A 121,896-nucleotide genomic window follows, 5' to 3' on the forward strand; every position below is an offset into this window, starting at 1 on the left:
GGGCCTCCACCACACCTCCCTTGAATCTGGGATCACTGTCCAAGTTCAGCACAGAAACTTATGACCCAGCTTGATGGAATGTATGTGACCCATTGGTGTCCCCACGGGAGACGTCAGCTCTTGTTCTGCCCTGGGTTCCATTCCCAGCTGTACCCTCACTTCTGCTCACAGAGCTATTAGTGGAGCCCAGAGGCCTGGCAGGATCTTCTCTTCTTGTTCAACAGGCCTGCTAGGATCCACAGAGCACATTCAGGATCCTGCTTTTTGTGTCCAAAAGTTTGAAACCCCATTTCTTTTCTTTCTTTCTTAATTTTATTGAAGTATTGTTAATTTACAGTGTTGTATTAACTTCTGCTGTACAATGAAGTGACTCAGATATATATACATATATATACTTTTTTATTTTCCATTATTTATCACATATTGAATATGATATTGAACATAGGCCCTGCTATACAGGAGGACCTTGTTTATCCTTCCTATATATACTAGTTTGCATCTGTTAATCCCCAATTCCCAATCCTTCCCTCCCCCATCTGCCATCCACCTTGGCAAGCACAAGTCTGTTCTCTATGTCTGTGAGTCTGTTTCTGCTTTGTAGAAGTGTTCATTTGTTTTGTATTTTGGTGGTGGTTTAGTGGCTAAGTCACGTCCAACTCTTGTGACCCCATGGACTATAACCTGTCAGGCTCCTCTGTCCATGGGATTTTCCAGGCAAGAATACTGGAGTGGGTTGCCATTTCCTTCGCCAGGGGATCTTCCCAATCCAGGAATCGAACCCGGTCTCCCGCGTTGGTAGCAGAGTCTTTACCAACTGAGCTATGAGGGAAGCCCTTGTTTTATATTTTAGACTCCACATAGAAGTGATATCATAGGGCATATGACTTTCTCTGAGTTATTTCACTAAGTATGACAATCTCTTGGTCCACCCATGTTCCTGCAAATCAAATGGCATTATTTCATCCTTTTTTAAGGATGGATAATATTCCATTTCATATATATACATATATATATGTATATATATACCTCACATCTTCTTTATCCAGTCATCTGTTGATGGACATAAAGGTTGCTTCTATGATCGTAAATAGTGCCGTATGGTTGAGCATAGGTACGTGTATTTTTTGAAATGCAAAAACTTATAATTTTGTTTGGTTGTGTGCTCAGGAGTAGGATTAGTGGATCATATGGCAACTCTATTTTTAGTTTTTTGAGGAACCTCCATACTGTTTTCCATAATGGCTGCACCAATTTACATTCCCACCAACAGTGTAAGAAGGTTCCTTTTTCTCCACACCCTCTCTAACATTTATTATTTGTATACTTTCTAAAAATTTATTTGTTTATTTTACTGGCTGCACCATGTGGCATGTGGGATCTTAGTTCCTCAACCATGGGTTAAATCTGCACCCCCTGCATAAGAAGCAGAGTATTAACCACTGGACTGCCAGGGAAAATTCATTTGTAGACTTTTTAACAATTACCATTCTGACTGGTGTGAGGTGGTACCTCATTGTAGTTTTGATTTGCATTTCTCTAATAATTAACAATCCAGTGCTAAGTCTCCTGAGTCGTAATTCTTTACGACCCCATGGACTATAGCTCACCAAGTTCCTCTGTCCATAGATTTTGCAGGCAAGAACACTGGAGTGGGTTGCCATGCCCTCCTCCAGGGGATCTTCCCAACCCAGAATCAAACCCAGGTCTCTTATGTCTCCTGCATTGGCAGGTGGGTTCTTTACCTCTAGTGCCACCTGCTAAGCATAATTAGCAATAATGAGCATCTTTTCATGTACTTATTGACCATCTGTATGTCTTCTTTGGAGAAATGTCTATTTTGGTTTGCTGCCTATTTTTCGGTTGGGTTGTTTATTTTTTTGTAATTGAGTTGTATGAGTAGTTTGTGTATTTTGGAAGTTAGACTCTTGTTGGTTGCATCATTTGCAAATATTTTCTCCCAGTCCATAAGTTGTCTTTTAATTCTGTTTATGGTTTCCCTAGCTGTACAGAAACTTGTAAGTTTGCTTATGTCCCATTTGTTTATTTTTGTTTTTATTTCTATTGCCTTAGGAACTGAGCTAAGAAAACATTGGTATGATTTAGGTCAGAGAATGTTCTGCCCATGTTCTCTTCTAGCAGTTTTATAGTGTCATGTCTTGTATTTGTCTTTAAACTATTTTGAGTTTGTTTTTGTGTATGGTGTGGTTGTGTGTTCTAACTTCATGGATTTACATGAGGCTGTCCAGCTTTCCCAACACCACTTGGTAAAGAGACTGTCTTTTCTCTTTATACAAGACTATATATTCTTGCCTCCTCTGTTGAATATTCGCTGTACATAGGTGTGTGGGTTTATTTCTGGGCTGTCTATTCTATTCCATTGATTCATATGTCTTCTTTTGTGCCAACATCACACTGTTTTGATTACTGTAGCTTTGTAGTATTGTCTGAAATCTGGGAGGGTTATGCCTCCTGTTTTGTTCTATTCCCTAAAGATTGCTTTGGCAATTCTGTCTTTTATGGACCCATATGAATTTTAGCATTATTTGTTCTAATTCTGTGAAAAATGTCATGAGTAATTTGATAGGGATTGCATTAAATTGCTTTGAGTAGTATGGTCACTTTATCAATATTAATTCTTCCCATCTAAGAGCATGGAATATCTTTCCATTTCTTTGAGTCATCTTCACTTTCGCTTATTAATGTTTTGTAGTCCTCAGTATATAAGTCTTTCATGTCCTTGGTGAGGTTTACTCCTAAGTATTTTAATTTTTTGCTGCAGTTTTAAAAGGGATTGTTTGCATTCCCTTTCTGATACTTCATTGTTGGTGTAAAGAAATGCAACTGATTTCTGTATGTTAATCTTGTATCCTGCTACCTTACTGAATTTATCAGTTCTAGTAGTTTTTGTATGGAGTCTTTAGGGTTTTCTATATATAGTATCGTGTCATCTGCATGTTTGGAACACTGTTTCTTAATCTCACCTGCCATTGAGGGTCTTGCATCCTTCGAGAACCTCCTGGGATGATGAAAGTGGAGGGGAACTTGCTTACCATCCCAGCACATCAAGGGATCCTCTTTGGTCAGCTAAACATTTCCACTGAGAATTGGTAAAGGAAGCAAGTTTGGTTTGATCCAGAGTCTCAGCTGGCCTGTTTCCTGAAGTTGATGATGGCAACATAGCCACTTTCTAGCACCTGCTGAGTGTAGTAAGGGAAGATCAGCACCCTCTCCCCTGGCTTGGCTAATTCCTACCCTTTCCATCAAGGTCCAAGCTCCATGCGGCTGAGGGCTTAATTAAGAACCCTTATAACTTGCCATGTTTTTCTCATTCTGTCTTTGCTATCTCCAGAAAGAGCCAGTAATGTTAACTCTGTCCCTTTGGTCAACTCTGGAGCACCCCATCACACCTTAGGCTGGACAGCCAGGGACATGCCAAGAGAGGCAGGACTTCCATTTCCAGAGACACTCAGGCTATGTGTGCTATGGATGAGTGCTCAAGACGTGTGTGTGCAGGTCTCTTACGCCCCATGTGGCCTCACGGAGCTCTTCTTGGCTCATACTAAAGACACAGGGTATCCTGCCCCTGGATGAAGGCAGGAGTCCGTTCTTTCAGGGATACACACTAAAATAGTGCTTCTCACATTTTAGGACATTTTTTTTTGTACCAGGAAAGACGCTGGAGAAGGGGCCAACCGGAAGTGGCTAACTTTTTAGTGTTCCAAGAAGTTCACTGATAAGAATTACTATCTACCATCACTATCATTTCATTCATAAACAAACTTTTTTTAATTCTAAAAATATGGGAATGACATCATTGAAGGATTACTAATAGATTTTGCTTTTTTTACTTTTTATTTTGAAATGATTTCAAACTTACAAAAAAGTTGCAAGAATAGTACAATGAACTTTTCACTGAGATTTGCCAGTTACCAAATATTTTGCCCTATTTGGTTTGTCATTTTATACACTCGCACACACACACACACACACAGACACACAGACACAGAGAGAAAATAGTGTAGCTATTAATACACAAATTTCTTAACTGAACTGTTTGGGAATAAGCTGTAGTTATAGTACCTCTTAACCATGAAATACCACAAGACTCTTATCAAAATCAGGAAGTTTGACATCTTTGGTACAATGCTATTATCTAATCTACATACCGTCAGTTTGCGCCAGCTGTCCCAGTAATATCTCCTCCCCTCCCTGCTTCTGCTGCAGCTCCCCCCCTCCTCCTCCTCTTTCTTTCCTCTGTCTCCTTCCTCTCTTCCTCCTCTTTCGTCCCCCTCTCCCCCTCGGTCTCATCCTTCCTCTCCTCCTCCTCCTCCTTCTAAGAGCTCGTGTTTTTTCTGGTCTAGGATCCAGCCCAGGATCACATGTTGCACGTAGTTGTCGTGTCTGTTCCGTCTCCTATGGTCTGGAACAGCGCCTCAGTCTTTCTTTGTCTTTCATGACACTGTTTTGTTTTTTCTTTAAAATATGGGCCAAAAAAATAAAATAAAATAAAATATGGGCCAGTCATTGTGTAGACTGTCCCTCCGTTGGACTTTGTCTGATGTTTCCTCATGATTATATTCAGGTAATGCATTTTTGCGAAAAATACCACAGAAATGATGTGTCCCTCCTCCGTATATCACAGCAGGAAGTACGTGACATTGGTTTGTCCTATTTTGAGAAATGTTAACTTTAATCACATGGTTAGAATGGTGGCAACTATGTTTCTCCACTGTTACCTTACTCTTTTCTCCTTTGGAATTGTTAAGTAAATTTGTAAGGTGAATTATCGAGTTTTTTTATATGAAATATAATTGTCTTTTTTGAAATCTCTCTCTAGAGTCCTTAGTTGCCTTATTTGCTCTTGTCTAGTGAAAATATCTTCAAGGTCATCAATGATCCATATGCTGGCTCTTGAAAATCACTGTACAAGGATACAAGAAAATCATTCATTTATCGAACAAATACTTGAGTACTGTATAGGCCAGGCACCTCAGAGGAAAGGATGGAATACAGTCAGAACCAATAAATAATATAATCAAGTATAGTCCACCTATATTGTAGAGGAGTCTGGAAAACACAGGGAGTAGAGGAACAAGTTGAACAACACCTAGAGGAAACAATCGTTAAATTCAGCGAGTGGGACATTTTGTAAGAAAGCTGGCCTGCAGTCTTGAAAAGGACAATGTCTTGGAAAAGAATAGCTAACCTAGATCAAATGATACAACAGTTCAGAAGCTTGGATTCAATCTGATTTTTTTTCCTAAAGCTATAATTGGGGACAATTGGGGAAACTTCCATATAGACTTGTATTAGCTGTATTATGGAATTATTCTTAGTTTTCTTAGATGTGACGTGCTTTGTAGTTATGAAAGGGAATGCCCTTATTTTAGGAGATGCATGCTAATGTATTTAGGAGTGAAGTGGTGTGATGTTTGCAATTTATTTTCAAAAGGTTCAGCAAAAAATGTGTTTATATATATATAGAGAGAGAGCAAAATGATCAAGTATTAACCTTTGTTAAAGCTTGGTAGAAAGTGTAGGGGTGCTCATATTACTGTTTTTTCAACTTTTCTGTGGTTTTGGATTTTTTTTAATAAAAAATTTGCAGGAAAACTATGTAGGTGTGATTGTGATTAATACAAATAAAACTCCCTTTTAAACACTGCTGAACTTGTAGTAGATTCTTTTTATTATTGTAAATTTCCTCTACCGATTTCTCTTCACTGTCATATGAGGGGAAATGTCCTCAATTTTTTTTATATTTAAAAAGGTTCCCAATTCAGCCTCTCTGGAAAGTATCTGGGTAATATAAGAAACACCTTAAAAACTTCATATCATCTTTGACTTGGGAATTTAATCAAGAAAATAACCATGCATTTCTGTAAAGACTTAGCAATAAAGATGTTCGTCCTAGTATAACAGTATGTCAGTGTAAAACTGGATATAAATTAAATGCTCACCAATAAAAAGTTGGTTAAATAAATTATTATTTATTTAAACAAGGGCTTCCCTGGTGGCTCAGATGGTAAAGAATCTGCCACAATATGGGAGACCCAGGTTTGAACCCCTGAAGAAGGGAATGGCTATCCGCTCCAGTATTCTTGCCTGAAGAATTCCATGGACAGGTGGGCTACATTCCATGGGATCGCAAAGAGTTGGACCCGACTGAGCAACTAACACTGTACTGTACTGTAAATAAACTATGGCCCAGTCAGTCAAAGAAAGGAATATAATGCAGCCATCAAAAGTATTGTGGGGTCAGCTATGTGCTGACAGTAGCTGAAGCTGAGTAATTTGTATATAGAAGCACATTATACTGGGCTCTCTGCTTTCCTACATTTTTGGAATTTTCCTTAATTGAAAAAAAAAAATGTTCCAGAACAATGTTTAACAATGAGTGGAAAGATATTTGGACAACGTATTTACTTCATGAAAAAAAATCTGTATGTACTGTATAATGCCATTTTTGCTTAAAAAAAAAGATTAGAAGAAAAATGAAAAATATACACCCAAGTGGCCTTACCTTACTTCTCTCTGGGAGTTGGGGTTACAGATAATTTTTATTATTTTCTTTTACTTTATTTCCACTTTCTAAAATTTATAAGGTGAACGTGAATTACTTTTATACTAAGAAAGCAATAAAAATGAAATTTGAAGGAATGCTGCTGAGTTATTGAGTGTGTTCCTTTGAGGAGTCTAAAAGCAGCCCCACTGAGGGTCCCGGGGCCGCATCCAGAAGTGGGACCATCCCCAGCCACAAGGTGGCAGTGCTGCTCCTGAGGCCACCCTCCTTGCCCCGAGCACCCCGCCACACCCCTGAGTGTCCTCTTACCCCTGAAAACCCAGGGACACGCCTGAAAGGAGAAAGACAAACTGGTGAGCCGGAGGTTCCTCCCCTCTCTGCACCTAGGTTAGAGATGCAGATGGTGTGGGGGAGTGGAGGACATGTTCCTTTCCTTGGGGAAAATGGAAAGCCTTCCCCACTAGAGTTTGTCGAGTTGTCTTCAGCAGCTGCCAGATTGAGTGTGTGTGTGCAGGTTTAAGAACATCTTCTGCATGTTTTATTGATTGTTTTAATGTTTAAGAACCTGTTCTTTATTTCAGAACAATATGGATAGAATGTTGACAAAAACACATTTACTTAGTACCCAATTCCATGTATATTTTCTTCTGTTTCAATTCACATATTGTTCATCATATTGGGAATCTTTTCTATACCTGCCTCTGAAGTAGAATCATTTTACTACACTGATATAATTTCAGCAAATAACTTAACAACCAATATGCAATGTATTGAGTAATGGCATCATTTTGCATTAGGTTCTGTGAACTTGGTCCATTGGTAAAGAATCTGCCTGCCATGCAGGAGACCCAGGTTTGATCCCTGGGTTGGGAAGATGCTCTGGAGCAGAGCATGGCAACCCACTCCAATACTCTTGGCTGAAGAATCCCATGGACAGAGGAGCCTGGCAGGCTACAGTCCATATCGTCGCAGAGTCAGGCATGACTGAAGCAATTAAGCAGGAGCAGCTGTGAACTTATCTTAAAAGTATTTTATCTACAGAACAATGTAAGTATATAAAATCATTTCCCAATTAATAATTTATAAAAGTTGACATTTGCACAATGTTTTTTAAATACAACTCACCTAATTGTTTAAAGTATAAAGTGAGTGTGAATGAATGCTCATTCATTCAGTCATGTCTGTCTCTTTGCAACCCTATGGATTATAGCCTGCCAGCCTCCTCTGTCCATTGGATTATCCTGGCAGCAATACTGGAGTGGGTTGCCATTTCCTACTCCAGGGGACCTTCCTGACCCAGGGATTGGACCCGCAGTTCCTGTATCTCCTGCAATGATATGAGGATCCTTAACCCCTTAGCCACCTGGGAAGCCTGAAGTGTAAAATGTAATGTTTTCTTAGTATATTCACAGAGTTCTTCACTCATCACCGCAATCAATTTTAGAATATTTTTGTCATCCCCAAAAGAAGTCTGTATCCATTAGTAGTCATTCCCCATTTCCCTCCCAGCTTCCTCCCTAAACAAGCACTAATCTGCTGTCTCTATATATTTGCCTGTTCTGAACATTTCATACAAATGGAATCATGCAGTATAGGTCTTTTGTGACTGATTTGGCATGTTATCAACATTCATGTATGTTGTCACATATATCAGTAATTAAGTCCTTTTTATTGCTAAATAATATGCCATTATATGGAATTTTACTTATCCATTCATCAGTTGATAGATATTTGAGTTGTTTCCACTTTTTGGTTCTTATGAATAAAGCTCTATAAACATTCATGTACATGTTTTGTATGGATATATGTCTTCATTTCTCCTGGGTATATACCTTGGTAACTCTGTGTTCATCTTTTGAGGAAATAGCAGGCTGTTTTCCAATAGCAGTGTATGTGGGTTCCAATTTCTCTGCATCCTAGACAATGATTGCTATCTGTCTTTTTTGTCATAGGCCTGGTAGGTGTGAAATGGTATCTCATTGTGGTTTTGATTTGCATTTCCCTGTTGGCTAGTGGCCATTTGCATATCTTCTTTGGAGAAAAGTCTGTTCAGATCTTTTGCTCATTTTTTAGTTGGATTATTTATCATTTTATTATTGTAAGAGTTCTTTGTATATACTACATACAAGCACCTTATAAGATATCTGATTTGCAAATATTTTTGCAATACTTTATCTCATTTGTCTTTTTACTTTCCTGATGGTGTTTATTCTCTGAAGCACAAAAGTTTTTAATTTTGATGAAGTTCAGTTTATCTATTTTATCTTCTGTTACTTCTGTTTTGTCCAGCCCAGGGTTACAAGGACGTATGCTTGCATTTTCGTCCTGTATTTCTTCTAAGAATTATAGGGTGCTTATGGTCTCAGGTAGGAGGCCAACTTTGGATAGCCAGTTGTCCCAGCACCGTTTGTTGAAGACTGTTTTCTCCCCGCTCACTGAATTGTCTTGGCACACTTACTGAAAATCAGTTGATCATAAGTGTAAAGGTTTATTTCTAGACTCCTAACTATATCTTATTGCTCTATACCTATCCTTATGCCAGCATCACACTGTCTTGATTACTGTGAATTTGTATTAAAATTTGAAACTGGGAATCACGAGTCTTTCAACTTTGTTCTTTTTCAAGAATGTTTTGGTAACTCTGGGTCCCTGGGATCTCCATATGAATCTTGAGTCAGCTTGTGAATTTCTACCAAAAAATCCAGTTAGGAATTTGAGGTGAATTATGTTGAATCTGTAGATCAATTTTAGGAGCATTGGCCTTAACCATATTAAGTCTTCAGATCCATGAATGTAGTATATCTGTTAATTAGTTGCACATATGATATTTTACTTTATTTTTACTTGGCAGGAAGCTAAACTATCAGATGGTCCTGGTTCACTCTTAAACATCTGGTTACCTTGAACAAAGTCTACTAAGCAGGTAGGTGTCGTTCACAACAGCTTGAGGTCATCAGCCCCTTCTTTGCAGACAGTTGCTCAGAGTAATTTAGACATACTGCCATAAACAGCTGGTTTTGTACTATAGGAAACTTTGGGTAAGTCTTCTCTGGACTTAACTTTCCTTGCCTGTAAAAAATAGCAAGGTAATCATGATTACCTCAATCACATCAGTAAAAATTTGCTAAATGAAAAAATTTTTACCATATTTATTTATTCTTGGCTGCACTGGGTCTTCACTGCTGCGTTTAAGCTTTCTCTAGCTGTGGTGAGTGGGGGCTCCCCTCTAGTTGCGGTGCACAGGCTTCTCACTGCAGTGGCTTCCCTTGTGGACCGCAGGCTCTAGGGGATGTGGGCTTCAGTAGTTGTGGCACATGGGCTTAGCTGTCTTGGAGCACGTGGAATCTTTCTGGACCAGGGAGTGAACCTGTGTCCCTTGCATCGACAGGCAGATTCTTAAGCACCAGATCACCAGGGAAGTACAAAACAAATTCTTTTTAATTATTAAAATTCAACGGACAAAAGTTTGAACAGACATTTCATTAAAGAAGATATGCAAATGACCAATAAACAAATGAAAATATGCTCAGTATCTTTAGCCAACATTTGAATAAAGACTGTGTTGAGATACATACCCACCAGAATGACTAAAATTTAAAAGACCAATAAGGCCATTTATTGGTGAGAATACAGAACAATTGGGACTCTCATTCACTGTTGGTGGGAGTGTTAAATGGTACGACCACTTTGGAAAACAGATTGGCCATTTTTCTGTAATGTTAATATGCATAACAGTATGTGATATTTACCCAAGAGAAATGAAAATATACATCTATAGAAAGATTTGTATATGAATAGTCAGAGCAGTTTTATTCACAGTAACCAAAAATCAGAAACAATCCAATATCCATTGACAGGTGAATGGATAAATAAACTGTGATATATTTAATACAGTTAAAGCTAAGTCAGGGACTTCCGTGGTGATGCAGTGGTTAAGAGTTTGCCTTCCAACACAGGATTCAATCCCTGGTTGGGGAGCTAAGAACCTACATGCCTTGTGGTCAAAAAACCAAAACATAAAAACAACAGAAGCAATATTGTAACAATATTGTAATATTGTAAAGATTTTAAAGATGGTCCATATTTTTAAAAAATCTTAAAAAAATAAAGACAAATCAATAATTCAGTAATTTAAAAGAACATATTACGGATACACACAACAGGTATGAATCTTAAAAATATTATGCTGAATGTAGAAGCCAAACACAATGATTTTAGTTGTCAGAAATTCTGGAGCAGACAAAACTAGGCTATAGTAACAGCAGGTCTGTCTCTGGTTTCCTGTGGACAATTTGGATGGGGGGAATGACGGCAAAGAAGTTTAAGGAAACCTTCTGAGGTGATGTAAGTGCTCTGTCTTCATTGGAGGGGTAGTTATATGAGTTTATAGCCTTGGAAAAACTCATCAACTTGTTTTTTGTGCACTTGTACGTTAAAATTACTATACCTAAAATGGATACATTCCTGATAAAATAAAATTAATATACTTAAAATGGAGTACATTTTATTATACGTAAATTATACCTCAAAAAAGTCGATTTGAAAATAAATCTACACTCCAGAATTAGCTATTACAAGTGCTCCAGCTATCTTTCTTATCTGTATCAGGTGCTCACTAATAATTAGAATTAATGTTAGAAATGGGTTTTCCAAAAAAAAAAAAGAAATGGGTTTTCCTTGGTGAAAATACTTAGTGATCTATAAATTAATAAATACCTCCCTCAGGAATTCCTTGGCAGTCCAGTGTTTAGAACACCGAACTTTCACTGCCAAAGTCCTGAATTCAATCTCTGGTCAGAGAACTTAGATCCCACAAGCCATGCAGTGCAGCCAATAAGTAAATAAATAAATAGATGAATAAATAAATAAATGCCTCCCTCAGTATTATCATGAGGATCAAATGTGATAACATGTGCAAATACATCTTTGATGGGGTATACAAGCAAGCCTTGGCTTATAAATCAGAGATTCTCCCCAGACTTTAAGCTTTTCCAGCCTCCCCGCAATCCTGACCTAAATGCCTGAGAGGTCCCCCTGGCTGTCCCCTGCCAGGGTCTAGGCTTGTTTACAGTCACTTCCAGGTGACACGCCCACAACATCTGGGCCCACCCGGTACCCAGGACCCTGGGAGTTCTCTGTCTGGTGTCTCTCCTTAGGTACAAATAAAGCAATGTCCTGAATAATTGCACATCCTGTCCTTGGCTTTTTTCTCCCTGACCCTGCCAGTTACCCTGAGTAGTGGTTGGAAGTAGTTGGGCTTTATTGTTCTTTCCCACTAATAGAGCAGGTCTGAAGACCCTTCCAACAAAGACTCCTCTGAGCTGCTGGTGTACACGTGGGCTGCCCACTGCAGCCTCATCTACCACGATGTGGGCTCTGTAGACCAGAGCCAGGGAAAGTTAAAGTTGCTCATACCCCAGGGGTAAACATGGTTGACAGTGTTCACTGTCCTTCCAGAACTTTCTTTAGGCACATGAAGATATATTGGCTTGTTTATAAGTGTGTGTTGGGTAGTAATTTGAAGGAAAAAAGACAAAACAGACCGGGATCATAGTCTTTCAATTCAACAAGTATTTGCTAACTATATGCTATATGCTAGGCATTTCTGAATTACTGAAAATAATTCTGCATCTTGCAAATTTTGTTTAAAAGTATAAAAATATTTTATGCCAATACATAATGATCTGTCATTGTTTTTTCATTATTGTAGAACACTACACTTATCACTTCAATGTATTTCATGCTCTGATAAATATGAAATTGATAGAGGTGCCTGTAGCTATTTCTATCACCAGCATTAGATGGGATGCAATGAGCAGATTTCCTAAGATTAAGGAATCAGGCAATGGCATGGGTGAAACGATCACCACAGTAAGTTTAGGTAACATCCATCAGCTCGTATAGTTATAATTTTTTTCTTGTGATGAGAGTTATTAGGAGCTACTCTCTCAGCAACTTTCAAATATACAATTCAGTTCTATTAATATAGTCACCATGCTGTGCATAACATCCCCAGAACTTACTTACCTTATAACTGGAAATTTGTACCTTTTGACAATTCTCACCCATTTCTCTCAGTTCTACCCTCTACACCCTGGCCCTGGCAACCACCAATTTGCTCTCTGTTTCTATGAGTTGGGTTTTTTGTTTGTTTTTATTTGGTTAGTTTTGGCTGCGCTGGGTCTTTGTTGCTGCACACGGTCTTCCTTTAGTTCTGGAAAGCGAGCGCTACTCTCTAGTTGCAGTGCTCTGGTTTCTCATTGCGGTGGCTTCTCTTATTGAAGAGCACAGGCTCTAGGGCACAAGGGCTTCAGTCGTTGTGGCTTGCAGGCCCTAGAGGACGGGCTCAATAGTTACGGTGTACAGGCTTAGCTGCCCCGTGGCATGTGGGATCTTCCAGGACCAAGGATGGAACCCATGTTTGCTGCATTGACAGACAGATTCTTAACCACTGGACTACCAGGGAAGTCCAAGTTGGGTTTTTTAGATTCAACATGTAAGTGAAATGGTACAGCATTTGTCTTTCTCTGACTTATTTTGCTTAGCATAATGCCCTCAAGGCTCATCCATGTTTTCGCAAATGGCAGGATTTTCTTCTTTTTTGTGGCTGAATAATATACCAACACACACACACACACACACACACACACACCCCGTATTTTCTTTCTTCATACCGTCCATCTTTATACCGTCTTTCTTTATACTGTCCATCAGTGGACACTTGTTTCCATGTCTTGAATACGGTAAATAATGCAGCAGTGAACATGGGAGTCTAGACATCTTTCTGAGATAGTGATTTCATTTCCTTTGGCTGTATATCCAGAAGTGGAATTGCTGGATCACATGGTAGTTCTATTTTTAATTTTTTGAGGAACTGTTTTCCACAGTGGCTACACCCATTTATATTCCCACCAGCAGTTCACAAAGGTTCTGTTTTCTCCACATCCTCTTCAACACTTATTTCCTGTCTTTTTAATAATACTCATTCTGACAGGTATGAGAAGATATCTTATTGTGGTTTTGATTTGCCTTTCCCTGATGATTAGTGATGTTGAGCATCTTTTCATGTGCTTATTGTCTCTCTGCATGTCTTCAACTCAGACCCTCTACCTATTTTTAAAACCAGATTTTTTTTCCATTGTATGAATTTTTTATATATTTTGGATATTAACCATTTATTAGACATATGATTTGCAAATATTTTCTCCCATTACATAGGTTGCTGTTTCATTTTGTGGATGGTTTTCTTTGCTGTGCAGAAGTTTTGGATGTAGTCCTGCTTGGTCTTTGCTTTTGTTCCTTTTGAAATCACCATTTTCAATGCCAAGGAGCTTTTCTTCTATAAGTTTTACGGTTTTAGGTCTTATGTTCAAGTTTTAGTTCACTTTGAGTGGATTTTATGTGTGGTATTAGTTAATGGCTCAGTTTCTTTTGCATGTGGCTCTCCAGTTTTCCAAACACCACTTATTTTTTTTTAAGTTTTTAAAATGCAATTTTTAAGCAGAGGATAATTGCTTTACAATGTTGTGTTGGTCTCTGCCATAAACAGTGAAAATCAGCCATAATCCCCTCCCTTATGAGCCTCCCTCCCTCCTCCCATTCCATCCCCAACATCATTTCTTGAAGAGCCTATCTTTTCCCCATTTTACATTCTTGGTTCTTCTGTCATAAATCAGTTGACCATATATGCATGGGTTTATCTCTGGGCTCTCTATTCTGTTCCATTGATCTATATGCATGTTTTTATGCCAATACCATACTGCTTTGATTACTATAGTTTTGTAATAAAGTGTGAAATCAAGTGTTATGCCTCCAGCTATGCTCTTTCTCAAGATTGCTTTGGCTCTTTGGGGTCTTTTGTGATTCCATATAAATTTTAGAAGTATTTTTTATATTTCTGTGAAAAATGCCATTAGAATTTTGATAGGGATTACATTGAATCTGTAGATTGCTTTGGGGATCTGTTTTTATTTTTTTTTTTTTTTATTTTTTTTTTTTTATTTTTACTGTTTTTATTTTTGACAGCTGCATGGTACCCCACAATGTGGCAGCATCACGACTCCACAATTTTTTTAACTGTTTCCCTAATTTTAGGCATTCAGATTGTCTCCATATATTTTTCTATTACAAACAAGGCTTTAGTGAATGCCTGTAGCCTATGATCTTGCGCACATTTATGAATATTTCTGATACTTCTATGAGGTGAATAGCTTTATTAAAGGGAATGTACACAATATTCCTAATTGTTGTTTCCAGGTTTCGAGATGGTACCCATTTATTCCCCTACTACTAGCGTATGAGAGGACCCTGCTCCCTGTGGTCTGTGAGTAATTTTGTCAATCTGCAAGGTGACATTGGGCAAAAACTTTTCAATAGGAATCAGCCTCAGCCATCAATATTAACTGAGCAGTTTATGACCTTTAGCACAGGGAACTTCTAGACTGTAAATTAAGAGAGGTCAAGCTCTGGATGCTCCCATGGGGGAGCTTCAGATTTGACTAACACTGGCTCAGGTTAATCGTGCACTTTTACAAGTAAGGTTTCTTTTTTCCCTTCCTGCCGCCCTCCAAGATAAATGTCATTATCTCATTTACAGATGAAGAAACAAGTCCAGAGAGGTTGACGCCTCCAAATCACAAAGTTAACAAGTAACAGAGCCAGGGAGGAAGGAGCATCTGAGGGTGAAGGCAAGAGTAGCAAGGGCAAGGCCATTATTAACCCTCGGGCTTGCCGGGGACCAGGCTTGGGCCTCAAGGCCAGACCAATGGGGTGAGGGCTGGAAATGAGACTAAATTCCTTCCCAGGCTGCAGTGTGTGGGATCTGTTCTGCCTGGGTTTGTCCTGGTGGGGCAGGAGGCAGAGGCTGTGAATATGGAGAGAAGGCCCTGGGTCTCCTAACTCAGAAGGACCGAGGGAGGAGTGGGGAGGACTGTTGCCCTGATGATGGTGGAGGTGTGTACAAGTTGATTACCTGTGTGCAGGCCTTGTCTAGACGCTAATGGGAGACCTCACCCCTCTGCCCAGCTGACTGCTGCTAAGTTGCTGCCCAGAGCCCTCTGTAGAGTCCTCTTTCCTCCAAATAAAAGCATCTCCTTAAACAATCCTTGCATGACTGTGGTTGTAAGCCTAGGATTGCAAGGACAGACTCTTGTTTGACCATTTCTGATTCTAGCGCTTGTAGATTGGTCCTCAGAACTCAGTGCTCTGAAGAAACGTTCTCAGAAGTTTCTGGCAGACAGCTGAGTGCCTTTCCCCTGAGAATCCATTCATTCCCCAGGGAAGCTCAGCTCCAGTGGACAAGCTCACAGGATTGCAAAAACTTCTATGGCTCTATACCTGCAGAGTTTCAGTCTCAAAACAGGAGCCTCCCCACAGGCAGTACCAAAACCTAGGGGAAGGCACAAGATACCTTCCCCTCTGCCAGGTGTGTTAAGGTGGCCCTGCCCACTGGCAGCATGATTGACCTGGTAGTTTTCTGCTGTTTTCAGATCTGAGGGGCCCAAGGGCTACAGAGAAGAGCCTTGTTTCCTAATGAGAATGCGGCCTAGGATCTCAGGAAGGTACAGTCGAAGGTACAGTCGACTTTCTTATTTGTAAAATTAGTATATCCATGGTGTGGTGATGCAAGAGAATGTCTTTATTCTTAGAAAATTCTATTTTTATATAGGGAAGGTGGGAGTGGAGAAAGCAAATATGCAAATAATTGGCAAATCTGAGTAAGAGGTACTTGGAAATTCCTCGTACTGTGCAGTTTTTCTGTTTGAAATGACATCAAAATTAAATGGTGACAGAGAAATAGAATTACAAAAATCAAAGGTGTATATTTAGGCATATACCTGACTAGCCCATGAAAAGTCCTAATTTTTTGTAAATTTTGAATTTTTTTATCCAATTGTAACCATGAACAATTTTATAGTCTTTTTTTTGTGTGTGTGAACATAGGTCATAAACTGTTTTACATGCTGGGACACATTCCTGGAACCATCATTTTAATGACTTATGATATTCCATTAGATGTCATAACTTCTGCTCTCTTATTGATGGACATGCAAGAAGAAGAAGAGGATTGATATCAGTTCACCATGACTTGGTACCGGGTGCCATCCACCACAGGCTATGCATTATCTTTTTTAAAAAATGTTCTTGAAGTCTAATTGATTTACAATGTTGTGTTAATTTCTGCTGTGCAGCAAAGTGACTGTGTGATACACATACATATATATTCTCTTTCATTTTCTTTTCCATTGTGGTTTATCACAGGATGTTGAGTATAGTTCCCTGTGCTGCACAGTAGGACCTTGTTATTTATCCGTACTATATATATGCATTATCTTATTTGACCCTCAAAATCCTACTATGATAAATATTTTTTACCCATAATATGTGGATGAGGAGCTTATAACAAGCCAATCTTATCCCACTAGGGATTCAGGATTCAGTTCCAGTCTCTCTGACCCTTCAGCCCATCCTCTGCCTCTGCTCATGCCACCACTCTGTTTTTTTCATGACCGAAAGCTTTCTTTTCTTCCTCCTCTAACTTCACAGCTCTTTTTCTGTCCTGCAGTTTATGTCTTGTATTGTGATTAGCTCAGTGTCTCAACTCAAAGCTAGACTATGGGTTCTTTGAATGTAGAGTCAACAGCAGAGTCATCTCTGGAATAGACTCACCTCAACAGGCTTGGTCCAGCATCTTACACACAGCAGGAGTTCACACTGCTTATTCTCTCAACAAATTCTGTCTTTATGGAAGGCCCACTATGCCCTGGATAGTGTTCCAGATTCTTGGGACGTATCAGCAATTCAGTACACAATGGAGGTTACATTCTATGGGAAGCAGATGTGCAATAAAGAATATATATGACAAACAAGAAAAGTAATGCAGAAGGTGCCAAGTAATGTGGAAAAATGGAACAGAATAAAGGGAATAGGCTGGTAAAGAATCCACTTGCAGTGCGGGAGACCTGGGTTCGATCCCTGGGTCGGGAAGATCCCCTGGAGAAGGAAATGGCAACCCACTCCAGTACTCTTGCCGGGAGAATTCCGTGGACAGAGGAGCGGGAGAGTCTGCAGTCCATGGAAACGCAAAGAGTTGGACACAACTGTGGGACCAACTTTAACTTTCACTTTTCAAGGGGAATAAAGAAGGAGGGGATGCTTCAATTTTAAATAGAATAATCAGGGTAAGCCACATTGAGAAGGTAACATTTGAGCAAAGACTTAGAAGAGATAAGACTGACTCTGTATACCACGTGAATGAGCAAGTGAGTGAATAAAATGACTCATGATACATTCTAACTATGCAATTAGAAAGCAGGCCTTAGAAGGGCTATGACTAAACTGGGAAAGGTAAATTCCAAGGAGAGATAAGATCAAAGTTTAAAAGATCATACCAAGCACAGATGGGGTGGACAATACTCATTCCCCAAATAAAGCACCAATTTGCTACTTCAAAATAATTTTGGAGCATAGAAAACTGCTTTCCATAGCAGGGAATAAACACGTGAGACTCACTCCCTAAAGACGGTAGAGGCTGAAAGCACAGGACAGTTTTAATTATACCAATAGATGTGGGCCCTGAGGTCAGTGACTGAAAGAGGTTGGGGATATTTTCAGGGTATGGAAAACAATAGAATGGGAAAGACTAGAGATCTCTTCAGGAAAATTAGAGATACCAAGGGAACATTTCATACAAAGATGGGCTCAATAAAGGACAGAAATGGTATGGACCTAACAGAAGCAGAAGATATTAAGAAGAGGTGGCAAGAATACACAGAAGAACAGTACAAAAAAGATCTTCACAACCCAGATTATCACAATGGTGTGATCACTCACACTCACCCAGAGCCAGACATCCTGGAATGTGAAGTCAAGTGGGCCTTAGGAAGCATCACTACAAACAAAGCTAGTGGAGGTGATGGAAGTCCAGTTGAGCTATTTCAAATCCTGAAAGATGATGCTGTGAAAGTGCTGCACTCAATATGTCAGCAAATTTGGAAAACTCAGCAGTGGCCACAGGACTGGAAAAGGTCAGTTTTCATTCCAATCCCAAAGAAAGTCAATGGCAAAGAATGCTCAAACTACTGCACAATTGCACTCATCTCACATGCTAGTAAAGTAATGCTCAAAATTCTGCAAGCCAGACTTCAGCAATACGTGAACCGAGAACTTCCAGATGTTCAAGCTGGTTTTAGAAAAGGCAGAGGAACCAGAGATCAAATTGCCAACATCCACTGAATCATCGAAAAAGCAAGAGTTCCAGAAAAACATCTATTTTGGCTTTATTGACTATGTCAAAGCCTTTGACTGTGTGGATCACAATAAACTGTGGAAAACTCTGAAAGAGATGGGAATACCAGACCACCTGACCTGCCTCTTGAGAAACCTGTATGCAGGTCAGGAAGCAACAGTTAGAACTGGACATGGAACAACAGACTGGTTCCAAATAGGAAAAGGAGTACATCAAGGCTGTATGTCGTCACCCTGCTTATTTAACTTATATGCAGAGTACATCATGAAAAACGCTGGGCTGGAAGAAGCACAAGGTGGAATCAAGATTGCCGGGAGAAATATCAATAACCTCAGATATGCAGATGACACTACCCTTATGGCAGAAAGTAAAGAGGAACTAAAGAGCCTCTTGATGAAAGTGAAAGAGGAGAGTGAAAAAGTTGGCTTGAAGCTCAACATTCAGAAAACTAAGATCATGGCATCTGGTCCCATCACTTCATGAGATATAGATGGGGAAACAGTGGAAACAGTGGCTGACTTTATTTTTCTGGGCTCCATAATCACTGCAGATGGTGATTGCAGCCATGAAATTAAAAGACGATTACTCCTTGGAAGGAAAGTTATGACCAACCTAGACAGCATATTAAAAAGCAGAGACATTACTTTGTCAACAAAGGTCCATTTAGTCAAGGCTATGGTTTTTCCAGCAGTCATGTATGGATGTGAGAGCTGGACTATAAAGAAAACTGAGAGCTGAAGAATTGATGTTTATGAACTGTGGTGTTGGAGAAGACTCTTGAGAGTCTCTTGGACTGCAAGAAGATTCAACCAGTCCATCCTAAAGGAAATCAGTCCTGTGTGTTAATTGGAAGGACTGATGTTAAAGCTGAAACTCCAATACTTTGGTCACATAAGGCGAAGAACTGACTCATTTGAAAAGACCCTGAAGCTGGGAAAGATTGAGGGCAGGAGGAGAAGGGGACGACAGAGGATGAGATGGCTGGATGGCATCACCGACTCAATGGACATGGGTTTGGGTGGACTCCGGGAGTTGGTGATGGACAGGGAGGCCTGGTGTGCTGCGGTTCATGGGGTCGCAGAGTTGGACACGACTGAGCGACTGAACTGAACTGAACTGAACTGATCCCCCAAGTCTTTGTTGGGATCCTGGGTAAAAGTCTAGCCTCGTGCCATGTTAGAACATAGAATCTTGGTAGGTTGAGCCCTGGACTGTGTATCCTACATCAAGAAACATTGAAAGTCCTTTCTTTTACACTTCACACCTTTGATGTTTGTTAAACAAATTACAAGCTGGATAGGCAGAATTATTACATTTGTGACTTTTTTAAAAGTACAGGAACTACATAACATCAGTTTTTTCAAACATATGATCATGGTTTCTGACCAGGTCAGGATGTGTCACCTTGTATAATCCTTAACAATTGATTTGCTTAATAATTTCAAAATTAAATGGCTTTTGTTCTTTACAGAATGTTTCTATTAGAAATTGTTGTCGTCATTTAGTTGCCAAGTCATGTCTGACTCTTGTGCGACCCTGTGGACTGTAGCCCGCCAGACTCTTCTGTCTATGGGACTTCCCAGGCAAGAATACTGGAGTAGGTTGCCATTTCCTTCTCCAGGGGGTCTTCTTGACCCAGGGATTGAACCCGCGTCTCCTGTTTGGCAGGTGGATTCATTATCACTGAGCCACCAGAGAAGACCTTCTATAGAAATGTATAAACTTAATTTTGATGAAATGAATCATAGCTGAAATGTATGAAGTTGGCTTAATAGATGATTTCTGGACAATAGAGGCTCGCTTGTGAAGCAAGTACCTCCTGAAAATTTTCTCTGTGTATATACATTTTTGTTTATAAAGAACACCTATTTGACATTACAGTTTTTAAAAAAGACTTAAACTTTTTATATACTGATATGGAATGTTCTCAAATCAGTAAAGACTGGCATGTATTTGATGCTATTATTTCTATTAAAATATACACCTACAGCCTCATTTATGTATAGAATATCCCTGGAAGGATGCACCAGGAATTGGGGATAGCATCTGTCTCCAGGGTAGGAAACAGGGTGATTAAAAAACAAGGGAAAGTGGCAGAGGTAATTTTTAACTCTATATCTTTTTATATCTTTGACCTTAGTACCATGTGTATGTATTATTTAGTAAAAAACTAAAATAGTTTTAAACACAACATAAAAATAAATAATTTCTGTTCTAGGGTAATTATATAGTCACCAAAATGACTCAGAAATTAAATAATGAATGTTAGTGTTATGACACATTGACAAGGTCAGGGAAAGTATTGTCTAAGTCCAGGAAATGCCTTTTCCTAATTCTCCCTTTAAATGTAGACTAGTATTTTAAGATAGTTGACCTCAATTTTGATTTAACAATTTACTCAAAATACAACTTATTTCTATGCCTTTATCAGATAAGGACCTCTGCTCCAATTTCACCATCCACCATATCTGCTCTTCAGGATTGCCTTTTCTTTTTTAAATTGCAGCTTCTGAAACATAAAGGCTTTAATAATTATATGAGCAACAGATATAAACACACAACTTGCACAAGATAAAATACAAGTAGTAAACCTAAGCATGGAAAATAGTCCATCTCATGGGTCAAAGAAATTCAAACTAAAAGAAAGAAATACCATATTCACTAAGCAATTTATTCAAAGGTTTATCCCAGTGGAAAGAAGGGTCTGGTAGAATCTGTATATATTGATATCACTGGTTACAATATAAATCAGCTCAGCCCTTTTACAAAGTGTAGCCATGAAAATATTAATGTTTTTTGACCTGGTAATCCCACTCCTGGGAATTTGTTCTGAGAAAATTTTTTGAAAGAAAAGAAAAAGCTCAGTGTAGAAAGCTCTTCATTGCAGTTCTGTTCATCAAAGTGAAGACGTTATGGGCTAAGAAAGAGCATTGGTTTGGGAGTCAGGTGTCTGGTGTTAGAGGTCTTGTGTAGTCTTGGGTAAATGACCTGAGCCTGCATCTGCCAGGGTGGAAGGAGGGAAATCAGGCTGGGAAAGTTGGGTAGAACCAGATTATGGAGGATCCTGGCTGCTAAGCCAAGGTCTCCAGGCCCTATACTGTCAGACAGAGGAAGCATTGCAAATACTGGATTAGAGCTCTGCATCAGGAAAATTAACCCAGCAGTGGGTTATAAGATGAACAGAACAAGCAAGAATGTGGAGTGGGGAAGCCACTTTGAAGGCTTCTGCAGCAGTCTCTATGAGAGGCAACGACTAATTAAATGAAACAGCTAAGATGTGTGAGTACCTTGTGGGTGATGAGCCATTATCATAAATCTCCAGCCTCCCCAAGCATCTGGTTTACAGTCTGCCCTGAGCAGAAATATTTCATAATAACACCTTATACTTCTATAGCCCTTTAAAGTTTTCCTTTTTAAAAGTGCTTTCATGTGTGTTACCTCATTTGATTTTCTAGGGTGTTTACAAGTTAATATTTATAAAGTTTTCCCATGTAACAGACCTAGGTCTATGGGTTTATAATTTCTGGGGTGCACCCCGCCTCTCCTCCTTCCTTCAAGCTTCCCTTTTTTGTTCAGTGTTCAGGCGCTCCATAGTTCTTTATTACATTTCACTGCAAAAAAAAAAAAAAAACGAGTGACTGAACAATGCATAGGCTCCTGGTTTAGGTACCCCCCTGCCCCACACACACCACCCCAACAAGGCAGGTAAGTCATCAGTGTGCTGGATTTGAGCGCATTTGGCTTATTTAATCATTTGTTCATCTTTCTTGAATTGCAGTGGCATTTCACATGTTCCACCGTATGCTGTCCCCCGATGCTCTGCATACACGAGTGAGCCCACAAGGGGACCTAGCCTTCCCTCACCTCCCTCCAGCTCCAACCCTACTCCCATCCCAAGGAGGAACATCTCCCACAGGAGGCCCCCAAAGGGAGCCCAAGTCAGACAGACCCAACGCACAAGAAGTGGGTCTAGCGATCACCCAGGAAACCTGGGGCCTGGGCCTGCACTGTGCTGGAGACTTCATAACTCAGGGCTTCTCTGGCTTTCAGAGGCACTAATGAGCAGGGCTGAGCGGTAATTAAGTCTGTGCTCAGCTCCACATCAAGCAACACAGCTGCAGCCAGCCAGGAGGCGGGAGAGGGAGGAAGACAGGAAGGAGGCCCCAGCCCTCTCTTCCCACTCCGAGCCCGCTCTCGGGGGCTCTATCAAGAGGAGGCCGTAAAGCCATAGGTTGAGGGAACAGCTATAGGAAACAGCTGCTCAGGGCTGGAGGGAAGGCACCTGGATGCCAGCCAGGTGTTGCTGTCCAGCCCATGGGCTGCCAGCGGGCCAAGCTGCAGGTGTGTCAGAGGCGACGTTTACTCTGTCTCGCAACCAGCTTGGCACTGCAGGACCTGCAGCAGGGTGGGGCTGAGGCCTGGCAGGAAAGAAGAGGGATGACATATACTACCCACTACTCATTGCCATGCAGGTACACCATTGTCTCTGGGGAGCCTGGGACCTCCTCCGGCTCACACCCCAGACCAAGCAGCTCTGGGTGAAAACTATCATCCATGTCAATTACTCAGGGAGTGATCCTCTGAAAGTCGCCAGATTGATCGGACCCCCTCCGTGCCCTCCAGCGGGAAGGCTGATGTGAAAACAGAGACATGCCTTTATTTGGGTGTCTTTCTTTGGATGTTTGCATTTTTTATTTTCTATTTCTATTTTTGAAAGAATCATTTGGCGTTTCTTTATGTTTCAGCATATGTCTCTTGGAGCCATAAAGACGTTTGCAGTGTGGAAAAAGTGACATTTGATCTGAAGGAGACTGGAGGGGATCTCTGAGTGTGGGGAGCTGACCTTTTGTAACCACCCACCCAGAGCACGGGCTGCGAAGTGTGAGCTGAGCCTCCAGGAAGGTTGTCTGGTGCCCTCCACAGGTCAAGTCACCACGGGAGCCTTGGTGACAGCCGCGAGAGCGTGTGCGTACTGTCCTCTGGTGCCTCTCCCCCATGGTCTCTCTAGATGGCTGTGGCTAACCTTTTGTCCCCCTCTCACTCTGTGGCCAGCTGTCCCAGTTCTCCGTCTCTCCCTCTCTCCTTTCCGCCCAGCCCGGATGCCTGAGGGCTGGGCCGAAGGGAAACAGTTGTTGCTGTTTTTCCCCAGCTCCCGCTCAAACCTGACACCCACAGAAAGGTCAAGCCCACGTGGTTCAGTACATCCCTGCCTGGCCCGCCCCAGCTGTTGCCATGACGACTCCTGGGCTGGAAATGTCCTTAGCCACCTCTACTCGGCACGTTGGGTGGCTGTCCCAGGCTCCGTTCTCAGAAAAGCCATTCCTGCCAGGCATTCCGGAGTTACAGGGCTTCCGGGAATACGGACAGACAGAAAAACAGACCAGGTCAGAGGCACACACTCTGACCTAGACAAAGAGAAGCAAGCAGACTTAGGGACCCAGAGACTATGAAGATGCAAGAGAGATGGTGACAGAACCTTGGCAACGCAGGACAGAGGGGAAAATAAAGTGAAACAGAGTCAGAGATGGAAATAAGAAAAAGAAAGAGAGGCACAGGGACCCCTGATGACATAAGCAGGGAGAACCCCAGGCTAAAAGGATACAGGAGAGGGTCTGAGGGAGGGAGGGGAGAGGAAGCGGGCAAAGGTGGGAGAGAAGTCAGTTTTCACACCCTCTTGCTCCCATCCCAGTAAATTACCTTGTTATGTGCAGGGCTCGGATCCAATATTTCTCTTTGTCTCATCCTCTCCAAGGGCTCAGGTAGAGTTTGAGAGGATTTGCTGGCCAGGCTCTTCCTCTGGCTGGATAACATTTGCCACCTTAGGGGAGCGATCTTGTCCTAAGCTAATAATGATAAACTTGAACCCCACTCTACACCAGCACATAAACACACACACACCCCTCTTCCTGCCCTAGGGAAGTCCTTGGTTCATCTCATCCCTAACTCATCATAAATACCCACTCTCAGCCTCACCTCTCCAAGGTGGTAAAATGGGCATTGGAACACTGAGCGAGGATGAAAAGAAAAGAGGGAAAATTAAAGACTTGTGGATGTGGACATCAGAGATGATGAAGAAGCCCTGGAAGGTAATTAACATGGAAGAGGAGAGAAGAGATGGTCTGGAAAGACTGAGTACCAGACAGGAGTGTGGGAGTAAGAAGATAAGAGGAACCAAGGGAGGAAGAGAGAGAGGTGTTCAAGCTCTGACCAAAGCAGGCCAGAGAAGTTAGAGGAGTGGTGAGCCAACTTGGATTGGTCCTCTGTGTCTGGCCAGAAACCCTGCCTCCAGTGTTGGTGTTCTGATTTCCCATCTTTGAAGTGTCTCCATGGCCTTGAGTGAGGTTTCCCGGGGTCTTTGAGTTCCTGGTTGTGCTTAGCCTTTTCTTTTTAAGAGGCAGTGAGAGGAAATTTGCAGCCCATCCAGCCTTCAGCCTTCCCTGACCCTGAACACAGTGTAGGACAAAGGAGCCAATGTCCCTGATGTCACTGTTTCCAGCTCACATGTGGATGGAGAAGAGAACAGGTGCCAGCTTAGAGGGCCCAGCCTGATGACCCCAGCCCAGAGAGCCCAGCGAGGGAGTCAAGCCCAGAAGGGAGACTTGAGCCCAGTAGAGCTGTGGGTGGACATTCAGACAGGGCTGTGCTGAACTAGCCAACTGGGAATGTGCTATCAAGGGTCCCACACTGGAATGTGCACCACGGAAGCTAGAATGTGCAAATCAAAGGTCCCACGCTGCCCTGGAAGATAAGTCTGGTCCTGGGTGGGAAAGGGGCTATAGCAGATGTTGTTGTTAGTACCCCCATGTCCTTCCAGCCCACTCTTGTGTCCAGCTGCCGCTGCAGTGGATGGTTCTGACACATTCTCTCTTATGCCAGAGACCCTCCTCAGCCCCTGCCCAGCAGCTTGGAAGTCTCAAGAGCTTAACTCTCCCAAAGGGCAAACCTCAATCAACAAGGGATGGCACTGGTGGAATTACTTTATCACTCGGGGAGGAATTCTGATCGGTGATCTGTATGGCTCCTCAGAGTGGTCCCAGGAGGACTGAGCTGTAAGTAGCCGAAGTGGACCCCTCAATTCAATTTCCCCATCTCATTGCCCCCTCACTCCTACTCAGCCGCTAAAATAATGCCTACATCCAAGTCCTTGTCTCATGATATGTATTCAGAGAGCATAAATAGCACGAGTGCTGTCTTTCTGTGACCTTCAGAGCCAGAGTCAAAGTTAGTCCCCTTAGGGTTGAGCTAAGATAAGAAGTGTTGGCAAGTGACTCCCCTGGTGGTCCAGTGGCTAAGACTCCCAATGCTGGGGGACCTGCGTTTGATCCCTGGTCAGGGAACTATATCCCAGATGCTGCAACTAAGAATTTGCATATTGCAACTAAAAATCCTGAGTGTCACAACTAAGACCCGATGTAGCCAGCCAAATAAATAAATATTAATTTTTTTTTTAAGTGTTGGAAGGCTCCATTCCTCACTGCCGGTTGGTAGGTGATCAGGTGTTTCTTGGAAGGGGTCATTATCATCTAGGGAAGGAAAAGCGATCACCAGCTCTACCTGCCAGATGTTGGGGAGGCCAGGGCAGACTTGTTAACAGCAAGCTTACATAGGTCTCCAACAGACAACCATGAACTGTTGTAACTGGGAAGGAACCTCAGGGGGTTACCTGATCCAACTTTCCAGCAATTTGGGAATTCCCTTTACAACCTCTCCAACACTTGCTTAAACACCTCTAGTGACAGGGAACTCACTACCTTTACAAGGAAGCATTGTCCCTTCTTGGATAGCTATTAGAAAGTTCTTACCCTAAGTGGTCACTGGCCTCCTTGAGACTTCTCCACACTGGACACCTAGTTGTCCTTTGTACCTCACTGTCTCATATTTCTATCCAAGGCTGCTCCAGATATTCTAAGGCCAAGCGTGTCTACTACATCTTCTCTTCTCTATGCCAAAAACTCTTATTGCCATGATGGTTCTTCAGATGACTCAATCTTCTGAGCCTCCTCATCCTGGACCCCTCCTCCAGGGGGCACTGTGACTTGTCAACATTCCTCTTTCAGTGTGGTGCCCCAGTGATGCTTCGGAGCAGTATGACCAGCGCAGAATGTATTTTTCACTACTATGGCCCTAAGTACGTTTCCACTATTGATTTCTAGAATTATAATTTTTTGGCAGATACACAGCACTGTTCACTCAACTGAAGACACTGAATGTCTGTGCTTTTGGCTTCTCTGCATCCCTTTTGATTTTTTTTTTTTAAAGATTTATTTATTTATTTTTGGCTGTGCTGGGTCTTTGTTGATGTGTGGGGGCTTTCTCTAGATGCAGGAACAGGGGCTACTCTTCATTGCTGTGTGTGGGCTTCTCATTGTGGTGGCTTCTCTTGTTGCGGAGAACAGGCTCTAGGCACGCACGCTTCAGTAGTTGCAGCTCTAGAGTGCTGGCTTGTTAATTGTGGCACATGAGCTTAGTTCTGCAGCATGTGGGATCTTCCCGGACCAGGGATTGAACTCATGTCCCCTGCATTGGTAGGCAGATTTTTTAACCCCTGGATCACCAGGGAAGCCCTTCTTGCTCTTTTTTCCAGGTAACCGTAACTCTTCCCCCACTTGCCATTCTCAAATGGGTCTGGTGTAATTGCCAACTCCCAAACCCTGTACCCATTACCAGGGGTTTGGACCCATGACCTAGGTTCAGCCAAGAAATGAGTATTCTTTCCCTGGTCACAGTAATTGTTTCAATGAGCCTGTGACCCAAGTCAGGCCAATCAGATTCCTTCCCTGGGATTTATTATATAGAGCTAGAAGGGAGAGCGCCACCTTTGGATTTGCTAAACTGGGCTGATGTGCAGAACTCTCTGTGCGACACCAACACACACATCAAAGTTAAAAGTGAAAAAAAGACTGAAGATACTGTTTGAGTCCTTAGATCTAGCTGGCCTTGAGGCCAGTTCCACTTCTGTTCTTCCCCATCAGTATTCCTTTATAGCTTAATCTAGTTTGAGTCTGCTGCTACTGCTGCTAAGTCACTTCAGTTGTGTCCGACTCTGTGCGACCCCGTGGACTGCAGTCCACCAGGCTCCTCCATCCATGGGATTTTCCAGGCAAGAGTACCGGAGTGGGTTGCCATTGCCTTCTCTGAGTTTGAGTCTAGCTTCTGTTAATTCCTTTCTCAAATTCATGGATTCTTTCCTCAGCTGTGCTACCTATTGACAAGCCCATTGAAGGAATTCATCTTTGATATCATGTGTTTTTTATTTCTAGCATATCCTTTTCACTGCGCCGGGTCTTAGCTGCAGCACACAGAATCTTCGATCTTCATTGTGGCATCAGAATCTTTAGTTGCAGCATGTGGATTCTAGTTCCCTGACCAGAAATTGAACCCGGGCCCCCTGCATTGGGGCCATGGAGTCAGCCCGGGAAATCCCTCCATTTGGCCTTCTTATAGTTTCTGTGTTTGTGCCAAAATTCCCCCTTTGTTCATGGAAGCTGCCAACTTTTTCCCAACAGGCTGTTTAACATAACTAAGTTGTTTCTATTTTTAAAGTTCCTGTCTGGTGGTTTCAATGTCTGTGTCATTTGCCAGTCTAGTCCTGTTAATGGATCTTTTGACAATGGATTGGATTTTTTTCTTTGTTGACTTTTTGTATGTTTTGTAAATTCTTATTGAGTGCCTATCCTGTGTAGAACAGCAGAGACTGAGGTCAGCAGTATTTGTGCCTGGAAATGGTCACGCCTCTTCTGTCTGCAAGTTGGTCTGAGGGGTGGTGCAAGATGGAATTAACCTAGTTAGGAGTCAGGCAGGGTTTGGATTTTGTTGTTGCTGTCATTATCTCAGTGCATCACAGACAAATCCTTCTAGTGATGGCTGCTTAGAGTGGAGACCACGTGTCAGAGGGTTTTTCTGTATTCCTGCTCCACCCCCACCTTTTCGGCCATCCCAGCATGCCAGCCCCTATACCCGGAGGAGATGCCCATCGCTTGCTCTTTGGTGCTAGGTTCAAGGGGGTTAAAGCGGGGTCTCTGACATCCTGCTTCCACTTCAGTCTTAGGCAGGTCCTATGTGAGTTTCAGGAGTGGGGCTTTCTCAGTATTTCTGATCCTGCTCCCAGTGATGGCCAAACTCCACCTCCTACCTGTGGTTGGTTTTGGGTCAATCTTTCTCCCCTTTCCCCCAACAGAACAGACGTTGGCTTGAATTTTCAGCCTGAGATAGCTCCCTGCTTCTCCCCTTGGAGTAAAGGGCTTTTGCTTCTCTTTTCCCCCCAAAATCAATGGGTTTTCAAGAGTCAAAGAAGGACAAGAAGGTTTTTCACCCCTCACCTAGAAGTAGATGAGGGCTTCCCTGGTCGCTCAGTGGTAAAGAATCCACATGCCAATGCAGGAGACACGGCTTTGATCTCTGGGTCAGGAAGATCCCCTGGAGGAGGAAATGGCAACCCATTCCAGTATTCTTGCTTTGGAATTCCCATGGACAGAGCAGCTTGGCGGGCTACAGTCCATGGGGTTGCAAAGAGTTGGACATGTCTTAGCGACTAAATGAAAACAGTAACAACTTAAGCAAAACTCTGTTGCCCCTCCCTCAGTAACTTAAGGCCGTTGCTTATTGGAGAAAAGGATTGTGGGAGCAGCTGAGGCCTTTTGCCTTCCCTCAGCAGCTGCCTTATTCAATATATGCTGGCACTACCAAAGAGGAAACCCTCTCTCATTTCCCGCCCTGCTCTCACTTTTTCTCAGGAACCTCAGGGGGAGTCGGTAGAATAAATCGCGCCTGTGAGTATATAAACTCCCCTGTGTCTGGAATGGTCTCCAGCTACCCTAAACTGACATGCTAGCCCATGACACCCTAGCTTTTAAACATTTGTTAAAATTTTTTTGGTTTCATCTTACCCGCTTGTAAGATAGCCACCCATTTCCTGCGCTCTACTAAAGTTGAAACAATTCATGTGTCTGTCTCTCTCTCTTGAAGAGGCTTTACTTGGTTGCCTGGTGACCTCAGCTTTCTGAGGGCTCAAGAAAAGTTGTGATTTTGTAGATTATCTGGCTATTTCTCATTGTTAAGGTGGCACTGATGTTTTCTTGCAGCATTGTTCATCCTCAGCAGAAATACAAGTCCTCAAGTCACTGTCACCTCTTAGGGAACTGCAACCACCTCACAGCTGATGCCTGCACCCAATTTTGTTCCCCTCCGTGCTACACCCAGCGTAAGTATTGAAATTTTGTAACCATCAGAAACTAAAAGGGGCTGCAAATTAGCTATAAAATCTGAAACCTAGGTTATGGTGTACACACGTACTCAGTCGTGTCCAACTCTTTGCGACCCTACATGCTGTAGCCCGCCAGGTTCCTCTGTCCTTCAGATTTTTCAAGAAAGAATGCTGAAGTGGGTTGCCATTTCCTCCTCCAGGGGATTTTCCCAAGCCAGGGATCAAACCCACATCTCCTGTGTCTCCTGCATTGGCAGGCGGATTCTTTACCACTGAGCCACCAGAGATGCCCAGGTTATGGTGTACCAGTTATCTATTGCTGATCCAACAATCCAACCCAAAGTGTAGTGGCTTAAACCATGACATTTACTCTATTCATGAATCTATAGGGTTTGCAGGGACAGCTTGTCTCTGTTCCACTTGGAGTCAGCTGGGGTGGTTTGAAGGCTGAGCCTAAACTTGTTTGAATCACTGGGGTGGGAAGACTCAAACAACTGGGGGCTAACCTATGGGAGCCCCTCTTGACGCTCTGCCGGGCCTCTCTTGTATGGAGGCTTCGAGGTTGCCAGACTTCTCACGTGGTGGCTCAGAACTACCAAGGAACATTTTGAGAGAGAAAGAGAGAGCTCCCAGGTGAAATGTTTTTATGACCTCGTCTCAGAAGTCACATTATTTGTGCTGTGCTCTGTTAGCAGGGCAGTTACATAGGTCTAACCAGGCTCCAGGGGAGGGAATATTGACCCCACATCTCAGCGGAAGAGTATCCACACCACACTGTAAGATGAACGTGTGGGATGTGATATATTGATATGGCCATCTTTGGAAAATACAAGCTGCAGTACATGATTCTATTTGTTCTATAGTAGTGAAAAAATAACTTCAAAGAAACCAAGCTAGAAAATAAAAACACAGAAAAACCACAAAGTCATCTGATTGCATTATTTCATGTCGACAGATCATTGCCAAGTGTGAATTTGTGTTCCCCTCATCAATTTAAGCTTCCCTGGTGGCTCAAATGGTAAAGCGTCTGTCTGCAATGCAGGAAACCTGGGTTCGATCCCTGGGTTGGAAAGATCCCCTGGAGAAGGAAATGGCAGCCCACTCCAGTATTCTTGCCTGGAAAATCCCACGGACGGCGGAGCCTGGTAGGCTACCTTCCACAGGGTCACAAAGAGTCGGACACGACTGAGCGAGACCTCCATCAATTTAAACATATCAAACCCATGGCAGCTATAACCATCTTTCTAGATGCAATTCTGATCCTGTCACTGCCTCTCTTAAAATGACCCTTTAGCTCCCTGTTACTCCCCAAATAAATTCCAATCTCCTGAACATGGCTTATAAGCCCTTCACACCTGGTCTTGTTTATTAATTTCCAACCTCACCTTTGATGCTGCCTCCCTTGTCCTTTATACGCCAGCTACCCTGAACCACTAACCAGTATCCAAACTTTCTTTGGCCTTTTGTACTTGCTGTTTTCCTCTTCTGGGACTTTTCTCCGCCATCAGGTTCTTATGCCTCTCGTCTCTCCAGCTGCTATTCTTTTTTCTGGACTCAGCTTCCCTAACTTGATCTTCCTCCTACCTCCCACCTAACTGGCCTAGGGCTCCCATCTCTCCTTCCCATATGCTCTCAAAGTATTCTGTGCCTATGCTGAGGCCCTCCAGCACCCGTTAACCAGGCTGCATCACCCCCTCCATCAACTCACGTGGGAAGATAGTTTTATTTTATTCCCCACTGTGCGCAGTGCTTGAATCATGGCAGGGGCTCAACAAATATTGGTTAGAGAAGTGAATCTGTGCCTTAAATAGCCCAGTAGGTACAAGTAAACAGCCCTCCCACAAGTCTGAGCTAGCTACGGCAGGGTCCCGTCTTGAATGTTATAACTGAGGTAGGGCCAAAGCTGGTTGGGAGAGTTTGGAACTTTCAGGAAAATATCAGCTGCTTTATGTGGTTGGAGCTGTTCCTAGCTTTAGGGGACTCATTCCAAGGCAAGGCCAGGGAGTAGCTCCAGGACATCTTTCCTCTTCCCATAACAGTCCTGGTGGGCAGGCCTGCCTGACAGGAACACACCTCGGCAACAGCTGGTAAGACGTTTGTTTAGTTGCTGTGCTCCATCCAGAGCCTATTTCTGGAGCAGGTACTGGACGCAAGCCTGTGCCATTCCAGCACTGATCTTGCCAAGCCCTGAGCCAGGAGAGACAGCAGCAGTCACTTACCTTATCTCCCTGGCTCCAACCCAACCTTCTTTGGATATACCCAGTCATGACCTTTTTGCCCTGTTGGGAATTGCCCTTCTCTGCCACTAAGGTTTAGCAGTAAGTATTGCTCCATGTGCTCTTTCTGTTTCATTAAGGACAAGAGGAAGGAAGAATGTTAAGGGTGATAAGAAAGGTTCTCTCAACTCATAAATTTTACTGATTTGAGGAAGTCTTAACTGGAGTTCCTTGGGAGTTCCCAGGGTCAAAGGAAACAGATCAGCATTTTTGGCCAATAGAATTTTTGCTATGATTAGTCTCATTTCTGAAAGGGAACTGGAATACTAAGAGGTTATTTGACTAATTTAAGTAAGCCACAGCATGGATAAAGATAGCACCCAAGACTCTTGGTTTCAAATTTAGGACTGATACATCCATTGCCTAAGTTAAATTTATATTAAAAAGGTAGCTTTGGAAACTAATACCAAATTTTTTTTTTGGTAAATAGTTTCACCTTGTTTTTAGACCAATCACTTAAGCTGTCAGCTCTAAACCAATTAAGAAACCATAGTTAAAAAAAAAAAAAGAAAGAAACCTTAGTTACAAACCGCTGGACTCCCTTCTGTGGAAGCCTGTCTCTGCTGAAGAGTGAAGTAAAAGGGCAGTCAGAGATCCAAGGCCTTCCCCTCACACCAGCCCCCGGTTTTCAGTCTGGGCTAGACACACTGTTTTCTGGTTCGGAAGCGTTCTCTAACCATCGATGAGCAGTTGCTCTTTTGGAGAATATTTCAGACCTCACTGCTTTTCTTCTTAAATTGTTGTTACTGATGAAGAATAATTTTGTTTATCATGCAAGGAGAAGGAAAAAAAAATTTTTTTTTCCTTTCCTTTTTAAACTTATCCATCCATCTGAAAGCCATCAATTAGATGGCTCTGTAGGAAGAGTGAGGGCTGACACCTGAACCAGGCAGAATCCTTTGCAAGCTTAGTCCAGGACCAGATGATTGTCAGTGTCTGGATTCCTCCAAGTGTCTGGGGAACAGAGGGTCACTCACTTTGTCAAAGACATCCTACTAATAAAAGGCAGTAGGAATAAAGTTAACACCAGTAGTCAATGGCAGGAAAAAAAAAAAAGGAAAATCAATCAGGAAATTATGACAAAACTATTCATACAACCTGGTTGGTTCCCATCCTTTTGGACAAGGCAAAACTTGTCCAACTAAATCTACCTGATTTAAAAATGAGCAAATGTTTGCTGGAGATTTTTGTGGCTACCTGTTTATCATTAGGGATTTGGAACCTATTACCCAAAATGAAGCTCCACTGGAGCCATAGCCCCAGAGCTCCTACCCTCACAGCGCTGAAGTTTGGCTTGTCAGAGGGCACGTGTTAAAAAAGGAATCTGGCAGGGCTTCCCTGGTGGTCCAGTGGTTGAGAATCCGCCTGCCAATGCAGGGGACACCAGTTCGATCCCCACTGTGGGAAAATCCTACATTTTGTGGGAAGATCCTACATGCCCAGGGGCAACTAAGCCCATGTGCCACAACTACTGAAGCCCACGTGACCTAGAGCCTGTGCCCCCCAAGAGAAGCCAGCGCAAAGAGAAGCCCACGCACTGAAACTAGAGAGTAGACCTCTTCTCTGCAACCAGAGAAAGACTACTCACAGCAACGAAGATGCAGCACAGCCATAAATAAATAAATAAACAAATCTTTAAAAAAAAAACAAACCAGTAACCTGGCAGAGGTTATCAGCTCTCCTGCACTGACGTGTGTTTGTCTTTAACTCCTCACTGCCTGGAAGCACTTCTCTGGCAGGAATCGGGTTAATAACACCACACACACGGCTAGTCTGATGAGAAGAGTTTTATGTGGGCGATACAAACTGAACAAGAACACCATAAACAAGGAAGGAAGCACAGGCTCAGCCAGGAAAGTAGCCACAAGGAGCAGGCGTGGAATTATTCAGGAGTGGTTTCAATTACCAACACCATATTGACATGTCTAAATTGGAACCTGGCTCTTTTTAAGCATCAGAGGAAGTCAGGGGAAAAACCATGCATGAGATTAAATATGTATATACATGTATACACAAAGACACCAACATTTTCACACTTCTTTTGTTCATTTTCCCCACAAGAAACAATCAGACGAAGGAAAAGCCCAGCCTCTTTTTCCTAAAGTCCCTATATTTATTATGGAGTTGGCAGAGAAGCCCCAGCTGAGGCTTGGATTCAAGGAAGCAGACTTCACTCTCTTTGACCCTACACACCCCCGACAATTTACCAATGGAACACTTGGAACATGGGTGGGAACGTTCAGAAGAGGCAAGAAAAAGTACAGCTCATTTAACTTATGCATTATACACAAGGGCATCAGTTTTTCCAAATACCTTCACACTTCATCCTTTACTAGGTTCTTAGCAGACTTCTCACCTGCAGCAACAGAGCTCAGACAAGCTGTGAGACAGAGTAAGATGGTACTCTGATCCAGTGAACACTGCTTTACTCAAGGCAGTCACACATGCCAGGCCCTGGCAAATCCTCAGGGGGCTGTGGCTTTGTGCTTGGTGGAGTGGAAGACTGGGCTTTTTCCCTCCCTGGATACCTCCTTGCTGCCGCTGTCGCCGCCAATGAGTGCTCCGCTGTTCCCTCCGGACCCAAGACAGCTGCTGGGCGTGTATGTGTGTAATTTATTGTTCTGCTGCTGTAGGCTCATCCCCGGGCGCTGGCTTCTCAACCGGTGACTCTGGAGGAATCAGATACTGGATCTCCTCTGTACTGATGGCTACCTTATCTGGCTGGAGCCACCTCTTGAAATGTTCCAAGGTGCTAGGAAGAAGAGTAGGGAAGTGTGACTTCCTCAGACTTCACTGACTAATTACTTAATGATTATCTCAGATACTCCAAGACTGCCTTCCCACCCACCACCAATTTCTTCCTACAGTTGTTTTTCACTGCTAACACGGGGTGCGGGGCACAAATACTCCTCTGACAGCTGTGCATCCTGGCAGCTCCATGGTATAATTTACCCCCTAGTGGGCACTTGGGCAATACGCAGCACTAGGCCCCCCTTCAAATGCAGTTTCTGAAGACTTGATGAGAACAGCTGAAGAGCCTATGCCTGTCTGGCCTTTCTTCCTCCAAACTACAGAGAAGAGAAATTTTCAAGGGGAGGAAACATTTCAAATGAATACCAAATTATTGCATGTTAAGTTGCTTCAGTTGTGTCCAACTCTTTGTGACCCCATGGACTGTAGCCCGCCAGGCTCCTCTGTCCATGGGGATTTTCCAGGCAAGAATACGAGAGTGGGTTGCCATGCCCTTCTCCAGGGGAATCTTCCCAACCCAGGGATTAAACCCACGTCTCTCATGCCTTCTGTATTAGTAAGGCAGAAACCTGAGCATCTTGGTATCTCTGATACCTGAAGTAGTCTGAGGCTCAATTATACTTACAGCACTTAGTTGCACTAAGTATGGTTTTTCAGGTGTTTTTGTTTATCTAGTTCATTCTATAGCAAGATGCCAAGATGGAAACATCTGAATAGCAATGTCCCCCACAAAGGAATGGCTACTACGCCAGGGGGCTCTTTTTTGTTTGGATCTGTGGGAAGGAGGAGGGCTTCCCTGGTAGCTCAGCTGGAAAAGAATCCACCTGCAATGCAGGAGACCCCAGTTTGATTCCTGGGTCGGGAAGATCCCCTGGGGAAGCGGTAGGCTACCCACTCCAGTATTCTTGGGCTTCTCTGGGGGCTCAGATGGTAAAAAAATCCACCTGCAATGCGGAAGACCTGGGTTTGATCCCTGGGTTGGGAAGATGCCCTGGAGGAGGGCATGGCAACCCACTCCAGTATTCTTGCCTGGGAGAACCAATCCCATGGACAGAGGAGCCTGCCAAGCTACAGTTCATGGGGTTGCAAAGAGTCGGACATGACTGAGCGACCAAACACAGCACAGTGGAGAGGGGGAAGTATCCCCATCTACCTTCCTTGAGCAGCCAGAATCCTTCCCTAAAGGTATTAGACATTCACAGTAAAATACAAATGACTAGAAATAATGTAAAGCTCATTCTATGCTCTTCAACAGCAAAAAGTCATAAGCCAAGAAATAAGGCCATAACCAGCAGATTTCAGACACCTACAATGGGGGAATCATGTTGTGGACAGTATAATTTCCCAGTCCATTGCTCCCTTGCCAAAAGCATATGATGAGGAGGGGTCTTCACATACATGAAGAAATACACAATTCCACTACAAAATGGTCTGTGCTTAAAACATACACTTTTAGGTTTTAACCAAATGCATATCTGTTTCCTGTGCTTGTTCTGAACAGAAAGAAGCATTCCCACAGATGTAGGCTCAGGACCATACTATGTGGGTGTTTAATCTTCATCTACTACACGTTTCATAAAATAGTTTCAATTATTTCTACAAGGAATTATTTTAGGTATTAATAAATACACAGAAACATGAACTTGAGTTGGTGCTGATCTGATTTCAGATAAAAAGAATTCCTATTTGAGAATTATGCAAGAGAAAGTTGTCATTGTTTCTCAGAACTAGAGAGGAAGGAAATATTAATATTAGAGGGGAGAGAATATAATACCAAATTATTAGTGGCTCAGGAACCTGTGCATCTTCATCTTTTGTGTTTGAGTCAGTTTACTGGGAAAAGAAAAGAGTAAATTTTATATTATTTTCTGAACCCTTGGATGGAGCTGGCCTGACCTTAGATGCCATCCTGATTTCTGAAGGATCTGGGGCCACCTTGAGTATTTGAGATAATGTAAGTGAAAATACTTTGCAAGTTAAAAAATAAAATGTAACTATGAAGTTCTATTTACATACTGTCCATGATTTCAGCAGCTGTATTCATCTGATACCATGGGACTCTGAAAATCAATGTTAATGATAGGTTGTAAACTTAGGTTAAGTCATAGTCCCCTAAAACCTTGCGTTAAAATTCAGGTTTTTATTTCCCTCATTGACTTTCATTTTGAACAATTTCTTAGTGAATTTTAAAATTCTGTTAGGAAGAATAATATTAGGAATAACTAACACTTTGTATTGACCCTGTGCCAGGCACAAGTTCTAAGTGCTTTATACACAGTAACTCATTTAAGGCTCATAACAACCTTATGAGGTAAGAGCTGCTACTCCTGCTTCACAGAGCAGGAAGCTGAGACACACATGGGTTACTCACCCAGTAAGTGGCACAGCGCCTGTGCCCGGTGGCAAGCACCATCCTGCTCTTTGTGACAGAATGCCCTCTCCTCCTTTCTGCATCTGGCCCACCTGCAGATACTGTTTCCCTTTGGTACAAAACCAGAGCCCAGAGGGAGCTCAATGGTCTTTCAACACTTAAAGCATATTGTCACTTCTGCTCATCTGGCTCTTATGCTGCCTCATATTGTTAGGTATGTCTTCATATACATTCTTCTTACCCCAAACTAGTTCTGAGGACCAAAAGAAGGGTCTAGAACATCGTCACATCTCCCCCTTCATGCCCATGACATCGAGCACAGTGTCTTTACGCCAGAGATGCTTAAGAAATTCACTCATTTATGCTACACAAATTTGAGTGTCTACAATATGACAGAAACTCTGTAAGGCAGTGGAGATTCACAGGTAAGAAGACTTGGTTCCAGTTCTTGATTGATGACTAGTTTCTCAGGTGCAGTGTGTATTTAAAAATGAAGATGATGGCCAACTCTGTTGAACCTATGATCAAGATGTAGGTGGGGAATTTGCTTTTTGGCAAAAATATCCTTTCTCAAAAATTTGCCTCTGGACTAAGAGCAAATAAGGCAACCTTAAAAAGGATGATATTTAGCTCAGAAAAGCTGCTGTTGATATCAAATTATATCTGGACTCAGATGTCACTCTCCCTGACTTCTTTAGAGGAAGAGAAATGCTTTTGGTGAAACAGACTATCACCTGGAGCAGGACTAGGAATCAATTACCTCTCATCAGAATCAAGTCCATCCACAAAGAACTCAGATGCTAACTTCTCCTGGAGGAACCGGTCCCAGCATTCCTTCTTTGCTTGGGCCAGGGTTCGAAGCATGTCCTTGGAAGTCACTTCCTGATTTAAACCTTTGATTCTTCTCAGTTTCTTCTCTAAAGAGAGAGGAAGTTGAGCTTAACTAGAAAATTGAATATGAAACAAAAGTAATCTAAAATGCAAAATGCCAACTGAAAAATTCTTTTGATGAATACAAGCACATTGCACTCATTTTTTTAAGGACAAATGTACATTTTTCTTTTTTCTTCACAACATCTTTACTCTACATTGTATCAGACAAATGTTTAACTCCAGAAAAGGGAAAACCATAGCTTCTCATAAATAAATTGATGGCATATTTCTTCTCATAAATAAATTGATGGCATATTTTCTTTGAAATCTAGCAGGTATCTCTCCAAGGAAAGCTTGTTTTCCCTGGCATGTGATGTGTATACATACTGTTGTCTTTTTTCAACTTCTGAAAATAGTTTCTCTGAGGAGTAAATGGTTGGGTTGGTTCTTTTTTTTTTGGTCACAGTGTCATAAAGTGGTTTTCAAACCTCATGAGAAAGAATCAGAGAAATGGAGAGAGATTCAATGATGCATTAGACACTAAAATTAACTTGATGAGAACACGATAATAAGAGACCTTTAAGATCACGATGTGTGATTAAATTCTTGATTAAAGAAAAGGAATCTCCTAACAGTTTTTTCTGAAAGTTGTTCTACTTGTGGCCTGAATGTTGGAGCCTTAATAAAAACAAACATCTTATAATCCCTGTGAGAGCAGTCCATATGGCTTCCTGACAATATATGTTTAGTTACTCTTTGCAGTTTAAGTAAGAACAGAAGAAAGAGGGACTTCTCTGGTGGTCCAGTGGCTAAGGATTCAAGCTCCCAATGTGGGCAGCCCAGGCTGAATCTTTAGTCAGAGAACTAGATCCTACATGGTGCAACTAAGATCAAAGATCCTGGGTGCCTCACTTAGACCTGGTGCAGTGAAACAAATAAATATTTAAGAATAAAGAATCCAAGAAAGGTATCACCATTTGTCTTCTGCCTTAATTTAGTCTTGCCTCCAACTATAATAAATGGGTAAATGATGGCTTTTTGGAGGGGATAGGTGGACATCAAGCCCAGGACCAATAGAAACTTTATGATTCACAATCTGGTTTTCATTTCTAAGCAAGCCGCATCAACTAGAACCCACTTATCAAAACAAACACCTTCTGTTGCTACAAGTTACCATCAAAAGCTCATCATGTGGAAAAAAAAAACAAACCAACCACAGTTGATAAATGTTAAATATTTGAGGAGTTTTTTCTCTCCAGGAGGATGTAAAAAGGATTATGTATATCTCACGTTGAATTGGTTAAAAGTTTTTAATTGTTGCTCTTAGTGGATTCTCTGATGTAAGTTTATTTGGCAATAAAAACAATCTTTATATTGTCAGACCTTGTCAAGGTGGGAAGGAGTCTTTGGGGCTGGAAAAAGTCTTCCGCTTTCCATGGGCTGAGTCCCTAGTTAGGTGTGATCAGGCAGAAACAGGCACCTTGCATCCTCGAAACCTGTCCTCCATTGTTACCCAGGCTCTGCCATAGGTAACAGAAATGCCTCTTACTTTCTTCAGGGAAGGACATTTTAATCATCATGATAACTGATTTTAGAAAAGATGAGTGGAATTTTAACTTTCTGAACCAGTCTTCACCTTCACTGATTCCATGAAAGATTCTTCTTTTCCCAGGACACAGAGCACCAACAAGCCAGAGGATCTGGTTCCCCAGCTTCCTCAGACTGTTGCTTCTCCTTACCATCACTGAAAACAGATTCTGACTGCCACAACACAACTGTTAACCTCCTTGGCCATTGCTGCATGGATGACTATCCTATTTCTGGTGGCTTCCCAACAAATTTCACATTACACCCTCATCTTTTTCACTAACCATCATTCCACATGTGTTTTTCTCATATCTTTTTTTTTTCTTGCATATCATTAACCAAATGCCTTTTGTTTTTCCAAGACATTTCTTAGCAATATGTAAACTCTATTCTGACTCTTCTTTCTGTCCTTCCTCAAAAGCTTCTTCCAGAACTGTCTTTTCTTCTTCAAATAATTATTCCCAGGTTTGGCTTTGTGACACGTTGTGATGGGTCTCATGTTTAATAAAACAGGATATCACAATTCTGAAGTTTGGCGATCCTGTCCAAGACTGGATATTTGTCTTTCCCTATCAAGGGACAATCTGAATCTCTTTCCTGAGTTAGGAGTCTCTCTAAATACTTACGGCCATAAATATAAGTTGTGTTCAGGAAATATTTTTAAAGTGAAATGGCAAAATAAATAAATAAATAAAGTGAAATGGCTAACAAGAGGAAGAATGAACTTTATGTCAATATGTTGTTGTTTAGTCGGGAAGTTGTATCCAACTCTTGCAACCCCATGGACTGTAGCCCACCAGGCTCCTCTATCCATGGGATTTCCCAGGCCAGAATACTAGAGTGGGTTGTCATTTCCTTTTCCAGAGGATGTTCCCGATGCAGGGATCAAACCCGAGTGTCCTGCATTGGTAGGCAGATTCTTTACCACTGAGCCACCAGGGAAGCCCATTATATCAATATACTCCCATCCCAACAATCATTCTATTAAATATAACAGTTTCTCAAACTGTAGCATCAGAAATAAAAATGGAGCTCTGGGGCCATGACCTTTTTCTTTCAGGAAGGCATAAGCTTTGACACTTTTAGGTAACCTGAATACATGAGCCTCTAAGAGTAGGTAAGAGTGTTCTACAGAATGCCAACAAATAAAGCAAAATTGAGATGAAACAGAGGCCAGAGATGACAAAGACTGTTTTAAGGGATGTACTGGGAAAAGGGGGCTCCTTCCCAAAAACCGAAACCCCCAGAATTACATCTGACAGATACATGTGGTAAGGACAAAAAGAAAAATTAAGAATAGAAAACCAGATTTGATGTACTAGAACTTCAACATGCTTCCTTAAAACCTCCAGCTTCGGATTTAAACCAACAAACAAAAAAGCCATCTAACTTACCTAAAGATGCTAAATACACTTCTGAATCCTGCAAGGGAGCCCAAGGCTTTACAGCTGGCTGTGGTGCGAAGTGTGGGGCCTCCCTCTGGCCTGTGCCTGCAGGGTAAGAATCCATAAAGGAGTCTGAGAAGGCATTGCTGGCACTGTCCTCTTGGTCAGGATGTGGCAGGCAGGAACAGATTTCAGCCCAAAGATCTGGGCCAGATCTTGTGGTTGTAGAGTCAATGCTTTCAAACATTTTCATTTGGAATTTGAGCTGAAAAACAGAACCTCAAGTGAATAAGAACTGACTTGGGAAGAAGGTTATAGCCTTTCAATTAGTTTCTCCTAACAAAATTTAAAATGTCTTCTATTACATTCTTATGTTATAGATAAAAAGATGACAAAAGGGTAACTGGGTTTCTCTTCTGGCTTTGCACTTGGGTTGTTTTCATAATGAAGTTTGTCTTTTAAAATAGAATTTCTATAAGCCAGACACAAAAGACTGAATGATTGAATGATTCCATTTTCATGAGGTCTCTGCAGTCAAACTCACAGAGACAGAAAATAAAGTGGTGGTTGGGATGAGGATGGTAATTGGAGTTATTGTTTAATGGCCACAGAGTTTTAGTTTGGGAAATTCTAGAAATGGATGGTGGTGATGGCTGTGTAATAATGTTAATGCCACTGAACAATACACCTAAAAATGGTTAAAATGGTAAATGCACATTATGGATGTTTTACACATATGCGAGCACACAGAGGTATTTCTACATTTCCAGTGAGGACGACCGTCCTGCACTTTCCTCCAAAGATCTCCAAGATGCAACCACTTTGTCCTCAACTAATTAAATTTTGTTTTCAATAGGACACAGACTAAAGGTCCTGCACAGTTCCATATACGGTACAACAGGATAATAAAAATGCTGCTGGGTGAAACCTGTCTGTCAGAGTGCTGGCCCATGGGCTCATTATATGGAGAAGCTGAGCTATATGCCTCATGTTCTTATTTAAAAAAACAAAACAGAAAGGTAGACATTTTCACCATTTTACAGATGAAAAAAATGAGGATCAGAAGCATAATTTGTCAAAGATACATTACTGGTATAGAGTGAAACCCCTGATTGGACACTAGACCCCCGCCGCTCCAAAAGCCATGTTTTTACCCAATAAAACTCAGCCTCTTTGTGACTATACTGAAAATAACATGAGCAGAGCTAAGAGGGAACAGCGACGCACAAAACCTGGGGGCTTTCATAACTATCTAGTCTAGTAGGATGAACTGACACCTCCTTTCAGAAGGGACCTTTGAGATTAGGAAGGCTGCTTAGTAAAAAATCTGAATAATTTCAGGAGCGAGAACCCAGGAAGCTCAGGGCCCGGAAGTACAAGGCCAGATGTCACGGAGGCCCAGTATGAACTGATGCCAAGGGTCACAGTGAGGCTCCACTCCCATCCCGAAGTCGTTTGAACCCACCCACACCAAAACCTTGCTAGCATCAGAGCCCCGGTCCCCCGGTCCCCACTAGGAAGTACCGTCCAGAGCGGAGAAAGAACCCTCGTGTCCAGATCCGGGGCCTCAATCACTCCAGCCTCAAGGACTGGCTAGGCGGGACGACTCAGGCCCCGAGGCACCTCTGTGGTATCTCGGAATGCGGCCGGAGCCAGGGATAGAAAACGCTGCGCAGCCCTGCGCCTCTTCCCCTTACCACGACCGCCTGCCAGCAGCCCGCAAACGCTCAGCTCAGTTTCTTTGCAGGCAGCAGGGAAGAAGTAGGGAGGCGGAGTCTCCAGGTGACGGATCCCGGGAGTCCTCCAACCAACGCCCAACCTAGCGATGTTCTGTGCGTCGATTGGTCGAGAGGAGCTGAGCTGGGTAAGGAAGTGAGCCGCATAGCGCTTCGGAAACGATGGGCGGGACTGTTGTTGCCTGGATACGATAGAGAACACACCCACCGCCCCTGTTTTCCAGGGGGCCAGGTTGATTCCACCTATATCAGGGCGTTCCAGCCGCGCGGACACCGCTTTCCACGTGTTTCCTCCCCGGATAGGAAAGCCTAGTTTCCAAGCCCTGACTCTTCTTGGTTCCCTGAGCAAGTTAGTCTCCTCAGCAGTTCTCTGGACTGGTGTTGGTCCCCGAAAATTTCAGACCTTCGACATGTAAATTAGAGAACTTATGTATGCACCTTGAATGGGGGACGGAGGCGATTACTTTCCTTACTCCCACAGGAGATCCATGACCTTTTCACCAGTTATGACGCTGTCCCACATTAATTTAGTCAATAAGCATCAAGTTCTGCTGTGTTCCAGGCATTGTGTTAAGCGGGAATTCAAGACAGGTAAGACTTGATATGGATCCCAGCTTTATGGCTTAGGAGGAAGCGCCATGGAGACAGACACGTTTACAAATCACAGCAAAGAGTTAGAGAGATATGACGGAAACGTGGCCAGAGTACATAAAGGAGCCAGTGGTCATGGGAGGTGCGTGTCAGAAAGGCCTTTTTTTTTTTTTTTTTTTTTTTTTTTTTAAGAAGATGACCTTTGATATCCTTCAGGGGTTCGCTGAGACATAACCCTCCCAACCTGATCTCCAATTTCCAGGACTGATTACTGTCTCACAAAGATATATGTGAAAAAAGACAGTAGCCACCCATCTGTAGAAGTAGCTTGACTGAGGGTATAGTCTCTAGATGTGTCTGAAACTACTCAGTGTGGCTATGGTGGTGATAACTACCACCATGTGAAAGGGAACTACAAGGTACTCTTTTACTTACATTTATGACCATTCTGAGAATATGCAAACAGAAGGAAGTGGAAAGCGAGAAAGTTAGAAAACAAAGGAGCAAATAATAGGCAATATTTTGCCAATGCTTATTCATAAAGAATATGAGGATGGGCAGTTTCCCAGAGTCCTCCAACTGCTGCCTGACCTGGGGACATGAATCTTGTAGCATCTGATTCATAGAAAGGATGACTGTCATAGATTTATGGGTGCTTCATTGAACTGCTGCATAGCCTTTCAACTCACTTATGAAGTTTTCTCTAATTTCCCGCTCACCAAAGAATACCCTCTTGATTTCAAATTTGGCCACCTGTATCTTACATATCTTGATACCAGTATGAGGGTTCCTTTAACATTAGGCACAAATGGTGGCTGATGTAAAATTGAATACACCTTTCAACTTAAAGTGACAGTTGTAAATTAACAAATAGTCACCTTTTCTGATAGGGCTGCCCAGGTGGTGCAGTGGTAAGCAGTTTACCTGCCAATGCAGGAGACGAAGTTTCAATCCCTGGCTTGGGAAGATCCCCTGGAGAAGGAAATGGTAACCCACTCCAGTATTCTTGCCTGAAAAATTCCATCGACAGAGAACCTGACAGTGTACAGTCCGTGGAGTTGCAAAGAGTTGGACACCACTGAGCACAGCACACCCTTATTGATTCATCCATGTCGTCTGAGTTTAATTAGTGTATGTGCTGAATAAATCCAAACCAGATCCTGGACTTGCAAAGCTGATACCATAAGCCTGATGATCTTCCTCTTCCCAAGAACTGCTCACACTTGGAAGCCACATGACAGCAGTCAATATCCTTCTATCTTAGGTATCTGTTTTCCCACAGTATGATTAGTACAAATATGTTTTTTATTTGTATTCTCAACCAGTCTAGGCCTTCACTAAGGTCAGGAACCATGTGTTTCTTACCTTTGTATCTCTGAAGCCAAGTAATGCTTGGCAAATGTTAAAAATTTATTTGGTGTCTGAATGTTTAAATTAGAAACCTTTTGGTAAAAGACTACACTGAACTGGAGCTAGACCTTGTGATTCACTCTTCAGTCTCTTCTCCAAGTGACAACCAGGGTAATCTTTTTGGAATGAAAATTGGATCATCACACACACACACACACACACACACACACACACAAATTGGATCATCACACACACAAACAAACACAAACACACACGCCGGAAACTCTTTGATAATTCCCCATTGCTCTTAAAGGCTTAAATTCTTATTGTAAATTAGGTAGAGTTCTTAGTTCAAACAATAGAGCTCATTCTAGCCAGTTTAAGCAGTAAAAGGGATTAATTAAAGCTGCTCTGTACAATATAAATTCTGTAATGATATAAATGTTCCGTATCTGAGTTGTCCAATAAGGTATCCACTAGTTTTATGTGATTCTTGAGCACATGAAATGCAGCTTCTGTAACTGAATAACTGAATTTTAAATTTTCTTTCACTTTAATTAATTTAAATAGCCACATATGGCTAATGACTATTCAGTTGACCACAGGATTAAAGTATATTAAACAGTAAACAGAATCTCAAGAGGGGCCAGAGTCAGACTTGGAGTCTATATAGCCAGGAGTTTCTAAACCTCAGTCCAGGACTTCTCAGGGAGCACCCAGTGCCACTCAATGTAGATACTGCAGCTGGGCACTGGACACAGGAACTTCCCCCTTGTGAGTCCCCAGTATAACTCCATATAGCAATATGCAGATCCCTCCAATGCTATCTTGTAGGACATGAATTCCACACTGCCTGCTTCCTCTGCTATTATGCCTCTAAACCAAAGGCCCTGCCTGATCAAAGGAGCCCAGGTGATGGATGCCCAAGTTGCTAGGGAGTCTGGGAAGGCCAGTTTCTAGATCCTACCTCTTGGAAACAGTACTTCATGTGGGAAATTCCCCACACAAAGAAGAGTGTTGAGAACACGCTAGATGTCCAAAGGGTATGAGAACAGTCTACTTTGCTTGGTTTATGTCAGTGCTTTCCAAACTTGAATATGCAGTCAGATCATCTGAGGATCTTGTTAAAATGGAGATTCTCACTCAGGGGCTGTGAAGGGAAGAGGAAAAAGACTTTGCAGTTCCAACAAGTTGCTGGATGTTTCCCACGTTGCTAATCCACAGACCACATTTTGAGCAGCAAGGCTTTATACAATTCCACAAGGACTCCCTCTCTAGACCTCTCTTATAGCTTTCTTCTTGTCTGTGTTTCAGACGCATTCTGAAAGACACTCTTTCCAAAAACAAACACAAAAAACTTTATTGAAATATAATTCACACTCCATAAGATTGACCCTTTTGTCATGTGGCTGGTTCTCAGAGGTCTTGGCTTATCTTGATTTGGCTGTTTCTGAGCCTGTTCTCCAGCTCTCTTATGAATCCTTTGAGGCACCAATATCCTTTCAATAATTCCATCTCTTATGAAGTTAACTGGAGTTGGTTTCAGTATTTTGCATTTAAGAATTCTGACAAATACATCTTCTGACCCACTTGGAATTTTAATCTCAGGACAGGACCACGTGGGAAGGCAAATGGGAGATCTCCAGTCCTCATGATGTTAAGGAGAAGGACAAATGTAAAAATATTTTTTTCTGGGGTGTGTGTGCTTAATTACATATATGACAGCTTTATTGAGTTACGAAAAGTGAAAGTCGCTCAGTAGTGTCCAACTCTTTGGGCGATCCCATGAACTGTAATGTAGCCTGCCAGGCTTCTCTGTCCATGGAATTCTCCAGATGAGAGTACTGGAGTGAGTTGCCAATTCCTTCCCCAGGGGATCTTCCCAACCCAGGGATTGAACCCGGGGCTGCTGCATTGCAGGCAGATTCTTTACCGTTTGAGCCACCAGGCAAGCCCTTATTGAGTTATAAGTCACAAAATATGCTTACCCTTTAAAATATACAACGCAGTGCTTCTTAGTACATTCAGAGTTTAGCAATCTTCATTTTGTTTTGTTTTGAAATATTAATAACTCTTTCAAGAGTTTTTCCAGAATAAAGGAACTTCGAGCATATCGACAAGGAATCTACACTTTTAATGAGTCATTCTTACAGCTCTCAACTCTTTCAGCTACCTCCTTCACGCCTGTTCTCAACGCGGTCCCGCCTCGGCACTAGGTCTCACTGATTGGTTGGTGCTGAGTGACGCCCTCAGATCGCGACCCAGAGGCCGCGGCCGCTGGGTCATGTGGCTGGGAGGCCGGTCGTGGCTCCCGGTTCTTGGGCAAGTGTGTTCCCGTCTCCGGTGCCTCGCATTTGCCAGGACTTGGGGTGCCTGTAGGGGACCCATGGCGGAAAGACTCTCGACCGGGGCTGAGGCAGCGAGCGGGCTGGGGGCTCCAGCTCAGCAAAACGGAGATGCGGGCGGCGACGCGAGGGGTGAGCAGCCCCCTGGGCACCCGGAGCCGGCGGGTTCAGAAGAGGAGGCGGTCTCGGGGGACGCGAAGCAGCCCTCAGGAAACGGGGAGCGGGCCCCGGCTGCAGCCCCGGGCCCTGGCAAGCGGAAGAAGCGGCGGGGCGCGGTTGGAGAGCGCATTGTGCCGCCGCCGAAGAAGCGGCGGGCAGGGGTTAGCTTCGGCGATGAACACTTTGCTGAGACCAGCTACTACTTTGAAGGCGGCTTGCGCAAAGTGCGGCCCTATTACTTTGACTTCCGGACTTATTGCAAAGGCCGCTGGGTGGGCCACAGCTTGCTGCACGTCTTTGGCACGGAGTTCAGAGCCCAGCCCCTGGCCTACTACGAGGCCGCTGTCCGGGCGGGACGCCTGCACCTCAACGAGGAGCCGGTACAGGACCTCAGCATTGTGCTCAAGGTGGAGTCCTGATGGGGCCTGCCCGAAAGGGGGCATGGTTTTTTCGGTTACTTGGGCATAGGTACCGGAGTAAATTCGGGGTCATTCTGAAGCGTTCTTGTTTTAACTTGTAACACTCTTTTACTGCTCCATTTCCGCAGGTAGACTGCCCATATGTTTCAGACCTCAGCCCCCTTATCCCTTCCATCAAAGCGACTTTGCTGTTTCCAAGGCACAGAAGTTGGAATTCTTGTGAAAGTGAAAGTTAGTCGCTCAGTCGTGTCTGACTCTGCGATCCCATGAACTGCCAGGCCTCTCTGTCCATGGAATTCTCCAGGCAAGAGTACTGGAGTGGGTTGCCAATTCCTTCTCCAGGGGATCTTCCCAACTCAGGGACTGAATCCTGGTCTCCTGCGTTGCAGCCATTCTTTACTGTTTGAGCCACCAGGGAAGCACCAGGAATTCTTACAGCTCCTTTTATGCAGTCTTGTGGCACTGGCACTGATGGCTTTCTGCCTTGCATTGTAGATCTCTGTACAAATAGTAATAATCGAGACTATCATTTATATCTCCTGACTGTGTGCTGGGCACAGCATTAAGCATTTTATGTACTTTAACATTTAATTCTAATGACAACCCTGTGGAGTAGATACTGTCACCTCATTTTACCTGTGAGGAAGTCGAGGAAACTAAGATCAACCTCATAGAGGTAAGACACAGTGCCACCTCCAACACCTGTGTTCTTATAAGTGAAGTGAAGTGAAAGTCGGTCAGTCATGTCCGACTCTTTGCAACCCCATGGACTATACAGTCCATGGAATTCTCCAGGCCAGAATACTGGAGTGGATAGCCTTTCCCTTCTGCAGGTGATCTTCCCAACCCAGGGATCGAACCCAGCTGTCCCACATTGCAGGGGGATTCTTTATCAGCTGAGCCACAAGGGAAGCCCGTGTTTTTATAACTTCCACTTGAATTATTTGTCCTAGAGCCTGATAGGATAGAACTGTGAAATGACAGAGATTGAAATTAGAATTTGTAGCCCAGTGCTTTGACCCTACTTTAAATTTCTATCACAGCTAAGAGGTACCAGACACTGTCATTAACTGCCTCACCATGGTTGTGAAGGGATGCAAGGCATTTGGAGAATGAGTGGTTTGAATCAGTCACAGTTTTGAAGCACAGGTCTGGACTGATGCTCACATTTTACAGATAAGGGAACTGAGGCCTAGAGAAGTTAAGTGACTTCCCTAAGAGCATGCAGTAAGCCTGTAGCAAATCCAGGTCTACAGCCCAAATCTCTGGACTTACAGCTTGGTGTTTGTTCAAGGTCACAATGAGTGATGGTGTATGGAGGATTTTCCCCTTCATTTTAGAAGAATATATTGTTAAATATAACTTTCTTGTAGAGAAAATACGAATAATCAGTACAGCAAAATCCATAATCACACTATCCAGAGATGTATGACATTTTAGGTGTATCCTTCTAGCTCTTTCTCAATGCCTGCTTTGCCTGTGTGTCTGTGTGTTTACAAAATAAGAATACACTGTGTATACTGCCTTTTCTGCTTAAGGATGTACTGTGACCATTCTTTCATCCAGTAAGGAAGATGGGGGGGAAGTTGTGTGTGAATTTGACTGATCATAGGTGGCTGGACCCTGGGCTGACCAGTTGCCTGTGTCATTGGCAGGACAATGACTTCTTACGGAACACAGTGCATAGGCATGAGCCACCAGTTACAGCAGAACCCATCCGCCTGCTAGCGGAGAACGAAGATGTGGTGGTTGTAGACAAGCCTTCTTCCATTCCTGTCCATCCCTGTGGCCGCTTCCGACATAACACGGTCATCTTCATCCTGGGCAAGGAGCACCAACTAAAGGAGCTACACCCATTGCATCGGCTTGATCGCCTTACCTCCGGGGTCCTCATGTTTGCCAAAACAGCAGCCGTCTCAGAGAGAATTCATGAACAGGTTCGGGACCGGCAGGTGAGCCAAACTGAGTTTGCCTCTTGCAGGCCACTTCTGGGCTCACAAATGCTCTGCATCGAAAGGGTGTCACCGAGTTCTAGATCTGAAGTGAGCCTCTGTGTTTATCTGCTCAAGCTTCCCATCTTCAGGAAGGTCAGCACCTAAAGTGCCAGAGACACGTTATTTTCTCTTAAGTTTCAAAGGATCTTTAGAGATAACATATACTACCTGTCTTGGTAATTTGCTGTTTTGAAAATTTTAAATGCCGACAGGCTGAGCAAGGTTTTTAAGACTGTGGAGAAAGTCTCCTTGGTGGAAAAATTCTGGATAGAGTTGGAAGAGGTTTGGGTAGAAGAGTTAAATAGTGGTGATTGTGGTCTTGAGACTTGTAATTCTGGATCTGATTATAATATATTTATTGTTTACTGTTTACCAGGCTCAATACCAAGTATGTTAGAGCCCAGCTGACTAAATCCTTGGAATAGCCCTGTTGAGATAAATGCTTTTCTAAGTAAACATTTTCTAGACAAGGGGTTTTAAAGAAGCTGAGTACTGTAACGTACCTAGGATTGTGCAACTGGCAAATGGTGGAGCTGGGGTTTGAGCCCTCTTCTGTCTGATACGGGTGCATTTGTCATCACTGTAAAGGGTTTGGGCTTCATGCACTGACTTTCTCCCTCTTCCTCTCTATGTAGCTGGAGAAGGAATACGTGTGCCGGGTGGCGGGGGAGTTCCCTGCCGAGGAGGTAACCTGCAAGGAGCCTATCTTGGTGGTGTCTTACAAGGTAGGGGTGTGCCGTGTAGATCCTCAGGGCAAGGCCTGTGAGTCAGTGTTCCAGAGACTGAGCTACAACGGCCACTCCAGTGTGGTACGATGCCGGCCACTTACAGGCCGCACCCACCAGATCCGAGTCCACCTCCAGTTCCTGGGCCACCCCATCCTCAATGACCCGATCTACAACTCAGCCGCCTGGGGCCCCTCACGAGGCCGAGGCGGCCACATCCCAAAGACAGATGAGGAACTACTGCGGGACCTTGTGGCAGAGCACCAGGCCAGACAGAGTCTGGATGTGCTAGATCTCTGTGGGGGGGACCTGTGCCCTGGACCCCCAGACTCTACAGCACCTTCCTCAGAGCTCAGCAAGGACTGCCTAGAAGAGATGGCTGCATCTGCCCAGAAGATGGATGGAGCAGTTGAGGCAGTCCCTCAGGATCTGGACGGAGTGCCTATGGCGTCAGGGAAGGCAACCAGAACGGATGTTGTGAATCAAGAGACAGACCCACTCTGTTCAGAGTGCCGGAGAGTGCCACAGGATCCCTCGCCCCAGGACCTTGTGATGTTCCTGCATGCCCTGCGCTATAAAGGGCCAGACTTTGAGTACCATTCACCAATGCCTGCCTGGGCACGAGATGACTGGCAAGAACACTGAGGGCTATGGCCAATGGAGGGATTATTTATTGGATTGGAACACGAATGGGCCATGAAGTAGGAGCTGACTACATGGGCTGGTACTCAAGAGTTTCCCGGGGTTGAAGTTGGGCTCTTAAAGGACCTGCTCATACTTGCTAACTTCTTCCTTCCTCTCCCTCCAGCTAGAGTTTGTGAACTTTCTGCTTTGTAAATAGAGCTCTTTTTTTAATACCTTGTGTGTCTAGTTTTCTCACTACTTGTTTCTTTTTTTCTTTTTTTTAATTGAAGTAAAATTCACAGCACAGTTGCCATTCTAAAACAGAATTTAATGGCCTTTCTTACATTCACAATCATGTGCAGCCCTCATCTCTTAATTAGTTCCAAACATTTCATCACTCAAAAGGAAACCCATACTCATTAAACAGGCAATCCCCATTTCCTCTTCCACCTAGCTCCTGATTCCATTAGCCAATCTTCTGTCTTTAGGGTCTTGCCTATTCTGGACATTTCATACAAATGGAATCATACAACAGGTGACCTTTTGTGTCTGTCGTCTTTTGTTTAGCGTGATGTTTTCAGGCTTCATCCAATTTATAGCAGCTATCAGTACTTCATTCCTGTTTAAGGCTGAATAATATTTCATTGCATGGATATACCACATTTTGTTATATCCATTCATTGGGCATCTGGGTTGTTCCCACTTTTTGGCTATTGTGAATAGTGCTACTATGCACATTTGTGTAAAAATTCTGTTTGAATACATGTTTTCTGTACTTTCAAGTATATACCAAGGAGTGGAATTGCTGGGTCATGTGGTAATTCTTTGTTTAATTTTTAGGGGAATCACTAAACTTTTCCACAGTAGCTGAACCATGTTACATTCCCATAGGAAATGCACAAGGGTTCCAATTTATCTCCATCCTCACCAACACTTGTTATTTTCCATTGTTTTGATTATAGTCATCTTAGTGGGATTGAAGTATTATTGTGGTTTTGATTTGCATTTCTCTTGGGACTAATAATGTTAAACATCTTTTCATATGTTTGTTGGACATTTATGTGCCGCCTTTGGAGAAATGTCTATGCAAATTTTTTGCCCATTTTTAATTTGGAGTGGCTTATTGTTGAATTATAAGAATATATATTCTGGATATAAGACCTTTAAGAGATATGTAATTTGCAAATATTTTCTCCCATTCTGCAGGTTGTCTGTTCACTTTATTGGCAGTGTCCTGTGACTCACAAAAGTTTAATTTTTTTTATTATGGTGAAAACACTTAATGTGAGATCAGCCCCTTAACAAATCAGTGTGTACAATATGATGCTGTTAACTATAGGCACAGAACAGCATCTCTGGAACTTAATCATCATGCATAACTGGAACCTTATACTTGTTGAATAGCAGTTCCTTATTTTCCCCTGCCCCCAACCCCTGACATTACCATTCTACTCTCTGCTTCTGTGTTTATTTTAAATACTGGAAAAGAAAAACTCCCTTTTCTTTATTCACAGAATACTCTGTACTTTTAAAATATGTGGTGGTTTCCCCACATCAAGCAGTTCTCTAACACAGGCTGGGTATCCTACAATCTGACTCACCTCTGACACCATCTACCCAGAGATAGAGTCAGATCCCACAAATTAAGGACTCAGTCCCACAAAACTTGTCCCCACTTCAAATGACAATGGCAGGTCCAGATTGTTACCTGTGAATCAAAGATTCCCACAACCCCCTCCGGGTTCAACCACTTATTAGAATAACTCACAGAATTCAGGAAAAGTTTCCTTTCTTGATTTGTGGTTTATTACAAAGGATATTAAAGGCTAGGAAAGACCAGCAAGATGAAGAGACATGTAGGGCAAGGTTTGGAAGGGTCTGAGCACAGGAGCTTCTGACTCCATAGAGTTCAGGTGGGTCACTCCCCTGCATGTGGATGCCTTCTTGTCACTGACCCAGAAGCTCTCTGAACCTAGTCATTAGGGGTTTTCAGGGCCAATGACCTTTTATTTAGCCCAAAGAGAAATATGAAAAACTTTCTACTCCACAGTACCACAATCAGCAAAGGAATTACTGCTTCTGTTTCTAACTCCCTGGATTACCAGACATGTCCTCAGGTCTTGCCATCATTAATTTCACCCTATTGAAGTTGAGTTTGACTCAGTTTTACTTCATTCTGAAGATCTCAAATGAAAATTATGAAATTTGAAATCTTGGGCGTTGCTCATTCTCACTATGATGAGGAAAAGTGTAACTGTTGCTTGCTGTGTATTCATAGCTATCTTTGCAGAAGTTACAAAGCATGGGCCATAGAAAGTGTTATTCCCCATTTCCCCAATTCTATTGGCATTTATTCATTTTGTCTTCCCCAAGCAAGTTTACTATAAGCTAGATTTCAATCTTTGCTCTATTGATCTTCAATATGACATACTGTTTAGTTTTCAGCTTACTAGACATTCCCAGAAGTTATTTTGGCAAGGTAGAATAACTCACAGAATAACACACATATTTTCATATGATAGCATGAAGCTAAGGGAATGATTTGAGAAAAAAGTTTTGAGTTGGTGTTGCAGACTCAGAGAATTCCTGGATTCATTCTTGAACCTCTTCAGGCCTTGTTGGAGCTTCCCTCATAGCTCAGTCAGTAAAGAATCTGCCTGCAGTGCAGGAGACCCAGGTTCAGTCTCTGGATTGGGAAGATTCCCCTGGAGAAGGAAATGACAACCCACTCCAGTATCCTTGCCAGAAAATCCCATGGACAGAGGAGCCTGGTGGGCTACAGTCTATGGGGTTGCGAACAGTCGGGCCCAACTGAGCGACTAACGCATCACATCACAGACTTTGTCAGGACTGTCTTCCCAGAGATGGTTCCCAGTGGGGCTACACTTCCTAATGGTAAGGAATAGAAGGATTTAACATATCATTGCCTACCTCTCAAAACCAACCTTTGCAAGTCTTACAGCCCTGGGTCTGGGTTTTTCTTGTAAGAGTTTAAGAAATGAACTGGAGGCGCGCACGTGCACACACACACACACAGATTTCACTTCTTCCTTCAGAACTTTGTCCCTGAGGGCTCACACACACACATTTCACTTCAGAGCTTTGTCTGTGAGGGAGGCTGACACATAAGGGCCTGCCCAGGCAGTAGACCATCACCAACTAAACACTGGACAATTTTTCCAGAGCACCTCATTCTCCATCGAGAATGGGTCTTCTTGAAGCTGGACTCTGAAGATTCATTCCCTGGCACTGAAATAATAAAGAGATCTGGAATATCTTGGTAATGCAATTTGGCTGTACAATAGTTCTTTCTTTTCTGGTCTTCCAGAGGTTGAAGGGTCCTGCAACAGTTCAGGATAGGACTTATGAAGAACTGATGCTGATGGAGAATGATTTCCTTGATCTGTGGCTTGTGACAAATTTGGGGCGGTAATGGGAATCTTTCAAAATGTATTAGCAGATCAGGCAGAACTATCTTTTCTGAGTCCTCAGTTGCAGCTCCTCCAGTAGATGGCGCCTCTAACTCTTACTGCCTTCATTTATTATAAATTTCTTTTTCCATTACTAATCCAAGTCCCCACACCACCACCCATGGGGTTTTAAATAATCTGGCATGTTGTTAATCCTTTTTTTTTTTTTTTTCCAGCTGTGACTCCAGACAGAATCCAAGAGGAGATTTACAATCTTTTCTCTGGATTTTAGAGCTTACTCTACCTTTCTGTGTTAGCCTTAATCCTTTGAGTCTCGTAGAAAGAGGTAAAATAAGCACAACTCTTATACATCAAAAGATCACAGAAATGCAAAAAAACTGGGACCATCATAGCAAGACTTACTGCAATTTCATATGAAAAAAACCACAAATGAACTAAGCATGAAAACAGGTAAAGAAATGAGGAAGAGAAAAGTGAACTTCCACTCATGATTTCTTCTTTTTAATCTCAAGACACTTCCAGTACTTTATAGTTTCAGAATTTTTACAACTGAAGGTCTTCCTTTGAGAAAACAACCCACTCACTTTTTATTTATAGAGACTGGACACATTGATAGACCTTATCAATTTTCCATAGGATGTCATCACTGTGAGAAGCAGGCAAACCTCAGAAAAATGATGCAGACTTGCCACTCTTTGGAGAGGTCAAAGTACCAATGAACAATTTAAATACCATCTGGCAAATGCTGAGGAAGACACACGGAGCTCCAGGAACATCTAGGAGGGGTACAAAGACCCAGAAGCAGAAGAGCATGAACTAGGTGAGAGAAATCTAAGAAGAAGCTGTAGGTTGCAGGCCTAGGAATGTCTTCCTGATGGGGAATTACGTCAAAGCTGAGATCTGAAGGAGGAGCAGGAGCCAGCCAGGACGGGGTTGATGGGAAGGAGGTGTTGGGCAGCAGGAGCATAATCCAGGGAAAGGAGTAAGTAATCTGCAAAGGTGTCCTGGAGACAGAACAAGGCCTAATTTAGGGGAGGGGTTTTAAGACTGATGTGTTGAGGACACTTCAGAAAATCCCTCAGGAGCTCTTAACCTTTTCTTGTGACACAGATCTTGGGCAGTCTGGTGAAGCCTATGGGTCCCTTCTCAGAATATTGGTTTTAAATGCATAAGATTAAAAAAAAAAATAAATGCATGATTAAATTTGTTGTAATATAAAGTCAACCAATTATGTTGGAATACAGTTATCAAAATAGTTTTAAAATCTGTGATTTAATTCCAAATGAAGTCAGAAAGAGAAAGAGAAATACCATATGATATCACTTACATGTAGAATCTAACATATGTGTGGAATCTATGACACAAATAAATTTATCTACAAAACAAACAGGCTCACAGATAGAGAACAGAGTTGTGGTTGCCAAGAGGGAGGAGAGGAGGGGAAGGATGGATTGGGAGTTTGGGATTAGCAAATGCAAACTATTATATATAGAATGAATAAACAACAAGGTCCTACTGTATAGCACAGGGAACTACATCAATATCCTGTAATAAACCATAATAGAAAAGAATATGAAAATGTATGTGTATATATATATCTGAATTATTTTACTATACAGCAGAAATTAATAAATTATAAATCAACTATAATAAAATTAAAAATAAAAAAAATTGGTGACCTAATAATACAATGCATACACTTCCTTATGAATGCTTAAGTTTACAAGATCTAATGGTAGATCCACTAACTACCAGTATCTTGAAGTACTATAGCAGTAATGAGCATAAAACAATAGCAGTAGAGCATATTGCTAATATGATACAACAATATCTGTTATTTCAGTTGGTGACAAAAATCACAGGTAAGGTTAATATTACTGTATTTTGTTGCTTACCTTTATTAATAGAAGGACATGCTTTCAATTAGAGATTAATGAAGATAAAGCTGCAATTTTTTTTCTCCCAACCAAATAACCAATTCAATTCTATCCATGGACCCCTTGGGAGTGTGTGGAACCCAGGCTGAAACCCTTTCAAGTGACAGGGTGGTAAATGGATTAGAACGCAAAGTGCTTCGGTGACCCTCAGCCCTCAGCTCTGGGAGGTATGTACATTCCTAAGGGATTTGGATTGATGTGGGAGGAGTCACTGGAGCCTGATTTCCACTCAGGACTGAAGCTATCTGCCCAGTGTCAGGTTCTGGGGTACCTTTTACTGCAGCGAGAGTGTGTAAACCGTGACCGCAAAGGACTGATGAGCGCTTTTTATTAATTTCCAGCACCATATATAGGGTGGTGGTTAAGGGCCACCAGAGTTTGAGACTTAAGTTAAATGCCTTTTCTGGAATTACAAAAGCTGTAGAACCTTGGACAAGTTTATCTTTCAGTGTCCTCATCTGTAAAATGGAGTAATAAACATGTCTATCGTGATCACAGGGTTATTGTGAATTAAAGTGCTGTAATTCATTGTGGTGCCTGTAGATAAATACTGGATAAATGACGGTTGTTAAATGTGAGTTGAAAGACTCTGCCTGATGACTTTTCAGGAGAATCTTTATTCTTTTTCTATTCCCTCTCTGCTTAAATCCAAGAGAAGAATTAAAACTTTCTTCTCTGGGAAGGCAGCTATGTCTTCACCTCTCTGTCTTCTAGATAACTACCAAGTTTCCAAGTGCTGTCAACATCTTTTTTGAACGTTGAGTACTTTTCTTGAGCACCTGCAGCCCGCTGGGGACTGAAAGAGAACTCAACGGTAGCTTTTGAATAAAATCTTATACTTCATAGTAACGACAGGTATGAAAAACGCTGGGGTCAGAGTCCACAATAACGGAAGTTCCTCAATCAGGAACTGGGTTAATTAATACTGAGCAGACCACCACTGGAACATATATAAATAGCTAAAATCGTGGAATTCTATGTACTGTTTTTTGCTACATTAAAAATACACTAAATGCATTATTTAATTAAATTCTGATTCCCAGAAAATGTCTCTTTTCCTCCTTTTTCTTTCTACGTGAGGTAAGAATGCGCCAAAAGCCGTCTTTCAAGAGTCAAACCGGAGGTTTCAAAGTCGACTAGTAAATCACACTTGCAATGAATAATCAATCACCTCTTTCCATTCCGCAAGGAAATTTACCGCCATCGGTTCAGGAACAATCAGTGACCAAAAAAAAACCACCAAAAAAACCTACACTCGACGAGGATGGGATTCGAACCCACGCGTGCAGAGCACAATGGATTAGCAGTCCATCGCCTTAACCACTCGGCCACCTCGTCCCAGAAGCCTATTCCTTCCTGGTAGCTATAGGGAGTAAAACTAGGGGGATGTGACGCAATGCTATGGGAGCCGCCATTTTGTACGGAAGCAAAGCTCCGATCTTTTTACAGCAAGAAATAAAAAGAAGATGGCTGCTCCCATGCAGTGAGGAATCTGCAGTGGGGAGAAATAAAGGAAAATTCCGTAGAAAATGAGATAACCTTGAAAGAAATAAAATTGGCATATAAACTGGGAAAAAACTTTGATTGAAGAAATCTTAGCGAGGGTCTGCAGCCTAAGGGGCGGGGCCGACGCGTTGAGCGGCTTTGCGCCTGCGCTTCAGCTAGGCGGTTAGATTTGAATGCTTTACTGAGGTCCTCTAGGCGTTATGAGCAGACGTGAAGGGGTGGGGGTGAGCTATCTGAGAAGCGTGCGGACCACAAACAAGTCTGAGGAGAATTTGTGAAGCGGTTGGGGCTTCACAAATGAAGCGGCGGGTAACTTTCGTCCTGGTCTTCGCCCGCGGGATTTAGGTTTTGTTAGAGCGGATTGAAGGCCTCACGCTGGGAGGAGAGGGACGCGCCTACAGCCAGACTGCCTCGGAACTCTCTGGGCTCAGGTACGGACGCTTCTATCCCGGTGCAGGACTCGCTCTTTTTTCACCTCGGCCTACACTTGGGCCACCTCTCGCCCCCCTAGCAGTCTCCATCCACACCTGGACCCCACGAGCGGCCCTGGGTCGCTGGCCCGCGGCTGTCTCCGCGTCCCGCCCCGCCATCTTCTGTCAGGGCTCCAGGACTGTCCCTAGCACCTACCTCCTTCTTCCCTTCTTTGGGGAACTCACGGGTGTTTGCATTTCTTCTTACTCAGTCTTTTCTTAGCTATAAATGAAGTGACAGAAATGTGATTTTGAACTCTCGGTTTATGGTTTATTTACAGTGTCTGATCCGAGTGCTAACGGCACTGAGCAGATTTTGAGTTTTTTGCAGATGTAATAACATAAATAAAGCCAGTATTGGTACGCCACAAAGAAGTTTTTAAAAAAATCCTCGGTGCATTATTAAGCCAGAGTTAAGAAATCTTTTCTTGCTGTTTGTCTCAATAGTAGAGTTTAAGAAAAAAGTTCTAAAAATATATGTTTTGTCGATTGGATTCTTAAAGATAGTTTTATAGAGATATGACAGAGAAGACCAAAGCAGAGCTTACTTTAGGTATTAAGATTGAAGTTTTCAGTTGAATTGGATCAGTCGAATTCCTCAGATCTGTATTGGATTCCTTGTTGTCTTGTGCGCGGGTTGGGAGGAGATGATTCAGTCCCTCATCTAGAATTTACAGTCCAGAACGGGAAGGAATTAATATACACAGATAACTGTAAAGCAAAACACTGTAAAGGATTACAGGACATTCTAAAGGAATGTGGGGACCAGACCAGCTTATTTGGTGCTTTTCGGCAATGGAGACAGAGGAGGCTTCTTGGAGAAAGTGGTATTTGAGGTGGAACTTGAAGGAAAGAATGATTTGAGATGAGAAGTTAATGTACCGTAAAGGTTGGATTCCAAGTGGTATGATTTTTCTTGACAATGTGAATGGCTGGAAATGTTTACAAGGTGACAAATAGATGTAAACTGAGTGAAAAATATTTGGATTGGTAATATTAATGATGTGTGTTTGATGCTAAGTAAGAGACAGTAAAAGATACCCTAGATATTGGTAGTAGGACAGTGCTGTCCAATAAAACGTCCAGTGTTAAAGGTAATGTTTAATTTCTGCATTGCCCAGCATGGTACTCATTAATTTCATATGACTATTGAGCACCTATTAGCATCAGGGTGGCTAATTGTGACAAGAACAGTATTTTAAATTTTATTGCATTTTAATTAAATTTAAATGATATAGACTTCAGATCTGTACTATCTGATATAGCACAGGTCTAGAGTCTATATCATTGGACACTATGAAATATATTAACTGTTGTTCAGTGGCTCAGTCGTGTCTGACTCTGAGACCCCATGGACTGCAGCAAGCCAGGCTTCCCTGTCTTTCACCATCTCCCAGACCTTGCTCAGAGTTATGTCCATTGAATCGGTGATGCCATCCAATCATCTTTCTCAGAGTCAGAGTCTTTTCCAATGAGTGGGTTCTTTGCATCAGGTGGCCAAAGTATTGGAACTTCAGCCTCAGCACCAGTCCTTCCAATGAATATTCAAGGTTGATTTCCTTTAGGATTGACTGGTTTGATCTCCTGCTTTCCAAAGGATTCTCAAGAGTCTTCTCCAACACCACAGTTCAAAAGCATCAATTCTTCGGCGCTCAACTTTATTTATAGTCCAACTCTCACATCCATACATGACTACTGGAAAAGCCATAGCTTTGACCATGTGGACCTTTGTCGGCAAAGTAATGTCTCTGCTTTTTATTACACTGTCTAAGTTTGTCATAGCTTTTCTTCCAAGGAGCAATCGTCTTAATTTCATGGCTGCAGTCACTGTCCGCAGGGAATTTGGAGCCCAAGGAAATAAAATCTGTCACTATTTCCATTGTTTCTCCATCTATTTGCCATGAAGTGATGGGACCAGATGCCATAATCTTAGTTTTTTGGATGTTGAGTTTTAAGCCAGCTTTTTCACTCTCCTCTTTCACTTTCATCCAGAGGCTCTTTAGCTCCTCTTCGCTTTCTGCCATACGGGTGTTGTCATCTGAATATCTGAGATTATTGATATATATGTAAATTGAACGAAAAGATATTTTATTCTTAAATAATCACAATTATTTGATTAGATATGTGCACCTGTTTATAACTGAAAATGGGGTCCAACTGCTTACCGCTCAAAAGTCAATAAAGAGGCAAGGTTGGTGGAAAGGAAAGTTTGCTTCTTTTTGGATGTTGGCACTGGGCAAGGAGGGCAGACTTCTGTTCAAACCCCAACTCTCCCCCACTGATGATCAGTGGGCAACAACTTTTATAGATATAGGGAGAGGCTACATGCGGAAACAGCACAGTCAGCTCTCACAGTCATATTGAAATTGATCATGTGGCAGTCTGACAAGCATCATCTTGATTGTTTTAAATACAATTGATTTTAAATTCTAGGATGGGCTTGTTCCCGTTTCTTTGAGGCTAATTCTCTGAACAGTGGCAGCTTATGTCACGGCTACAGTCTAGTCATCCTGTAGTTCACTTCTTCCACCTGGTGGGGGTTTCAGTATCTATAAGAGCTCACAGGATATGGCCCAGAATAGTATCTATAACCCTTGAGAAGGAACTAAAGGACCTTTACTATGCTTGAGGACTAAACTATTATTATGTGGTCTCTTTTGCTGTTTTCCTTTGTTTCTGCATTTTCTCACTTCTCTGATTATGCTTATTCTTTGGGTAAAGTTTTTCTGTAGACAAAGGCAGGTGGAGAACACGGGGAACAGGGTCCATAGTATCCTTCTCCATTTCATATTGAACACTACACAACTTTCAGATCTTAGAACTGGATACGGCCATGCTCATTTCAGGGACCACATTGATCAAAAGTACTTGCTTTATATCACAGCAACTGCCAAAAATCCAGCTTTGCAATAATATGTAACCAAAACTAGTGTAAGGTCAATGAGTACTCTTTTGAACTAGCAGTAGGTAGATGTTAAGAATTGTTTCTCTCAGAAATTTAAAATATTTCAGAACCCCTTTGTGAGTATGCTGTAGCACCCCTCCTTACGTGCCAGGTGCACAGTTTTGGAACCAATTAATAATCAGTGAATGTGATGATGATCAAAAGTTCAACCATAACAGCATTTTACACATGAAGCTTAATATGAGAGTCTGGAGTCTCCTATTTCTGTTGGAAGTGGAACTTACAGATATGTAATAAATAGAGCATTTTTAAAAGAGGACATCAGTAAGCTTTGACTCTTATCACTTAAGTGCTAACTAAGTCTGGCAGAGAGACAGGGATTATGCACAGTGACTCTTCAAACAGTGAAGATGTTTAAATGATTCAAGGCTGTGGTTTTTCCAGTAGTCATATACAGATGTAGAGCTGCACAGTAAAGAAGGCAGAGTGCCAAATAATTGATGCTTTTGAACCGTGGCACTCTTGACAGTCCCTTGGAAAGCAAGGAGATCAAACCAGTCGATCTTTAAGGAAATCAACCCTGAATACTCTGGAAGGACTGATGCTGAAGCTTCGATACTTTGACTACCTGATGCAAAGAGGTGATTCATTGGAAAAGACGCTGATGCTGGGAAAGATTGAAGGCAAAAGGGGAAGAGACTGACGGGGGTGAGATGGTTGAATGGCATCACTGATTCACTGGACATGAACTTGGGCAAACTCTGGGAGGTGGTGAGGGACAGGGAAGCCTTGTGTGCTGCAGTCCATGGTGTGAAGAGCTGGACACAACTTGGTGACTGAGCAGCAAGAGTTTGGTAGTACTTTAAGTTTTATCTGTGAATTTTGAATATGGACTTGAAAATATTTCCAAAAGGAGAAAAAAATATGGAAGGCATTGATCGTAAAGTTCAAGCCAAATCATGTGTAATCTGGCTTGATTACAATGGCTTCACCATACTTCAAGATGAGAAAATTTCTTCCATCATTAATTTGGGAAGATAAAAGGAATAATTAATTTACATAACAGACTTAAATTACAGTTGTGGTAATGCTACAAAGGAGACACATACAGTGATACAAAGAGTACTTTTCTTGGCTTTCTTGCCAAGAAATAATAGCAAATAAAAATTTGATGACTTGGGAAAGAGCTTTGTTTGTGTGGGAATAGAAATGCCAATGTGTCTAGCATAGAACGAGACACAGTGATATGAGATTTAAGTATGAAGTCTGAGAGGCAAGCAGGATCCAGATCTTGTAAAGCTTTGTAGGTCCTGGTAAAGAGTTTATTTTCAGTACAATGGTCAGCTTTTAAGGGGTTTTACTTAGGGAATATCTTAAAGGTGATTTATGTTTAAGAAGATAACTGCCTACTATGTGGAGAAAGGACTTCAGGGGGATAAGAGTGAAAGTAGGAAGACCAGTGAGATGGAAATTGTAATATTCTACTTGAGAGATGAGGGCAGCTTGAATTATGGTGGTGGCACTGAAGATACAAGGGAATGAATTTGGGATATATATTGGAAATAGAACTACTAAGACTTAGTGCTAGATTGAATAGAAGTGGAAACATTTATCATACTTGGTTGATCTTGAAAAGTTTTCAGTTTTACTCTTAAGTTGATGTTTGCTGTTTTTAAAATAGATGCTGTTTGTTAGAGTAAGGAATTTACTTCCTATTCCTAGTTTGCTAGTTTTTTTTTATTTGAAAGGATGTTAAAAATTGTCAAACTTTTTTTAATCTGTTGAGATAATTTATGATTTTTCCCTTTTAATCTGTTAGGATAGTAAATTTTAAAATTGATTTTCTAATGTTGAACCAATTTTGCATTTCTGGAATATAACTAACATGGCCATGATACATTCTTCTTTTCACAAATTGCTTCTTTTTGCTATTTTTATTTTTTTTAGGACCTTATATTTATTGTAGTAAAATTAGCATGTAATCATTACTTTGTTGTACTATATATATCTGGATATAGAGTGTCTGTGTATGAGATGGAGATGGTTGCAGGTAAGAGAGTTTTCTTTAAAACAAAATAATTAAAGTAGTGGAGCTAATTGCTTCTGGGAAAGAGGATAGTATGTATTATCTTAAAACTTTAAATTAAAAATATTATTTTAAGTAGATATGGCTATAATCTGTGAACAAGAGATAACTAAAACCAGAAAAATGGATAAACAGGCTGAGAAAGTGATGGAAGACAAAAGGAGAGAGTCAGAGATCAAATCCTAGGTGATTCCCATTGCCTTATATACTTATATTAACAGCTAATTAAATAAATTGATACTGAAAAATAAGCAGACTTTTACTTCAGGTTCAGGTTCATTATGGAGTTTTGTTCTTTAATTTGGCTTCTGTTATATATGATGAAAACATGTAAAATAAGATATCTTTTAAGCATCTGTTTGGTTTTTTGTTTCGGTTTTTTATGTATTGACAAAAGTGTACAAACATTGATCCTGAGAGTTTATGTATATGATATTAATTTAGTATTATGGTTGTTGTTGCTGTTCAGTCGCCAAGTCATGTCCAACTCTTTTCTACCCCATGGACTGCAGTACACCAGGCTCTTCCATCCTCCACTACCTCCCAGAGTTTGCTCAGATTCATGTCCATTGAATAAGTGATGCTATCTAACCATCTCATCCTTCTCCACTTCCTTCTCCTTTTGCCTTCAGTCTTTCCCAGCCTCAGGATATTTTCCAATGAGTCAACTCTTTGCATCCCAAACTTCAGCTTCAGCGTCAGTCCTTCCAGTGAATATTCAGGATTGATTTCCTTTAGGATTGACTCATTTGATCTCCTTGCTTTCCAAGGGACTCTCCAGAATCTTCTCCAGCAGCACAATTCAGAAGCATCAGCTCTTCAGCAGTCAGCTTTCTTTATGGTCCACCGCTCACATCAGTTCATGACTACAGGAAAAATTATAGCTTTGACTGTATGAACCTTTGTCAGCAAAGTGATGTCTCTGCTTTTTAATATGTTGTCTAGGTTTGTCATGGCTTTTCTTCCAAGAAGCAAGCATCTTTTAATTTCGTGGCTGCAGTCACCATCTGCATTGATTTTGGAGCCCAAGAAAATAAAATCTGTCACTGTTTCTATTTTTTCCCCTTCTATTTACCATGAAGTGATGAAACTGGATGCCATGATCTTTGTTTTTTGAATGTTGAGTTTTAAGCCAGCCTTTTCACTCTCCTCTTTCACTTTCATCAAGAGGCTGTTTAGTTCATCTTTCTGCCATTAGAGTGGTATCATCTGCATATCTGAGGTTGTTGGTATTTCTCCCAAAAAATCTTGATTCCAGCTTGTGATTCATCCAGCCTAGGGTTTTTCATGAATTACTCTGCATAGAAGTTAAATAAGCAGGGTGATAATATATAGCCTTGTTGTATTCTTTTCTCAATTTTGAATCAGATTGTCTAGATACTCTGTTTTTTGAAATCTGCAATGGAATTTTTTCTTACCCAGGAGTACAGTTCTAAAGTTAAAATGCATAAAGTGATAATATAGTTTACGGATAGGTAGGAGCTAAGGCCAATTAAAGAAACTTCAGGTTATGCATCTTTTTCACACTCTTTCCAAGACAGATAGAGACTCACTGAGTGGGATTTTAAGCATAATCAAATACAGTTTATTTTTTTATATAATTTTGCCGTTTGATTGATTTTTTTGGCTGCACTGGTCTTAGTTGCTTTGCGAGGTGAATGGGAGCTTTTCTTCATTATGGTGCATGGGCTTCCCATTGCGATGGCTTCTTTTGCAGAGCACAGGCTGTAAGCTCACGGGCTTCAGTAGTTGTAGCTTGCAAGCCCTAGAGTGCCTGGGCTTCAATAGTTGTGGCACATGTGCTTAGCTGCTCAGCGGCATGTGCAGTTTTCCTGGATCGGAGATTAAACCCGTGACCCTTGCATTGGCAGGCAGATCTTATTCACCCACCACTAGGGAAGTCCCAATTACAGTGTTTACAGTGTGATTTTTTATGTTTTTTTTTTTTTTGCTTAGTAAAGTTAAATTTTCATAAGATTAATATGCATTTTGTGCAGGTTTTATTAAGCTGTATTTTGATGGCTGATTGACTACATTTTGAGATTGAATTATTATGTAATCCATAAACTCCTATAAACTAGGACAGATTTTTATTTGAAGCATTAAAGTCCATATCATCCCAATCAGTATTAGTCACTGATTTCATCTTGAATATGAGAATTTTCCAAGAGTGGTAATTATAACAGAGTAGTGTAAAGGTCCTCAAAATTTTTCATATTTCATATTCCTATAATGAAAATTTTTCCTTCTTTTTTTGGCTCTCTCACAGAAAGTAATCCTAAAATCACAGTTTTGTTCTTAATCTCTTCATTCATTACAGTTTCTCTTCTTTTTTTCTCACCTTTTCTCTTATTGTGTATTTGTTACAGAAAAATTTTTCTTCAAAAATGGATGGGATGTCTTCAGAGGCTAATGAAGAAAAGTAAGTTCTTGAAATGCAGCTAAAAACATTAACTCCTTATCAGAGAAAGATATTTTTCCAATTGGTAAGACATATTGATAACTTCTGAAATGTTTTCCCAGTCTGCTCCAGGAAAAAGAAGTAAATGTTACAGAATAACAGCACTTCTTGTCATATCTTTGTATAAACTCTAGTCTAGAGTCAAAATTGAGACGGATTTAGAGACTACCTCCCATCTCTTCAGTTTAAGGATGAGAAAATTGAGGCCCAAGGAAATGATTTGTCTAAAGTTGGCATCACAAACTAGCGACTGTTTACAGCCTATAAACATATGTGTATATGACAAAGAAAAATATTGTTTAAACATTGTTTTTTAATTTTTGAATTAGTTGCCAAAATTTCATACAACAGTTAGATTTTCAGTTTTTTCTGAAAAAATCAAGTGTTATGACACTGGGCTCATATTCTTGCTTGGCAACAACTAACCTAGTGGAGTACATAGTAGCTGTAATGATCAAACCAGGCAGGAAGGAACTCTCTTTAGTCTCACCACCACTTATTTTTCTTAACATCTGCTCAGTTATCTGTTTGGCTTTTTCAGTATTCAAAACCTGGTCTAAAAATCACACAGCAGTAAAACCAGAGCTAGAGGCTTTTGATTTATGATCCATTTATCTTTTGGGTTTTTTTTTTTAAGCCCATACTGCTTCTTATAGACTCTTAGTTCCCTGACCAGGGATTGAACCCATGCTTCCTGCAGTGGAAGCTCAGAGCCCTGATCACTGGACCACCAGAGAATTACCTTTCTTTTTTTTTTTTCTTTTTTTTTTTTTTTAAGTCCATTTATAATCGTACTTATATTTATATGGTAAACTATGTTGTACTGATTGTTTTTCAGGAAATAGTTGTATGATATACCATATATATTTTAAAATGCTGACTTCCTAAATACTGAATTTAAGTCTTGTAATATAAATTTTATTAAGTGAAAGTGATAACTGATTTATAAGCATGGAAGGGATATTGTAATGATGGGTTTTAGAATTCAGTCTTTTACCGCTGCGTATGTAAATTTTTTTCCCCTTTTTCAGTGGCAATGTGGAGAGACCTGTTGGAAGACGACATTCTTCAGTAAGAAACACTTATTTGAGCTATTGTTACCTTTTATTGATTGATGACTATATATGACAGTAGTTTTTTTTTTTTTCCTGTGACTTTATTTATTTTATTTTATTTTTTTTAGTGGTTTTTGCCATACATTGACATGAATCAGCCATGGATTTACATGTGTTCCCCATCCCGATCCCCCCTCCTGCCTCCCTATACGACAGTAATTTTGAATGGCATCATCATCCCAACCCTCCTGGCTTCTATTACTCTCTGGATAAAGACTCAAATATTTTACCTGATTACACAATTCTGTAGATATACTAAAATTCCTATTTTATGGATTTCATGGTAATTTAATACGTTGTGTTCTATGTAAATTATTCTTTAATAAAGCTGTTTAAAAAATTCTTAAAAAATACTGTACAGAGCTGCAGCAAAACACAAAATAATCCAGCTAAAATCTATTTAAGCACAAAACTTTTTGAGTTATAAAATTGAAAAAAATCCAAAGATAGGGATGATATTAGGCACAAGTTAACTGACAAGGGGTTCCAACAATAGCACCAGTGGTTCTGTGGTACTTTCGCCATAAGTGTCTTTGCCACAGGCACTCTTGCTACATTATTAATTGGCAGCAGTATTATCATCATGGAAGGGTTTTATAACACAATACAAAGCACAGTTACAGATATGTATCCTAGTGTTTGAAAACTGATAACCTATCTTAGTAGAAGAAATTTTAGTGAAAAACTGCGATGCCAAATGAAAAGAATGAATCAAAAATTTTTTTAAATGTATTAAATATACTATGAGCAAAAGATAAAAGGCAAGTGCTTAGGTATAACCCACAAAGTAAAATCTGTTATTTATGCAGTATTGCCATGAATTTACACACATTTTAAATGTATTCAAGTATTCTATATTTTTCAGTAAAGTCTTTAACTTTGTTGTTCATTTTTTCATGTTTCATTATGTCCTTTTTAATGTCCCTCTTTTATCTTTTATAGCAAAATTGCCTTCTGGTCGATTAGTTATACAGCAAAAGTGTTTGTCGGACAGATGTCTGTGCAAGGACACTTATGGTGAAAGTACTGGACCCAATTAGTACTTGATTTCCTTTCATTTTTATACTCTAATCTCTTCCTCTGGGTAATGAACAGCTCTCTCTCTTTTATTACCACAGTACAGCTAGCTCTCCCAACTTCCAGGTTCAAGTTCTACATAAAAAATAGTGTCTGTTTTCTCAGGATTAAAAAGTAAATAAATAAACCCAGAATACTCAAGGTTGAATCATGTTGGCTCTATTATTTTGATATGGGTCAAGTCCTCATTCCTAAACCAGCCACTATTGATGAAAGAATGTTTGTACAGATTGATCTTGGCCCCAGGTTACCTGTTGAACCCTGGAGCTGAAGTAGAGTTTTACACAGACCACATGGGATGAGAGTCAGCAAAATAACTGGGAAATATAGGCAAGGAGAAGGGAATGGAGCCAAATATTTAAAACAGCCACAAAGTACAAAGCAGTATGAATTTGTGGTGTTTTAGAGGTTTCTACAGGAAGTTTATCATCTCTTCCTTTCTGCTCATGATATAACTTGAAGTGATTTCAAGTTATATCATGAAATAATAATAGATAATAGCAGACTTTCTTAAATATTTCTCTTCTAGATTTTGAAACCCCCAAGGAGTCCTCTTCAGGACCTCAGAGGTGGAAATGGTAATGAAACTATTCAGGTAAGTTTCTGGTACAAAATGCATCATAGATTATTTTCAGTGATACTTTCAATAAGTCGAAAATTTGCTAGCTATTGAAGGGAGAGCACCATAAATGATTCTCAGTTGAATATGTACAAGTAAGCATTCCATGGCCCTCAGGTTATAATCCAGACATTTGAGCAACCTGGCACTCTTGATTTTTAACCCCTATTTACTTTCCCAGACTTCTTGTCACTCCATACATGTATCTCACCCTTCAGAATTGCTTACCATTCCCCAAACAGACATGAACTGTCAAGGCTGCGGGTATTTATATGTGATATTACCTCTGTTAAGATGGCTAGTCCCTCATCCTTCATTTACCTGCCAGTATTTTATTAAAAAATTTTCCAAACACTGAAAAGTAGAAAGAATTTTGTAGTGAATGTTCATATAGTTATTACCTAGATTCTACAATTAATATTTTATCATACTTGGTTTATCATATATTTGTAGTCCTCTTTACCCCATGATTCCCGTTTGATCTCTAAGACTCAACTTCGGTGTCACTTCTCTCAGAAAATCATCCCTTAACATATTCTGTTGTAGTTGTTTACTAATGTCTGTTATAAATTAAGAACTCTCTTGAGATTAACTTTGTTGTGTGTTTTTTTAGTGTATTATATGTGCTATATAATACACTTTCAGTATATTTTGTTGAATGATGAAATGTGGATAGCTTTGGAGACCATTTAATTCTGAGTGCTTACCCTACTTTAGCCTCTATAAATAAATTTTTCTATTTCTCAAATATATCAAGCCTTTGCACATGATCTGAATCGAATGCTTTCCTTCTGTTCAATTCTTCATCTGACTACTAACTAATCCTTCAGATCTCAACTTAAATGTACTTCCTCACAGAAATCATCCATAACTCTCAGGCTAAATTATTATTTTTTAATGTAGTTTTTATTCATATCACTTATTACATTTTTATTTTATATTTGTGTAAATTTTTGTTTTAATGTCTGTGTTACCGTTAATCCCCAGTAGAGTAGGGACTGTATTGTTTCCTTTACCTTTCTTTTGCTGTCACTCAGCATGGGATTTGGTGTGTGTGGTTTTTTTTTTTTTTTTTTTTTTAGTTTAATGAATGTTTGAATGAGTAAATAATGGATCCATAGATTCATAGAGCTTTAAAACCAACAGGACCTCAATAGTAATCTTGAATCTTATTCCTTAATTTTATAAATAAGAAATAGGAGGTCCAGAGAGGTTAAATGTTTTGTCTAACCCCACACAGTTAGTGGCAGACTTCAAATTGGAGCTGTAATCTCTTTAGTGCTCTTTCTAATATACCACACAAATTTCAGGGTTTTTTTAAAAGGTAAGGAATACATTAGTATTTATTATGTCCGTATTGTTGTTGTTATTAAGTTCAAGGCCACCTGTGGTGTCTGCCAGGATCTTAACAGAGAGGATGAACATTCTTGATTCTTTGTAAAAAGATTTATGCTCAGGTATCCAGAGCATTAGGAAATCCAGAATTAGGAAAGTAAAATTCTCTATGAATTTCATTTGGTTTTGTGTTTGGTATCTATATGAGTAAAAATGTTCATCCTTGTTAAGGAAAATGAAGGAAAATAAAAATACTATAATGAAAATATGTTCAGATCACTAATCATTAGGGAAATGCAAGTCAAAACCACAGTAAGATATCAATTCATATCTGTTAGGATGGCTACTATTAAAAGAACAAAAAATAACAACAGTCAGCTAGGATGTAGAGTAATTGGTACCCTTATGTACTATTGGTGGGAATGTAAAATGGTGCAGCTGCTATAGAAAATAATGATTCCTCCAAAAATTAAAATAGATTTACCATATGATCCAGCAGTTCCACTTCTGGGTATATACCCCAAAGAATTAAAAGCAGAGTCTTGAAGAGATGTACACCACTGTTCATAGCAGTGTTATTCATAGTAGCCAAAAGGTGGAAGCAACCCAGAATCCATTGACAGATGAATAGATAAACAAAAGGTGGTATTAATGGAATATTATTCAGCCTTAAGAAGGTAATTCTGATACATACTACAATGTGGATGAACTCTGAGAACATGATGTTAAAAGAAAGGAAAAAAAAGCCACAAAAGACAAATACTTTTATGAATTACCTGGAGTAGTCAGATTCATAGAAACAGAAAGTAAAATTGTGGTTGTGGGGAGGTTGGAGCATATGAGGGAGTTGTTTGTTGAGTATAGTTTTAGTTTTGCAAGATGAAAAGATTTCTGGGGATTGGTTACACAACCATATAGATGTATGTAACAGTACTGAAGCGTACACTTAAAAACTGTTAAAAGAGGCTTGAGTATGTTAAGTAAAATACTCACAGAAGGACAAAAACTCCGTGATTCCACTTATATGCAATGTCCAAAATAGTCACATTCATAGAATCAGAGAGGAGGGGAGTGGTTGTCAGGGAGTGAAAGGAGAGGAAAATGAAGAATTGCCAATCACTGGGCATAAAGTTATACATGATGAATGAATTCTAGAAATTCACTGTATAATACTATGTCTATAGTTAACAACATTGTATTATACACTTAAAAATCTGTTAGGAGAGTAGATCGTATCAAGTGTTCTTACCATAATAAAATTAAAAAATTTTAAAATGATTTTATGTTAATTGTATATTACCACAATTTAAAAAATTCTTTTAATCTTAAAAATAGTTTAGTAAGGTTACCATGATATTCAATATATCACTTGTTTTGTTTCCAGTCTTTCTTCTACTGGAAATTATCATTTATTTAAAGGAGAGAGAAAAGGTTAAGGACAGTAATCAATATATTGATTTTGTTTGTGTCAGTGAGCTTATTATCATTCACATTGAAAATCATGTTCACATTAAGTGCTTCTGTATTGGAATTTTTTGAAGGATCAGATTATCAAAATTAATAATATCACATTAATTTAAAATAAGACCTGCTGCCTGTCTTATCATACTCTTGGAGACATACTTCTTACTGGTTTCATTAAGAACTTACCATACATTCTCTGCCCTTAGGAATCCAATGCTTTGAGAAATAAGAAAAACTCTCGTCGAGTCAGCTTTGCAGATACTATAAAGTAAGTTGAAAAAAATAAATGTTACAGGTAATACTTTTTTGTGTGTTAACACCAAATATGTTGGTACTAACTGATTTGGATAATTGGTGTGTCAATTAGATAGATGTTAGAAAATTGTTATTTAAAAGTCTGTTATGCTTAAAAGAAACACTGAAAGCATCCCCTCTTAAAGTCCAGAAGGAAAACAACTATGTTTCACTGCTGTTATTTAACATTTTTTTTTGAGGTGCTAAACAACAAAAATAGAGAAAAAAAATGGAGTTATAAAAATTTTAATATATTTCCTACATAATAATAATTGGAAGATAAATGTCTTTTTTTCTTTATATTACATTTTGTTGCTGTAAATTTAATAATAATAGCATATAAAGAATAAAACATCACTGAAGGACACTAAGTGAAGAACTATACAGGGAATTCCCTGGTGTGGCCAGGAAACAAAAGAAGAACTGAGCAAATGCAGACAGCTCCCTAAATAAAAAGGTGTAATGTCATGAAGATGCCACTTCTCCCTTAGTTATTGATTTAATGTGATTCTTGCATGTAGTATTTTTATGATTATTTTCTTGATGCTCATCAATATGTTTGTATTTCCTCACTGAAGAGTTATTTGAGAATTTTAAAATTCATATCTAGTAAAGGCATTTTGTGGTCATTTTCAGTTATATTGTAGTGAGAAAATGCTAATCTGTATTATTTTGATTTTTATTGACATTGTCTGTGTGATCTTATATATGATCAACTTTTGTGAATGATCCATAAGTACTTGAAAAAGAAGATAATATTTTGAATATTAGGGTGTAGAATTTGGCATATCAATTCTATCTATTCTCTACCTTTTATTATTTGGGTCTTCTTTAATCTTGTATAGTTTCAGTCACTCTAATTTCCATGAATTATGACAGGTAAATTTGTCTCTAATTGGTAGTGCATGCCACTCTAACTCTCTTTATTCAGTAGTTTTTCTCTGTAAATGTTTATTCTGTGTTCATTGGTGCATATTATCATTGTTAATCTTCATTTAAGATTGTACTTTCTGGCATTACAAACTAATCATCTTTGCTTTGTTTATTGCTTTTTGATTCAAATTCTACCTAGACTGCTATTAAGATTCTGTCTCTGCTAGATTTTTGCTTTCATATTTGTAGTACACCTTTTTATATTGTCTGACCATGTATGAGCAATTGTAAAGTTAGTTTGTTCCCTCCCTTCCTTGTACTATTTAGTATGCTTAAACTTCAGTTAAAACTTCATTGTTTTATATGATATCCTTTGGCATTTATAAAGGATGAGGTAGTTAGCCTACTTCTTCCTCTCATTTTTCCCCCGTCCTCATTCCTTTCTTAATTTTTTTTTGAAATATTTATCATGTCTCTTTTTCCTCTTCCCTCTCTCGTATCTCTCTCTCTTTCTCTCTCTGGGTATTTGACATTAGGGAATCTGTCAGATTTGCGTATCAGTTCTATTATATTTAATTGTTCATGTCAGTTCTGTCACTATAGTTGCCCTAATTATCTCTTGGTTGGTTGAAGCTTTTTCCCTTAATGTTTGAGGGCTCATTGGAACAATATTGTCTGAGTTCTTAGGTACTCAAACTGTCAGTTACAGTCATTATACTTGACAGTTTAGCTGAATATAAAATCTTCAATTCACTTTCTCTTTAAAGAACTTGTGAATGTGGTTCTGTTCTTTAGCATTGAATGTTTCTATGAACAAGTCAGAGGAGAGTCTTTTCTTATCTTTGATGTTTATTGACTTTACTACAATGCATCTTCATTTTGACTGCTTTGGGTCTTGAATCTTGAATCAACCTTTTAATATTTTTCCTATTCCATTATGTAAATTTCATTCAGTTCACTTCAGTCGCTCAGTTGTGTATGACCCTTTGTGACCCCATGGACTGCAGCTCGCCATGCCTCCCTGTCTATCTCCAACTCCTGAAGCTTGCTCAAACTCATGTCCATCCAGTTGGTGATGCCATACAACCATCTCATCCTCTGTTGTCCCCTTCTCCTTTTGCTTTCAATCTTTCTCAGCATCAGGGTCTTTTCAAATGAGTCAGTTCTTCACATTAGGTGGCCAAAGTGGTGGAGCTTAAGTTTCAGCATCAGTCATTTCAGTGCATATTCAGGACTGATTTCCTTTATTTATTTTTTTTTTTACTTTTTCATTTATTTTTATTAGTTGGAGGCTAATTACTTTACAGTCCTGTAGTGGTTTTTGCCATACATTGACATGAATCAGCCATGGATTTACATGTGTTCCCCATCCTGATCCTCCCTCCCACCTCCCTTCCCATCCCATTCCTTTGGGTCTTCTCAGTGCACCAGCCCCGAGCACTTGTCTCATGCATCCAACCTGGGCTGGCAATCTGTTTCACACTTGATAATAAACGTTTTCAATGCTATTCTCTCAGATCATCCCACCCTCACCTTCTCCCACAGAGTCCAAAAGTCTATTCTATACATCTGTGTCTCTTTTTCTGTCCTGCATAAAGGGTTATCATTACCATCTCTTTAAATTCCATATATATGCATTAGTATACTGTATTGGTGTTTATCTTTCTGGCTTACTTCACTCTGTATAATGGGCTCCATCCATTATACATCCAATGAGTTTCATCCATCTCATTAGAACTGATTCAAATGTATTGATTTCCTTTAGGATGAACTGGTTGGATCTCCTTGAGAGTCCAAGGGGCTCTCAAGAATCTTCAACACCACAGTTCAAAAGCATCAATTCTTTGGCACCCAGCTTTCTTTGTAGTCCAATTCTCACATCCATACATGACTACTGGAAAAACCATAGCTTTGACCAGACAGACCTTTGTTGGCAGTGTAATATCTCTGCTTTTTAATATACTATCTAGGTTGGTCATAGCTTTTCTTCCAAGGAGCAAATGTCCTTTAATTTCATGGCTCCAGTCACCATCAGTGATTTTGGAGCCCCCCAAAATAAAGTCTGTCACTGTTTCCACTGTTTCCCTATCTATTTGCCATGAAGTGGTGGGACCAGATGCCATGATCTTCGTTTTCTGAATGTTGAATTTTCAGCCAACTTTTCCCCTCTCCTCTTTCACTTTCATAAGAGGCTCTTTAGTTTTTCTTCACTTTCTGCCATAAGGGTGGTGTCATCTGTATACCTGAGGTTATTGATGTTTCTCCCAGCAATTTTGATTCCAGCTTGTGCTTCATCCAGCCTGCACTTCTTATGATATACTCTATATATAAGTTAAATAAGTAGGGTGACAATATACAGCCTTGACATACTCCTTTCCCAATTTGGAACCAGGCTGTTGTTCCATTACCAGTTCTAACTATTGCTTCTTGACCTGCATACAGATTGCTCAGGAGGCAGGTAAGGTGGTTTGGTGTTTCCATCTCTTTAAGAATTTCCCACAGTTTATTGTGGTCCGCACAGTCAAAGGCTTTGGTGTAGTCACTAAAGTAGAAGTAGATGTTTTCCTGGAACTCTCTTGCTTTTTCTATGATTCAACAGATGTTGGCAATTTGATCTCTGGTTTCTCTGCCTTTTTAAAATCCAGCTTGAACATCTCGAAGTTCTCTTTCACGTACTGTTGAAGCCTTGCTTGGAGAATTTTGAGCATTACTTTGCTAGCTTGTGAGATGAGTGCAATTGTGCAGTAGTTTCAACATTCTTTGGCATTGCCGTTCTTTGGGGATTAGGATGAAAACAGACCTTTTCCAGTCCTGTGGCCACTGCTGAGTTTTCCAAATTAGCTGGCACATTGAATGCAGCACTTTCACAGCATCATCTTGTAGGACTTGAAATAGCTCAACTGGAATTCCATCACCTCTACTAGCTTTGTTCGTAGTGATGCTTCCTAAGGCCCACTTGACTTCACATTCCAGGATGTCTGGCTCTAGGTGAGTGATCACACCATCGTGGTTTTTTGGGTCATGAAGATCTTTTTTGTACAGTTCTTCTGTGTATTCTTGCCACCTCTTCTTAATATCTTCTGCTTCTGTTAGGTCCATACCATTTCTGTCCTTTATTGAGCCCATCTTTGTATGAAATGTTCCCTTAGTATCTCTAATTTTCTTGAAGAGATCTCTAGTCTTTCCCTTTCTATTGTTTTCCTCTATTTCTTTGCATTGATCACTGAGGAAGGCTTTCTTATCTCTCTTTGCTATTCTTTGGAACTCTGCATTCGGATGGGTATATCTTTCCTTTTCTCCTTTGCCATTCGCTTCTCTTCTGTTCTCAGCTATTTGTAAGACCTCCTCAGACAACCATTTTGCCTTTTTGCATTTTTTTTCTTGGGGATGGTCTTGATCACCGCCTCCTGTACAGTGTCACGAACTTGCATCCATAGTTCCTCAGGTACTGTATCAAATCTAATTCCTTGAATCTGTTTGTCACTTCCACTCTGTAATCATTAAGAATTTGATTTAGATCATACCTGAATAGCCTAGTGGTTTTCCCTACTTTCTTCAATTTAAGTCTGAATTTTGCAAGGAGTTCATGATTTGAGCCACAGTTATCTCCTGGTCTTGTTTTTGCTGACTGTATAGAGCGTCTTCATCTTCTGCCACAGAGTATAAGCGATCTGATTTCGGTATTGACCGTCTGGTGATGTCCATGTGTAGAGTCTTCTCTTGCATTGTTGGAAGAGGGTGTTTGCTATGACCAGTGTGTTCTCTTGGCAAAACTCTGTTAGCCTTTGCCCTGCTTCATTTTGTACTCCAAGCCCAAACTTTCTTATTACACCAGGTATCTCTTGACTTCCTACTTTTGCATTCCAGTCCCCTATGATGAAAAGGACATCTTTTTTTGGTATTAGTTCTAGAAGGTCTTGTAGGTTGTTGTAGAACTGTTCTGCTTCTTCGGCATTAGTGGTTGGGGCATAGGCTTGGATTACTGTGATATTGAATGGTTTGCCTTCAAACAGAGATGATTCTATCATTTTTGATATTGCACCCAAGTACCGCATTTTGGACTCTTTTGTTGACTATGAGAGCTACTCCATTTCTTCTAGGGGATTCCTGCCCACAGTAGTAGATATAATGGTCATTTGAATTAAACTCACCTGAATTAAATTCACCTTCCGGTGAATTTTAGTTCACTGATTCCTAAAATGTCGATGTTCACTTTTGCCATCTCCTGTTTGACCGCTTCCAATTTACCTTGATTCATGGGCCTAACATTCCAGGTTCCTATGCAATATTGTTCTTTACAGCATCGAACTTTACTTCCGTCACCAGTTATATCCACAACTGGGCATTGTTTTTGCTTTGGCTCCATCTCTTCTTTCTTTCTGGAGTTATTTCTCCATTCTTCTCCAGTAGCATATTGGGCACCTGTCAACCTGGGGAGTTCATCTTTCAGTGTCATATCTTTTTGCCTTTTCACTAGGGACTCAATAATTTATAAATACAAATAATGTTTATAATCTTTGCTTTTCTTCTGTGTTATAGTCTCTCTTAATTCCTTTTATTTTCTTTTACTTTGTTTAGTTAAATATTTCTGTCCTTTATCATATTTTCCAAAGTAGTTACTCACTCTGTGTCTCTTTCAATTTCACCTTCTTTCTGCTGGTGATTGTATTTTTTCTTCTGCTTCTTTCATTAATTTCATCTCTTTGTGTGTCATTTTCTGTCTACTTATCTTTTCCTTGAGTTCTTGCATTTCTGCCTTTCAGAGAGATGATTGCTTTGTTATGCTTTTTAAATCCATAGCAAACTGTGCGTACAGTTTTCATCATCTTTGGGACATTTTTCTGAGGTTTTTTTTTTTTTTTTACATTAATAAAGTATATTATGCTTTGCTTTCTTTTAATCTTTGGTGTCTTTATGGATTGTATGCTTTTTCCTCAACATTGAATATGTTGGGTATTCCTGAACCAGTTATTTTCAAGACATTTCTGTGGAGGAGGAGGGGATATAGTGGTATTCCAGGGTAGCTGTTTTTCTATAAATAGGCTCTCTTTTTAGCTATCATAAAGATAAACTATTTTATTTTCTGTATAACTTAGACTGCTTTAACTTGGCCTATAGTGAGATGAGCTCCTAGATCAATTTAACCTTGTATTTAAACAGTTTTGGATGAGACTTGATTGTTTCATGTCCAGAAATCTTCTAGGAAAGTCCTGGGCTTTAATCTGCATTGTTTCCCATTCCTCATTTGTTCCTCTGTCTCCTCCGAATTCTTTACCTTAACAAACCTTTAGGATCAGACAGATTAAAGAAATTCAGTTCTGCAGTTGCCACATAAAACATGATTTTGCACTAGGATGCCCAGGCCCAGATTTTGCACTAGGATGCACTAGGATGCCAGTTGTGGGGCTGTTGGGAAAATGTTTTCTTCTTTTCCTAGAGGAAGTAGATGTTGGTAAGGGGTGAAGTAGGGAGTTCCCTCTTAGCAGACACTGTGTGACATCTTTCTGTTAACTGAGTAGTTCCAAACAGTAGGTGCCTTCTGAAATATAAATTTGTTGTTGTTGACTGATAGTAATTTTAATTGTTTTGTTGCTCTTTTCTGTTCATCTTTTATCTGTAAGTCAATTAATGCCTTTCTGGATAAACATGTGTTGTCAATATTTTATATGTATTGAATTCCAGGGGTGGGGCATGGGAGAGACATTATAAGATTTGATATTACCAGGGAAGGCTAGCTATTGCCTGCCAGTAGGTTTCCCTTGGTGGTATATTCCTTGGTGAAGTTACCACTATCTTCCTAGATCCTGCACTTGGTTTTGCAGACTCCGATTTTTTTTTCCCCTGTACCAAAACTGGGTGGATCTTTTAGAAATGGGCTTGTATTAAACAGATTCACTAGAGATTTGTTTATAAATAAGAATGCTACTACTAAATATGGGCTTCCCTGATAGATCAGATGGTATAGAATCTGCCTGCATTACAGGAGACCTGGGTTCAATCCCTGGGTCAGGAATATCCCCTGGAGAAGGGAATGGCTACCCACTCCAGTATTCTTGCAGAGAATTCCGTGAATAGAGAAGCCTGGCAGGCTACAGTCCATGGGACTGCAAAGAGTCGGACACGAGTGAGTGACTAACCATTTCTTCATTTCACTACTAAATATATCGTGAGAAACAAATCAAATGAACCAGAAGCCTTATATGAGTACATCAATACATTCCTCAAAGGCATTCTACCTAAGAAAGTAAATTATACTGTAAATATGGCTTGCTGATCATGGAATCTGAACTATTAGTTATGAATCTGAACTATTAGTTATGATTCAGAATGTTTAAAGGCACCAGGCTATGAAACCTAATGAATCTACCTCCACAGTAGATGCATACACACCTATTATTGCATGTCTTAAAAGAGTCTATTTGTATACTCCCTGTATACTCCCTGAATAACTGCAGCCTAGGTTTGATTTAATAACTCATTTTCTCCACTTTGTTTCAGACTGACTTTTCCTTCACATGTTGTTGCTGCTCTTGTTGTTGTTTTGTTGGCTTGCAAGATCTTACTTAGTTCTCTGAGGAGATATCGGACACGGGTAATTTCACTTAATTGCGTGCTAAGTCACTTCAGTCGTGTCCAGCTTTTTGCAACCCTATAGACTGTAGCTCACCAGGCTCCCCTGTCCATGGGATTCTCCAGGCAAGAATACTGGAGTGGGTTGCCATGCCCTTTTCCAGAGGATCTTTCTGACTCAGAGATTGAACCCTCATCTTTTAATGTCTCCTGAATTGGCAGGGGGGTTCTTTACCACTAGAACTGAATATTAATGTAAAAATAACTATTTTAAGTTTTCTGTTAAGCATTTGTACTGTGTTAGATATTTTTGTGTAAATTAACCTTTTTTCTTTTGAGTTACTTCCTTGGGATTATATTCCTCAAAGTAGAATTCCCAAGTTTAAAAGAAGCAGCAATTACATAGTCATTACATTTTTGTTACTGGTTTTAGTAACTTTAGTAATGTACCTATTTTCCTCAGGCACTATAAAGATTATATTTTAACACTTAATTTTAGCTGATTTGATTGATTTTATTATCTTAGTTATTTTAATTTGGTTTTTATTTGTCATTACTATTTTTTCTATACTTTGTTCATTTGTGCTTTTTTTCTTCTCATTTTGAAATGTTTTATTTTTTATTTCCTCATCTACCTAGACAATATTAAAGAAAATATTTTAAATATTAAAAAAATATTTTAAATATTTGTGTGATTGAACTTTTAAAATTTTGTTATTAAAGCATGTGTCTTTCTTGGTTCATAAATAATTTTTGCAACATATTGTACCTTTGAAAGCTTTCCCTATATCATAGATACTATATAGGTTGAAAAAAATGAGAGAGCAAGGGATAATATAATTAAGATAAATTTACAGGAAAATGGAGGAAAGAACTATTTTACAATTTCAGTTAAGTGTCTCCATATGTTTGCTAAATATGCTTTATTTAGTAAATATGTTTTATACATTTACAACTTACTCTTTACCTACTTAATATGTAGTATTCCAAGATTTTGATCTTATATATAAAATAGATAACTAATAATAACGTGCTGTATAGCACAAGAAACTCTACTCAATACTCTATAATGGCCTATATGGGAAAAGAATCTTAAAAGAAGGAAGTAGATATGTATATAGGTGTATATATATAATTGATTCACGCTGCTGTGCACCTGACACTGACACAGCATTGTAAATCAACTGTACTTCAGTAAAAAATAAAAATTTGGATCTTGAGGTATCTAAATATGTTTCTGCATTTTCTTGTTTGTATTTCTTTCATTTTTTTTCCTCTGACTTTTTACATGTAAATTGGGTTATTCATTGTAAGTTTTCATTGATAACTTTCCTTTTAGTGTATAATAGCAACCTATTTAGTTCTAATACTTTTTTGCTATGAAACTTAATTACTTCATAGTTATCTTCACTTTTCTGTTGTTTGTTCATAGGTAATTTTTCAGCTGTGGAATATTTTAATTTGTAACTTGCAGGTTGTAGACTGAGTTTAAAATTTTTAAAAATTTAGTCAGTAACCATTTTTAATAGGGTAGTTCAACCTGTTTACATTTGTTAAAATTAGTATGCCTATCCTCTCTGTATTATTGGGTAAATCTAACTTTATTGTTGCAGATTTTTGGTTTTGTTTTTTGATTTTTATTGGAATATAGTTGATTCACAATGTTGAGGGTTTTGTTTTTAAACAAGAATGGGAATTGTAAACGCTTTTAGAGCAATTATTGAAATAAGAGTTTTTAGTAGTTTAATCTTTAATATGATAAAATAAATTTTTGGATGTTGCATTATCTCTGCATTCCTGGGATAAATCCAGTTTAATCATAAAGATAACTTTGCTAGAGTTAGTTTGCCAATATTTTGGGTTTTCTGCACTAATATTCATATATGAGGTTGGCCTATAGATTTTGTTATGTGGTATTCTTACTTGGTTTTACTACTGAGGTTCTGTGAAGTTTTATAAATCAATCAGAAAGATTTATCTTACTTATCTCAAAACATATTGTAAATTAACATCATAGTGTTCTAATTAGAATTTGAAGATTTGGGGGAGTTCCCTGGTTGCCTAGGGATTAGGATTCCAGACTGTCACTGCTGTGGCCTGAGTTCAACCCCTGGTGGGCGAACTGAGATCCCACAAGCCGTGCAGTTAAGTCAAAAAAAAATAAAACTTGCAGATTTTCAGTAATGTTTATTTTCTTTTCTAGAATATTCCAGACAGAGTCTAATATGAAAATAGTGAAAAAGTCAGAAATTTCAGGTAAATTTGTTCTGCAACCCCTACTAAGTCTGATTATGCTGTGGTTATGTAACCAGATAACTGGTATAACTTAATATCTATCTTATTGCTTAAAAAATGTAACTTGAGCTGTGAGGGGCCTAATGTAAGGTGCAGCATTAGTATTTTTTTATTGTTGTTAATGTCCTTATGTAGTTTTTCTAATACTTTATTACTGTATTTTTGAAAAACTTTAATAACCTTTTCTCTATTTATAGAAACAGAAGCAGGAGAAAATATCCTATTTATACAGTAAGTAAGAAAAGTGTGATGCAAATTATACTTTAATGTTGTTTATTCCTATTATTTAAAAGTGTTTTTAAAGTTAATGTTCTTTTTGTTTTTTATTTTAATTCCCTTTTGTGTAATACTTAGGATTAATTCTCAAAACATGTTATTAACATAATAATTTAATATACTGCTATGGCTGTTCAGTATAGCTTATCCTCTTATGAGGGATGAAACATTCTACTTTCATATGTAAATCCTTAAAATACATCCGCTAGTGGAAAACAATAAATACCAGGTCTTCAGATTTTTTTCATTAAATGTTTTTCTTATTATAATATTAGTTCAAAAATTAAATAGCCATAGAACTTGAACAGATGGAAAGATGTTTATCTTCCTCTTTAGAGAACTATAACTTAGGCTATATTGAGATATAATGTTTACCTAATCAATTAAGAATCTAGGTAAAAAGTCACTCATTGCTAGTAGGTAAATATTATAGAGGGCTTCCCAGGTGGCACTACTGGTAAAGAATCTGCTTGCCAGTGCAAGAGACACAAGAGACTTGAGTTTGATCCCTGGGTCGGGAAGATCCTCTGGAGAATGAAATGCTACCCCACTTCAGTATTCTCACCTGTAGAATCCCTGTTGGATTACAGTCCGTGGAGTCACAAAGAGTCAGACATGACTAAGCATCTGAGCATATACTGTAGAAGACAATTGGCAGTGTTATTCCAAATTTTAACTTCACATGCTCTTTGACACAGAGATTTCATGTAAGATACGAAAGATTCTAAAGGTCTATCACTAAGAGGTTGGTTAAATAAATACCAGTTTTTCCATGTAATTGACTAGAGTTGAGCTGGAAGGAAAAGATTCTCTGTATATACTTATACAGAAAAATCTCTAGGCTATATTACTCAGGCTTCTCACAGATAAACACTATTGATAATTTTGGATGTCCTTGCAGAAATTTTATATATATATATCTAACTACATGTTAATCTTTAGCTTTAAAAAAAAAAGACAAAAATGGGATCACTTAATGTCTTGTAACATTTTCCATGTTGTTACATATAGATCTACCTCAGTCTTTTATAATATGCTGTATGTCAGCACCAGTGTTTAGTCAGCTCCTCATTGATGGACATTTGGGTTATTTCATTTTACTTACCTTTTTTTCCTAGAAAATGAGCTGCTTTAAAGATCATTCTTTTCCCAAAAAAAGGGAATTCCCTGATGTTCAGTGGTTAGGACTCCATGCTTCCACTGCAGGGGGCATGAGTTCAATCCTCGGTTGAGGAGCTAAGATCCTGCAAGCCACGAGTCACAGCCAAAAAATTTAAGAAAAAAAAAAAAGGAAAGAAAAAGCAAGCGCATATGTTAAGCATATTTTTATGGTGTTCTTGATATTTAAATTTCTAAAAAAATTTAATGGTAAGTTCCTTTAATTGCCTTGGAATTTTTTCTGCCAAATTAGCTGTGCTCAGTTGCTAAGTCATGTCCAATTCTTTGCGTCCCTGTGGACTGTAGCGTGCCAGGCTTCTCTGTCCATAAGAGTTTTGAGGCAAGAATAATGAAGTGGGTTGCCATTTCCTTCTTCAGGGGATCTTCCTGACCCAGGGATCAAACCCACATCTCCAAGGGCATCTCCTGCATTGGCAGGTGTATTTTTTACCACTGATCTACCTGGGAAGCCCACTTATTAGAAGAGTCTTTTTTAAAAGATGTCTTTGAAGTTTTCTGCCAGTCATCCTATGAAAACATTTCACCTTCCCTCCTCTTTCAACTGTTGGGATTCTTGGTAATTGTCTGGAGTATAGATTTTTTAATTACTTATTAATTTTTAGGAATAAGAATCCAGAAGATAACAACTGTGAGATAACCGGTGAGTATGATCAGAATACTTTTCTTCTTATCATGTGTTTTTCTCTTCATCTAGATTCCTTAAAAAGTAATATTTAAGAGTACCATGAACAAAAAATGTAGAGAAAGTATTCATCTTTACACAAGTTCTTTAATTTAAAATTAACAAACTTACTAATATTTCTCTCAAACCTGCTATTCCTCATTTCTATGTTGAACTCCCACTCAGTCACTCACTCAAGTCAGGAATTGAGTCATTTTTTAACTTTTCCTTCTTTCCATATATCCTTTTGGACCTATCCTCTTTCAGTTCTGTCTTTGAAGTATCTTGCCTATCTGTTATTCTCTGTACCTTCTGCCAGTATTTGAATTCAAATCCTCACTTGAATTCTTTCTCGGACTATTGTATTTGGTTTCTTATTCTTCTAATTCATTCTATGTATTTTGAAATCTTATTGTATTACTGCCCATCCTAAAATTGTTCAAAAGACCCTATTTTGCTTACAGGATAAAACCCATACTCCTTAGCATAAACTTAGAAAGCCTTTTATAATTTCACTTGTCTTTTTCTCCAACTTTATCTCCAGCCCTTTACAGGCATATTTTGCTCTGGCCCATAAATAACTACTTGCATTTTCCCATGTGGTCTTTTTTCTGACTGTGTCCATTTGTAAATGCTATTTCCTTTACCTAAAGAGATCTTCCTAATCCAATTTGTCTAACAGTCTTCTCATCTTTCACTTAACTTAGCTTTTCCCTTAGCTTAACTTAAGTCCCATTCAAAGTAGCCAGTCCAGAAACTGTTACAGTCCATGATAAGAAAGGAACTTGCACTATGGTAGTAAGCTACTGTTTAGTTAGTGATCTTTTTTCCTTAGGAAAGCTTTACTGATGAAAGGAATTTTACAGTGGCTGCAATCTCCTTATATTAAATTAATTGATATTAAGCAGTTCACAGACTGACACTATACATTAAGTGGTACTGGCTTAAATTGAGCCTTCTCTATCAAAACCAAGCAGTTAGTTACTCTGATGTGTGCTCTCAAAATACCCTTTTTATTTTTCAGTCTACTGTAGAATTTATCATATTGTATTTTAGGTATTTCTTTTTGGCTCTTTTATTAATCTAGAAATTCTTTGAGTCCAGAAACTTTGTCTTGTTTTTTTGTGCTTTGGCATATAGTTGAGTTTTGGGACACATATATGTTCTGAATCAATATTTGTTAAATAAATGACAAGAATGCAAGCTTGATATGTAAATAAGGTTTTAATAAAAAGCACATAATTCATTTTATTCAGTCAGTGTTGCCATAAACTATTGAAAATACTCTAAAGATTTGTCTTCAACGTAAGTATTTTTAGATATATTTCTTATTTTATTATAGCATCTTCAATCACTTCCTTGTTTCCAATTTGTCCCGCAAAACTTTATATTTCAGTTCTAAAGTATCTTGAATCTAATCTCTTGTTTCTGTTCTTACTGTCTGTTGCCCCAACACAAGTTCAACTCTCTACAGTGTTACATCTGAACTATTAGAGTAGCTTCCTCGTTGGTTCATCTTCTCTTGAATCTATTTTCTTCCCTTGAATTATTTTTATAAATGTACATCTCATCTGGGAACATCTAGATTCCTTAGCATTAAATAAGAGATGCTCAAAATCTTACCCTAATAGGGACTTCCATGGTGCTCCAGGGGCTAAGACTCCATGTTCCCAATGCAGGAGGCCCAGGTTTGATCGCTAGTCAGGAAATCAGGTCCCGCATGCTGCAACAAAAATCATGTGTGCCATAACTAAGACCCAGTGGAGCCAAATAAATACATTTTTTTAAAATAAAAATCTTACCCTAACATTTCAGTCTCAGCAGTTGGTACTGTTTAGTGTGTAACTTCTACTATCCAGGAAATAAAAATGGAGACATGAAGGAGGAAAAAAATTAATCCATACTTTCCATCTTTAGAATCCCACCTTTAAAAATTTCTACCATGTTCTAAAAATATTTCAGTATGCAGAGAATACAGTAATCACTGGTCTGTCTGTTTCTAAAGTGGGACAATTTGAAAGTTTCAGTAAAATTTAATACCTAAGTCTTTAGGAAGGACTTAGTAACTGAAAAAACTTTAGTAAATATTTGTAACTGATGAAACTCCTACAAATAGAAAAATTAGGCTCTTGGTGATAAATACTTTTGTCATGACTATAGTTTTTCTTTTTACTCAATAGGAATGAACACATTGCTTTGTGCTCCCATTCAGACCCAGATGCCCCAGAGAGAGGTATAAGTTCATTCAAATGCCTTCATATTTTAATTTTGTTTGATAGTTGAAACTTTTAAAACACAAAAAATTTAATGCTAATGACATGATTTAGAAATTACTTACCAGAATGGACCAACATAAACTGGAAAAGCTACCTACCTTTCCAGTTAACTTGCTGTTCAGTTGCTAAGTCGCATCCAACACTTTGCAGCCCCATGAACTGCAGCACACCAGGTTTCCCTGTCCTTCACTATCTCCCAGTTAACTAAGTATAGTTAAATCACTTCCAGTTTAAATAATACAGAAATATGTTAATTATATCAGGAATTCTCAAACTTTTTGAGGCATATGGATAATCTCAGAATTTGGTTAAAATATAGTTTCTTATCCCACAGGTCTGGGATAGGTCCTGAACTTCTATACTTCTCTCCCGGGTGATAGTAATGCACTGGTCCACAGACCATATTTTGAGTAGCAAAGTTAGACCATGTCTTTACAAGTAAAACCACTGCATTCAAAGAGTGTACCCCCAAGAACTTAGAGTGTACTATAATTTAGCCATCATGCACTTACTCCTTCTAAGTTTTTTTTTTTACTTAGAATGAGAATGACCTATCTAATATAATTTTCACTTCAGTTACATTTGGTATTGTCAGTCTTTTCATTTTTTAGTCATTCTAGATGGTGTATAATTAACCTTATAATTAATGGTTAATTATAATTAATCTTCAAAAACTGCAAGTATTCATAGACTTTAGAAAAAAAATTTTAATAATAAATTACATGCTACTCACCACACCATTGATTCACACAAACCAATGTATCATGAAATCATCATTTAGGATTGCTTATATAATCTTTCTGTATAGTACATGTTATAAAATACCCTTTCAGAAGTTTGCACTTTATCTGATCTCTTATATTTTGCTTTTGCTGTAGATTTCAATTACAGAATACAGCCATGAAAGGAAACATGCAAATGACCAAACAGTCATCTTTTCAGATGAAAACCAGATGGACCTGACAGCAAGTCACACTGTGATGATTTCCAAAGGCCATTTAGATTGTACCAAAAGTAAAAAGTCCACCAAGATAGATACTACATCATTTCTGGCTAACTTAAAATTCCACACTGAAGATTCTAGAATGAAGAAAGAATTACATTTTTCCTTAGATCAAAACACTTCTTCAGAAAAGAAGATAAATTTCAATGACTTCATAAAAAGATTGAAAATAGGAAAATCAAATGCTTCTCCTTTTACAGGGCCTGATAAAGAAAATTCTGAGATGCCTATTCATTCCAAAGAAGCAAATAAGACCACTTCTGTCCATCAAATGCATGTATCTCTTGGTGTAGATGAAAATACCAGTAATATGACTAGACTCCTTAGAGAACAAGATGATGGAATGAATTTTACCCAGTGTCATACAACCAATATTCAGACTTTTGTTCCCACATCCAATGAGGCCAGCTTAAGGGAATTTAAAGGTGATGATATTACAGTTTATGGCAATGACTTCATGGACTTGACAATTAGCCACACTGTACAGAAGTTACCTTCAGCAGATAATCTGTCTGAAATAGAAAATCAAACTCAGGATGTCATGATGGATGTTTCAACATGTTATGAAACTAAAGCACTAGAACAGAAGACAGTCTTTAAGGATAAATCGAATGACGCTTTCCAAGACCTTTCCTTAAATCCTGAAGGTAACATACATATGATCAGAAGTCATATTACAGGGACAGAAATTCAAACAGTCACACAGGCTACCAACCAGGATATCAGACCATTGGCCATGATCCCAGAATCTAAATGTTCTGGTCCAACTATTCAAGATGATAAGACATTTTTCTATTCTAGTTGTAATGATGCCATGGAACTGACCAAGTGTCACTCAAGTATGAGAGAGGAGAAGAATTTGGTAAAGCATGACAGTAATTATTATAAAATGTATCCCAATCCAGATGGCAACTCTTTTCTCAGAGAAAAAACTGTTTATTCAGGAGAAGATAGCATGGACATTACCAAGAGTCACACAGTTAAAATAGATAATCAAATTTTTAAACAAGCTCAGACAAATGTACAGAAAGCAACTGCACCAGTATCTGAAAAAGAAATGATGATCCAAAATCACATAATTGTGTCAGAGAATTGGGACATAAATGTAAATTGTCGTTCTGTTCCTCTTCTATCTAAGGAAAGATTACAGCAGAGCCCGGAAAATCCTTTATTTATTTCATTGACTGACAAAAGGACTGAAATCTTCATAGATGAAAATATGGATTTGACTAAAAGTCACACAGTTAATTTAGGAAGTCAGTTTCCTCTTGCATCTTGCAATCTAACATCTGAGAATACCAGTAAATCTCACTGTCACAGCAAAAGCCTTTCAAATGAATGGGAAAAAATGACCAAAGATCATATTGACCTATCCCAACAACAAAACATAATATCTAAGAACATCCCAGTTAATACCTGGGACAAAGAAAAAAGTCAAGTTTTGAAGATTTCACCCTATCTTGATAAAGATTCTCCTCAATCACCTGATATTAACCAGGACATAGCAACAAAACATAATATAGTATACTTTTGTGAAGATCTTCACAAACAGGTACCACTGGGAAATAACAGAAATACAATTTCATGTGAGCAAGCTTTGTTTCCTACTACAAAGCCATTTTCATCAAGAGGACAGCCTGCCATCAGGAATCATAATGTTGTTAACAGTCAAACAGTAAAATCTGTACTAGGCCAGAATTCTAAACTGCCTGAGCCACTAAGGAAAAGTTTAGGTAATCCCATTCCTGACTGTTCTGACAAGACAGTTATTTGTTCAGAGAAGGAAGAAAATATGGATCTAACCAAGAGTCACACTGTTATTACTGGATTTGGTCCTTCTGAAGTACTGGAACTAAGTAAGACTAATTTAGAAAATGCTAACAGCCAGTTATCAACAGTAAACAGACAGAAAGCTCTAAAAGTTGAAAAATGTAATGGAAGTCCTATAGAAAAAATGGGAGTGTTTATTTCTAATGGTATCATGGATGTGTTGGAGGACAAAAATGTGCAGAAATCTGGAATTCTGAATGAAAAACAAGATGTCAAAATTTGTGGAAGAAAAAGTCTTGGCAGACTAAAAGTTGATAAGACTGTTGTATTTTCAGAGGGAAATGAGAATGATATGGATATCACCAAGAGTTGTACAGTGGAAATAAGTCATAGACCTTTACTAAATGAACATGATTCTCATTTGGTGCCTTTGGCAGGAAATTCTAACACTGTTTTGTATGCATGTGGGCAAGATGACATGGAGGTCACCAGAAGTCACACAACTGCTATAGAATGTAAAACTGTCTCACCAGATAAAACAACTACTAGGCCTGTGGACAAATCTGTAATGTTTGTAGATGATCATGATGAACTAGAAATGACAAAGTCCCATACTGTTTTCATTGACTGCCAAGCAAAGGAGAGAACTGTGCTTCCAGACAGACCGAACTTTGAACTATCCAAAAGAAAAAGCCTAGAAAAATCAAAAGTGATCCCTACTTCTGCTGAGGAGAGTGTTTTTCCCCCACAAAATGTCGAAAGGGATCACTCAGTTGCAAAAGTCAGCCAGCTAACACTACCAGGGAAATGGTCTTATCATGGTCCTTTAGAGAAAACTGAAGCATTTATAGCTGATGATAACATGGAAGTGTCTAAATCAACCATTTGGAAAAATGACAGAAATGTACAAAAGCCTGTATTTCTGAATGAACCTCTATCATGCAAAAATCAGAGAAGGAAAAGCCTTAGACTCAAAAATGACACGACCATTGCATTTTCAAAGAATGATAAAAATGATATGGATGTCATCCAGTGTTGTACAGTGGAAATAAATAACAAAAGTGTCCTGGAAGATAAAGAGGACTCCCATTTGGTGCCTTTGGAAGGAACTTCTAATACTGTTTTGTATACATGTGGACAGGATGACATGGAGATCACCAGAAGTCACACAACTGCCTTAGAATATAAACCTCTCTCACCAGATAAAATAACCGCTAGGACTACAGACAAAACTGTTATGTTTGTAGATAATCACAGTGATCTGGAAGTTACTAAGTCCCACACTGTTTTCATTGATTATCAAGCCACGGAGAAAATACTTCAAGAGTGCTCTGCATTTGGAATAGCAAAAGAAAAAACCTTGGGTGTTTCTTTTCCACAGGATGGTAATTCTATTCAAGAAGTCACTAAAAAACAAGCACTGGCTGTAGAAAACAAAATCATTCTTCACAGAGAGCAAAAGCATAATGTGATACCCTTTGTTCCTACTAATACATTGTCTGGCGGTCAAGGTGAGGCAGATGTCAAATTCCATAGCACTTCTGTGGATGAAGAAGTCATGAAAGTTGTAGACCGGGCCTATACATTGGAGAAAGCCAAAATTGAAAGCTGTCAGTTAAATAGTACAGATAGAAGAAATGTGGATTTTACAAGCAGACCTGCAACTGCTGTTTGTGGATCTGGTGATAATTATTCCTGTTTACCTAATGTTACTTCGTTTTTTGGTAATTTGGAGAAGAATGTCATGTCCTTATGTGATAAAGATGAAGATTTAAAAGCCAGTCATTGCCCAGTGCAAAATGATCTTCCTTATGCAAACAGTTCAGCCAGTGATGATGATTTGAAATCTGAGGGACTGCCTCTTTCTGCTCCTTGCTTGTTAGAGAAGGAGAAAGTTGTTCAAACCAATACCCAAGGACAGTTACATTGTGTCCCCAGAATGTTAAAAAATCAAGATCTGATTAAGGAGCCCCCAAATCTAATATCAAATGAAACTTTAGTATATGGTGAAGATTTGGGGGAAATGACTAAACTTAACTCAAAGCCAGTGTCTTTTAAACTTCCAAGGGATCAAGTGGAGCCCTCTGTTGATAAGACAGAACACAATTTAAAGAAGACTTTTGTTGATGATGTTTGTGTTGCTTCTCAGCATCATCTATTAACCCAACTACCTCCATTACCTCAACAAGGACAGAATATTGTCAATAAAGATGAAGCAATATTGTCTAAAGCTGGAAATAATTTAAATATTGTTGGAGGAAATTCCTCTGAACCCACATGTGAAAACGATTCCACAATGCTCTATAATGGGAAACAGTTTACTGCGGCCTGTAAAAAAGAACCAAAGAAAAATATTCAAACAGCTGAATGTAATACAGCCATAGATTTCCACAGTAACTCAGCCTTGACTAAGCAAGTTATTCAGACTCTTACCAATCCTCGAGAAGCATCAGATCCTGTAATTGCATCCAGTGTTGCAACTTGTAGTGTCAAACCAAATCTGAATAACTTAAATGGGAAAACTGAAGAATTTTTAGATTTCCAACCAGTTCGTTTACCACCTTCTCCAGAACAGTTACTTAAATTAGTAAATAAGGCACACAGTGATATGAGTATAGTGCAAGCTACAGAAATACATGTTAACATAGTGTCTAGCAATGTTAAAGATGATAGAGATGAAGAAAATAAAGTTCCACATAATGGAGCTGAAACCACCTCTGTACCATTAATGACAACTGTAAAAGATAAAATGAGGAGATGTTCTTTGGGAATATTTTTGCCCAGATTGCCAAACAAAAGAAATTGTAGTGTCACTGGTATTGATGATCTGAAGCAGGTTCCAGCAGACACAACTGATTTAAATCACTTAGAAACTCAGCCGGTTTCTAGTAAGGATTCAGGCATTGGAATTGTTACAACTAAACTGAACTTAAGTCCATCTCAATATATAAATGAGGAAAATCTCCCCATATGTCCTGGTGAGATTAATTCCTCAGACTCTATCAGCATAGATACTGAGGAAAAGGCTTTGACTGAGACATACCAAAAAGAGACTTCACCCTCTGAAAATAAAATGGAAGAAACCTGCAATAGCCAAAAAAGAACCTGGGTACAAGAAGGTGATGATGATATTCAGAATGAGAAAAAAATCAGAAAGAATGAAATTGGGTTTAGTGATACTGCCCAATATCAGGAGGTAAGCCCTGTCTTGAACTAAGAAATGTTCTTGATTGTCTTCTTTTAAATTATGAGTATTCTTGAATTTTAATTTTAGTGTTAGGTAAACAGGAATTGATTATTTCCAGTTATAGGCCTGGAGAAATATTCCTGTATAAAATCTTAAAGAAATTAATTGACTAGCAGGTAGACTTAAACACAATGACAAACGGTCACAAAAAATGAAATGGGGAGTAGCAAAAATTAATATTGTGTAATTATACATATTCTGTCACTTCTAGGGACTTACCTGGCAGTCCAGTGGTTAAGACTTCACCTTCCAATGCAAAGGATGCAGGTTCAATCCCTGGCCTGGGAGCTGGGATCCCGTATACCTTGCGACCGGAAAACCAAAACATAAAACAGAAACAATATTCTAACAAATTCAATAAGGACTTTAAAAATGGTCCACATCAAAAAAAAATTTTTTTAATAAATAAATATTCTGTCACTTCTAGTGATTTGTCATTGTGACTTTGCATATAAAAATCTCTAGGCAGGGTACATGGAATTTGATAAGTCATCTTTAGTGTTAAAATGTTTGGAGGGTAAAAAGATTTATTATGCAGATTGCATAAAGAAAAGATGGACTGAATTTTCTTGACTAATGAAAATAAGTAGAAGCTGAGAGTCCATTTCTTTCGAGGATGGGAGAATGCCTAGATCAAACCCAGTACCTCAAGGTGAAGTAAGATTTTGTGTTTATTTAAAAACACTGATTTGGATAATTTGGGGAGAATACAGGAATCCCTGGTAGCTCAGCTGGTAAAGAATTCTCCTTGCAATGCAGCAGACCCCTATTTGATTCCTGAGTCAGGGATATTCCCTGGAGGAGGGATAGGCTACCCACTCCAGTATTCATGGGCTTGTAATTTAAACTGAGTGGAGAAATAAAGATTAGAAAGTATCATAAATTCATAGAAACAAAGTTTAAATTCTGTTAAGAAGTTTGTAAGTAAGCTTAGAAGATGATTTCAGTTAGATGAAAATGGCAGATAGAAGATGGTTTCAGATAGATGAAAATGACACTTAAGTCTGTAAAGTAAAATAGTTAAAATGGTAAAACCAGGACCATATGACTTATTTGACTTCAACCAAAGGAGTCTTGGTCATCTGGGAAAGGAAATACTAAAGCCTAGAAATAATTTTTTTCTCTGTACTCTAGATAGGGCCTATCTTGTATAGTCAGTATCCTCTTCTGTTTTCTACAGTGTGGTAGCCCTGACCCTCATGTCTAGTAGATGAATAACTGGATAGGTCAACATTTGGTAGCTCATGGGATCTGGTTATAACCTGGATACCGCTGAGAAACTGTTTTCTTATATAGTATAGTGCATGATGTTATTTCATTATATTTTTAAATAAAATTACTTTGAACTCTAAAAGCCTACTAAACTGCTTGTTACTTATTCTAATTCTTTACTAAAGTATTTTATGATTACAGATAAATTTAATGTTAGAAGTATTTCTCTTAGCACTCAGCATTTAGTCATTATAATTAATAGTGTCATAACTTTACTCTTATGATGTTCCTTTATTGATGATTTCAGATTTCTGATCTCCATGCTGAAGGAGATATGGATAAAAATGCTAACAGTGTATTGATAAAAAGCCTGAGCAGAACCCCATCTAGTTGTAGCAGTTCTCTGGATTCAGTCAAGGCTGATGGGACCTCTCTGGACTTAAGCAGTAAGATTTTAATGAAGGCTAAATAAGATAAATCATCTGTTACTTGACTAATAATACATGTATTTCAGTTCAGGAGATATTTGAAATTTGTATAAGCTTTTTGGGAGTTATAAATAGTTGATAAGTAAAATAATTAGCTTATTTTTAATTCTTAGTTGTTTTAATAAATTGAGAAGTGTTATATTACAAGAGTGATTTTCTTAAGAAGCTTAAAATTAGTAGAAAAACATATATGGAGCCTTAAAACTAATATACTTTACCCTACAAATGACTGTCTTCCCAGAAGAATCCTAGCAGATAGCTTCAAGAGCATGAACCACACATAAACCTGAACAATAATTAAAATTAAGTTTACAATTTAACTTGTTCATCACTTGAATTTGCTTCACTTTTAGCACACCTTGGTAGTCAAATAGAATCACAGTTTCTCAGAGATACCGTTTGTGAAGAGAGCTTGAAGGAGGTATGAAAGTATTTCTCTCTTTTTTTTTTAAATAATTTTATTTATTTATTATTTTGGCTGTGCTGGGTCATCTTTGCTTTGTGCAGGCTTTTTTCCAGTTTTGGCAAGCAGGGGCTACTCTCTGGTTGTGGTGCACGGGCTTCTCATTATGGCAGTCTCTCTTGTTGAGGAGCACAGGCTCGAGGATGCGCAGGCTTCAGTAGTTGTGGCTCGTGCGCTTAGTTGCTTCGTGGGATTGTCTCGAATCTGGGATAGAACCTGTGTCTCCTGCATTAGTAGGAGGATTCTTTACCACTGAGCCACCAGGGAAGCCCCTATTTCTCAAATGCAACTGATTTCCTCATTTTGTTTTCTCTTGTTTAATTTTTTTGAATTATGAAATATTTCAAATATACAGAAGACTAGTTTTCATTTTTTTTGTTAAGGACAGGACATGGCAATTATGTGGAGTAGAATCACAATTGGAAGGCCTACATTTTGTTGTTTTTCCCCCAATTTTACTATTACTGAATAAACTTAAGAAATAATATTAGATGAAATCTGCTTGTGTATAGGCTACATCAGAATAATATTTATACAAATATGCAAAGTACTTTAAGCTATGTAGAAACAAAGGAGGTGGTTCTAGTCAAAATTGCTCGTACAAACTTTGAGCAGTGGTTAAAGTTTGAGCAATGGTCAAGTTTTACCTTGAATGGTCATCCTTTATTGATGATTTTTTTCTTTTTTTTCTTTTTTCTTTTTCTTTTCTTTTTCTTCTTTTTTCTTTCCTCAGAAACTCAAAGATGGAAGAATAACAATAAAGGAGTTCTTTATACTTCTTCAGGTCCACATTCTGATACAGAAACCCCGACAGAGCAATCTTCCAGCCAAAGTAAGTACAATTCCTTGGCAAAATAGTCATCTCAGTTAAAATATATTGTAATTGTTTACTAAACTGTATCGAAGCAAGTGTTTATTAAAAAACAAAAAAAGAATCTAAGGAAGCAAATTTTCCTACAGAAAATTTTGCTTTAGAAGGTACATTTGGGGTTAGCATAAAAATTGATTTTTAAAAATATGAATTTTGAAAAGGTGGAGGTTTTTTTTTCATTTCTTGCCATCTGTTTTGTTTTTTATACTTTTTCCTGAACATATGCTTTCCCCCATTATTATAAAAACCCAAGTATAGAAGAGGTTTTAATAAACATTTTTCAATATAAAAAATATTTAAAATCATAGACTACTTAAATAATGCAACCAAGAAACTTAGTTTAAAAGATTAATAGAAAACTCATATCATTTACATATAAAATTACATAGTATTTTTTTTAACTTAAGTCTGTTGAACATTTACAAAATTTAGGTATGCCCTTGATCACAAAGAAAAACATGAGAAATTAAAAATGGAGATTTCCTGGACATCATCTGATCTTAATCCAATAAAATTAGAACTATTAAAAACACAAACATCTTGGAAATTAAGAAACACATTTCTAGATAATTCATATCAGAGGAAAGCAAAACTATTTAGAAAGCAAAGGAGAACAATCTATGGGATATACAACAAAACATACACTTAGCAGGAAATTAAAAGCCTCAGATACCATTGTTATAGAAGAGAATCTAAAAATAAAGGACTATTTAATACTTTAAGAAATTGGAAAATGAACAATAAAATGACATCTGTAAAAAAGGTAGGAAGACAGAATTCAGGTGAATAGTAAATTAATAAAATAGAAAACAAAAACTAGTAGGAAAGATAACAGATCTAAAATTGGTACTTTGGGGGAATTCCCTGGTAGTCCAGTGGTTAGGACTCTGTGTGCTCTCTGCCAAGACTTAGGGTTCCATCTCTTGTCAGAAAGCTAAAATGAAGCATTTAGTGCTTCATTTATTAGTGCAATGCAGCTATTAAAATAAAAACTGGTACTTTGAAAAGACAATTAAAAAAACTCTTAATTAAGTCAAAGGAAGGCTTCTCCCTGTGGTCCAGTGTATAAGAATACCCCTTGCAATGGAATGGACACCGGTTCAATCCCTGGTCTGGGAAGATCCCATGTGCCTCAGGGCAATGGAGCCCCTGCAATGCAACTACTCTGTGATGCGCTACTCTAGCCAGTGCTCTAGAGTCTATGAACCATAACTGCTGAGCCCATGTGCTACAACTACTGAAGCCCATTAACCTTGAGCCCATGCTTCCCAACAAGAGAAGGAAGCCACTGCAATGAGAAGTCCATACTCGACAACTAGAGAAAGCCTGTGTGCACCAGCAAAAACACAACTCAGCCAAAAATAAATCTAAAAACAGGGGGGGAGAGAGAAAGCTAAAATACATATGATTGAGAAAGATGCATCCACAGATTAAAGGAAAGATTAAAAGAATTTTTTTAATCCTTCAACTGTGATGACAAATAAATCTAAAAACAGGGGGGGAGAGAGAAAGCTAAAATACATATGATTGAGAAAGATGCATCCACAGATTAAAGGAAAGATTAAAAGAATTTTTTTAATCCTTCAACTGTGATGACAACTTTTAAGACCTAGATGATTTTTTAGAAAAATACAAATTACCAAAATTAACCCAAGAACTGGATAACTCTCATTAACTACCATTGAATATTTGTTTTGGCTATACCACCTGACTTGCAGGATCTTAGTTCCCTGACCAGGGATTGTACTCACACCCTTTGCCATGAAAGTGAGGAGTCCTAACCACTGGACCACCAGGAAATTATTCCCACCATTGAAATTTGTAGTTTGCAATTTACCATTAAAATTGTCACTAGGACCAGATGACTTCTAACTTTTAAAGAATAGACCCACACATTTATGACAAAAGATGCCCCTGTAGAATGGTGGCCTTTCCTATAAATGGTGTTGAATCAGTTGGCTATCTACAGGAAAAAAATGAACCTTGATCCATACTTCACATTATACATAAAAAAAAAATCAATCCTATACAACACCAAAGCACAAATGCCAAAATTAAAAATTGGACTTCATCAAAATTTAAAAATTGTGTGCTGCAAATGATACCATCAAGAAAGGGCATACACAACCCACAGAACAGGAGAAAACATTTGCAAATCACACATCTTAGCTGTGTATCCAGAATATTTAAAGAACTCTTACAACTCAAAAAAATAACCCAATTGGGGACTTCCCTGGTGGTCCAGGGACTAAGGCTCAGCGCTCCCAACTCAGGGGGCCTGGGTTAAATTCCTGGTCAGGGAACTAAAACCCATGTGCTGCAACTAAGACCCAGTGCAGCCAAATAAATAAAAATAATTAAAAAAAAAAAAGATAACTATTAAAAAATATCAAAGGATCAAAATAGACATTTCCAAAGAAGATATGCAAATGGCCAATTAGCAAAACAGTGATAAAGGAAGTACAAATTAAAATAAGTTACCATTTCACACCCACTAGGATGCCTATAGCTGAAAAGACAAAATAACAAGTGCTGGCAAGGATGTGAAGAGGCTGGAATTTTCATACATTGCTGGTAGACATGTAAAATGGTGTAGCCACTTTGGAGGAGCTGGATGTTTCCTCAAAAAGTTAAACAGAACTTTTATATGATCCACCAATTCCAATTCTAAGTATTTATCTAAGATAATTGAATATGTACCTCTGCACAAAAACTGGTACATGAACATTATTCATAATAGCCAAAAAGTGAACTGATTAGTGGTTACTTGAGGCTAAGATAGGGGTGGAGGAGAAAGGAATGACAGCTAATGGTTACAGGGTTTCTTTTAGAGGAATGAAAGTGCTCTAAAATTTGCTGGTGATGATGTTGCCCAACCTTGTGAATATATTTTAAAAGTCATTTAATCACATACTTAGTGAATTATATGGTGTGTAAATTGAATCTCATTAAAGCTGTTTCGAAGGAAATCAATTACAGGAGAACTGTATATCTAAAGGTGAAAAGTAAATCAAAGATAGAAAGGAGAAAGATACTCAAGCATCTTTTGGGTCCCCAACCTCATTATTCTCATCACCATAATAGTGTCCCTTCCCTGTAGAATCCCCTAGCCTCAGCTGCAGATGGGAAATAGAAAGGTGTCTAGGTATGTATCTAGAGTCTTGGGAAATGCAGAAACAGTGCCAGGGGCCAGAGACAGCAAAGGGGAAGTGTAGGAACAGAAAGGTTGCTGGCAGGGTAGAAGAGTGGAGGATATCTAGGAAGCTAATCTTTGAGGGATCAATCAAGGGAATATTAGTATGAATTAGTATGACTCTTCCCCTTTGGTCTCAGGCTTTGTAGAGGTCAGGAAAGGCAGTGTTAGGTAAATATATCTGGGAAAGAACCATCAAGAGGGTAAGACAAATGAACTATACTTCAGTAAAATTAAAAAAAAAAAAAAAAGATGGTAAGAAGAATTCATACTATCTCAGGAAAGAAATTTAAAAATCCCAAAGTAGGGACTTCCCTGGCAGTCCAGTATTTAAGACTTCATGCTTTAGTGCAGGAGGCACAAGTTCCATCTCTGGTTGGGGAACTAAGACCACACACATGCTGTGTGGTGCAGCCAAAAGAAGTATTTTTTTTAAAAATCCCAAAGTAGGGAAGGGCCAAAGAAATGGGTATCGTATGGGCTGTGGAAAAGGAGGTTCACAACTATGGGCATCTGTTACAGGATTTAGATGACCATGAATCTCCTTTAGTGTGGAACTGGGGAGGCATTCTTGAGGCAGACAGGGAGGTGTGTGTTTGGCACCCATGTGTGTGTGCAGTTGCAGGAGTTCAGCTGGTAGCACCAGCTAAAGATACTGTGTAGAGATACCACATCGCTATATTGTGTAAGAAGAACTAATAACATAGTATTGTAGGTCAGTTATATTTCAAAAACAAACAAACTTATAAAAAATGAGATCAGATTTGTGGTTTACCAGAGGTGGGGATGAGGAGAGGGGGAATTGGATCAAGGCAGTCAAAAGGTACAAACTTCCAATTATAAAATAAATAAGCACTAGGGATGTAAAGTACAACATGATAAATATAATTAACACAGTTGTATGTTGTATGTGAAAGTTGTTAAGAGAGAAAATCCTAAGGGTTGTCATCACAAGGAAAATTTTTTTCTATTTCTTTAGTTTTGTATCTGTATGAGGTGATGATTCAGTCAGTTCAGTCACTCAGTCGTGTCCGACTCTTTGCAATCCAGGGACTGCAGCACACCATACTTCCCTGTCCATCACCAACTCTCAGAGCTTACTCAAACTCATGTCCATCTAGTTGGTGATGTCATTCAACCATCTCATCCTCTGTTGTCCCCTTCTCCTCCTGCCTTCAATCTTTCACAGCGTCAGGGTCTTTTCCAATGAGTCAGTTCTTCGCCTCAGGTGGCCAAAGTATTGGAGTTTCAGCTTCAGCATCAGTCCTTCCAATGAATATTCAGGACTGATTTCCCTTAGGATGGACTGGTTGGATCTGCTTACAGTCCAAGGGATTCTCAAGAGTCTTCTCCAACACCACAGTTCAAAAGCGTCAATTCTTCTGCGTTCAGCTTTCTTTATAGTCCAACTCTCACATCCATACATGACTACTGGAAAAACTATAGCTTTGACTAGACAGACTTTTGTTGGCAAAGTAATGTCCCTGCTTTTTAATATGCTGTCTAGGTTGGTCATAGCTTTTCTTCCAAGAAGCAAGCGTCTTTTAATTTCATGGCTGTAGTCACCATCTACAGTGATTTTGGAGCCCCCCCCCCCCAAAAAAAATCTCTCACTGTTTCCATTATTTCCCCATCTATTTGCCATGAAGTGATGGGACCAAATGCCATGATCTTAGTTTTCTGAAAGTTGAGTTCTAATAGACATTTCCAACTTTTTCACTGTCCTTTTTCACCTTCATCAAGAGGCTCTTTAGTTCTTCACTTTCTGCGATAAGGATGATTATCTGCATATCTGAGGTTATTGGTATTTCTCCCTTCAATCTTAATTCCAGCTTATGCTTCATCCAGCCCGGCATTTCACATGATGTACTCTGCATATAAGTTAAATAAACTGGGTAACAGTATACAGCCTTGATGTACTGGTTCCTGATTTGGATGGTTCCATGTCTGTTGTTCCATGTGATAGATGTTCATTAAACTTGTGGTAATCATTTCATGATGTATGTAAGTCAAATCATTATGCTGTAAATCTTAAACTTACACAGTGCTATATGTCAATTATATCTCAATAAAACTGAGAGAAAAAAAGGTTCTATGTTAGTGTCCCATGATCTCCTGCATGCCCAAGGAGTGTTTCATACCAAAATACTCCCTTTCAGGGCAGCTGTGAAACTACTGCAGGTACCCTTACCAGGCCTGAAATACCTAAGAACTGATAGTGCATAAATTGGGCACTTAATCAAAATAGATAAGGCGAGGGAAGGGAGTGACTTGTGCATGTAGGCCTGGACACAGGGAGCAGGAGTTTAACCCATGTGTTGCATTCCAGCATCTGCAGTTGCATTCAGCTGTATGCAGAGTGCAAAAGCCTGATATCCTCTGCATTTGGCCTTCCTGGTGAATCTCTGGGAACATAGTCCTGTGTTTCACTTTGTGGTTATGAAGGTTCAAGAGAAACCTTACTCTTTAAAGAAAAAAAACTTAGCTGTTATAGGAATTTTCAAACATATACAAAAGTAGATAATAGATTAATGAACTTCTCATGTATCTATCACCAAACTTCAAAAATTATCAACTTCTGGGACTCCCCTGGCAGTCCAGTGGTTAAGACTTAGCCTTCCAATGCAGGGAGTACAAGTTTGTTCCCTGGTTGGGGAGCTAAGATCCCACATGCCTCGGGGCCAAAAAACAAAAACATAAAACAGAAGCAATGTTGTAACAAATTCAGTAAAGACTTGAAAAAAAATTAACAACCCTTGTCTCTATATTTCCCTACCTCCCCATCCTGTTGTTTTGAAGGAAATCCCAGGTATCATCAGTTTATCTGTATTTCAGTGTGTCTCCCTGAAAAGATGAGGACTCTTGAAACTGTGTCCAAATACGATAATCTTATCTTTAAGTGATTAATTATTCAGTCAGTATTATATTTCCCTGATTGTCTGCATTATTTTCCAGTTTGTTAAAGTGCAACCCAAATGAGATTGATAGCTCTTTCTTAATTATCTTTTAAAGTATAAGGTCCCCTTCCATAACCCTCTCTTCCCCCATATCCCTTCTCTCTCCCTCTTTTCTTTTTTTTTGAAGGAAACCAGATTTTTCCATACTCTGCTAAGTATGTGTTTTGCCCATTATGCGTACCCTAACTTTCATTTTAATGTGTCCTGTCCTTTGTATTTTCTGTAAATTGGCAGAGGCTTTATCAGATGACATGTTTTTGTTTTCCAAGTTTACTTTGTACTTGTCCTTCCATCAGGCGTTAATGTCTGGTGATGATCACCATTAAGTTATCGTTATTTAGATCTAGCAATTTATTACGAGTTGTAAAGTAGTGATATCGTAATTTTGTTCATTTTTTCATATTACGTCCAAATACTTATGTAAAAATAATTCCTTTATCAAGTATTTGGCTCCTATATGAAAGTCAGCCATTTTCCCAAGGAGGCCTGATTTCTTTGAGAAGTATAGAGCTTTGAATTTTTTTTTTAATAAATTTAGCCTTAAAACTACTTTTTAAGAAAGAGAGTCATCATCAGTAATCATTGCCTTTAGCACCTTTTTACACTTTGACAACATGTTAGAAAACGAGTTACAGATATAGAAATGAAATTAAAACCTCATTTGTATTTCCTTTTAATTTATCAACTGAAAGGAGAGAATGAGAGGAAACTAAAGTTTGTTAGATTATTTAGCAGGCCCTGAGCTTTGGTACCTTTTTAAAAAAACTTTTACTTTGATCTTAAGAGGTTGGTTAATATTGTGCCTATTTTATAGATGAGGCCAAAACCTAGAATGCTAAAATGACTTATTCTGTGCCACACTGCCTATGAATACTGGACATTTGTAGGGTTTTCTTTGGATTTTATATGTAATAGGCTAACTTGGTTTTTCCAGCACTGCATTAGGGACATCAGAAAGTCATTGGGTTAGAGCTATAAGACATTTTTTAAATGTCCAAAAGACATTTTAAGACATTTAAAAAAATAACCAGATTTTTACTGCTTTATTTTATGTATGCCAGAAATGTCTGAGTTCAACCTGGGATAAAAGTAAGGATCAGGGCTAGTGAATGAGAATAGAAAAGAATAATCTTGGAAACTGGCATCTTTTATTTTTTTCTTTCAATAAAGAGGTTTTTTATAAGTTTGAATGTTCAGATATTGATAGTTTTAAAACAATGTGTAAAACTCAAGCAGGGTCTCTGTATCAATCTAGAGGGGTGGGATAGGGCAGGAGATAGAAGAGAGGTTCAAAAGGGAGGGGATATATGTATACCTATGGCTGATTCATGTTGAGGTTTGACAAACAACAACAAAATTCTGCAAAGTGATTATGCTTCAGTTAAAAAATGAATTAAAAAAAAACAAAGCCAATGTATAACCATTTCTCTCTCCCACCCAGGTTTATTGAGGTGTTTATGCAAATAATGCATAAACATTTTCAAATCATTTTTAAGCCTATGTATGGAACTTCCACAGTTCTCTAAACATCTGTGGGAAATGGACTTTGATGTCAGAGACTTTATTTCAAATTCCAACTGTAGCTTACTAGGTATACGAATTTAAAGTTTTCCATTTTTCCTTTGTAGGAGTTGTAAAAGTAAGCACTCACGTTTCAAGCACTGTTTGAGACTCTTAACAGTCCTTGCACATGGTTTGGTCCTCACAATAGCAGTTTTAAGGGATTTTTTTTTTTCCCCCCAGTTTACTATAAACACATCGCCTACTCTGGAAGACCTGATGTTAAGTCAGTATGTTTACCGACCCAAGATACAGATTTATAAAGAAGATTGTGAAGCTCTTCGCCGGAAGATTGAAGAGTATGAAAGTTTCCATTTTTGTGTGTGTTTTGTTGGATGGGTGAATAATCTGTGTGACAAGATTTTGATTAGAATAACACTGGCATAGGAAAAGCTGACCGCATTAATTGGCAGCGTAATATAGTATATGGGAAAGAATTTCAGGTTTGTAGTCAGATGGAAGTTCAATTCTTGGCTACTTATGTAAGTTATTTAACCTTCATTTTCACATTCATCAATTGAGGATAATAATACCTACTTAGTAGTGTAGAAGTAGTGTATATAATGAGCAGTAGAAGTAGTATATATAAGAAGTTTGCATGCCATTCTTAGCAAAGAGTGTGTCCTTAATAGGGATTCCCAGGTGACTTAGTGGTAAAGAATCCACCTACCAAGCAGGAGATTCAGGTTTAATCCCTGGGTGGGGAAGATCCCCTGGAGAAGGAAATGGCAACCCTCTCCAGTATTCTTTCCTGGAAAATTCCATGGACAAAGGAGCCTGGCAGGCTGTAGTCCTTGGGGTCACAAAAGAGTTGAACATGAGTTGGTGACTAAACAACAACAACAGAGGTCCTTATAAGCAGTAATTATTAGATTATTATATCATAAATTCCGAAAGAACATGTTTAAAAGAAGATAGTACCCTTTAGAGATTTATATAGTGCCTAAAGGTAAGATCGCCTTTGGGTTTATAGTTTTATCACATTTCCTCTTAATTTGCATTTATAAAAGAACATGGTTTTAATCAAGACTGTTGCTCAGTGGTTTGGTGTAAGTAGATGCAGCAGACTAATTTAAAAATTAGGTATACCTAGATTTTCACAGGTAAACCAAAACTTGCAACTCAAGGCAGTGTTTATATCATACTTATCTAGAACTGTCAAACTGAATTTGAACCAGTCTAACAAACAGAAAAGAAATGAAGTAATCTTTTAAGAATCATGTAGTTTTAAAACTTTTGGTGGTAAACACACTGTAGTGTACATAGATGTCAAAATATAATGTACACATGAAACATATAACCAGTGTTTTAAACCAGTGTCTTAAACCAATGTTACCTCAATAAATAAAAATAAATTAAAGGGAATTATAGTTTTAAAGGGCTTCCCTTGTGGCTCAGCTGGTAAAGAATCCACCTGCAATGCAGGAGACCTGGGTTCGATCCCTGAGTTGGGAAGATCCCCTGGAGAAGAGAAAGGCTACCCACTCCAGTATTGTGGCCTGGAGAATTCCATGGACTGTATACTCCATGGGGTTGCTAAGAGTCAAACACGACTGAGCGACTTTTACTTTCACTTTTCATAGTTTTAAAACTAGAAAGTTAAGATGTATTAAATTATAGTACTGCAGATTTGCCTGTTTCTGGCTTGTTCATTGAACAAACGTATTGAGCACCTCCTGAGTGCCAGGCGCAGGACTAAATCCTGGGGTTCATCCCTGAACAAAACAGGTTTCTTACCTTCATGTTATTTAAAAGAGTTGGGTGTCTCAGGATTTGTCTAAGAATGTTTTATTTTGAATAAAATAGATTCATTGCATAGAAAGAAAAGTTTGTTTAGATGTGCTCTACTGTTTGATTTTGTACCTATGTGCCTGTTTATAGTATCTTCTATCTCTGATAAAATTTTATTCCCTATGCTTATTAACAAGGTAACTTTGCTACTTTTATTAATGCTATTCTATAAAGGTGAGGTAAGACTGAACTGAATTGGAAACTTTAACTTAATAGTTACAACTTTCCAACAATTTTGCATTCACAAGCCCTTAAAGGATTCTTTATAAGCAACATATTGAGTTGACCAAAAAGTTTGTTTGGTTTTAAGTAAAAATAAAAGACATATTTTTCATTTCACCAAAAACTTTATTGAACAGTGTATTAACCAAATAAGCTTCTTGACCAAAACAGTATTTTCATTTTGGAACAAGTTGATGCATTGAGATGAGAGTTCTATTTGGGAGGGAAATTTTTTTGAATCATAACATTCTTGAACTGTTCTACAAGTGTTGAAATAAACTGGCCACTATTCCTGAGTGAATTCCATCTTTATGTAGAAAAGAACTAGGAAAAATTAAGTATGCCTGTAGATCTAAATTGAATCATTCAGGTTGACTTTTGAACTCTGTGCTAATTAACTTTTCTCTATTTAGATTAAAGCTTTCTACGCTGAACCAAGATAAACTGTTGACTGATATAAATAGAAACCTGTGGGAAAAAATGAAACACTGCTCTGATGAGGAGGTACTTTTGTCTCATTTTCTGAATGGGAATCAGTATAGACATTACAATGTTTATTGTGAAATTAGTACCTGTTACTTGATAATTCGACTCCACTGGAAGCTCAGCTGGTAAAGAATCCATTTGCCATGCAGGAGACCTCGCTTCAGTTCCTGGGTCGGGAAGATCCCCTGGAGGAGGGCATAGCAACCAATTCTAGTATTCTTGCCTGGAGAATCTCCATGGGCAGAGGAGCCTGGAGGGCTACAGTCCATGGGGTCACAAAGAATAGGACACAACTGAGTGACTGAGCACTCACACACACACACACACACACACACACACACACACACACACTTGATAATTAGTGGTGAGTTCTTTAGTTTACTTCTCAGGTATAATATGTCAGTAAGATTTTATTATACATCAATGATTGTTAGTATAGAATCTTACATTTCTTACATGATCAATTTAATATATGAAATACATTTGAAATTTAGAGTTCCCTTCTTGTTTGCTTTTCACTTAGATTTAGATAGGGGAGAGAAGATTTTAATTGATTAAATGAGCAACTCATTTTATATTTGCCCTGATTGAAGTTTTATTAACTAAGAACCTGTCTATTTTCTAATTTGTAGTATAAATGAATTTTGTACTGGAATTATTCAACTGGAATCAAAGTTGAAATCTTTGGTTCTGGACTTAAGCTATTAAGTGAAATTAAATTTGCAAATAAGAAGCCCTAGGAATCCTAGTCTAGGATGGGCAAACCTTAGCACGTAGCAGCCTTCCCAGACCATTTGCCTTTTCTAACTCGTTTGTTTTAATGCATTGTAATCTTTGACTTTACAGCTGAAGGCCTTTGGAATTTACTTGAACAAAATAAAGTCACGTTTTACCAAGATGACTAAAGTCTTCACTCACCAAGGAAAAGTGGCTCTATACAGCAAGCTGGTACAGTCAGCTCAGGTAATTTGAGACCGTTAAGAGCTTAGAAAGATCTATTAAAGTTACTTTATAGTGATTGTGGAATATGAAGAATGTTCCTTAGGAGACATGTGAATGAGAGTTGGGCAAAAACTTAAAACTGTTCATAAGAAGTGAGGTTCAGTTTAACAAAAGTTGTAAATCCTGGCATCTTGAGTAATTCTAGAATATATTTACTAATATGGGTATATGTCTCATCTCAAATTCTACATATTGAAATAAAACAATATAGAATTAGGATCTTCCTTTGCTAAGGACTGTACTCTGGTATTATCTTTCTTGTAGTCCATATTCAGCTATGTATGTGTATGCATATATTTTTTAAAAATGGCATTTTCCAAAATGATCATCCTTGAAGAAAGGTCCTGCATAAAAAAACTTTTCATTGGCAAATAAGTCTGGGAAGTGTTACATACAGTGTCCCCCTTTTGGAGAAATATAATAGCTAACATATTAAAGTCTAAGATCAGAAATCTTTTTTTTTTTGTCTAAAAAGAAAAAATGCTATATTTATATTTGATCAGTGTTTCCCAAATTTATTTGACCATAGATCATTTTTATAAACTCTAAGTTATATATATTAACATCTTATATTACATAGAAATCTAAAATAAAGTATAAAATATGAATTAATATGAATCTGTTATGTATGCTTAAAAAAACTTTTTTTAAGACAAGACTTGAAAGCTTCGATCTTTTAGATTTGCCTGTTCATGGGACTTCCCTGGTGGTCCAGTGGTTAAGACTCTGCACTTCCACTGCACAGGGCATGATTCAATCCATGGTCAGAAACCAAAATCCCGCATGCTGCACTGCACACCCAAAACAAAAATAATAGCAAACAAAAAGATTTGCTTGATCATAAATTAGACGTAGCAGTTATGTTAGCAGTTTGAACCGTTTATAATGTTATAATCTTTTGTTTTGAGGTTTAACTTGACAGTCTTGTGATATTGTGTGTTTAGAGTGAGAGAGAGAAACTTCATAAAAGGATAAATGAGATGGACGACATACTTAAGAAGATTGATAACTGTCTCACCGAGGTGGAAATAGGTAAAATATCTTGAATACGTTTCCAAAAGAAAATTCAATTGTATCTAAATCCTTCCCTACTTTGCTAGTAGCACTATACTGAAGCCTGGTATTTAGCAGCTTGAGACATTAAATTAGAGCAACTCCTTTACTGTGGTCATTCATAACATAATCAAGAAATACCCAAAATAATAAGTCTCTTTGGAAAACTCTTCATAACATAGACCATAATCTTGTGTTGTTTTTTATTTATTTTATTTTTTTTATTAGTTGGAGGCTAATTACTTCACAACATTTCAGTGGGTTTTGTCATACATTGATATGAATCAGCCATAGAGTTACACGTATTCCCATCCCGATCCCCCCTCCCACCTCCCTCTCCACCCGATTCCTCTGGGTCTTCCTAGTGCACCAGGCCCGTTGTGTTGTTTTTAATAAATGAACTTGTTTATCCTTTCAGTTTGGTCTCTCATTATCCTGACTTGTTAGTTTTGTCTTGAAACTGCTTTTTCAAAGATCACAAAATTTCACATAATCATCAAATTTGGTCGCTCTCAGTCCTTAGCCATCTAGATCTTTTTCAGTATTTGACACTGCTGATTATTCTTTTCTTCCTGAAACGTTCTTCTTCCTGAACTCTGTGATATTGCTCTATCTTGATACTATTCTTTTCTCCTGACTGTTCCTTTTAGCTCCTCTGTTGTCCCTTATCTAACTAACCCCTTATGTAGCATTCATCTATTCATTTCTATATTTTCTCCCCTAATACTTTCATCTGCCTTAACAATTATGTTTATATGAATGATTCCCAAATTCAGTTAAATTCATCCAGCATTTGTTCAGTACCTACTACCTGCCAGATACTGCACTTAGTGTCAGAAAAAATATACACACAGATTTTTGCCCATTTTTAAATATTTATTTATTTAGGCTGCTATGGGTCTTCACTGCAGTGTGCAGGCTTCTTTAGTTGTGGCATGTGACATCTTAGTTCCCCAGACAGGGATGGAACCCGAGCCCCGTGCATTGGAAGCTTGGAGTCTTATCCACTCGACCACCCGGGATGTCCCAGATTTTTGCATTCAAGTGACCTGTAATCATTTTGCATGAGGGCATTTTTCTCTTTCTCTTGAGTTCCAGACTTAACATTTCCAGCTTCTTGCTGAACCTTTCAACAAAAGTGTCCTTTAAGCACCTTAAACATTATGTGAAAAAATGGAAGTTATTGTCTTCCATTTTCAAAATAATATCTGAAAATTTGTTGTCTATGATACTTCTCATTTGTATTAACAGTGTAATCATTCTTATAAATTGTAAAAGGCTCATAACTTTTATTGTCTTTGAGTTTCTCTTATCAAATCCTGTTATATCCGCTTCAGTATCTTCTGTATTCTTCCCCATTCCCATTAACACGATCGTTAATTCTGACATGTGCTATTTCAGATCTTCTAACTAATCTTTCTACACTCTTAATTTCATTCTATCTCTTTTCAGTCCAACCTGTACATTGCTGCAGGTTTAATAATTATAAAGGACAGTATTCATTATGTTCAGTTCAGTTCAGTCACTGTTATGTCCCTCTTTGCGACCCAGGGACTGTAGCACACCAGGCTTCCCTGTCCATCCCCAGCTCCTGGAGCCCGCTCAAGTTCATGTCCATTGAGTTGGTGATGTCATCTAAACATCTCTGTTGTCCCCTTTTCCTCCTGTCTTCAATCTTTCCCAGCATCAGGGTCTTTTCCAATGTGTCAGTTCTTCTAATCAGGTGGCCAAAGTATTGGGAGTTTGAGCATCAGTCCTTCCAATGAATATTCAGGACTGATTTCCTTTAGAATTGACTGGTTGGATCTTCTTACAGTTCAAGGGACTCTCAAGACTCTTCTCCGACACCACGATTCAAAAGCATCAATTCTTTGGCACTCAGCTTTCTTTATAGTCCAACTCTCACATCCATACATGACTACTGGAAAAACCATAGCTTTGACTAGACAAATCTTTGTTGGCAAAGTATTGTCTCTGCTTTTTAATATGCTGTCTAGGTTGGTCATAGCTTTTCTTCCAAGGAGCAAGCATCTTTTAATTTCATGCATGCAGTCATCATCTGCAGTGATTTTGGAGGCCCCAAAAATAAAGTCTGTCACTGTTTCCATTGTTTCCCCATCTATTTGCCATGAGGTGATGGGACTGGATGGAACCCATGATGGGACCAGATGCCATGATCTTCATTTTCTGACTGTTGAGTTCTAAGCCAGCTTTTTCACTCTCCTCTTTCACTTTCAAGAGGCTCCTCAGTTTCTCTTCAATTTCAGCCATAAGCGTGGTATCATATGCATATCTGAGGTTATTGATATTTTTCTTGGCAATCTTGATTCCATCTTGTGCTTCATCTAGCCCAGCATTTCGCATGATGTACTCTGCATATAAGTTAAATAAGTAGGGTGACAATATACAGCCTTGACGTACTCTTTTCTCGACTTGGAGCCAGTCTGTTGTTCCGTGTCCAGTTTTAACTGTTGCTTCTTGACCTGCCTACAGATTTCTGAGGAGGCAGGTAAAGTGGTCTGGTATTTCCATCTCTTTAAGGATTTTCCACAGTTTGTTGTGATCCACACAGTCAAAGCCTTTGGTGTAGTCAATAAAGCAGAAGCGGATATTTTCCTGGAACTCTCTTTTTCTATGATTCAACGGATGTTTGCAGTTTGATCTCTGGTTCCTCCGCCTTTTCTAAATCCAGGTTGAACTTCCGGAAGTTCTTGTTCACATACTGTTGAGGCCTCTCTTGGAGAATTTTGAGCATTACTTTGCTAGCGTATGAGATGAGTGCAATTGTGCAATAGTTTGAACATTCTGTGGCATTGCCTTTCTTTGGGATTGGAATGAAAACAAACCTTTTCCAGTCCTATGGCCACTGCTGAGTTTTCGAAATTTGCTGGCATATTGAGTGCAGCACTTTAACAGTATCATCGTCTAGGACTTGAAATAGCTCACCTGGAATTTCATCACCTCCACTAGCTTTGTTCGTAGTGATGCTTCCTTAGGCCCACTTGACTTCAGACTCAGGGTGTCTGACTCTAGGTGAGTGATCACACCATCGTGGTTATCTGGGTCATGAAGATCTGTTCTGTATAGTTCTTTCATGAATTCTTGCTACCTTTTCTTTTATGTTACTACCCTGAAAAACTTCCGCCTTTCCATTTATTACAAAATAAAGTCCAAACTTCTGAGCTTGACATTTAGTGTTCTCAACCATCATTTTCAGATATTCCCTTCTTACATGATTTTTACTATTATTCCCTTACACATCCTAAATTCCAACCACATCTTGTCATTTCTTTGCGGTTCTGCCACTTTGTGTTTGCCTAATACATTCTCCTTATATTTTTTACCAAGGGATAGTGTTCTCTCTCTTGAGCTGCTTTGGCTATTTTATTGTACCTATCATGTCTAATTGTAATTATAGTTACTTCTATATAGTTTACTTTTCTAATTAATTTGTAAGCTCCATGGAGACAAAGATCAGCTTTTATTTTTCCCCATATCCTTCAAAATTCTTAGCACTATGCTTTGCACAGAAAAAGTGCCTGGTGCATATTTTCTGCATTGAACGGGTAATAAATATGTGAAGTCCATAGTCTTAGACTATCACACCCCTTTGTTCATTACCTTGCTTTTTCACTTCATGGAAAAAAAATAGAAGCCATTAAGGCCAGAATTTCTAAACTTTCTGCTACAAAACAAACGAAACTTTTATATATCTGTATCCATTCTCTCATCCTTCCTTTCTTTTCCCTAAGATCAATCTCTCCACCTAAACTTTGAATTGCAGCCTCTCTTGTCTTCTCAGGAATCTTATTGCACTGACTTCCACTTATCTCTTGTATTTACAACCTCTCTGCCTCCTCCACTGAATGTATTCACTTCTCACCTTTAAAAGTGCCAACAATCATACTCTTTCTCTAGCTGCCACTGAATGGCTGTCTCTTTCTGTCTTCTTTCTTCATTATTCCTTGAGCAAATTACGAAGTACCTATCATGTGCCTTGTATAGTGCTTGGTGCTAAGACTACTGTAGTGATTAAAAACAGAACTTTATGCCCTTGTGGAGTATTTTTTTTTTATTTGTCAATTCTCCCATTACTATCTTTTAATTCAAACATTCATACATTAAGAAAGGCTTCCATACTTTAATTTTTTACAGTACTATACAGAGCTCCAATACTATTTCAATTTCAAATTATAGGAGATCACATTCAAATATGTTTGGATTTGACAATTTGCTTTTACAATATTGAGGAAAGATTATAAGCATTAAATAGTTTTATGGTAACTGCTATGGAAGAGTGGTTCCATGGTGCTGTAAGTTCCTGAAGTAGAAATCTAACTGTCGGGTCAGGAGAGGCTTCCCTTTGAGGAAGTGGCATTTAAGCCAAGATCTGAAGAATAAGTCGGGGCTAAAGTGAGAAGGGAGGGAAAAGCAGACTGTTCAATATGAATAACACAGACAGGAGCCTTTCTTTGGAAAAGAATATACCAAGTAAAAGGATCTAAAATAAGGCAAATGTGGCTAGAATAGAAAGAACAAAAGGGAACATAGTCTGAGATAAAGCTGGAGATGCCAGCTTTAGGGACCAGGTCAAGGAGGGCCTCTTAAGGAGTTTTGACTTTTTCTGAAATCAGTGAATAGCTATTTGAAGGGTGTTAAGCATTGGCTGTAAATTAAGAAGTTAAGCAGTTATTGGATGGTATGGTTAATAAAGGACAATAACTTATATAAATGGAACTTGGTAGTGGTGAAGGAAAAAAGTAGATTCAGAAAATATTTCTGAGGTAAAAGTCTAAACTTGATTTGGATGTGGAGAGAGAGAAGGCTTTTAAGGATGATTCCAAGGTATCAGAAATAAATTTAAGTATGTGTGTGTCCGTTTATATATGTGTATGTGTTCTTGCTTAGTCCATGGGGTTGCCTAACAATAATTTTGATGTATGCAAATTATATATAAACAATTTACATCTGCCACTAGAAGCAAGTCTTCTTATGAAATTATTATTGTATCTCAATGCTTTTTTGTCAAGGAAAAGGTGGGTTAAGATAAATGCTTGTGAAATATTCTTAACACTACATTTTGGGACCATCTCTTCTTTTCATCTCTGGTTGTTTAATTATTTTTGACTGAGTTATTTTAATCCATGGTCTACTTTAGAAACTAAGAATTTGGAGGATGAACAGAAAGACAGTCCTGTGGAAGTACTGAATTCTGAAGTGAGAGCTGCAGAGAAAGGTAACTGATTTAATTAGGGAGATAAATGGGGGAAAAGTCTTCTATTCTGAGCTTTTTATTTAAATGAGATTAATGAGATAGACTTTTCAATAAAACAGATGATTTTTATACGAGTATTTTAATGTGTAGATTCTGATAGATTTGTTTTTGTTTTTCTTTTCAAAGAACTGGAACAGCTGAAAACTGAGGAAGAAAAGCTTCAAAGGTTAGCCTTCAGTTTGAGTGTTAGAAAATATGCTAACCTGCACATGGTTAAGTGATTTCCAACCTCCAGAAACTGACAAGATTGAGAACATGAATATTGACTAAGGTTGAGTCAGGGCTTCTACTCCACTTTGAACTTGACCTTGGAAGCCATCTTAGCAGTATACTCTAAAGCATTTATTGCTTACAAAGCATTAATCCAAGGTAGTAGTTCTCAAGCTTGTGTAGTATCAGGATCCTGTTAAAGAAGATCTAGCATTAAACTGCTTTTATATGACACTTAAGTGTAAATAAATATAAAATAAGGTATGTGTTTCTTATACTCTGGATCTTATTTAACTATAAGACTCAAAGAAATCAAATACAAATAATGACAAAACCAGTAAAATTCCAACTGGAAACATTAACTTGATAGGTGATAATAATTTAGCTAAAATTAAATTGATGCTAGCAAAATGACTAACAAAATATAAATTCTGTTTAGCTCTAATAAGCTAAACAAAACCAAATGCATGCACCAAAATTATGGCATGTTTCATTTTTAAGGTGGGCATTCTTATGGTCTACATTATGCTTACATTTTTAACATCAAAATGAAAAGTAAATTTTTTTGAGGTTAATTTTTGTTAATTTATTTTTAATTGGAGGATAATTGCTTTACAATATTGTGTTAGCTTCTGCCATACAACAATGTGAATCAGCCATAAGGATACATGTTCTAGTGAGGTGGATGAACCTAGAGCTTGTTAGAAAGAGTAAATTAAGTCAGAAAGAGAAAAACAAATACCATATATTAAAGCATGTGTATGGGATCTAGAGAAATGGTACTGACGAACCTTTTTGTAGTGTGGGAATAGAGACATAGAGAATGGACTTTAAACACAGCACACGAAGGAGAGAATAGGATGAATTGTGAGACTAGCATGAAACATGTACATTACCATATGTAAAATAGATCGATAATGGAAGTGTTGTATAACACAGGGAGTTCAGTGTTTTGTAACAACCTAGAGGGGTGGGATGGGGTGGGGGGAAAATTAAATTTTAATAATAATAGACCCACACTTCTAGTTTAATGTTTACTTAAAAAAAACTAAAAATGCAAAAATATACGTCGTTCACCTCACTGGGGAGCCATTTAGCACATGGCTTGTTGTCATAAACTTTTATTTTAATGATGTCTGAATTCTCTAACAGTGACCTTATCTTTCTGTAAATACCTGGTTTGATTTGCAGAGATTTTTTAGAGCTGGAGATACAGAAAGAGCAGATCCTTGCTCAATTAGACTTTGTGCAAAAACAAACAAAGAGAACTGAAGAGCTACTGAATCAGTTGAGGTAAGGGAAAACAGATAGCATTAATTTGTGTTTTATCCTGTACCTTTGTGGTTGTCTCAATCCACAAGTGCAGTTGACATGTGTTTATAATGTCTATCACTGTTTTTAACCTATAATGCAATGTATTCTCAGAAAAAAGAATTAATATACTCAATAGTAAGCTGAAAGTATACAAGGTGGGAGAGCTATGAAATTTGTAATGTTAAAATATTTAATATTTTATATTGCCTAGACTTGGCTTTTCTCTGATAACTCAAAATTGAGTCAGTTCTTATTTCTTTCAAAAGCATAAGTTTGTACATTCACAGTATTGAAATTAAAATAATGACTGTCTCCCAAGCCAGTAGAAAACTCCAGTAGTCGCTGATGGTACTATTCAGATGGTAGAAGAAGTTAACTCTCTTCTTTTATCTTAAAAAATGTTTTTTTGTCTTTTCTCTTTCTTTAGCTTGTCTGAATGGGATGTCATTGAGTGGAGTGATAATCAAGCTATATTCACCTTTCTTTATGACACAATAGAACTCATCATTACCTTTGGAGAGCCAGTAGGTAAGTAGCAAGAATAAGATAATTCCTCTGTAGATAAATGTATGGTTAAACTTACTATAGATTCATATCTTTTGTTTTAATACAATATTAACATGTATTGACATGATGAAAGTACTGCTGAAAATCTTAAAAGAGGCAATCACTTTAATTAGTGATAATAGAATTTTATTTTATTAAATAAAAAGTTAAAAAATTCAGCTAGTGAAAGTTGCCCTTTGTTGAATTACATTAGATAATAGAAATTTTGCCTATCCAGAAAAATGGTTCAACATGCTCTTCACATCTATTTACTCTGATTTCTTTTTTTCCATCTGTCTGTTATGATAGAGGATTTGCTCTAATGCTGATGGTTCTTGACTGGGTTTTTGATGTACATAAGTTAACCCAAAAAAGTAATTGGAAATTCTCTGTGTATTGATTGGTGGGTTTATCAAAATAGTTAAACATCACTAGATGGTAACTTGATAGTGTCCTAGCTATTTTGTTATAATCTCCTGTCAGTATCTTTAGGTCTCTTCTCTTGAAACAGCTTCAGCATGGCCAGCCCTGGGTGAACATGGCCAAATTGAAACTTTGAATCTTTATATATATCTCAGCCTCCAAGCTCAATTCTCCTTAAAAGTTCCTGGGAATTCCTTGTCTGTCCAGTGATTAGGACTTGCACTTTTACTACCATGGCCTCAGGTTCAGTACCTGGTTGAAAAACTAAAATCCTGTAAATCGTGTGGAACAACCACCCCAAAAAAAGTTCCTTTTCTAAATGAATACTGTCAACTTCTGTTCAGGTCCGAAATTAAAAGTTAGGAATCACTCTATACCTCTTTCTTCTTTACCTGGCATATCTAAATTATGAGTAAGACTTACTGATTCAGATTTAACATTCATCTACTTTTTTGTGTCTCTTCTGCCAAGAGACACCTCCAGTCTATACAATAACACTATAGGTAGTCTTTCTGGAACTTTTTCTTTTCCCCTCTATTTCTTTCTCCTTCCTGTAGCTGTAGTAATTGTTGAAAATTTTATCATGTACCTCCTACTCTTAGACTGATGATCAAAATATTTATAACCTGTAAAGCCCTGAATGAATTGAATTTTTCCTTCTTTTTCTGCCTCGTCTTGCATTGTTCTCTGCACATCGGCCACAGTGAATTTCTTTCGTTTCTTTAAAAGATTATGGTCTTTCATGCTCAGTCATATTCCATCCTACCTCAGGACATTCATCCCGATGTTTCTTATGCCTGGAAACTTTTGCCCTGTCTTAGTCCTCTGGGTTGCCATTTTAAAAATACCATAAACTGGGACTTTCCCTGGTGGTCCAGTGGTAAAGAATCCGCCTTCCAGTGCAAGGGACGTGGGTTCAATCCCTGGCTGGGGAACTAAGATCCCACACGCCTTGGGACAGCTAAGTCCATGCACCAAAACTACTGAGCCACTGGCGCATTCTAGAAGCTACGTTCCACAAGAGAGGCCTGCGTGCTGCAACTAGAGAAAACTTTTACATACCATACACTGAGTAGCTTATAAACAACAGAAATTTATTTCTCACAGTTCTGGAGGCTGGAAGCTCAAGATATGGGTGCCAGTATGGTCAGGCAAGGGCCCTCTTTCAGGCTTCAGACTCTTCTTTGTATCCTCACGTAACTAGCTAGCTCTTCAAGGTCTCTGTTTTAAGAGCACTAATCGCATTCATAAGGGCTCCATCCTTATGATCTAAGCACCTCCCAAAGGTGCTTACACCTCCTACAACTATCACAGTGGGCATTAGGTTTTCAGCCTATGAATTTTCAGACGATAGCACCTCCTCTTCACTAAGTAAACGTCTACTGATAGTCCTTAAGAGCTCAACTAAGTTATCACTTTCTCAGGAAAGTTTTCCTTGACTCTTTTTGCCCTGCTGGTATATGTTCTCATTGCTTCATGCAGTTTTCTTAATTGTACTTATTACAGTTTGTAGTTCTTGGTGTGTTTATTAGTGCAATTATCTGTGTGTCCCCCTGAGCTGTAATTCTTTAGAGCATAGGTTGATCATGTTTGTTTGTCTCACTAGCATATCCTCAGTGCCTAACACATAGAAAATATTCAGTAGAGTGAAAAGAATCAGAATCTTAAAGACAAGAGATAACTCTGGTGTATGGAAGAATAATCAGCTCTCCTAGCTACCTAAAATTCATTCATTGCTGTTATTTAGTCGCTAAGTCACATCCAACACTTATGTGACCCTATTCACTATAGCCCGCCAGACTCCTCTGTCTATGGGATTTCCCAGGCAAGAATACTGGAGTGGCTAAAATTACTGTGACACTAAAAGCATAAATTGTTTTCACTGTATTTGTGCAAAGATAATAGGTGTGGGGAGGTTGTAGTCATCTTCTTTATATGATTCCTAAAAGGAATATTATTTTTGCACAGAAGTTAGGGTTCAAAGGAGGAGACCCTGATAAATTTACAAAAATGTCCCACACCTTACATTTCCTTAAAGGCCTGACAGTTAATATAGTTCAGTGTTCTCAGGGGAAACTTTACATACACAGAGAATAGTATGATTCAAGGATAAAGCTTCAACTGTTTATGAAAAAACCCTGCTACCCAGAAAGAATAGGATTCTAAAGTACTGAGTTGTATGTGGCTTTAAATCAGATGATAAAAAGAAATACTGTTCTTATGCTGGTTTTTCCTAGTTGGTCTCCCTTTCCTGGACAAGGCTTATAGGAAGATTATTGATCTGAATTTTCAATCTCTGTTAGATGGTAAGTTCAGAACATTTAATCCAACAAAATTTTGTTGGAAATTTATTTAATATTCATTAAATATTTAATAAGTGTAAATTGTTCCTTGAGAATTCTTTTACATACTAACTTAAATATAAACAAGAATAACAATTAGAAATGTGTTTTGGACCAAAACCTGCTTGAGAATTGTTCCAAATATTGTGTGGGCTTTAAAAGAAATTTTAAAAAATTATTACTAAATCTTGAGTAATAGCTATTTCCATAATTTAAAAGTTACCATTATGGGGGGTACTTACTCTGTATCAGACATGTGTATTAATTACATCAACACTATTCTCCATTTTGCAGTTAGAGAACTATAGCTCAAAAGCAGTAAGTATTGTGCTTAGGATCACTCAGGTAGTTAGGAAAGCCAGAATTTAAACTCAAGGTTATATTACATTTAAACCTACACGTTTATCTCCGTTTTATTCTGTATGTGATAAAGGTTTGAGTTTATATCACAGTGTCTTATGTTCACTATATATGATGATTTATGTGTTTGAGAATAAAATGGAGATGATAGATACCTAGATGTTTGAAGGTATTTCTAGTTAGTATTTCATGTGTGTGTGTGTGTGTGTGTGTGTGTGTGTGTACATATATAAAATACATGAATAATAAGTAATACGCTGCTTTTAATTTTTTTTTCTTTTTGCTTCCTCAGAGGATAAAGCTCCTCCTTCCTCCCTTTTAGTTCATAACCTTATTTTCCAGTACATTGAGCAACAGGAATCCTGGAAGAAGACATGCACAACACAGCATCAGGTACCCAAGGTAAATTCCCACTGAAATAATTTAAAGGAAAATTATGTCAACTGTCCCAAAAAGCAGAACTGAAATTTTATGTATGTAATAGTGAATCCTGAAATGATATATACTAAGATATACTAAACTGTTTAACTTTGGAGGATTCTTTATAAAAGAGTCACTAAACCCTGAAATGTTTTTATACTTCCATCTTTTCTTTTTCTGTTTTTCCCAGATGCTTCAAGAAATCTCACTAGTAGTGAGCCATTGCAAACTCCTTGGAGAGGAGATTGAGTTTTTAAAGCGATGGGGACCAAATTATAACCTAATAAGCATAAATGTGAAAAATACTGAGTAAGTGTATTAGTTTCTGTAGAGCTGCCATGACAGAGTAGTATTACAAACTATATGGCTTACACAACAGAAATTCATAGTCTCACAGTTCTGGAGGCTGGAAGTCTGAGGTCAGAGTGTCAGCAGGACCAGTTCCTTCTGAAGGCTATGAAAGAGAATCTATTCCATGCCTCTCCTAATTTCTGGTGATTTGCTGGCAGTCTTTTGGCATTCCTTGTTAGTAAATATGTAATCCCAGTAGCATCTTTTATCTTCACATGACATTCTTCCTGTGTGTATGTCTGTGTCCAAATGTTCCCTCTTTGTTAGGACACCAGTCATTTTGGATTAAGGGCCCACCCTACTCTGGGACAATCTCATCTTAACTAATTAATTCTGCAGTGATCCTCCTTACAAATTAGGTCACATTCTGATGTACTAGGGGTTAGGGCTTTAATACATGAATTTTAGGGGACACAACCCATGACAGTAAGTAGTTAGTCAAAAACTTATTAAAATAATTTAATTAATAGTTTCATGACTAATGATGGAAATACAACCATAAGCTTGCTTTGTTCCAGATGTTTTACCCTCTGTTCATTTGATAAGCAATGATGTATACCAAAGGTTCAGTATAAAAAGAAAATGTATTTGTGTTTCATTCTATTTTTGTTTTGTATGTTAAATTGAGGATCTTGTCTTTTACAGATTGAAGCTTTTATTCTCCAGCTCAGCAGCATTTGCAAAGTTTGAGATAACTTTGTCTCTCTCAGCCCACTACCCATCAGTCCCATTACCTTTTTCTATTCAAAATCACCTTGGAAACATTGGGTGAGTAAAGAGCAAGCAAGAAAGGGCTCCCAACTACTTTTTTACCTTTGTTCTTTCTTTTGAAAGATTTCTCAAAGTGGTCAGAAAATGAATAGACCATAGTGAAAGCCAGAAGTCACCTCTCTCTCTGATTTCATTTTGAAGAATTTGTTCTTTTAAAATCAGTGGCCTTCATTGCTATCTCCAGTGAATACAGGAGACCATTGGTCTATTTTTTTATACTTGCTACATTTTATGGTCACTCCTTCCTAAAACAGGAATTGAGAAGAAAAAAAATCCTGCTTAAGTTTAGCCCAGATCATATCTGAACAACTTTTATGGCCTTAAAAACAGAGTAATCACTTTAAAAATTGAATAGTCATAGTGCTTTTCTCAATTAGTTTGTGGAACAGACTTAAAAGTACTTCATTTCTACTGTATATTTTGTGACTTTTTGTATACACTGTGGACAAATTGCAAGGTGATAGAGTTTAGAATATGCGCACCCCAAATCTGTCAGCAAACACCAGTAGTTTAGATTTTTATAGCCAGAGAAAGCAGCTAAGTCACGATACCTCACAATTACATACATAATTGGTACTTAGACCTTATTTTTAGAATCTCAGTTCAAATTGGACAGTCTGATTATTTCCAGAAATGCCTGTTTTTGCTTCCTAGTAGATTCAGAAACCCTACACAAAAATATGAATTTCACTGAAATGAAGACAAGTTTCCAGAAAAATTAATTAACCTTTTGTTCTTTCCAGCCAAGATGAAGTCACTGCCATTCTATCTAAAGTGCCACTGGAAGACAACTACCTAAAGAATGTAGTCAAACAAATTTACCGAGATCTGCTTCAGGACTGACTGCCATTTCTACCACTAGAATCATGGATTGCAGTTATAACAGTCAAGCACAGTACACTTAATAATAATACTGTGTCAGCGTTTCAATTGCTGTTTAATATTCATCTTTAGGTCATAGAAGTCTAGTAAAGTTTCTTCTGATGGAATTTTCTCCCACTAAAGTTGTGCTGTCTGCTTTAGTACAAACTCTTTAAGAACTAACTTTTAAGTATAAGAGGAGGGGTCACCACAAACAAAAATATTAGCCATTCTCCCATATCTAGGGCTATGATTTTTAGGTTTCTGGCTTCTGCCTACCAGATATTTCCAGGGTAGTCATGTCTATCTACAAACCACTCATCCTCCCTTTTTCTCCATTCCAGAGATGTTATTAAGAGAAATCTATAGCACTCAGCTATTGGAGTGGTTGCCATCTTCTCTTAAACACCTTGTGTTCTTTTATATAGTGTCTACTAGCATTTTCCTAATAAATATAATTTTGTAGGGAAAAATTAATTTTTGGTCTGATACATATCTGTAAATATATTAATACTGTTTTTGTGTTTGTGATATAGTAAAGAGATGTATATAGAAATACATAGAGATGTATAGAGAGACATCCCTCTACCTGGGCAGTTTCAAAACATCTTCCTGAAGGATGCTTTACAACAAGATTCTCAGTCTCCTTCATTTAATAACAGCTTCAAACAATATCACACCCAAAACACAGGTTTGTCAAGTTTTGGTAATGGTAATGAACTTTTAAGTATTAGTTTCTGAAGCCAAACATTTTCTTATACACAAAAATAGGCACATCCACTGATATTGAATAATCAGTATTATCTGTAAGATAGACAAATGTGAAAAAACTTCATCCAGTCTTTAGTCAAATCCTAATCATGATAATTTTTGTTTCCCTTATATATTTCTCAAATATATTTACATTTTTAAACTAATTTGTCTTAATATTTTGTTTTATATTTTGGGATCAGGTTAAAGTTTTATGGATCCCATGAATGTTATTTGCCCTCTTGATTGGCTTTTACTCCTGAACTACTAGTCAAAATAGTAAATGGTCTTATAAGCTTCAAAAGTCAACATAAAACTCATTTGCCATAAAAATCCATATTTAAATATTCCCTGTTTCTGTAAACTCCTTGAAAAAATTTTAAGGTCATCAATATGGTGTTTCCCTGAAACTTCCCATGAAATTTGTTTTCTTACTGGAGTTGTTTTATTTCTTTCTTTAAAACCTAAAAAGTAGAAGTTTTGTTTTATGTATTTTGGCAACCTGGAATGACCAGTTCCAAGGATGATTTAGCTTGTAATGATAATCTCTGCTTTCTTGGGTTTGGAGTACATAATTGTATTATTTATCTAATTATTTGCTTTTCTATTTGTTCAAAGTATTGGCTATTTTTATAAAATTCTTTGGAAGTTTCTTCACTGGTGATTGGAAGCAGATTATTTTTTGCACTATTAAAGTAAGTTTATTATGTAAATATTTTTAAAGCAGTATCTCTTTATGAAGTTTTTTTTTTTTTACCCTGTATCCGATATATCCTTGAAGATATCCCTAAGCAAGCTCCCTTTAGAAATACTCACCTATTTGAAAACTCAGGTAAGATTAAAGTATGTCAGGACCTTAATAAAAGGACCAGGTACAAACCTGGTCTCTAAGGCACAGTAAAAGAAAACTATTTTGAAGTCCCTTAGGAAACTATCATTTCTTAAGAATTAATGTAGTGGTTCTCA

General features: G+C 38.8%; 3 protein-coding genes and 2 non-coding genes across 6 annotated transcripts; 2 read left to right on the plus strand and 3 right to left on the minus strand.

Moving 5' to 3' along the window:
* Positions 1-34,341: 34,341 nt before the first annotated feature.
* CCDC32 (coiled-coil domain containing 32) lies at positions 34,342-43,004 on the minus strand. 2 transcript variants are annotated; one of them, XM_065940525.1, is made up of 4 exons: positions 42,914-43,004; positions 41,226-41,481; positions 38,132-38,288; positions 34,342-35,001 (listed from the first exon to the last, which is right to left on the minus strand). In XM_065940525.1, exons 2-4 carry the CDS (start codon positions 41,467-41,469, stop codon positions 34,863-34,865), a joined length of 540 nt encoding a protein of 179 aa, XP_065796597.1. In that variant the 5' UTR covers positions 41,470-41,481; positions 42,914-43,004; the 3' UTR covers positions 34,342-34,862. The 2 variants fall into 2 exon arrangements, with proteins under 2 accessions (XP_065796597.1, XP_065796596.1); XM_065940524.1 differs by having other exon boundaries at positions 42,741-42,975.
* A 4,165-nt stretch (positions 43,005-47,169) lies between these two features.
* Positions 47,170-51,392, plus strand: RPUSD2 (RNA pseudouridine synthase domain containing 2). Its single transcript, XM_065941082.1, has 3 exons — positions 47,170-47,804; positions 49,472-49,768; positions 50,446-51,392. The coding sequence occupies exons 1-3, from the start codon at positions 47,178-47,180 to the stop codon at positions 51,178-51,180; spliced, it is 1,659 nt and encodes a 552-aa protein (XP_065797154.1). The 5' UTR covers positions 47,170-47,177; the 3' UTR covers positions 51,181-51,392.
* A 3,411-nt stretch (positions 51,393-54,803) lies between these two features.
* Positions 54,804-54,919, minus strand: LOC136172793 (small nucleolar RNA SNORA26). The gene has a single exon (XR_010664129.1). It is a non-coding gene; the product is annotated as a small nucleolar RNA SNORA26 (small nucleolar RNA).
* Positions 54,920-57,783: 2,864 nt separating this feature from the next.
* Positions 57,784-57,865, minus strand: TRNAS-GCU (transfer RNA serine (anticodon GCU)). The gene has a single exon. It is a non-coding gene; the product is annotated as a tRNA-Ser (tRNA).
* Positions 57,866-58,025: 160 nt separating this feature from the next.
* KNL1 (kinetochore scaffold 1) lies at positions 58,026-121,643 on the plus strand. Its single transcript, XM_065940923.1, is given in 27 exon segments — positions 58,026-58,464; positions 65,864-65,916; positions 66,987-67,026; positions 68,677-68,742; positions 71,772-71,833; positions 81,506-81,558; positions 81,795-81,828; positions 83,655-83,692; positions 85,894-85,946; positions 86,868-91,958; positions 93,529-93,667; positions 94,063-94,130; positions 94,906-95,004; positions 102,937-103,052; positions 105,180-105,270; positions 106,099-106,215; positions 107,199-107,286; positions 112,466-112,543; positions 112,709-112,748; positions 113,984-114,085; positions 114,534-114,634; positions 117,313-117,381; positions 118,070-118,179; positions 118,388-118,506; positions 119,194-119,316; positions 120,063-120,156; positions 120,158-121,643. Coding segments are annotated over 26 exon segments (7,050 nt in total). The 5' UTR covers positions 58,026-58,464; positions 65,864-65,881; the 3' UTR covers positions 120,182-121,643.
* Positions 121,644-121,896: the final 253 nt, after the last annotated feature.

This window comes from Muntiacus reevesi, chromosome 7 (assembly GCF_963930625.1).
Source record: "Muntiacus reevesi chromosome 7, mMunRee1.1, whole genome shotgun sequence".
NCBI lineage: Eukaryota > Metazoa > Chordata > Mammalia > Artiodactyla > Cervidae > Muntiacus > Muntiacus reevesi.

What these genes read in the sequence shown, in the direction of transcription:
- CCDC32 (XM_065940525.1), bottom strand. Translation starts at nt 41,469, where the DNA reads ATGAAAATGTTTGAAAGCATTGACTCTACAACCACAAGATCTGGCCCA. An exon ending in AGTGTATTTAGCATCTTTAG is followed by an intron (nt 38,289 to 41,225) that starts GTAAGTTAGATG and finishes CTCTCTCTTTAG; the next exon opens with AGAAGAAACTGAGAAGAATC. An exon ending in GGACTTGATTCTGATGAGAG is followed by an intron (nt 35,002 to 38,131) that starts GTAATTGATTCC and finishes TCTTCTTCCTAG; the next exon opens with CACCTTGGAACATTTCAAGA.
- RPUSD2 (XM_065941082.1), top strand. Translation starts at nt 47,178, where the DNA reads ATGTGGCTGGGAGGCCGGTCGTGGCTCCCGGTTCTTGGGCAAGTGTGT. An exon ending in ACCTCAGCATTGTGCTCAAG is followed by an intron (nt 47,805 to 49,471) that starts GTGGAGTCCTGA and finishes TGTCATTGGCAG; the next exon opens with GACAATGACTTCTTACGGAA. An exon ending in AACAGGTTCGGGACCGGCAG is followed by an intron (nt 49,769 to 50,445) that starts GTGAGCCAAACT and finishes CTCTCTATGTAG; the next exon opens with CTGGAGAAGGAATACGTGTG.